This window comes from Anomaloglossus baeobatrachus, chromosome 8 (genome assembly GCF_048569485.1).
Source record: "Anomaloglossus baeobatrachus isolate aAnoBae1 chromosome 8, aAnoBae1.hap1, whole genome shotgun sequence".
In the NCBI taxonomy this organism is placed as follows: Eukaryota; Metazoa; Chordata; class Amphibia; order Anura; family Aromobatidae; genus Anomaloglossus; species Anomaloglossus baeobatrachus.
In genome coordinates, this window is record NC_134360.1 from 206,960,190 (window position 1) to 207,104,058 (window position 143,869).

General features: G+C 49.2%; 4 protein-coding genes across 7 annotated transcripts in view; 2 read left to right on the plus strand and 2 right to left on the minus strand.

Moving 5' to 3' along the window:
- SLC1A7 (solute carrier family 1 member 7) overlaps positions 1-11,115 on the minus strand; it is a 149,598-nt gene extending 138,483 nt beyond the window's left edge. For 2 of the 3 annotated variants that reach the window (XM_075320100.1, XM_075320099.1), the window contains exons 1-2: positions 5,460-5,774; positions 2,232-2,311 (exon numbers count right to left, since the gene is read on the minus strand). In XM_075320100.1, coding sequence (XP_075176215.1) covers positions 2,232-2,311; positions 5,460-5,600 — 221 coding nt within the window. In that variant the 5' untranslated portion in view covers positions 5,601-5,774. Of the gene's footprint in view, positions 1-2,231; positions 2,312-5,459; positions 5,775-11,039 lie in introns of those variants that run through there. The other variant, XM_075320098.1, reaches the window with a different exon arrangement.
- An 8,006-nt stretch (positions 11,116-19,121) lies between these two features.
- CPT2 (carnitine palmitoyltransferase 2) lies at positions 19,122-58,452 on the plus strand. Its single transcript, XM_075320101.1, has 6 exons — positions 19,122-19,226; positions 22,000-22,181; positions 33,238-33,318; positions 33,401-33,507; positions 35,112-36,416; positions 57,113-58,452. The coding sequence occupies exons 2-6, from the start codon at positions 22,024-22,026 to the stop codon at positions 57,442-57,444; spliced, it is 1,983 nt and encodes a 660-aa protein (XP_075176216.1). The 5' UTR covers positions 19,122-19,226; positions 22,000-22,023; the 3' UTR covers positions 57,445-58,452.
- A 1,498-nt stretch (positions 58,453-59,950) lies between these two features.
- On the minus strand, positions 59,951-84,688 carry CZIB (CXXC motif containing zinc binding protein). 2 transcript variants are annotated; one of them, XM_075320102.1, is made up of 8 exons: positions 84,610-84,688; positions 73,522-73,605; positions 71,099-71,155; positions 69,680-69,761; positions 69,283-69,314; positions 66,879-66,956; positions 63,254-63,319; positions 59,951-60,216 (listed from the first exon to the last, which is right to left on the minus strand). In XM_075320102.1, the coding sequence occupies exons 1-8, from the start codon at positions 84,613-84,615 to the stop codon at positions 60,139-60,141; spliced, it is 483 nt and encodes a 160-aa protein (XP_075176217.1). In that variant the 5' UTR covers positions 84,616-84,688; the 3' UTR covers positions 59,951-60,138. The 2 variants fall into 2 exon arrangements, with proteins under 2 accessions (XP_075176217.1, XP_075176218.1); XM_075320103.1 differs by lacking the exon at positions 73,522-73,605 and having other exon boundaries at positions 84,610-84,647.
- Positions 84,689-102,250: 17,562 nt separating this feature from the next.
- On the plus strand, positions 102,251-131,035 carry MAGOH (mago homolog, exon junction complex subunit). Its single transcript, XM_075321066.1, has 5 exons — positions 102,251-102,408; positions 106,289-106,347; positions 127,670-127,780; positions 128,079-128,161; positions 130,810-131,035. The coding sequence occupies exons 1-5, from the start codon at positions 102,321-102,323 to the stop codon at positions 130,907-130,909; spliced, it is 441 nt and encodes a 146-aa protein (XP_075177181.1). The 5' UTR covers positions 102,251-102,320; the 3' UTR covers positions 130,910-131,035.
- The last annotated feature ends 12,834 nt before the right edge of the window (positions 131,036-143,869 follow it).

Sequence of the window (143,869 nt, forward strand, 5' to 3'; positions counted from 1 at the left end):
TCTCTTTTGACTGCCCTTGCCCTCGGTTAACATGGAGGTTACCGTTCTGTTGCCCTACTTCCTGTCCAGCGGCTTAAAAGGCCGCCTCCCAGCCCAGTCCAGTGCCTGAGTATACTGCCTGCTGTGTGCTCCTGCTGTGTTTTGCTGCTTATTCCGGATTGCCTCTGGATTCCCCTAAGAAGACTACCTACCGATTGATTCTGGACTGTACCCGGCTCTCAAGGCTGTGCCCGGATTCCGTTTACCATCTTCGGTCAGCACTCCGCCTGGTTCTCTTTGTGGTTCGTAACCATTTTGGACAAACATTTCCGTACGGACACTCATTGACTTTACCGCTTGCTCCTTATCCCGGCCGCTGCGCATTTAGGCCTTCCGGGGTAGATTGCCGGACAGTCCCTGTATAGGGGTTCGCTCCGGTGGTCTCCCTGGGGGAGTCCGGTGCGTGGTCCCGGGAATCCCCTGCGCGTCCATTCCGGAAAGTATTGTCTGTGTTATTGTATTGTTGTGTTTGTTCTGTTTCTACCGTGGTGACATACTATAAAACATCTTGTACCCGGAACTCGTCTCTGATTGTCATTGCCCTACGCTATCGAAATCCTCAGAACATAGAATAAGTATTACACTGACATGCATCCGTGTGGAGCACACGGCACACGTCTGCTCCACACGGAGGCACGGGCCACTGGCAGAACACGTGAGTGCACATATACCCATTGATTTTAATGGGTATACGTGTGCCCGTGTCTCCGGTACATACGGGCACGGACCTAGCACGTACCGGAGACACGGACGTGTGAAGGGGGCCTAAGATGAACCTTTTTTTGGCTTTTAGATTTCTGTTTCACCATAAAATCAATTGAAAAATTATGCAATAACGTTCAGTCTCTCCGGTTTTGCAAAGTCGAGAATCATACACCTGCTCTTCACTGCACATTTCAAGGGAGGTTGAATGTGGCGCCCATGTGAGATTTGTGGACAAGTGCAGGAGATGCCCATTTTTAATGTGCACTGGTTGGGTTTGTAAATGCAATATTTTTCATCAATCCATGTGAAAAATTTTTGTTGTGCACAGGCAAGATGGTTATTATTGAACAGTGTCCATTGAGCACATTACAAAAAAGTCTGTTCAAAGGTGAGCACAGCAAATTACTTTTTCAATTTACAGTACGGAAATCAGCTTAAACCCATCATTTCGGCAGTGTCACACATCTCTGCTAATCCAATGGCCGCCCATGTAACCCCACATCCCTCAAAATTAGGAGTAATGAAGGAACCTTGTGTTTTTGTCATGCCACGGAATAGGGATGGTCCAGCATGAGCCAAAACACACAATAGGGGTTACACCACAACAAACAAGGTGTACACTGGGGACATTTTAACAATGGAGGGCCCTAGGACTAGTGACAGGGAAGATGGACACCTCCTTTACTTGCTTGCCACTGTACCCTGCAGTCCTAGCCAATACAGGCTCCTCACCTGTCGCCGAGCAGGAACCTGAAGCCCTGAAAAGACCCCACAATTGTCCTTGGCTAAGGAGTGAGCAGGTGAGGGACTCTAGTCCCACCACTGCACTAGAACAACACACCAAGAAAGAAATACAGACAGGGGGAAACAACAACAGACTGCTACAATCAGCACCAAGACTGCAGCCATACCAGCAACTTCAATAGCGGTTTACAGCAGCTCCTTCCACCTCCAGGACCAGCATCTAAATGTCAAAGAGAATAACTGGCACCCTCTGCTGGTAGCAGAGGATATATAAAGGAACTGAGAGTGGTCCCAAACCGGAAAAACCCTAAGCTGCTAAATAGCCTGCTTGCTGGAAAGGAATAATGACATTAACCCTACGGCTGCCAAAGGAAAGGAAAACATGTTTGATATTGAGAGTCAAGAATGGAAATGACCCTCAAGTCTCGAATCTGTCACAAGTCTCATATAGCAGAGACAGCCATGACAGTTATAAATGGTTCCAACAGTGCTGCAGATCTTAAGACAATGGCAAGTACTGGTGGTGATGGTGTGAGCTGACCCCGGCCACCACAGTTATAGGGCTCCATAGTAGTGATGTGTCCCACCACTATGCACGAGACAACAACGTGTTCCAAAACTTTTACACCATAACATGTTACATCTGCAAAAATATATAAACCACACAAAAAGACTGTAAAAAAAAAAAAATAAAAATCCAATAATTCCAAAAATAAAGGAGGCGCAAGAATATTTCCTTTTACCTCGACACCACCAGGGGCAGGATGAGCATCTTCAGCATCCGCATAAGGAGTTCTCCAGGAAACTGGAAGTAATTAATCTCCTGTACAAGACAAAGAGAGGTCCGTCAGGGTCACAAGAGAAGAGCACAAGAGGAGAAGTCGTTCACACATTTCTTTTCACGTGACGGCCTAATATAGTTAAGTGATTTATGAGATCTTGTTGGTGGTGCACAGAGGGGTCGGAAATCTCAGGCTCTTGTGATGGCCATGAGTGACCTTATTCTGCCGACCTATCAGACAATAAGACATTAAACGTTTAGCTGGTTTTCACATATTTTGAGACCCAGATTATTTTTTTGCTATGTGTATACCCACTGGGGGACACAGGCAAAAAAGGGCCCCTGTGCAAGAATAATATATGGGCCCTTTACAGCCCAAGAGCTCATGAAAATGGCCAATTCTTCCTGCTTTGGAGGTAAAAATGGGCCCTCAACCTCTTGGGCCCGAGTTTACACCAATGATATGTCCGCCCCTGTATATACTCATATATCCAATTATAGTAAACATGACCGTACAAAATAAGACACTGACAGCACAAAATCTGATGTATTTTATGCCGAAATTTCACAATATTTTGGCCCGATTTAATGATCAAACTGCGAACTGCACTATATCTTGAAAAATATCAAGATCCATAGAAGGTCATAAGCGCTCAGTAGTGCAATATGTAGGCCAATCTCCTTGAGCTGATGCGCGGGGGAAGCAGCTGTGCCAACAGCATTTTTGGCAAAGTGATAACGGTGAAGAAATAGTATACCGTAATTCTCATATATATATATATATATATTATACATACAAACATACACATATATATATATATATACGTATGTATGTATGTATGTGTATATATATATATATATATATATATATATATTTGATCGCTCCGCTGGTGGACCCGGACAGAATAGGGACCCATGTGAAACAACAATATATGGGCCCTTTATAGTCCAAGAGCTCATCAAAATACACAATTCCATCTACTTTAGAGGTATAAATGGGCCCCATAACCTCTTGGCCCCCTTGCACCAATGATATGTCCACCCCTGATATAATATTTATTCTCTTATATAGCGCTATTAATTCCACAGCGCTTTACATACATCATCATCACTGTCCCCATTGGGGCTCACAATCTAAATTCCCTATCAGTATGTCTTGACAGTGTATGGCCCAATTTTCTCCATCCATACCTTTTACTTTTCTGTTTACTTACCCATAACCCCCCTTCGCCAGGTATACTATATAAATAACCAGACTACACCGTCTTAGGATAAATTTGGCCGCAGCGGCCATTTTATTAACATAAATTAACAATATAAATAACCAAAATTGGGGCTACCAGACCGGCACATACCACTAAATTACAAGGTAGTTTACTCTCAGCCATGAACCCCCAGCTCGAGGGCACCATACCACAATAAGTGGCCCAAAATGTGTAACTACCAGCTCCCAAGGCACACCCCTGCACAGAGCCCCATTAAGTGCCAAATAACCAATACCTCAATTCCATCCAGGAGGGAATTATCCATAGAAATCCGCCCCAACACCCACTTTACCAACTCCAAGTACCCCACCGCACCACCATGACCACTGTGACATGAAGTACCCCAAAACAACCCCCAACCATGACCAAAGAACTCTTACACCTCTTTTTTTTTAATTGATCAATTATTTGCTAAAAATCTCATTTATATTACAGTACAGTTGGAATAAATCTGTGATTTTGCACTTTTTATATGATGCATGCCATTTTCAGATTGTGCTGGCTCCCCTCTACCTCTTTTTTTTTGTATAACTTTTCAAGAATCCCCAAAGGAGGGCGGGTGGGCAGGAGTCCAGTCTTTGGGCACCCCAAAATGGCCTCTTTTCCTGCACTTTTCCTTTTTATGCCCCCATGTCCAACGCCCCTCCCAATCACCTTTTGCCCTGTCCCCTACCACTCCCCTTACATTCCCTCATGGGCCAACCCCCGTCATGTGGGCCTTTACTCATTTTTTCTGCTCCGGCCCTTTCTTTAGAGTGTGGGAGGAAACCCATGCAAACACGGGGAGAACATACAAACTCTTTATAGATGTAGTCCTTGGTGGGATATGAACCCAAGACCCCAGCGCTGCAAAGCAACAGCACGAACCACTAAGGCACCGTGCTGCCCACTGTACAGTGCTAACCACTGAGCCACCGTGCTGCCCACTGTACAGTGCTAACCACTGAGCCACCGTGCTGCCCACTGTACAGTGCTAACCACTGAGCCACTGTGCTGCCCACTGTACAGTGCTAACCACTAAGGCACCGTGCTGCCCACTGTACAGTGCTAACTACTGAGCCACCGTGCTAACCACTGTACAGTGCTAACTACTAAGGCACTGTGCTACCCACTGTACAGTGTTAACTACTCAGCTAATGTGCTGCCCACTGTACAGTGGTAACCACTAAGGAACCATGCTGCCCATTGTACAGTGTTAACCACTGACACACCGTGCTGCCCACTGTACAGTGCTAACCACTGAGCCACCATGCTGCCCACTGTACAGTGCTAACCACTGACCCACCGTGCTGCCCTCTGTACAGTGCTAACCACTGAGCCACCGTGCCACCCATATATCTCACTATATATGAAAATTATATGACAAGATGAAACACTGTAGATAAAACCAAAATGCAAAAGTCACAATGAATGAATGAATGAATGAATGATCCAGTTGCAATTCTTGCAAAATTTAGCAGCTGATTGAAACTTGTTTACATAACATAGAAATTTAAATGAAAAAAAACAAACATTTTTTTGGGAAAAACAAATCTGGAATCTGTAATGGACCCCGGAAGGGATCACATTTGAAGATGACGTGCCTCTAAATTTGGAAATGACAATATTTTCCCCCGCTCTTAAGATCCCGTCCAGTCATCACCTCTGCAAGCTCCACCCTAAATGATTACGTCCCTAGCCATTTTGATCACAACAATTGGGAGGAGCGTATGAAATACAGATATAGATACATTATATAATGAAATGGCATACATGATTTAACCATTGGATTAGAAGGTTACCCCTATGTACAGCACAACCGTCCACACATCCAGGGCACGTCATTACATTTGCTCAATATTCTGCTATTCTTGTATTTGGGGACGTGTAATCCCTTCCAAATACACAATGTGGACAATGTATTACTCATATTGCATAATACTGACCTGCTCAGAGAGACGCCGTGTCCTAAGGAAGAATCCCAAGAGGCATCCCACAATAACCGATAGCACAGAGAGAATAAGTAGACCATTCCTCTTGCACACATCCTTGGCCCTCGCCAGTACTGCATCCAGTGCCCCTGCCATTGTGTCCCAAAAATGCCCAGGGGATGATCGGCGTCCCACAGAGGGACTACGCCACTCTGGGGAAAGCCAACTCACGTTCCCTAGAGATCAGATCAAAGCCAGCGCAGGCTGGGCAGCCCACAAGGTCACCCCTCACCCATAAGCCATGCAGCTGGCATTACTGTCCCAAATTAATACCCCCAATCCTATTACTGACTTCATCATTAGGAGCCTGGGAGGAGATTAGGGAGCTTGGGATAATTTGAAAAGAATATGCCTGTACAACAACAAGACATACATACGGGGAAGAGAGAGCTCTGTGACTGCGGGAGGGAGAAATACACAAAGGACAAGCCCCGAAGAGGTTATTTATTATGGGCATGCAATGGTTAATGTGAAATAAAACCCATTATATATAATGCATTAGTAAATATAGGAGTAATCACTTTATAATTAAAAATGATGCAACTTTGTCATCGATATGTATCAGTTGCCCATTATTTTCAAGATTTATCTTTACCGTAGCAATACTAAGCGTTGATTTGTATACAAACAATCGTCAGATAAGGGGGACGATTTTCTTTTCTCACTTGTCATCTTTGTGCAATCCGTTTTTTTTTCTTTTTTTTTTTTTTTTTATACAGCAGCTATAAAAAGGGAATCTGTCAGTAGGTTTTTGCTATGTAATCTGAAGACCGCATGCTGCAAGGGTTAACACAGAGAATTCAGGAATGCCTGTTTTGTCAAGGTCCAATCTGTTGTTTATTTGTTGTTTGTTTAAGCAGCAGGACTTATCAGTGCTGGGACTACAAAATCAAGTGCAGGGCACTCCAGCACGCCCCCTCCTCTGACTGACACTTTGCTGTCAATGTACAATCTCTATGAAGAGTCTGGTGTGGGCAGAGACAGCTTGCTCGGCTCTGCTGCATGGCTAAATCTAAAAATTCTGATTGTGTCAGAACGGCTGCAGCCAGTAATTTAAGTGATAAATCGTTGGATTCAGGATCTCTTTATCTACATCATGCTGCTCTCAGATGAGTGTTATGATCCGGTAACCATGGAAGATTACAAAAAACTCCCGTTGATGAAAAAACACCAAGAAAACAGGAGTAGTTGGAACCTGAACTGACCGCAATCCCCTGACTATCAGAACACAATAGAAGTAGCCGTGAAGCGTTCCTAAAAACCTAGACGCCTCGACACAGCCGAAGGCCTCCGACACACATTCATGTCACCGGTACGTGTTTGGTACATTTTTTGCACGTACCGGCGGCACGGAGACATGTACACCAATGCTACCCTATTGTAGCAGGCACACACACGTAAAACCACACAGAACGTGTGTCCGTGTCCATTTGTATGTGTGTACGTTTTTCAACACGCTGACATGTCCGTTTTTCTCCAGCAGCACGGGTGTCACACGGACCGCACCCGTACCACACGGATGTAGTGTGGATGCGGTCCCGTGTGACACGCGCCGGAGAAAACTCACTTATCAGAGAAAAAAATAACAAATCTTTACTCACAATCTCCTGCCCTGCAGTCTCTGCTGCTGCTGTCACTTGCTGCCGACCGCCGCTCATTATGCTCATTTAATATTCACTTCACTGCGGCCGGAAGCAGCAGCATCGGGGAGTTGGCAGGGCTGGAGACCGAAGATCAGTACCCTGGACAGCAGGAAGCACCACGTGAGTATGCAAATTACCGTTTCTCCGTGTGTTATCACGGATAGCACACGGAGAACACACGTGGAGCATTCCTAACAACCCAGACGCCTCGACACAGCCTAAGAAACTAGCTACGCCTCACAGAGAGAAATGAGGAAATCTACCTTGTCTCAGAGTAGTCCTCAAAGGAGTAGATAGCCTCCCACATATAAGGATTACGGTGATGTAGAAAACACAATACACAGATAGGAAAAATAGATTCAGCAAAGGCGAGGCCCAACTAACTTGATACAAAGAAAATGAAAGGAAACCGATTGTGGTCAGTGCAAAATCCCTATAGAAAAATACCAAACTCCTGATAGTAAAAAAATGGCCCTGGAGATTGAACGACCTCACCCCCACTATATCAGGTACTCCTGTAAATAATGGGAGAACAAAATACCAAAAACCACACAAAAATACAGAAGAGCAAATAGTCAAGTTGAACAGGGAGAAAATCCCTTTTCCTGCAGGAGAGCTAGCAAAGGGGGAACCCCCATGCTTACCACAAAAAAGAAACCAAACTTCACCTGCAAGAAAACAGATACAAAGCAAAACAAGGAAAATAACCACCCTAAGGTGTAAACCAGGAAGCAAGAAAAAAACTGAGAACTTATCTGCAGAAGACTTGCTCAGGGAAACAGGGACGGACAGAACTCCAAGCCAGGAACAGAGACTGAGGAATATACAATTATAACCGGCGCCAGCGAGGCAAAGAGTGCTCTCCTATATAGACCAGACTTGTCTGCAATATGACTTCCCTAATTCCCAATTAACGCCGACACCTGTCTGAGTCACAGGCTCAGATTCAACTCCACTACCATTCCTGGCCAACAGAGGGAGCGTCAAAACAGCACTCATACAGACGACATTCACAATAGATGAGGTAGCAAAAACCTGCTGACAGATTCCCTCTAATCATTTACAAGACAATTTACAGTTTCCTATGTTACAGAATTGCAGTGTATCTTTAAAAATCTAATACTATACTATGGCAATTGATTTTTTTTTTGCGCACCCATAGACTTCAATGCCCAAGTGTCATTTACGAAAGAAACTAGTGCATTCTATGATTTTTTTCTCACTTGCAGATTTAGTCAGTGAAAAAAATCACGTATAACATACAAAAATATGGTCGTGTGAACAAGCCCTTAGGCAGTGTCCACAGGGCATGCATTTTCTGCAGTCTCTGCAGCTAAATAATCTGCATTACATTTTGCTGCATTTTCCAATTCAGACCAACTGTAGATTTTACCTGTGAGCGAAATACTCTGCTTCTATGCCCTGGGAATTCCAAATTAATAAGATTTGTTTTACAAGCACTTGGAGAAATCAATGCAGCACAGCCCAGCATGGTGTACTGAGAGATTCTGGTTTATTACATCATGTGACCAGTTTATATAGTACCTCATACAAAGACATTACCATGCACCAATAAGAGCCCCAGAGGTGTGTGTAGAAATGTGAAACTTCCCCGCCCATCAGTGTTATCTGAACCCTATGACATCATTCAGTTATAAGACAAGATGGTTTCTATATAATACAAAATGGCTTGTACTCTCACACACCCTTTGTTATTACAAGGATGCAAGGTTTGCATACAAGATATCATAACTGTGCACAGAATACAGCTGAATGCTGTGTCAATATGTGGCGCCCCTGAGGCTCTGGTCGCCACAGGGTACTGCACCTCAGTTAAGGTGTGGTACCCATCTCAGGTAAGGGGGGGTTAACCATCGGTGTCACCACGTTTCATCTCACATACAGTCAGGTGTTTCCCACTGGGGAGCTGTCTTGGGGCAAACGGGGGGTGGGCATTTAGAGTCATGGGACTTTTCCAGTCACTAGGGCAACTGCCAGGGGGCGGGCACCATTGGGGGTAGAGGTAGGCGCAACACACTCGTACAGACAGACAAGTTGGGACCATAGTTCTGACAAGATACTCCTGGAACTCTTTGATCTTCACTAGGCCCGGGGCTTGGAGCGGGAACTCAGCCCGGGTTCCTAACTGCTGAGGGGGACATCCTAGGAAAAGGACACTCTTTCTCTCTCTCTTCCAACACCGATGGTGCACCCTTACTTGCTTGGGATTGACTGGAGCCCATCACGGTGGGTGGTGACCAGTACTACTGGGCTGGCAACTGAAGTTGTGAGTAAAAAACACCTTGAACCCGCAAAGACTGTGTTAGCTCATCTTTACCGGCGTCGCTGCCCAGCACTTTGGCGCCGACGACGGCCACAACCTCTCACCTCTCCCCTTTGTCATCCACCCGGGGCCCGCTCAGCCTGTGGAGAGCGACACCATCCCGGCTGCTGTAACACCTGCCCCGGCGATGAATTCTGCAGCGGCGGCTACTCCCTGGCTGCGTACCACAGGTGGCGTCACGACAAACTCTCCAAATCACCCATCTTTCTCTTTCTTTTACTGAATGCTTCGGGGCAACGGAACCGGGCAAGGCCACCAGTGACATCGCCTGACCCGACCCTCAACGGCCTGGCAACGAGTAGGTTAACCACCTGCCCTGTGGGGCGCTACTAATACATATACCAGCATGATAATTAGTGTATGGACTTTTCGAAAACGATAAGTTCCCATAGGGTGGATATGATTTTCCACCAGGATTTATGAGCAGAAAATTAGCAGTAGCAAAGTGGGTATAAGATTTTCCAGATTTCATCTACACAGGCAAGAGAAAAATCCAAAGTGGAAATCTGAAGGATGTGAATTTAGGGCTGTGGTGTGCTCACTTTTTGCTGGTTGTTCTGTGTTTTTTGGGGTGAATTTAGTGTTTGTCACACTCGCATATGGCCAGTGTATAACTTGGACGAGGCTATATGATGTTTTATTGGATAACACTCGCTCCAATATCATACTATGGGGGCAGTGCCGAATGGCAGTTTGTTTTCTCATGCTGATTCGGCATGAGAAAAAAATCTCTGCAGGCTGCGATTGGCAACGTATGTTGGACAGTGTGCACCCATACAAGTCTATGAGTGCGTGCAAGACATTGGGCTGCACTGGGATCGCATCGGATTATATGCGGTGAGATAGACAATGGCGAAGATGGAGAAATTAATCTCTCCATCATCTCCACACCTGTGATCCGATTCTTGCTTGTGAGAGAATCGGATCACGGTGAGTGACACTTAGCTCACAATCGGAGCAAAGTTTAAGCCCAGTGTCATTAGTATAAAGTATCCAAAGCTCTCGCATAAGAGAATCGGATGCCTATTGTCCCTGGCAAAAATACAAAAAATCCAAGACAAAACCACCTATGGAGGTACACAGAAATGTTACCCAGAAATTTGGAATTTTTGTGCAGAGAATAAAAATACTGCAAAAAAAAATATAAGTATTGAGCTCAAAATAAATGAATAGTGTCAGTCGTGTGATGTATACAGCGCAGTGATATAAAGTAACAAGAGCCTTTAAGGGGTTGTACAAAATTCTACCAAAGGATAAAGTCATTTTTAGGTTGTTGGGGGTCTGACCGCTGGGACATCCTAAGAAAAGGGCTCTGCAGAGCACGCACACCTCCGCTCCATTCATTCTCTATGACAGTAATAGAGATAGCCAAGTACAGCGCACAGCTACCGTCAGCTGTTCCATAGAGAATGAATGAAGTGGGGGTGTGTATTAGAATTAATGGGGTCTCAGAGCCTGAATCCCAGAAATCGGGACATTATCTCCTACCCAATAGATGTTTCATAAATGTAAATGATACGTGCACGAATCTAATTTCTAGTTGTGCACCTTCAGGGTTTGCTGTGATTTTGAAACTGTGGGACACCCAAGGCTAGCTTTGTCTCCATGTGACCCTTTGGGTATGGTCCTCTGTCTGCGCCCTGTTTGTAAAAACATGGAGAAAAAAATAGTTCAGCCAACAGGTAAACACAAAAATACCAAGATACAGCGTCAATATAAATGGCGTCATAATGTGTTCGTATATTTTTGGCAAAAGGAGTTCAAATAGTTACATGCATTGTCCAGATAAATGACAAGATGCCAAGAGAAATAAATGATCAAATTTAGTAAATACAGGGTGGTACAAAAGTAGGTGGACAGTATGTATAATAGGGTTATCAGACATGGTGTAAAGTGAAACTGACTTAGTTGCCCTTAGCAACCAATCAGATTCCACTTTTCATTCTTCACAGACTCTTTGGAAAATGAAAGGTGGAATCTGATTGGTTGCTAAGTGCAACTGAGTCAACTTCACTTTACACCATGTTTGATAACCCTATTACACATACTGTCCACCTACTTTTTGACCACCCTGTATAGTGGACACCTATACAAAACTATGTAAGTGAAAAGGTTCCTTTGCATCTCACAAAAGATATTTTAAACAAGAGAAACCATGTACAGACAAAACCTAGGATAAAAACAAAGAGCAAATAATAATAAAAATGGAGATTTTTTTCATAAGGAAAAAAGCTCACCAACCAGCGCTGAATAATAAGAATATTTGATATAATTAATTTTTTAATCGACAATATAAAAAATATTGACACTGCTACATAAGATAAGAAACAAAAACAAAAACAAAAAAATATAACCAAGAGAAAATATCATAAATTGCACTATCGTGGTTATATTTTTTTGTTTTTGTTTTTGTTTCTTATCTTATGTAGCAGTGTCAATATTTTTTATATTGTCGATTAAAAAATTAATTATATCAAATATTCTTATTATTCAGCGCTGGTTGGTGAGCTTTTTTCCTTATGAAAAAAATCTCCATTTTTATTATTATTTGGTTGTATCCAGGCAATTTTGGGGTTTTTTTGCCTACAAACCAGCTGCAGAATCTTAAGTGAATGGTTGGATCTAGCGCTCACTTTTGTCCTTGGACAATCTATTAACTCTAAAAACAAAGAGCAGTAAGTACACTGATGAGCAAAAGAGTAACAATGTTTTGAACTTTCGACTTTCAGGCTCCATATCTCACCATCCACTACAGCTTTGAGTGTGAGACTACCATCATTTTATAAACAATCATCTTGGCTATCTCATTCATAAATTTGACTAGTAGCTATTTAGCATATGATGAGTTATGCAGATTCTTGTCATGTCACTGCATTGTTACTGTTTTGCTACTAAATATTCTACATTTTTTAATATTTTGCTAGTATTTTGTAAATCCGCCTTTGGCTTTTAACTCTGCCTGAATCCTTCTGGGCATGCTCTCGATCAGATTCAAGCAGGTCTCGACTGCAATCTGTGGGGCCAATCTAGCACCTTTACTTCATTGCCATTGAACCATTTCTTCTCCAATCTCGACATATACTTCAGTCGTTGTTCTGCTGGAACACTATGTCGTCCTTTTCATACCCATAGTACTCGAGTGTACAAAGTAACTCATCTTGTAGGATACTCACATATCGCTCAGCATTGAGACCACTATCGATCCTGATCAAGTATCCAACGCCTTTGGCTGTGAAACACCCCCATATCATCAGGCTTCTTCCACCGTACTTGACAGTTCCTTTGATTTCTCAATCCATTGGCTCCTTTATCCCTTGTTTCTTCCAGACCCATTTGCACACATCAAAGCATGGTCTATTGACTTTCATCTCACCGCTCCAAATCACCCATTTGCAATCTTCTACTATCTACTTTTTGTATACTCAAGCCCACGCTTCTCATGATGATATTGAAGCTGAGGCTTCTTCACCTTTTTTCGGGCTACCATTCCAGACTTGTGTAATGTGCATCACACAGTGCTTGCATGGATGACTGTGATCTCACTATTATGAAGTATACGAGTAGCCTCCTCTGACGGGTTTGTCTTGCCATAACTGATAGACGTTGTGATGAGCCGAATTGTTGACTCCGATATTTTGCCTTGACGGACACCTCTTGGCTTTTGAATGGTTGGATGATTTTCATTTAGGATTCTTCCAATTGTACCGGCCTTACCTGACAGTGTTTGGCAATTTACTTAGCCGAGAGACCGCTATCGAAGAGCTGGATGATGCTGATTCTCTTTTCTTGGGAAATCTTCTTCAAGGCTGTTACTCAATTCAAACCAGTCACCTTTCACTTGGGAATCAATCTAATAACACACTGAATGTGAGAACATGGTGTAATTTGTTGTACACAGGAAGAAAAACATTTTTCCACCACCAGAAGCAAAACAGTACCAATACAGTGACATGACAAGAATCTGCATAACTAATCATATGCTAAATAGTTGCAAGTCAAATTTATGTATGAGATATTGGCATCATGGATGAAAATTACCAGTACAAGTCTATGGGTTCATCAAAATGACAGACAGGGCATGGCATTCGTGTAGAGTCACTGTGTTGTTTGTTATTAATGGAAAAACTTTGTAATTTATTTATATTTGTTTTTTCATACATGAAAATCTCTGATAAATCAGAGCAACTGTTCAAACCAAGTACAAGTGCTCGGTACATCATGGTGCAGCCGAACATTTCAATACTCCTTGTATTCTCCTGCTTGTTTTCCCTCTATCTCCCTGCTCCCTTCTTCTTTGATTGATGGCTCTGGTTCCATAGAGACAGAGAAGGGCTGAGATAGAGAGAAAAGAAGCAGATGGGAAGGTGCACTGAAATGATTGGGCACGCCAAAATGCTCTAAGAGCCTGTGCTTGGTTTGAACAGTCATCCTGTGCTGACAGAGTCCCTTTAAAGTGAGAGTGTGGTTTGATCACTGCAGCCAATCAGTGATCGGTTACAGTAGTCCTGCTGCCTCTGAGAGAAGAGACCATACTAAGATATTTCTTCCAGCTTCAAGAGAATGGGACCACTGCAGTCAGTCACTGATCGGTTACATCCTGCTACCTCTGAGAGAGAAGAGACCATACCGAGATATTTCTTCCAACTCGGAGAGAATGGGACCACTGCAGCCAAACACTCACAGGGGTAAGTATAGGGTGCTTTACACGCTACGACATCGCTAGCTATAGCTAGCGATGTCGTGCGCGATAACACCCGCCCCCGTCGTACGTGCGATATGTGGTGATCGCTGCCGTAGCGAACATTATCGCTATGGCAATGTCACACGCACATACCTTGTCAGCGACGTCGCTGTGACCGCCGAACAATCCCTCCTTCAAGGGGGAGGCGCGTTCGGCGTCATAGCGACGTCACTAAGCGGCCGCCCAATAGAAGCGGCGGGGCGGAGATGAGCGGGACATAACATCCCGCCCACCTCCTTCCTTCCTCGTTGCCGGTGGACGCAGGTAAGGAGATGTTCGTTGCTCCTGTGGTGTCACACATAGCAATGTATGACACCGCAGGAACGAGGAACAGCATCGCTACTTACCTGACAACGATTTTTTGTAATTAAACCTCTCCAAAACAAACGATATTTGTCTTTTTTGTGATCGTTTTAGGTCACTCCAGCCTATCACATGCTGCGATGTCGCTAACGACACCGGATGTGCGTCACAAACACCGTGACCCCGACGATATATTGTTAGGTATGTTGCAGCGTGTAAATCACCCTTATGACTGTTATTTTAGGACCACCGCAGGATATTTTTTAAATTAATAAGTTGTAGTGGACAACACCTCTATCAGGAACAATGCCTTCACTACCTACATGAAACTACAGAAGCTGCGCCTGTCACATCCGTTGTTCCTGACGGAGGGTTAATCTCAGACAAGTTTCATGACTCAATGTTGCATGAATATTTTACACAGGGCTACAGAGCAACCAATAATCACTGTTGGTGTTGGGGTCGCATTGCAACCTGTAATGTCCTGTGACTGCTACAAGCAAGTTGCAAAAAATCTATCTGGTTCAGATTTTTAGCGAGTTGCTTGTTTGGTAGCTTGCAGTTCACAATCCCATTCATCTGCAATGTAACAGCGGCATACAGCAATCTTTGTCATGTCCAAAGTCATCCCTGCTTTTATGGTATGTGAACACGTTTAGGATTTGGTGCTGAAATTTCGGCATTTGTTGACAGGAAAAACGCAGCATCAAATATGTGATTTTTTTTTTTTTTGGTGCAGATTTTTCCCATTCATTAGAATGGGTGAAATCTGGAGTAAAAATGCTGCAAGTATTGACATGCGGCATATTTATTTCTGCAACAAATTGACAAGGAGAAAATAAGCAGCGTGTGCATGAGATGTCAGGAGTCACTCTGCTGGTATCAGGAAAGCCTTCAGGTTCTGTGTCAAATCTGTAAGAAAAACGCATCAAAACAGGATAAAAATGTAACATGTGCATACAGTCTAAGGGCCGCTTTACACGCTACGCAATTGCTAGCGATGCCGAGCGTGATAGCACTCGCCCCCGTCGTACGGCCGATGTGTGGTGATCGCTGCCGTAGCGAACATTATCACTACGGCAGCGTCACAAGCACATACCTGTTCAGCGACGTCGCTGTGACTGCCGAACAATCCCTCCTTCAAGGGGGAGGTGCGTTCGGCGTCACCGCGACGTCACTAAGCGGCCGGCCATCAGAAGCGGAGGGGCGGAGATAAGCGGCCGGAACATGCCGCCCACCTCCTTCCTTCCGCATTGCCAGTGGACGGAGGTAAGAAGATGTTCGTCGCTCCTGTGGTCTCACACATAGCGATGTGTGCTGCAGCAGGAACGACGAACAACATTGTACCTGCAGCTGCAACGATAATTGGGAATGGACCCCCATGTCACCGATTTTGAACGTTTTTGCGATGATTCAAAATCGCTCATGTCACACGCAACGACATCGCTAACGCGGCCGGATGTGCGTCACAAATTCCGTGACCGCAACGACATCGTAGCGTGTAAAGCAGCCTTAAGGCTATGTTCACACTTGGCATTTTTTACATGTTTTTTTCATTGGTGTTATGCAAATAAAAAGCTGCTTTTTTGCCAGCAAAACCCATGCACACACACATTTGCTTTTTTTCCTGACTGAAATGTAATATTGCTGCCTTTTTGAAGCGTCAATGCTTTTTTGACCATTGAAAGCAATGAGTGAAAAAATGCAGCTGCTTTTTTTTGTTTTGTTTTTGCAGCTTTTGTGGTGAATAAAACTAACTTTATTTAAACATGTACAGTAGACAAATGACACAAAAAAAAGCAGCAAAAACGCCGCTTGTTTTTACAGCGATCAGATTTTACTACAGAATATAACGCCCTGTGTGAACATAGCCTTAGGGTATGTGCCCATGATCAGGACCCGCTGCATCCTGGATGCGACTGGTCCTGACCTGTGGGGGCGTGAGTCTCCTCCGCAGGAGACCGCAGCTGCCCATGTGGTGCCCCTGCGGCTTCAGTCGCCACAGTGTACTGCACCTCACTTAAGGTGCAGTATTCATCTCGGGTGAGGAGGGGGTTAATCACCGGTGTTCCACATTAAACATTGCATACAGTTTAGGTGCCTTTCCACTGGGGACTGGACTAGGGTATATAGGGGAGTGGCCATCACGAAGCATAGGACTTTCCCAGTCACTGGGACAACCACTTGGGGGGCGGGCACCACTTGGGGTAGAAGTAGGAGCAACCTTTACACACTCTCAGTCAAGTCTGGACTACACTTCTGGCGACACAACACCACTTTCTTCTCTATTTTGTTCACGGGGCCCGAGGCTTGGAGTGGGAAGCCCGGGTTGGCTGGAGCTCAACACAGCAAAGGCCGGCACCTCCCGGGCAACCCACGGACAGTGAGTAAAGACCTGGAACCGCATGTTACGGGGGCTGTCTGATTATAAAAACCAAAGAGATATCAGACAGTCAGGGTTCACCGTGCAAAGTCTCTGCTGCAGACTATGGCATAGGATAAGGGGTATCTTGTACCACGAAAGCAGTACTGATACGTCTCAGTGACACTAGAGCCAATCACGGTGTGCACTGTTAAAGTCACAGCGACTACCGTATTTAGCGTTAACGTAAAAGGGATAGGTTAATGAGTGAGGAAGAGTATATAAGTGTGCCACTGTAAATAATAATAGCACAACTCACAGAGGCATATAATTAGGTAAAGCAATTCCTCCCTTGCTTGGAGGGTGTGTGGAATGGTCTCTGTTAATGATCACAGAGACAAAAGCAGTGAGTGTGAAATGGCACCTACCTAGGTCCGTTCCTCTAGTGGTGCCAGGAGACGGACAGCAGCATAAGCCGCACAAAGCTCCTACCTGCGTTCGCTCCACTAGTGTGCGAACACACGAACCACTAGATATGGCACCTGCCTAGGTCCGCTCCACTAGTGGTGCAAAAGAGACGGACAGGAGCACAAGCCGCACAAAGCTCCTACCTATGTTCGCTTCCCTAGTGTGCGAGGATACGAACTGCCAGACGCAGTATAAGGAACGTTACCCTAGCGGCAACATCCACCTACGAGTAGAATCACAAGGCCCAGCCGGACCATGTGCCTCAGACACCTGCCTATGTCCGCTCCACTAACATGTAAGGACACGGACAGCAGCCGAAGCTGTAAGGTACAAGAACGCTACCCTGCCGGTAGCGCTCACCTAGCATAAACAGAGAGATGCCTAGAGGGACGTGCACAGAGCGTCTACCCTCATGCATGAACCAAGAGGACTGGGCGGCGTGCGTCAGGGTCTTATATAGACTCTGTGCCTCATCCAAGATGGAGGACACCAGAGCCAATCCGCTGCCAGAACGACAGCAATGACGTCACGCTGGCCTATCACCGGTCAAAGCGTCACAAACACATGACCAGTGATCAATCGGCATAGAAGGTGTCAGAGACATGTGACCACGTGTCACAAGCACATGACCAGTGACCAATCGGCATAGAAGGTGTCAGAGACATGTGACCACGTGTCACAAGCACATGACCAGCGGCCAATCAGCTTAGAAGGTGTCAGAGACATGTGACCTTGTGTCAGCGATGATGTCACCCGCACATGTGCAATGGCTCCAAGATAGGACTTAGTCTCCAGTGCTCGCACATGTGCAGTAGCAAGAAATCGGACATAGTCTCCAGTGCTCGCACATGTGCAGTAGCAAGAAATCCGAACATAGTCTCCAGTGCTCGCACATGTGCAGTAGCAAGAAATCCGGACATAGTCTCCAGTGCTCGCACATGTGCAGTAGCAAGAAATCCGAACATAGTCTCTAGTGCCACAGCAACCGTAACACTGCAACTACTGTGTCCGACCTCTTAATTGCTGGCGCCCCGCGCTTCGGCGTTAACGGCCACTAGTACCTCCATCATCCTCCCTGGGGCCTAGCTTCACCTGCAAGAAGCGAAACCATCCTAGCTGCGACATCACCCGCCCCAGAGGACAGCTACCGCAGTGGCGGCTGATCCCTGGCCACATACCGCAGGTAGCCTCACGAGATAACTACTACTCCTAACATCCTCCAGCACCCATCCATCATTCCTTTAATTGTACACCTCGGGGCCACGAAGCTGGGCAGGGCCACCCGTGACATCTTGGACCCGACATCACTGTCCCGGCGACGAGTACATTTAACTCCTGCCCCGTGGGTGCTACACCCGTCTCCAGAGTTACGACTTAGCTGGAATAGTCCATGGATAGAACTCATCCCACACACCGATGTCGATGGGAAGATTAAAAAAAATAAAACTCTCCGGCTCCAGGAATGTGCTAATGAAGGTAAAAAATTAAACCAAAATATAGACAGTTGTAGATAATTTTCTTTTTACATTTTATATCTAATCCAGAATTTTGCACAAAACAGGCTTAAGAAAAAAAAAATGCATATTTTGCAGGATCTGCTGTTGCTGTGTGTGAGCAGGGATGAATATCTGCCATTAGTGACAGGGAGGAAGCGCTGCGCTGACTTATGTCCGGAACCTGCGCTTGTGCAGAAAGTTTCCGGGGGACAGAATTCGCGTTACACCTTTCGGTGATTTTGAAGCCGGGGAGGACAAAGGGGGCGGGTCAGCTGCGAGAGGAGGGGATGAGGGAATTAGGGCAAAGGTAAACGGGACGGGAGCGGAGAGGTGACGGTTCGCGGAGCGAGAGGACATACACCCTGGTATGGCGGCAGACAAAAACTCCTTCCAGGGATGAGGGGAAGGGGACCTGGCAACGTACCTGCCGGAAGGATTAGGGGGTTGCACACCTGTCATTTCACCTTTGGCCATAGAAACTGTGGGTGCTGCCGCCTCACATTGATAAAGAATGTGTGATCACATGATGCAGAGGCCGGGGAGTGATCTCCCATAGAAGTCAATGGGAGCGTCCCTGAAATATCTCCCCCGGCAGCCGCTGATCTCTCCCCTGTGACCAGGGGACCCTCATGTACACGGTTATGGCTGTTGTTTATGTACAGCTATCTTATCGGTGACAGCACTATCCCTTTTCAAAAAATAACGCTCCTTTTTTATGGTTTAGCTATTGCAGTTCAGCCCCATTGACTCATATAGGGCCATGGCTAAAAGTGTTTCTGGGAAAGGAAAACCATTTTTTTGTTCTGGATTAGGCTACATTCACACAACTCCCGTTTTTGCGGTCCTGTTTTCTCACGGATGCATCTGTGTGGCATCCGTTCCATATACGGGGCGTGTGGCATCCGTGTACCTTACGTTTTTTTGCAGACCGCAAAAAACGGAAGCAGCTAGATATAGATAGATAGTGGGATAAATAGAGGAATGAATGAATAAAGGGATAGATTATACATGAGAAAGACGTATATAATGTCCCACTCCCCAGCATTTTGTAATCTTGCACCCTTTAGTGCCTTTCATGGGGCACTAAAGGGTGCCTAGCATTGTATTTAGCCAATAAATAATTAAAAAAAAGACGTGGGGTCCCCCCTATTTTTTGTAGCCAGCTCGGGTAAAGCAGACGGCTGCAGACCACAGCTGGCAGCTTCAACTTGGCTGGTAATCCAAAACAGAGGGCACCCCACGCTGTTATTTTAAATTAAATAATTTAAAACTAAAAACGTGGGGTCCCCCCCCAAATTGGATCACCAGCCAAGGTAAAGCAGACACCTGCGGTCTGGTATTCTTAGACTAGGGAGGTCTGCGGTTCTTGGACCCTCCCCAGCCTAAGAATAGCAGGCCGCAGCCGCCCCAGAAGAGGCGCACCCATTAGTTGCCCTGGTGTGGTGGCAAACTGGGTAATATATGGGGTTGATACCAGATGTGTAATGTCACCTGGCATCAAGCCCTGAGGTTTGTGATGTCACGGGTTTGTCTGATACCCGACATTACTAACCCAGTCAGTAATAAAAAAAATAGACGACAAACAAATTTTTATTGGAAAAAAAAATATTTCCCAAACACATTCCCTCTTTCACTAATTTATTGAAAAGAAAAAACAAAACCGGGTCTGGCGTAATCCAATAAGGGGGTCCCACGATGATCCATTCTCACTGTCCCAGTCAATGAAGAACAGAATGTTCCCCATTGACTGGGAGAGCAGTGCAGTGACCTGAGCTAACATCATGAGGTCAGCCCACGTCACCGCAGGGCATGACTAGCAATGACTTCAGGAGGTTAGCGAGGTACATTACCTGCGGTGATGGAAGCCGCTGCACTCCTGACATCAGTGCTGGTCACTGACTTCTATACCTGCCACGTTCTCAGATCACCTCTTGCGAGCGGCCCATGACCTTACCGCTAGTCGCAGTCTTGGGCCGCCCGCGAGAGGTGATGTGAGAACGCGGCTGTCTGTGAAGAGCGCTGATGTCAGGAGAGCAGTTCATCACCACAGGCAATGAACTTTAATAACCTCCTGTCGGCAATGCTCATCATCCCCGCGGCTGCTCGCACTGCTGTGTGGGCATTTGCTGACACACTGCTGTGCGGGCATACGCTGACATTGCAGTGCGGGCAGATGCTGACACACTGTAGTGCGAGCAGAACTAGTACACCTACTGACAGGTAGTCAACCCCACCCCATCACTGATTGGCAGCTTTCTGTACACTGTGCCTAGGTGGAAAGCTGCCAATCAGTGCTGTGGGCGGGTTGTACAGAGCTCAGCCTTCAGAGAACTGTGTCATATGCACCAGATTAAACATATTTAAAAACTGCAGTCAAGTAAGTGACACATTGCTGGAATCAGGGTGTCTGCCCCTACATCATGCACTCAGAAGGGGTAGCAAAAACCTGGCAACATTCTCTGTAAAATTTCTGTCAAACTGTGCTTTTCTTTGTTGCTCTTTTTTACTAAAGGTTTCTACAGGAATACTAATAAAACTCGTTAAAATAAAAAACAACTTGCATGCAGAATCCCAGGGTTTCTGTACTAAAAAAGCTTAAAAAAACCCCTGTCAAATCTGCACCAAAAACGCATTGCACATAGGAACATTGCCTCAAGGATATGTTCACACTCACAAACGTGCTGTTTTTCTCTTTTCTACAGATGTCCGTAAAAAGGAGCACAAACTAGCAATTTGCTCTGATAATTGCATTTTTATTTTCTAGCTCGTTGATCCATTTTTGGTGCAGATTTGAAGCAGCCTTTATTTTCCAGGGTTTCCCACTCTAATGCAGGATCGCTGGGACTCTGCACTTAATAATATAACTGTGTTTTTTTCCATAGAAGCCTATAGGGGAAAAACGCACCCAAACATGTACAGCTCCACTTAAACCCTAAATAACTGCATTAAATCTGCTCCTAAGCCACTTGAAAAATGGGGGAGAAGGTGGAAAGAAATGTCATAAATACAGCAGATTGTCAATGTGGAAAACATGCTGGGAAAAGTGCCACATTTTTACATTCAGGGACATGGCCTTATGGAGCTTGTCCCCTCTATGTACCCATACCTCTAATTCTCCCGACTTTTGTACTTTTCCAGGTTTTACACACTCTGTTTGCAGACATGGCTCGTCTCCTGACTAAATCGTGCCTTATAAAAGGAGGTCCATCCTCTGCGCCGGGTTCGATCTTGCTCAGGACATACAGCTCTGGAAACGGTGACACAGAATTCTTGCACAAAAGCATCGTGCCAACCATGCACTTCCAGAAAAGCCTACCCAGGTGGGAATCTGCATTTATGTCCTGTTCCAGCAGATATAAAGTGAAGATTGTCAGAGCGTCAGCAAATTAATGCTGCCATTTAATATAATGAAAATGTGTGTAATTTTCCAATATACCGTATTTTTCGGACTGTAAGGGCGGCTTTGCACGTTGCGACATTGCACGTGCGATGTCGATGGGGTCAAATCGAAAGTGACGCACATCCAGCGTCGCAGTCGATATCGCAACGTGTAAAACCTTTTCGATACGATGAACGAGCGCAAAAGCGTCGTTATCGTATCATCGCTGCAGCCTCCGTCATTTCCATAATGCCGATGGTGCGACAGGTACGATGTTGTTCCTCGCTCCTGCGGCAGCACACATCGCTGTGTATGAAGCCGCAGGAGCGAGGAACATCTCCTTACCTGCCTCCCGGCTGCTATGAGAAGGTCGGAGGTGAGTGGGATGTTTACATCCTGCTTATCTCCGCCCCTCCGCTTCAATTGGCCGCCTGCCGTGTGACGTCGCTTTGACGCCTCACGCCCCGCCCCCCCAAGGAAGGAGGCGGGTCGCCGGCCAGAGCGACGGTCGCATGGCAGGTATGTGCGTGTGAAGCTGCCGTAGCGATAATAATCTCTACGGCAGCTTTCACTAGATATCGCACGTGCGACGGAGGCGGGACTATCGCTGCAGCATCGGTAACACATTTGTTACCGAAGTCGCAACGTGCAAAGCCCGCCTAAGACGCACCCTGGTTTTAGAGGAGGAAAATAGGAAAATAAAATTTGAAGCAAAAAATGTGGCCATGACACACTGATATGGGGAGAGGATCTGCTGCTGACACTGTTATAGGGGTAATGTCCCCAAGTTCTCTACTAAGGTACCCCATCCTGGTAATGATCCTCCTGCCTTGTATATGATCCCCATCTTTGTATATATAATTATGGCCGCCATCCTGCTATATGCCGCCATCCTGCTATATGCCGCCATCCTGCTATATGCCGCCATCCTGCTATATGCCGCCATCCTGGTATACGGCCTGCATCCTGTGGCGCATAAAAAAAAAATAAACATTTATACTCCCCTTTCCTCCCTCCAGCACCATCGCTCGTTCTCCTCTCTGTGCCGGCAGCAGCACCGCTGACCTGTGTGGAGTCGTCACCGTTCCCTGCAGCATCGCTCGTCATTCTTTCTGCCAGCTCGCTGATGTGTGTGGAGCCGTGAGCACAGGGATGACGTCATTGCTGTGCGCATCGGTCTCCACACACATCAGTGGCCGGCAGACAGGAGGACATCGCGATGCTGCATTCACCAGTAACGGGTGAGTATACTTATTCACTGCGCCCCGCACTGATGATGATACGCGGGGGGCAGTGAATACAGCTGCACATGATCACTCCAGGCTGTAGTTGCAAGGGGTGATCACGCGGGCCGGCTGTTAATTATGCGCACATCCCCCGCCCATCATCCTGCCCACCTGTCAGTGTCTGCTTCAGCGCTGAGGGAGGATGGGCGTGCATATGTAATGAGCGGGCCACGTGGTCACGGCAGGTGCTGCTACAGCCTGCTCATGTCCCCGATGGCCCGCTCCACCGCAGCACCCTCATTCCCCACAGCCATGCTCTACATTCAGACTATAAGACGCACCCCCCACTTTCCCCCAACATTTGGGGGAAAAAAAGTGCTTCTTATAGTCCGCAAAATATGGTAATCTGTGTACATTACAGATTGTTTTCAAGATCAGTAAAGACTACAAATCTCAGTCCTTATAACTGCACTGAACATTACACCTGATTTTATTTACCGTATTTTCTTTGTCGCTCCTAATTGGGAGACCCAGACAATTGGGTGTATAGCTACTGCCTCCGGAGGCCACACAAAGTATTACACTTAAAAGTGTAAGGCCCCTCCCCTTCTGGCTATACACCCTCCCGTGGGATCACGGGCTCCTCAGTTTTCATGCTTTGTGCGAAGGAGGCACACATACACGCATAGCTCCACTGTTTAGTCAGCAGCAGCTGCTGACTATGTCGGATGGAAGAAAAGAGGGCCCATATGGGGCCCCCAGCATGCTCCCTTCTCACCCCACTTTTGTCGGCGGTGTTTGTTAAGGTTGAGGTACCCATTGCGGGTACAGAGGCTGGAGCCCACATGCTGCATCCTTCCCCATCCCCCTTAGGGCTCTGGGTGAAGTGGGATTTACCGGTCTCCAGGCACAGAGACCGTGCTCCGTCCACAGCCCCTGGGGAATCTGCTGGATATGGAGCGGAGTATCGTCAGGGACAGGGCCCTGCTACGCCAAGGTACTCTGTGTCCCCGTACAGTCCGCGCGCACACTGCAGCATTGCTGGGTGTGTTAGTGCGCCGGGGACAACAGCGCTGCGCGCTGGTGCCATTCCTATCTACAGCTTTGCTGAGAGGGGACATGTATTTGAAACTGCCGCGCGGCCGCTGTTGTCAGTTTTTTCGCTGCGGCGCGGCTGGGACTTGTGGTGCGCCGGGGACTTCCGCGCTGGCCGTGCATATATCACGGCCGCGCTTATTACTCGAGTCCCCGGCTTTTTGCGGCCTAGTTTCGTTTCGTTCCCGCCCCCAGGCCTGCCAGTCAGGGGAAGGGCGGGGCGCTGTATAGAATGTCAGCGCAGAGGGCTGGAGTCTGCTTTGCATACTCCAGCCCTCACACTGGGCACAGTGGGACGCCAGTTTCCCGCACTTTGTTTGAGGCACGCCCACGATCCCTCTCTTCATAGGACGCCGGCAGCCATTCCTGTGTGCAGTCTGAGCTGGAGAGAGGAGACTGGGAGACCCAGACACGGGATTCTGGTGCCCACACACCCGCTTTTCAGCGGGCGGTAAGCTGCCCTCAAGGGCTGACCCCACTGGTGCCGAAGTGTATATTGTATTTTATGCTTGCAGCTTTACATTGCACTGTACGGTCGCTGGGGATCCTCTGCTATATACCCTCCTAGATTTCTCAGAGGACACAACAGCATGTCGACCGCAAAAAGCAAAGGTGCCAAGGCACAGGCTTTCTATGCTGCTTGTACCGCTTGTGGGGCTGTTCTACCGGCAGGTTCCACTGACCCCCACTGTGTGCAGTGCTCGGCCCCTATGGCACTTGCTCGGCCGGGGCCTCTGCTGGAGGTGACCCAGGCAGAACCTCCTGTAAATACTGTCCAGGTGACAGGGACGGAGTTTGCAGTCTTTGCTGACAGATTGTCTGTGACTATGACTAAAATTCTTGAAACATTGCAGTCTAGACCAGTACCTCAGGCCATGGACACTGTTAACTCATTGCTCCCTGGTCCCCCTCAGTCGGAACAGCTCCGGGATCAGGGGGGTGTCTCTTGCATCCCAGGGTGATGGCTCTGACACGGACGACAGTCCCAGACAGCCTAAACGAGCTCGCTATGAGCGGCCCTCGACTTCATCACACTGGTCAGGGTCCCAGCAGGAGGACTCTCTGTGTGATGAGGCAGACGTAGCTGATCAGGATTCTGATCCTGAGACCGCTCTCAATTTGGATACACCAGATGGTGACGCCATAGTGTATGATCTTATAGCGTCCATCAATAAAATGTTGGACATTTCTCCCCCTGCTCCTCCTGTGGAGGAGACAGCTTCACAGCAGGAGAAATTCCATTTCAGGTATCCCAAGCGTAAATTAAGTGTATTTCTGGACCACTCTGACTTTAGAGAGGCAATCCAGAAACGCCACGCTTATCCGGATAAGCGTTTTTCCAAGCGGCTTAAGGATACACGTTATCCTTTTCCCCCAGACGTGGTCAAGGGCTGGACCCAGTGTCCCAAGGTGGATCCTCCAATCTCCAGGCTTGCAGCTAGATCCTTAGTTGCAGTGGAAGATGGGGCGGCACTTAAAGATGCCACTGACAGGCAGATGGAGCTCTGGTTGAAATCCATCTATGAAGCTATCGGCGCGTCGTTTGCTCCAGCATTCGCAGCCGTATGGGCACTCCAAGCTATTTCAGCTGGTCTTACACAGATTGACACGGTCACACGTACATCTGCTCCGCAGGTGGCACCCTTAACCTCTCAAATGTCTGCATTTGCGTCTTACGCGATCAATGCTGTCCTAGACTCTACGAGCCGTACGGCAGTGGCGTCCGCCAACTCCGTAGTTTTACGCAGAGCCTTGTGGTTAAGAGAATGGAAGGCAGATTCTGCTTCCAAAAAGTGTTTAACCAGTTTGCCATTTTCTCGTGACCGACTGTTTGGGGAGCGCTTAGATGAAATCATTAAACACTCCAAGGGTAAAGATTCATCTTTACCTCAGCCCAGACAAAATAAACCCCAACAGAGGAGAGGACAGTCGGGGTTTCGGTCCTTTCGAGGCTCAGGCAGGTCCCAATTCTCCTCGTCCAAAAGGACTCAAAAGGATCAGAGGAGCTCAGATTCTTGGCGAACTCAGTCACGCCCAAAAAAGACAGCCGGAAGACCCGCTACCAAGGCGGCTTCCTCATGACTTTCGGCCTCCTCTCTCCGCATCCTCGGTCGGTGGCAGGCTCTCCCGCTTTGGCGACATTTGGCTGCCACAGGTCACAGACCGTTGGGTGAGAGACATTCTGTCTCACGGGTACAGGATAGAGTTCAGCTCTCGTCCTCCAACTCGCTTCTTCAGAACTTCTCCACCTCCCGACCGAGCCGATGCTCTGCGGCTAGCGGTGTCCACTCTAAAAGCGGAAGGAGTGGTGACCCCCGTTCCTCTTCTGGAACAAGGTCACGGTTTTTACTCCAATTTGTTTGTGGTGCCAAAAAAGGACGGGTCTTTCCGTCCTGTTCTGGACCTAAAACTGCTCAACAAGCATGTGAAAACCAGGCGGTTCCGGATGGAATCCCTCCGTTCCGTCATCGCCTCAATGTCTCAAGGAGATTTCCTAGCATCAATAGACATCAAAGATGCTTATCTCCACGTGCCGATTGCTCCAGAGCACCAGCGTTTTCTACGCTTCGTTATAGGAGACGAACACCTTCAGTTCGTAGCCCTGCCTTTCGGTTTGGCGACAGCTCCAAGGGTCTTCACCAAGGTCATGGCAGCAGTAGTAGCAGTCCTGCACTCTCAGGGTCACTCTGTGATCCCTTACTTGGACGATCTACTTGTCAAGGCACCCTCTCAAGAGGCATGCCAAAACAGCCTGAACGTTGCGCTGGAGACTCTCCAGAGTTTCGGGTGGATCATCAACTTTTCAAAGTCAAATCTCACCCCGACCCAATCGATAACATACCTTGGCATGGAGTTTCATACTCTCTCAGCGATAGTGATGCTTCCGCTGGACAAACAGCGTTCACTACAGACAGGGGTGCAATCTCTCCTTCAAGGCCAGTCACACCCCTTGAGACGCCTCATGCACTTCCTAGGGAAGATGGTAGCAGCAATGGAGGCAGTCCCTTTCGCGCAGTTTCATCTGCGTCCACTACAATGGGACATTCTCCGTCAATGGGACGGGAAGTCGACGTCCCTCGACAGGAACGTCTCCCTTTCTCAGGCGGCCAAGGAATCTCTTCAGTGGTGGCTTCTTCCCACCTCATTATCAAAGGGAAAGTCCTTCCTACCCCCATCCTGGGCGGTGGTCACGACGGACGCGAGCCTGTCAGGGTGGGGAGCGTTTTTTCTCCACCACAGGGCTCAGGGTACGTGGACTCAGCAAGAGTCCACCCTTCAGATCAATGTTCTAGAAATCAGAGCAGTGTATCTTGCCCTACAAGCCTTCCAGCAGTGGCTGGAAGGCAAGCAGATCCGAATTCAGTCGGACAACTCCACAGCGGTAGCATACATCAACCACCAAGGTGGCACACGCAGTCGGCAAGCCTTCCAGGAAGTCCGACGGATTCTAACGTGGGTGGAAGACACGGCTTCCACCATTTCCGCAGTTCACATCCCAGGCGTGGAAAACTGGGAAGCAGACTTCCTCAGTCGCCAGGGTATGGACGCAGGGGAATGGTCCCTTCACCCGGACGTGTTTCAGGAGATCTGTCGCCGCTGGGGGATGCCGGACGTCGACCTGATGGCGTCACGGTACAACAACAAGGTCCCGGCTTTTATGGCACGGTCTCACGATCACCGAGCTCTGGCGGCAGACGCCTTAGTTCAAGATTGGTCGCAATTCCGGCTACCTTATGTGTTCCCACCTCTGGCATTGTTACCCAGAGTGCTGCGCAAGATCAGGGCCGACTGCCGTCGCGCCATCCTCGTCGCTCCAGACTGGCCGAGGAGATCGTGGTACCCAGATCTGTGGCACCTCACGGTAGGCCAACCATGGGCACTACCAGAACGACCAGACTTGCTATCTCAAGGGCCGTTTTTCCACCTGAATTCTGCGGCCCTGAACCTGACTGTGTGGCCATTGAGTCCTGGATCCTAGCGTCTTCAGGATTATCTAGAAATGTTATTACCACCATGAGACAGGCTAGAAAACCATCCTCCGCCAAGATCTACCACAGGACGTGGAAGATATTCTTATCTTGGTGCGCGGCTCAGGGAGTTCCTCCCTGGCCTTTTGCATTGCCTACTTTTCTTTCCTTCCTGCAATCCGGGTTGGAAAAAGGTTTGTCGCTCGGCTCCCTTAAAGGACAAGTCTCAGCACTATCTGTATTTTTTCAGAAACGCCTAGCACGACTTACTCAGGTGTGCACGTTCCTGCAAGTTGGTCATATCGTCCCTCCTTACAAGCGGCCGTTAGAGCCCTGGGATCTGAACAAGGTTCTAATTGCTCTCCAGAAGCCGCCTTTCGAGCCTATGAAGGATGTTTCCCTTTCTCGTCTTTCACAGAAAGTGGCTTTTCTAGTAGCGGTCACGTCTCTTCGGAGAGTGTCCGAGCTAGCGGCGCTCTCATGCAAATCTCCCTTCCTGGTGTTTCACCAGGACAAGGTGGTTCTACGTCCGGTTCCTGAGTTTCTCCCTAAGGTGGTATCCCCCTTTCATCTCAATCAGGATGTCACATTACCTTCCTTGTGTCCTCATCCAGTTCATCAATTTGAGAAAGGTTTGCATTTGTTGGATCTGGTCAGAGCACTCAGGATCTACATTTCCCGCACGGCGCCCTTACGCCGCTCGGATGCACTCTTTGTCCTTGTCGCTGGTCAGCGTAAAGGGTCGCAAGCTTCCAAATCCACCCTGGCTCGGTGGATCAAGGAACCAATTCTTGAAACCTACCGTTCTGCGGGGCTTCCGGTTCCTTCAGGGCTGAAGGCCCATTCTACCAGAGCCGTGGGTGCGTCCTGGGCATTACGGCACCAGGCTACGGCTCAGCAGGTGTGCCAGGCGGCTACCTGGTCGAGTCTGCACACCTTTACCAAGCATTATCAGGTGCATACCTACGCTTCGGCGGACGCCAGCCTAGGTAGACAAGTCCTTCAGGCGGCGGTTGCCCACCTGTAGGACAGGGCTGTTTGACGGCCCTATCACGAGGTATTCTTTTACCCACCCAGGGACTGCTTTTGGACGTCCCAATTGTCTGGGTCTCCCAATTAGGAGCGACAAAGAAGAAGGGAATTTTGTTACTTACCGTAAATTCCTTTTCTTCTAGCTCCAATTGGGAGACCCAGCACCCGCCATGTTTTCTTAGGGATTTTTGTTTTTTTCGAGTACACATGTTGTTCATGTTGAATGGTTTCAGTTCTCCGATGTTTTCTTCGGATTGAATTTGTCTTTAAACCTGTTATTGGCTTTCCTCCTTCTTGCTTTTGCACTAAAACTGAGGAGCCCGTGATCCCACGGGAGGGTGTATAGCCAGAAGGGGAGGGGCCTTACACTTTTAAGTGTAATACTTTGTGTGGCCTCCGGAGGCAGTAGCTATACACCCAATTGTCTGGGTCTCCCAATTGGAGCTAGAAGAAAAGGAATTTACGGTAAGTAAACAAAATTCCCTTCTTTCGTTTTATAAGACTCACCACAAATTTAGAGAAAAAAAAAAGTTAAAAAATATGGGGTCTGTTTTATAATCCGGCAGTGTCTTACCGGAAAGTGCGGGCGACAGCGGGGGTCACAGGAGGCGGTGGCGGTGCTGGAGTACGGCGATGCTGCGGGTGGTCCAGAGGGGGGCCCAGATGCTTACTGCAGGCGGCGCCACTGTCCTGGGGCTGTGGGCGCTGCTCTGTGCTGGTGCTCACTGCATGCGATGAGGCACGGGTCATTCTGAAGATGTCGGCGGTGTGGGCTTCAAAGAAATGGCAAAATGGCACCCTGAGTCGGCGCGTGCGCATATTGAGTTATAAGCTCAATGACAAGCAGAGATTTATTCTGGGCGCCATTTTTCTTAAGTCCGCTGCTGAGATATCAATGGGCTGGAAGCGGCGCGTGTGCAGATGGAGAGCTTGAGCCTAGAGCTCCATCTGAGCACACACCGACTCTGGGCACCATTATTTGAAGCCCACACCGACGACCTCTTCAGAGTGACCCATGCCTCACAGCCCCAGCATAGAGCAGCACAGCATTGCCCCTGCCTCCTGTGACCATTCTCCACCTCCCCCTAGTAAGCTACATTCGGATTTTAAGACATACCACTCATTTTCCTCCCAAATTTTTGGGAGGAAAAGTGCGTCTTGTAATCCAAAAAATACAATATTTCCTGGAAGTAAAATCAATGGTTCCCATTAAATGACAGCAAGCAGAGATCTTGAAAGTCTGGTACAGAAAATAGGTTGGAAAGTTGGATATTCCTATTGCACCATTGCATATAATTTAGTTCACAAATAGCCATTAGGAATCCGTATGGATTTCTGCACCACGGGGAAGACCGAACATCCGTCTTTGCTGACTGCCGAGAGTGATTTCAAGACCAGTTCCCTAAATCTTCTGCATTTGATCCATACCATGCGCTAGTTGTAACAGGTTACAGGTTTTTCCTGAAGTATTACTTCAACCCCTTCACTCCACAGCCAATTTTTTTTTTTTTTTTTAACACTAGAACTACTGAGGTAGTCATTTTGACTACTTTTCACTATGTATTTCTATATAGGTGTCACGAGTCCAGTAGTGCTCGTGTTAAAGGGAACCTGTCATCAGTTTTTTCCCTATTAAACCAAAAATATCCCCTTCTGCACCTCCTGGGCTGCATTCGAGGAAGGTGCACCTTGTTGCTGACCCCCCCCGCCCCCCCTTGCAGACCCCTAAAAGAACTTTGTTAAATCTTACTGTTTCCTATGCAAATGAGTTTGGTTGGCCAGATGGGCGGGCTCTAATTCGTCTCCTGTCTCCCCCTCCTGCCGCTGTTCACCGTCCCCCAGGCATGATTTAAATGGATGATGCCGCCCCTGTGTTCGTGCACGCTGCTGGAGACTGGCGCAGGCGCATTTCACTGAGCATAAAGATTCCCTTGCGCGAGCTTCGGTGATGTAGTTGTGCAAGCGCAAGATTATGGGCGAGTATGAGGATGATGCTGGTGAGGTCATACACAGCGCCGCCCATAATCTCGCGCCTGCGCAACTACATCACCGGCGCTCGTGCGGGGGAAACTTTATGCTCAGCCCTGCGATAGGGTCACAGCGAAATGCGCCTGCGCGAGACTCCAGCAGCGTCCACGAAGACGGGGGCGGCGTCATCCATTTAAATCATCCCTGGGGGAAGGCGAACAGCAGCAGGAGGGGGAGACGGGAGACGAATCAGAGCATGCCCATCTGGCCAACCAAACTCAATTACATAGGAAACGGTAAGATTTTATAAAGTTCTTTTAGGGGTCTGCAAGGGGGGGTCAGCAACAAGGTGCACCTTCCTAGAATACAGCCCAGGAGCTGCAGAAGGTGATATTTTTGGTTTAATAGGGAAAAAACTGATGACAGGTTCCCTTTAAAGCCCCACCATAAAAGAGTTCTAGTTACTAGATTGTTTTTGTTTTGTTGGGTTTTTTTTTTTTTTTTTTTAATAAGTCAATTTCCGTTGACCTATGGCAGATTATACCTACCTGGTTACCATACTAATAAAGTTTTCTATCCTATTGCAATGTTTGTTGTAGCCAAAATCCTGCCCTTCTGTAGCTCATCATTGTCTGCAAGTCAGACCTTCAAAATCAGGTGGCCCTCGGCACGGTTTGGTTGGGTTTCCGCCATGTCGACAACAGAACTTTGTGGCTTTTAAAATAACACATATGACTATCGTTGCATCCAAACCCCTAGGTACGCCACCGTGCATGCTACCCAACATGTCAGGCAAGAATATGACCCATATGCCTAATGTGAAAGTCTGCTGATCCCTGCACTGTTCTGTTACAGGGGTAATTAGAATTAGGAACAAAAGTAGTTTTGATTTTCTCACAAACCGCGCCACTCTTGTTCTTGGGTTGTGCCTGGTATTGCAGCTCAGCTGCATTATGTTTAATTCATATATTAGGATCTCTCCTTGCTGTATTTTTACAATAAGAAATATTAACGTCATTAAGATCGATCTTCCTGGGGTGCTAGTAACATGCGCAATGGCAGTCTGTAAGGCTACTTTTTTTTTGACTTATGTTCAGTGGCCCCCGTCGGGGCACCCGTCCAAGCCACCCCTCCCCCAACCCACAACAACCGTGTTTTGGACGCAGGGCCATTGACTGTAATGAAGCAGACTCCGGTAGCGTGTGCTCGGTCTTGCTCTATTTTCGGGCATATACGTTTTCTGCAGACAGACACCCGAACGTAATCGACTATGTTCAGGTGTCTGCCTGCAGAAAACGTATATGCGCAAAAAATGATGCAAAACAGAGCACACGATAACGTAGTATGCTCCATTGTAGTTAATGGCCCTGTCTGCGCATGCGTCCCAAACACGTTTTGCAGGGTGGGGAGGGGCGGCTCGGACCAGTGCCCCGACAGGACCACTAATCGTAAGGCAAAACGCAGTGTGAAAGTAGCCTTATTGTCTTACATGTAGAGAGCGTGGTTCTGCACCTACCCAGGGTTTATTGTTATACATGCGTGATAACAGTATCTCTGGCACTACTCGGAAGCAGGTGCTGAGTCCATAGTCTGCGCTGGAGCCACTTCTTGTATCTCTGTGTCATTTCATTAGCTTTGGCTTTTTACAAATTGCTAAGCATTTTTAGTATAATTGTCCATGTACATTGCCCTTCTTTGTGTTTTCCAGGTTGCCAGTTCCAAAACTTGAAGACACGATAAAAAGATACCTAAACGCTCAGCGACCTCTCCTAGACGACGAACAGTTCAGGTAGGGGCGTAATATCCGAATAGCGCGGGTGCCCGTTATTAGCGATCACATTCACCACCGTAACGCTCATTCTATCTTTCAGCAAGACGGAGCAGCTGGCACATAATTTCCAGAACGGAGCGGGGAAACAGCTGCACGAGGAGCTCGTCCTGCGGGACAAGCAGAACAAACACACCAGCTATATCTCCGGTAAAAGTCCAAACAGATTAGGAAGCAACAAACCACGCTGAGATTTAGAGATGAAAGCTACAAAGTGCTTGTCATGCCCAAAACACACATCCTGGCTCTTCATTCTCATTTGTACCACCAGGTATAACAGAAAAACGATGATAGTGCAGCACTATGTAATATAATGATGTATATCACCGTAGATGAGGCAGAGTAGGGTGTTGTCTAGTTAAGTGCAACTCACTGGGAAAACTGCTGCCATTCTGTGCTGCACTCAAACCCATTAACGATTGCACATTGTCTTTTGAAAATGCTGAATTAAAGGAGTTTTCCATTTTCGGAAAACCCCCATCTGCTGGCTTTACTTACCTTCTCTGGGTCCAGCGCTGAGTCTCTGGCAAAGCACCCAGTGTTTGTCTGCAGTGCTGACATCACGTCAATAGAGCTGCAGCCGATCAGTGAGATCAGCGGCTCTGAACAGCTCGTGGTGTCACGCAGAGGCGATGAGCTCCGTTATTGGTTGCAGCTCTATTGATGTGACATCAATGCAAAACACAAATAACAACAGACACCAGGAGCAGCGACTGGACCTGGGAAGGGTGTGTAAATCGCAGTTTGATTTAAAACAAACTGCAGCTGGGGAACATGGGCTTTCGGAAACTGGGAAAAAACCCTTTAAAGAGAACCTGTCAGGTCCCATATGCATTCTGAGCTATACGCAGAGTGATGTGTGGCCTAATAACTCCTTCCTACCCATCCCTGTGTTGTTATATTGTGGAATATGAAAGTAATATAAGACATTTTATTACTTACATATTCCCTATGTAAATGAGCAGAGGCTATAGCCCCATGGGCGTCACATCGCCCTGTGGGTGTTTGCATGTATTCTGTGGTATCATGTCCCTGTGGGCGTGATACCATGGATTTACATGTGCGACGTCACCATCAGCGTCTTCAGATCCTCTGTGTATTGGCTGCAGCAGTGATGTCACATGACCAGCGCTCATCACCGCTGATGTAGATGGCAGAAGCTGCTGACAGTGATGTCACCGCTGCAGCCTATGCACATAAGACAGGAACAGGGGTGAAGAGCAAGCACTGAACCTAGGGAGGCGAGGACTATCTTATTTTATTTTAAAAGATTGCAAATGTTTCCACTTGCAAGTGGAAAATCCCTTTAGGCTCTGTGCGCACTAGACCGTTTTACCCGCGGATTAACCCGCGGATTTGCCGTGGAAATTTCTTGAGAAATGTCTGCAATCTTTGTGCAGACATTTCCCAGCAAATTCTATGAGATAAAAAAATAGCTGTGCGCACTGTGCGGATTTTTCTCAAATTTCCTTGAGAAGAATTTCTCGAGAAAATTTCTTGAGAAAATGAGCATGTCAATTCTTTTCCGCAGGTACCCTGTGGATTTCGGCAGTACAGCCTGCAAAATCCGCAGGGAACCACCCGCGGGAAAATCGCGGCAAATCCGCATGCGGATTTGGTGCGGATTTTTTCCGGAGGTCCGGAAATCTTTCACTCCCAGAAGTTTCTCAAGAAATTTTCTTGAGAAACTTCACATTTCTAGTGCGCACATAGCCTTAAGGTTTCATCACGCTGATTTTCTTTCTCTCTTTCAGGTCCGTGGTTTGACATGTATCTCTGCGCACGTGAATCCATTGTTCTTAATTCTAACCCATTCATGTCCTTCACTCCGGATCCAAGACCGGAGTATAACGACCAGCTCCTGAGGGCTACAAACATGACCGTCTCGGCTATGCGTTTCCTAAAGACCATACGAGCTGGTTATTTAGAGCCAGAGATTTTTCACTTAAATCCTGCAAAAAGTGACACTCAGAAATTCAGGAAACTTATCCGCCTTGTGCCTTCCTCCCTTTCTTGGTATGGGGCGTACATGGTAAACGCATACCCCTTAGACATGTCTCAATATTTCCGTCTTTTTAACTCCACCCGTATACCAAAGCTAAACAAGGATGAACTGGCGACGGATGAGACGGGAAGACATCTTCTGGTCCTCAGGAAAGGGAACTTTTATGTGTTTGATGTATTGGACAAAGATGGAAACCTAGTGAAAGCGTCAGAAATCCATGCCCATCTGAAGCACATCCTGTCAGATTCAAGCCCCGCACCCGAATTTCCCTTGGGGTATCTGACCAGCGATGATAGGAATACATGGGCACTTGTCAGGCAGAAGCTCAATGATAATGGCAACCAAGAAGCTCTAAGGAAAGTAGATTCTGCGGTGTTTTGTCTGTGCCTGGATGACTTTCCCATTAAAGATCACATCCACTTGTCACACAATATGCTCCATGGATCCGGTATGAATCGCTGGTTTGATAAATCATTCAGCGTCATCATGACGGAGGACGGCACAGCGGCCATTAACTTTGAGCACTCGTGGGGGGATGGGGTCGCTGTTCTACGATTTCAAAATGAGGTTTTTAAGGACAGCACCGAGAGGCCTAGTGTGTCACCGCAGAGCGTCCCCGCAGCTGTAGACTCCAGTAAGGCCGTCCAAAAGCTTACCTTCAACCTAGACGACTCGCTCAAAGCGGCGGTGTCTGATGCGAAGAAGAAGTTTGATGCGTTGGTGGGTTCACTGACCATCGAGGCCATGGAGTTTAAGAGAGGAGGGAAGGAGTTCCTGAAAACTCAGAAGCTCAGTCCTGACGCCGTATCTCAGCTTTCCTTCCAGATGGGCTTCTTCAGACAGTACGGGCAGACAACTGCAACCTATGAGTCGTGTAGTACGGCGGCCTTCAAACATGGCCGAACAGAGACCATCCGCCCCGCTACCATTTATACCAAAAAGGCTTCCGAAGCTTTTGTGAAGAGTCCTTCTAAGTATTCCCCAGCAGAGCTTAAGGAAATGCTGCACAGTTGCTCCAAATATCATGGACAGCTCACAAAAGAGGCAGCAATGGGTGAGTAATATTCTGACATTGGTCATCTAAAAGGTTTGTGCACACTGATTTAAAGGGGTCCTCCTCTTGCATAAAACATACATCTTGTAGGTATCAACTAATGATGAGCGAGTTTCGAAATACTCGGATTTGTGATACTCGTAACAAGCACTGTCTAATACTCGTGTGTTCATTCCGAATAGCGCATGCAGTGCAAGTCACTGGGGAAAACTGGCAAAGTAACCCGAATGCCGTATTATTCGTGAGAGTAGCGAATAATGCGTAATGCGGGTTCCTCGTTACATTGCAAGTTTTCCACATTGACTTGCATTGCACACGCTATTGGGAATGAATACACGAGTATTAGACTGTGCTCATTATGAGTATCGCGAATCCGAGTATTTCGAAACTCACTCATCATTAGTATTGATGTATATGTTGTACTCTTTTTCTTTTTCGCTCCTAATTGGGAGACCCAGACAGTGGGTGTATAGCTACTGCCTCTGGAGGCCGCACAAAGAACTACACTTAAAAGTGTAAGGCCCCTCCCCTTCTGGCTATACACCCTCCCGTAGGAGTACAGATTCCTCAGTTTTAGCTTTGTGCGCAAGGAGGTCAGACACGCACGCATAGCTCCATTGTTTTTAGTCAGCAGCAGCTGCTGACTATGTCGGATGGAAGAAAAGAGGGTCTATACAGACTCCCAGCATGCTCCCTTCTCACCCCACTTATGTCGGAGGTGTTTGTAAGGTTGAGGTACCCATTGCGGGTACGGCGGCAGGAGCCCACATGCTGATTCCTTCCCCATCCCTTTTTACAGGGCTCTGGGTGAAGTGGGATTTACCGGTCTCCAGGCACAGAGACCGTGCTCCATCTACAGCCCCTGGAGAAGATGCTGGATGGAGCGGAGTACATCAGGGACATGGCCCTGCTTCCTCAAGGTACTCTGTGTCCCCGTGTATCTGGCGCTCACACCGCAGCATGCTGGGTGTTGTAGTGCGCCGGGGGACATCAGCGCTGCGGCGCCTGTGCCATGGCCTCATTCAGCTTTGCTGAAGCAGGCACATTTATGGGAATAGGCCGCGCCGGCCGCTGGGACTGCGGCGCGGCTGGCACTTGTAGTGCGCCGGGGACTTCAGCGCGGCCTGCGCTTTTACGGCGGCCGCGCTGATAACTACAGTCCCCGGCTTTTGCGGCCTGCTTCCTTTCGTTCCCGCCCCCACACCTGCCAGTCAGGAGAGGGGCGGGACGCTGCCCACGTCTAGAACTCGGTCGCGCCGGCCGCTCGAACAGCGGCGCGGCTGGCACTTGCGGTGCGCCGGGGACTTCAGCGCGGCCCGCGCTTTTACGGCGGCCGCGCTGATAACTCGAGTCCCCGGCTTTTGCGGCCTGCTTTCGTTCGTTCCCGCCCACAGACCTGCCAGTCAGGAGAGGGGCGGGACGCTGGCCAGTGCATCAGCGCTGAGGGCTGGAGTCGTTTTTACATACTCCAGCCCTCACAGTCAGCACAGAGGGGACACTGTTCCCGCACTTTTGTTTGGGAACTCCCACGGACCGCCCCTCTCCACAGAAGCCGGCAGCCATTCTTGCTGACACGCTGAGCTGCAGAGGGGAGCCGGGGAGACCCAGACAAGGCATTCTGCAGCCTCTTACCCGCTGTTCAGCGGGCGGTAAGCAGCCCTCCGGGCTCACCCCCTCTTGTGCTCGTAGTATTCTTAGTATTTTGTTGCTACAAATACTTGGTATTACATAGCGCTGGTCGCCCTTTGGCTATAGACTCTCTCACATGCAGAGAGCCAGCAGCATGTCGCCCGTAAAACGCAAGGGTGCCAAGGCACAGACATTGTATGCTTCCTGCACCGCATGTGGGACTTTTCTACCGGCAGGCTCCACGGACCCCCATTGTGTGCAGTGCTCGGCCCCTGCGGCGCTTGCACAGTCGGGACCTCTGCTGGACGTGTCCCAGGGTGTACCACCTGTGAATGCTGTCCAGGTGACAGGAACTGAGTTTGCAGCTTTTGCTGACAGAATGTCTCTCACTATGTCACAAATTCTTGACACATTGCGAGCTAGGCCTGTACTTCAGACCACGGACACTGTGCATGTATTGCCCCCTGGTCCCCCTCAGCTCCTAGCTCCGGGACGGGCATCTACACCTCAGGGTGAAGACTCTGACTCGGACGATGGCCCCGGGCAGCCTAAGCGGGCTCGTTATGACGGGCCTTCACATTCATCTCAATGGTCTGGATCCCAGCGGGATGAATCTATGGGTGATGAGGCGGACTTAACTGATCAGGATTCTGATCCTGGGACCGCTCTCAATCTAGATACACCAGATGGTGACGCAATAGTTAATGATCTTATATTTAACATCAATAAGATGTTGAATATTTCCCCACCAGCTCCTCCTGTAGAGGAGTCAGCTTCGCAGCACGAGAGAATCCATTTCAGATACCCTAAGCGTACATTAAGCACTTTTCTGGACCACGCTGACTTCAGAGACGCAATCCAGAAACCCCACGCTTATCCTGAAAGGCGTTTTCCTAAACGACTTAAAGATACACGCTACCCTTTTCCCTCTGAAGTGGTCAAGGGTTGGACCCAGTGTCCAAAAGTGGATCCTCCAATTTCCAGGCTTGCAGCCAGATCCTTGGTTGCTGTTGAAGATGGAGCGGCACTTAAAGATGCCACTGACAGGCAGATGGAGCTCTGGCTGAAATCCATCTATGAAGCGATTGGAGCGTCATTAGCGCCTTCTTTTGCGGCCGTATGGGCACTCCAAGCTATCACGGCCGGGCTTGCGCGAGTCGACTCAGTCACACGTGCATTTGCCCCGCAGGTAGCACCATTGACCTCGCAAATGGCGGCATTCGCGTCGTACGCGATTAATGCTGTTCTTGACGCTACAAGCCGCACGGCAGTGGCGTCAGCCAACTCAGTTGTTTTGCGTAGGGCTCTGTGGTTGAGACATTGGAAAGCAGATTCTCATTCCAAGAAGTGCTTAACCAATTTGCCTTTTTCTCGTGACCGATTGTTTGGAGAGCGTTTGGATGAAATCATCAAACACTCCAAGGGTAAGGACTCTTCCTTACCGCAACACAGACAAAACAAGCCCCAACAGAGGAGGGGTCAGTCTGGTTATCGGTCCTTTCGAGGACAGGGCAGGTCCCAATTCGCCTCGTCAAAAAAGACTCAAAAGGACCAGAGACGTTCAAATTCTTGGAGGTCTCAGTCACGCCCAAAAAGACCAGCCGGAGGAACCGTTGCCAAAACGACGTCCTCCTGACTTGCGGTCTCCGATGCCCACACCCGCGGTCGGTGGGAGGCTGTCCCACTTTGGCGACATTTGGCTAGCAAATGTCAAAGACCGTTGGGTGAGAGATATTCTATCTCACGGGTACAGGATAGAGTTCGGTTCTCGTCCGCCAACTCGTTTCTTCAGAACTTCTCCACCACCAGACCGAGCCGATGCTCTGTTGCAGGCGGTGGCCGCTCTAAAGGCGGAAGGAGTGGTGACCTCCGTCCCTCTTCAGGAACAGGGTCACGGTTTTTACTCCAATCTGTTTGTGGTCCCAAAAAAGGACGGATCGTATCGTCCCGTCCTGGATCTGAAGTTGCTCAACAGACACGTAAAAGTCAGGAGGTTCCGGATGGAATCCCTACGCTCCGTCATAGCCTCAATGTCTCAGGGAGATTTTCTAGCATCAATAGACATCAAAGATGCGTATCTCCACGTGCCGATTGCACCAGAGCATCAGCGTTTCCTACGTTTCGTCATACACGACGAGCACCTACAGTTCGTAGCGTTACCCTTCGGTCTGGCAACAGCCCCCCGGGTCTTCACCAAAGTCATGGCAGCAGTAGTAGCTGTTCTGCACTCGCAGGGTCACTCGGTCATCCCGTACCTAGACGACCTGCTTATAAAGGCATCCTCTCAAGAAGCATGCCAACACAGTCTGAAGGTGGCGCTAGACACTCTCCAGACTTTCGGGTGGATTATCAACTTTCCAAAGTCTCATCTAACCCCGACCCAATCTCTGACTTATCTTGGCATGGAGTTTCATACTCTATCAGCGATAGTGAGGCTTCCACTGGACAAGCAGTGCTCGCTACGGACTGGAGTGCAATCTCTCCTTCAGAGCCAGTCGCACTCACTGAGGCGCCTCATGCATTTCCTAGGAAAGATGGTAGCAGCAATGGAGGCAGTCCCGTTCGCGCAGTTTCATCTGCGCCCTCTCCAATGGGACATTCTGCGCCAATGGGATGGGAAATCGACGTCCCTCGACAGGACTGTCTCCCTCTCTCAGACTGCCAAGGATTCTCTACGTTGGTGGCTTCTCCCCAACTCATTGTCACAGGGAAAGTCGTTCCTTCCCCCGTCCTGGGCAGTGGTCACGACAGATGCGAGCCTATCAGGGTGGGGAGCGGTGTTTCTCCACCACAGGGCTCAGGGGACGTGGACTCAGGAAGAGTCCACCTTGCAGATCAATGTTCTGGAAATCAGAGCAATCTACCTTGCCCTGCGAGCCTTCCAACAATGGCTGGAAGGCAAGCAGATTCGGATTCAGTCGGACAATTCCACGGCGGTGGCGTACATCAACCACCAAGGGGGAACACGCAGTCGCCAAGCTTTTCAAGAAGTCCAGCGGATTTTGACGTGGGTGGAAAGCAGAGCGTCCACCATATCTGCAGTTCACATCCCAGGCGTGGAAAACTGGGAAGCAGACTTTCTCAGTCGCCAGGGCATGGACGCAGGAGAATGGTCCCTTCACCCGGACGTGTTTCAACAGATCTGTTGCCGCTGGGGGTCGCCGGACGTCGATCTGATGGCGTCACGGCACAACAACAAGGTCCCAGTTTTCATGGCACGGTCTCACGATCACCGAGCGCTGGCGGCAGACGCCTTGGTTCAGGATTGGTCGCAATTCCGACTCCCCTATGTGTTCCCACCTCTAGCATTGTTACCCAGAGTTCTCCGGAAAATCAAGTCCGACTGCCAGCGAGCCATACTCGTCGCTCCAAATTGGCCAAGAAGGTCGTGGTACCCGGATCTGTGGCATCTCACGGTAGGCCAACCGTGGGCACTACCAGACCGTCCAGATCTGCTGTCTCAAGGGCCGTTTTTCCATCTGAATTCTGCGGCCCTGAACCTGACTGTGTGGCCATTGAGTCCTGGATCCTAGCGGCCTCAGGTTTATCTCAGGGAGTTGTTGCCACAATGAGACAGGCTAGAAAACCATCCTCAGCTAAGATCTATCACAGGACGTGGAAGATATTCTTAGCGTGGTGCTTGGCTCAAGGGTTTTCTCCCTGGCCATTTGCATTGCCAATTTTTCTTTCCTTCCTGCAGTCTGGGTTGGAAAAAGGTTTGTCCCTTAGCTCGCTTAAGGGTCAAGTCTCCGCGTTATCCGTATTCTTTCAGAAGCGCTTGGCACAGCTTTCTAAAGTACGCACGTTTCTCCAAGGAGTTTGTCATATCGTTCCTCCTTACAGACGGCCATTGGAACCCTGGGATCTGAACAAGGTTCTCCTTGCTCTTCAAAAGCCGCCTTTCGAGCCTTTGAAAGAGGTTCCCCTTTCTCGGCTTTCACAAAAGGTAGTTTTTCTTGTAGCGGTCACGTCTCTTCGAAGAGTGTCCGAGCTGGCGGCGTTATCTTGCAAATCTCCCTTCCTGGTATTTCACCAAGACAAGGTAGTACTGCGTCCAATTCCAGAGTTTTCTCCCAAGGTGGTTTCTTCCTTTCATCTCAATCAGGATATCACTTTGCCATCTTTGTGTCCGCATCCAGTTCACCAATTTGAAAAGGGTTTACATCTGTTGGACCTGGTGAGAGCACTCAGGATTTACATTTCTCGCACGGCGCCTCTACGCCGTTCGGATGCGCTCTTTGTCCTAGTCGCTGGTCAGCATAAGGGATCGCAAGCTTCCAAATCCACCCTGGCGCGGTGGATCAAGGAACCAATTCTTCACACATACCGTTCTGCTGGGCTTCAGATTCCATCTGGACTGAAGGCCCATTCTACCAGAGCCGTTGGTGCGTCCTGGGCGTTGAGGCATCAGGCTACGGCTCAGCAAGTGTGCCAGGCGGCTACCTGGTCGAGTCTGCACACGTTTACCAAACACTATCAAGTGCATACCTACGCTTCGGCAGACGCCAGCCTAGGTAGACAGGTCCTTCAGGCGGCGGTGGCCCACCTGTAGGAAGAGGCTGTATGACAGCCCGTTCATGTGGTATCTTTTTACCCACCCAGGGACTGCTTTTGGACGTCCCACTGTCTGGGTCTCCCAATTAGGAGCGAAAAAGAAGAAGGGAATTTTGTTTACTTACCGTAAATTCCTTTTCTTCTAGCTCCAATTGGGAGACCCAGCACCCGCCCTATCTGTTTTTAGGGTTTCGTTTTTTCGGGTGCACATGTTGTTCACGTTGTTTCTTAAGTTCTCCGATCTAGTTATCGGATTGAATTTGTTTTTGAAACTGTTATTGGCTTTCCTCCTTCTTGCTTTGGTACTAAAACTGAGGAATCTGTACTCCTACGGGAGGGTGTATAGCCAGAAGGGGAGGGGCCTTACACTTTTAAGTGTAGTTCTTTGTGCGGCCTCCAGAGGCAGTAGCTATACACCCACTGTCTGGGTCTCCCAATTGGAGCTAGAAGAAAAGGAATTTACGGTAAGTAAACAAAATTCCCTTCTTTAGAACTATTCCTTAGAAACCAATCTATAAGAAATCGGGACATTTATGGCTAAATACTACAAGAAGCGATGGGTAGGTCATAAATAATGCTTTCGGTTGGGGTCCCACACTCAGCACCTTCACCAATATCCTGAAAACCTTTGACGGCGGTGGTTGGATGTAAACGCGTGTGTGGAATGGAGCTGCTGTATATAGCTCCATTCAATAGCAACCACTAAATTTCATAAAAGTAGCAAATTGTATTGTTATGCTAGGAAATGATCCCCTACCCGGAGTGCATTTCAGTGGCTTGCTCCCCTGGAAATAATTTGTGTGTAGTTGCATCGGGAGGTCAAAGGTGATATTTGTCACTTGGGATGAGCCTATGGTTCAGTTCTCTTGTGTACGGAAAGGAAAACCCCTCCCTCTAGTACGTTTGACGTCAGGTCCCAGTTTATGGTGTTGGCTCAGGAGCTGAGCCTGCATCAAATGCGGAAGATTATAACTGAGTCACCTTTTTTACAAACTTAACCCGTCAATTTTATATAGGGGTGCAGTGAGCATATTGGCACCGCAGATGTGTCACAGAATTTGTTTTAGCCACAACGGGGAGGGGGGAGGGAGAACGACGACATTACGGGGGGTAAACAGCCATCTCTTAAAGAGGTTTCCCCTACTTTTTGCATTGATGGGCTAAAAATAGGATATCAATGTCTGATTGGCCGGGGTCCAACACCCTGCATCCCCACCGATCAGCTCTTGTCAGTGCAGGGCAGTGGCAGCTGGAAATGCTTCGTTTCGGAAGGGCTCCATCTTATGATAGTGGCCGCAGCCCGGTACTGCACATCTGCCTCCCATTGATGTGCGTGAGTGGTGGATGTGCAGTACCCTGCTGTGGCCGCTATCAGAAGACTGAGCAGCTCCAGAACTGAGCATATCCGGCTAACTGCTGCCGCCGGCACAGAGAGCAGCTGATCGGTGCGGGGTGTCCGACCCCAGACATTGATGGCCTATCGTTAGTGTAAAAATAGCAGACAACCCCTTTTAAGCCGAGCTCTCAGTGGTGATCGTTCAGGCACGTATGAGTACATCAAAGGTCGTGAAGATTTCAGATTTTTTTCTCTTTTTCATACACAACTTAAAATGAAACCTAAGTCCTATGAATAATATACAACTAATGCCAAAATAGAGTTTAATAATACAAACTTTATTGAAAAATACGTAGCCATAAAAAGTGGAAAACCAGCAGGTGGCACCACACTACACAAACTGCTATCAGGAGGGAAATGTCGCCTACCAACATAATAAATATAGGATGACGAAAGCAATGGAGACATATCGAACAGTCTACATATATGTTTGTCGTTCAAAGTACAGAGTAGTACAACAAATATATAAGTAAAGGGTGAGTTAAAGGGAACCTGTCACCAGATTTGGGGCCTATAAGCTGCGGCCACCACCAGTGGGCTCTTATATACAGCAGTCTAACATACTATATATAAGAGCCCAGGCCGCTGTGTAGAACGTAAAAATCACTTTATAATACTCACCTAAACGGTCGGTTCGGTGCAGATGGGTCATATAGGCGTCTTCGTTCTCCGGATGCAGCACCTCCTCTTTCGGCCATCTTTGTCCTTTTTCTTCTGAAGCCTGGGGGCATGACGCGTCCCAGAATGCGCCTGCACAGGACCTCAATTCTGGCGCGTGTGCATGATGTAGGTCTCATCATGCACCCCGACTTCAGAGGAAGGAGGTCAAAGATTGCCGAAAGAGGAGGCGCTGCACCCGGAGAACGGAGACACCCATATGATCCATCTACACCATACCGACCGTTTAGGGGAGTATTATAAAGTGTTTTTTACGTTCTACACAGCGGCCTGGGCTCTTATATACAGCATGTTAGAATGCTGTATATAAGAGCCCACTGGTGGTGGCTGCAGCTTATAAGCCCCAAATCTGGTGACAGGTTCCCTTTTTAATAACCTCCTGCAGTGTGGAGCCAAGCGCCAATGTATGTTTTGGCATACTCTCCTTCTTGTTGGGGTAGCAACACGCCTGCAAAGGAGCACAAACAGAATCACATTGTCAGGCCATTTTTTTTTTTTTTTTTTTTTTGGGGGGGGGGTTCTCCTCCCTCTCTTCTGCATTTGGAATTTTTTCTCTTTATTTTTCCCACTACATTATATGGTATCTATACCCATGAATGTTCGAGTTCTGCTGCGCTGTAGTCAACAGTTCGCTTCAGTACATGAACGTGACCTTAACCTAACTCCGAACCCCATAGAACTCAATGGGGACCCGAACTCTACTACTGCTGTTAAATGGTTGTAGTAAGGGCTAGAGGGCTGCAAAAGGAAGCAAAATGGTGGTAAGAGCTGAACAATTGCCCTGAAAACAAATGTGGATCGGGAAATGACTAGTGATGAGTGAATAGTAAGTAACTATTCGGGTTCAGATTATTCGTAAGTATCTCAAAGTACTATTCCAGTATTCGTCACAAATAAACCTAATGCAAGTCAATGGGGAACCCCAGCATTTTTCTCTGAAATCTTCATGTTCCCCATTGACTTGCATTAGGTTCGTTATTTGTAACGAATACTGTAGTACTTTGAGGTCTGTCATGAATAATACGAATCCGAATATTTTACTATTCACTCATCACTAGAAATTACTTAAAATTACATAGAATAAAAAATAATTATCTTGATCCAGGAGGTCCAAGTGGAGGAGGAGGAGGAGGAGGATGTATGGGTAGAAGAGTTTTGTGTTATTTGGGGAGGCCGCAAGACATTGAGAATAGCCAAGGGAAGGAACAAGTTGTGGTGAAGTACATCAATGGCTGGGTGCAGTTGCTATATTTCTCTAGCCAGCCAAAGCTACGGACAAGTCCTGTAGGATCCACGCTGGGTTCACGTTGGCTGTGGGCTGGCAGATGCTAAACACACGTTCTGACGGTACACTTGCGGCAGGGCAGGCCATCACCTCCAAGGTGTAAAGGGCAAGCTCAGGCCATGTGTGCAGTTTGGAGAACCAGACGTTAAATGGGGGCATAGAGAGACATGTGGACACATACTCCACTCTTCCACCTTGTTGTTGAAACACTGCCTCCTGCTAGTATGGACCGTATCAAACTGCCTGGGCCCAGAGCTGCTTTAAGATTTTACCCGTTATTGCACACCACCAGACCAGGCGGTGTGGACACTATCCTTTCATTGCTATATTGTCCTGCGAAAGGGGGCTGTTATCCCTGAAACGCGTAGACCTGTATTTAGCTCTTACAATACAGAATTGGATTACCATATTTTCTTTATCGTTCCTATGGGAGACCCAGACATTGGGGTGTATAGCTTCTGCCTCCGGAGGACACACAAAGTACTACACTAAAAAAGTGTAGTTCCTCCCTCTGAGCATATACACCCCCTGGATAACCAAATCTAGCCAGTTCATTGCTTTGTGTTCAGGAGGCATACATCCACACATGCATTCTCATCTGATTTTTCATTTTGGAAAGTTTTTGAAGAAAAGCGGGTCCAAGCCTGGACTCCCGGCATGTCCCTTCTCACCCCACTGTGTCGGCGGTGTTGTTAAGGTTGATTCCAGGGCTGGAGCCTTACATGCCGCGCTCCTTCACCATCCCTCGGGCTCTGGCTTGAAGTGGGAGCCAGCACGGTTCTACCTGCTTTGCAGGAGGCCGGTCTCCATCCGCAGCCCTTCAGGATCCTGCTGGACGGAGCACTCATCCCCAGGGACTTGAAACCCTGCGTCTCACAAGCTAAGTATCTGAGACGTTTATGTTCGGGGGGTCCCTTGTATTTTACTGTTGGGGAGAGTGTGCTGTGTAACTGTTCTGACATTTCCGGCCGGTTCTCTGGTTGTCACCTGAGAACCGCGCCGATGGAGCCTGCGCGCCGGCCGCATCGCTTAAATTTAGGCCCCGGCTTCGCCTGTGGCCTAGTTTCGATTTCACTGCCCTTGCATGTCAATCATGCAGAGGGACAGTGCGGCTCCGCCCAGCGGCCGTTCGGCACAGGGGAGGGATACTCCTCTCTGAGGAAATGTCCCCTCCCCTGTAAATCTCCTTGGCCCTCCAGATCCCGCTCTCAGAGTAGGTCCCGCCCCCTCTCCTCACTCCGGCGCCATTTTATCAGCGTTCTCTCAGCGATCGGTGCTGCAGCATCCCTGCTAATCTGTCTGGGGGTCCGGGCTGTGGGATCTGGAGGGCACACAAACGGTCTGGTAAGCCACAACCTCCGGTTGTGGACCTGCTTATATACTCTCTGGGGGTCATCCTGGCTCAGAGCCCCCACTTCAGCAGCATGTCTCACACAAGGAGCAAGGCTGTACGCAATATGCACTGCATGTAAGCTCGTGCTACCTGAACCGAGCACATATCCACATTGTGATGCCTGCTCTAACCTGACAATGCCTCAGCCTGGAATCGCACCCACAGTGGTCCCTCCGGCTGCTCTGGCTCCGGTGGCTGAACCCCCGGCTTGGGTAGAATCCTTCTCTAGGTCAATCTCCCAGTCTTTTGCCGACTCCATGGGACAGCTGTCCCGGACTTTGCTGAACATGCATCAGCCCCCTTCTCAGGGCGCCTCTGCTGCTAGGGCTCTCTCAGCGGAGCTCACAGAGGATTCTTCATCTGGTCCCAGACCCCGTCCTCCTAAGAGGAGACGCAGGGCTCCCTCTCTTTCCTCGTCCCGCGGCTCTGAGTCAAGAGCTGACTCGCAGGACGAGGAGGATGCCGTTACTGGGGGCTCGGAGGCTACCTCCATGTGCCTCATTGATCTGTCCGAAAGTGACTCAGATGTTAGTGATTTGATTGCGTCCATTAATTCTGTACTGGACCTCAATCCGCCAGTATCAGAGGAGCAACCCTCTCTGGCAGAAAAGCACCAGTTTACCTTGCCTAAGAGGACAAGGAGTGTGTTCTTTAACCACTCCAGTTTTCAGGCCACTGTGACCAAGCCTAGGGCCTGTCCTGACAAACGCTTCCCAAAGCGTGGTTCTGATGACCGTTTTCCCTTTCCACCAGAGGTGGTCAAGGAGTGGGCTCATTCACCAAAGGTAGACCCTCCGGTGTCTAGACTCTCAGCCCGGACAGTTGTATCAGTGGCTGATGGCACCTCACTTAAGGATTCCACTGACCGCCAGGTTGACCTTCTGGCCAAACCTGTATATGAGGCGGCAGGGGCCTCGTTCTCCCCATCTTTTGCAGCAGTGTGGGCTCTCAAAGCCATCTCTGCTTCTCTAGAGGAGATGCATTCCCTCACCAGGGAATCTATGCCCGAAATGGTTGCCTTAACTTCCCAAGCTTCAGATTTTTCATCCTATGCCATGTCTGCCATGCTGGAAGCTTCTCACCGCACTGCGGTGGCTTCGGCTAATTCCCTCGCTATCCGCAGGATCTTGTGGCTTCGAGAGTGGAAGGCAGACGCTTCTTCAAAGAAGTACCTTGCTGGGCTCCCTTTTGCTGGGTCCAGGCTGTTCGGTGAACAACTGGATGAAATTATTAAGGAAGCTACTGGCGGGAAGAGTACTTCCATGCCACAAACCAAAACCAGGAAACCTGTCCAGGGCAGGAACCAGTCGAGGTTTCGTTCCTTTCGTTCCTCCAACTGGTCGTCCTCTAAGCCCTCGGCCTCGTCCACTAACTCAGCCAAGGACCAAAAACCCAACTGGCGCACGAAGCCGCGTCCTCAGAAGACCACAGGAGCTGCTGCCACAAAGGCAGCCTCCTGTTGACTATCTGGCCGCGCCAGCAACGTCCTTGGTCGGTGGCAGGCTCTCCCACTTTGGCGACGTGTGGTTTCAACACGTCTCCGATCAGTGGGTGCGGGATATCATCTCCCACGGCTACAGGATAGAATTCTCTTCCAGCCCGCCAAACAGATTTTTTCTGTCAACTCCCCCCTGCTCCAAGGCCGCCGCCTTCTCTCAGGCCGTGGCATCCTTGCAGGCCAACGGAGTAATTGTACCGGTTCCCGCCCGGGAACGGTTCAGAGGTTTCTACTCAAATCTCTTCCTAGTTCCCAAAAAGGACAGTTCCTTCCGGCCCATCCTGGATCTCAAGCTTCTCAACAAGCATGTTCAGGTGCGGCATTTTCGCATGGAGTCTCTGCGATCAGTCATTGCCTCAATGACCCAAGGAGATTTCCTAGGCATCTCTGATGTCGATGGATGCTATCTGCATGTGCCAATTGCAGTTTCACACCAGCGTTGGCTACGTTTTGCAATCGGAGAGGAACATTTCCAATTCGTGGCTCTCCCCTTCGGGTTAGCCACGGCCCCTCGAGTATTCACCAAGGTCATGGCAGCAGTGGTTGCGGTTCGGCACCTCCAGGGGTTGGCAGTGATTCCTTACCTGGACGACCTTCTAGTCAAGGCTTCATCCAGTGCAGACTGTCAGCGGAGTGTCTCGCTCACTCTCGCCACTCTAGTCCAATTCGGGTGGCTTGTCAATCTGCCCAAATCCACTCTGACTCCGACCCAGAAGCTCACGTACCTAGGGATGCAATTCGAGACTCTGCCGGCACTTGTGAAGCTGCCCTTAGTCAAACAGCAGTCCCTCCATCTGGCGGTGCGCTCTTTGCTGAGGCCCCGCCGTCATTCCATCAGGCACCTAATGCAGGTGCTGGGTCAGATGGTGGCGTCAATGGAAGCGGTTCCCTTTGCCCAGTTCCATCTGCGTCCTCTGCAGCTGGACATTCTCCGCTGTTGGGACAAGCTGACTTCCTCCTTGCACAGGTTAGTGGCTCTGTCGCCACAGACCAGGGGCTCCCTTCAGTGGTGACTTCGGCCCCTCTCTCTGTCTCAGGGACGCTCCTTCCTGGCCCTGTCCTGGGTGATCCTCACCACGGATGCCAGTCTTTCCGGCTGGGGAGCAGTATATCTCCACCACAGAGCGCAGGGCACTTGGACTCCGTCCGAATCAGCCCTCTCGATCAATGTGCTGGAAATCAGAGCTGTGCTTCTAGCTCTCGTAGCCTTTCACCACCTGTTGGCGGGCAAGCACATCCGAGTCCAGTCAGACAACGCGACAGCGGTTGCCTACATCAATCACCAAGGCGGGACACGCAGCCACCTGGCAATGTTGGAGGTTCAACGCATACTTCAGTGGACGGAGGACTCCAAGTCCACCATATCCGCAGTCCACATCCCAGGCGTGGAAAACTGGGAGGCAGATTATCTCAGCCGTCAAACCGTGGACAGTGGCGAGTGGTCTCTGCATCCGGCAGTGTTTCGGTCAATCTGCCGCAAGTGGGGCACTCCGGAAGTGGATCTAATAGCATCCCGGCACAACAACAAGGTTCCGGTTTACGTGGCTCGCTCTCACGATCCTCAGGCCTTTGCAGCGGACGCTCTGGTTCAAGATTGGTCCCAGTTTCGTCTGTCCTACGTGTTTCCCCCTCTAGCTCTCTTGCCCAGAGTCCTGCGCAAGATCAGAATGGAGGGCCGTCGGGTCATCCTCATTGCTCCGGACTGGCCCAGGCGAGCTTGGTACCCAGACCTGCTCCATCTGTCCGTAGAGGTGCCGTGGCATCTCCCGGACCGTCCAGACCTTCTCTCACAAGGTCCGTTTTTCCGCCAGAATTCTGCGGCTCTCAGATTGACGGCGTGGCTCTTGAGTCCTGGATCTTGACGGTTTCTGGTATTCCTCCTGAAGTCATCTCCACTATGACTCGGGCTCGGAAGTGTTCCTCGGCCAAAATCTATCACAGGACCTGGAGAATTTTCCTGTCCTGGTGTCGCTCTTCCGGCCATGCTCCTTGGCCTTTTTCCTTGCCGACCCTCCTGTCCTTTCTACAGTCCGGTCTGCAGCTAGGACTATCCCTCAATTCCCTCAAGGGACAGGTCTCGGCTCTGTCAGTGTTGTTCCAGCGGCGTATCGCCCCGGCTGGCTCAGGTGCACACCTTCATGCAGGGCGCGTCTCACATCATTCCGCCTTACCAGCGGCCCTTGGATCCCTGGGACCTCAATCTGGTCCTCACGGCCTTGCAGAAACCCCCCCTTTGAGCCTCTTAGGGAGGTTTCTTTTTTTTTTTTTTTGTTCAACTTTTTATTTTGAAAAAGGTTTTTTAAAACATATTGTACAACAAACAAGAAAAGAATAACACACAGATATGCAGTTACACGAATAGATACACCATTTCACATGCATGTTCATTAATGGACTATATCACCAACGATCCAAGCGTCAAATAGAAGGTGGGAGGTGTCCCCTGATACCGGTCTAAACCCCGAGCGTCCATCGCTTCATTCCTGTATCCGACCCTACATCTGGTATGTGTCCACTAAAGCATCCCAAAGAGACCATGTCACTGTGAACCTATCCATTGTATTATGGAGCTGCGCCGTGAGCCTTTCCATATTCCTAACATCTTTTATTCTGGCATATAGATCTGAGACGGAAGGCGGGGCTACCCTTCTCCAGAACAGTGAAATCAGACATTTGGCCGCAGTAAGGACATGGAGTAAAAGCTGTAGTTCAGGTTTGCTAAGAGAAGATGGGAGGGCATTCAGCAGGTACACTACCGGGTCTCTGGTCACGCTACCCCCCACCAACCTACCAATCAAGGATTCCACTTCCTCCCAAAAGCCTTCAATGATCGGGCATGTCCAGAATATATGGTATTGGGACGCTCCCCCACGGCCACATCTCCAACACACATCCGGACAGGCACGGTTAAATTTGTGTAGGAGTTCTGGTGTGTGGTACCATGTCATAAGGATCTTTACTTGGTTTTCCTTATAAAGAGTGCAAATCGAGGACCTAAATGTCCTAGCCCATATGACTGACCAGAGTGCATCTGAAAGAGGGCGCCCAACCCATCCCTCCCATCTCCTCATGTATGAGTGCTTCAACACTTCCGGCGGGTCCCCGGTTATCAGTATGTTATAAATGGCCGAGATCAGTCCCCTAGTTGAAGTCCTGCCTGAACAAAGGATTTCGAATGCTGTGGGACGTCGCACCCCCGCCCGTCCCATAATGTCTGTGAAAAAATGTGATACCTGTTGGTATGAGGAATACAGGCGAAGGGGTAAGTTGTATTGATATCGTAAATCTGAAAATGACTTTAATTTCAGCGTAACCGGGTTGACCAGGTCTCGAAAACAGTAGAGACCCGCCTTCGCCCACTGCCCCATCACCCCCGGGTTCATGCCCTTTGTCAGATGTGGTGTGAACAAGAAAGGGGTCAACAGGGAAGACTGTGAGGCCAGCTGAAACTTCATTCTACACCGCCACCACACCTCCCTTATAAATGCCATCGGACCCAGGAGCTCTCTGGATGGGGTTTCACTAGGACGTCCCCATATTAGAGAGCTAGGGTGGAAAGGTGCCATCCAAAGCTTCTCTATCTCCGTCCACCTGTTAAAAGCCGGTAAAGTCGTCCATGACACCAGGCTACGCAGGTGTGCGGCATAGTAATAAAGCTCAAGATTAGGACACGCCAAGCCCCCTTTTGTACGTGGTGCGCATAATACTGAATCTGGGATGCGGTGCCTCTTAGGGAGGTTTCTTTGTCTCGTCTTTCACAGAAAGTGGTCTTTCTAGTCTCTGATTTGGCTGCGCTCTCTTCGGAGTCACCTTTTTTGGTTTTTCATCAAGACAAGGTGGTTCTCCGTCCGACTCCGGACTTTCTCCCTAAGGTGGTTTCTCCTTTCCACCTTAACCAGGACATTTCCCTGCCTTCCTTTTGTCCGGCTCCTGTTCATCGCTTTGAAAAAGCGTTGCATACTCTGGATCTGGTGCGGGCGCTCCGGATCTATGTGTCTCGCACCGCTGTTCTTAGGCGGTGCACCTCTCTTTTTGTGCTAACCACAGGTCGGCGTAAGGGCCTCTCGGCTTCTAAGCCGACCTTGGCTCGTTGGATTAGGTCGGCCATTTCCGATGCCTACCAGTGTACTCAGGTGCCTCCCCCGCCGGGGATCAAGGCACACTCGACCAGAGCTGTCGGTGCCTCTTGGGCTTTCAGGCACCAGGCTACGGCTCAGCAGGTCTGTCAGGCTGCCACTTGGACTAGTCTGCATACCTTTTCAAAGCACTACCAAGTGCATGCTCATGCTTCGGCAGATGCGAGCTTGGGCAGACGCATCCTTCAGGCGGCTGTCGCCCATTTGTGAAGTTAGGTTCCGCCTACTTCCCAGTTTTCTGTTTATTCCCACCCATGGACTGCTTTGAGACGTCCCAATGTCTGGGTCTCCCATAGGAACGATAAAGAAAAAGAGAATTTTGTTTACTTACCGTAAATTCTTTTTCTTATAGTTCCGTATTGGGAGACCCAGCTCCCTCCCTGTTGGCAGTTTCTTGTTCCGCGTGTTATCACCGGCTGTTGTTGTAGACAGAGGCTCCGGTTGTTCCGGTTCTTGCTCTATCTCTACTTGTGGGTGGCTATTCTCCTTCAGCTTTTGCACTAAACTGGCTAGATTTGGTAATCCAGGGGGTGTATATGCTCAGAGGGAGGAGCTACACTTTTTTAGTGTAGTATATTGTGTGTCCTCCGGAGGCAGAAGCTATACACCCAATGTCTGGGTCTCTCAATACGGAACTATGAGAAGAAGAAGAATTTTACGGTAAGTAAACAAAATTCTCTTTTTTCACTTTATAAGACGCACCTGATCATAAGACGCACCCCCAAATTTGGTGAAGGAATAGAGAATTTTTTAATAAATGGGGTCTGTCTTATAATGCCAGTGTCCGTCTAACAAATCATATAGGGTATATGTCCCTCATAGCCCCCCCCATCCTAAAATTAGCCCCCTTAATCTGGATATGGCCACCTTATATTGAAGATAGCCCCCTTGTGCTGGCACACGTCCCCCAGCGATGCCACATGTCCCCTGTGGCTGGCACACGGCCCCCTGTGGCTGGCACACATCACCCGTTGTTAGATATCGCCCCCATGCTGCTGCTTTTAGTAAAATAAACTCTTTCCTTACTTTCTCCAGCACTGTCCTCCCTCGTGTCTCCATCCGTGCGGCTGAGCTCCGGCCTCCTCCACTTCCTGGTTCTCGGTGCCGGTCATGTGATCAGCACAGCAGAGTGACATATCTGCATGCCTGATTACAGCAGCAGGAGGGAGACACCGGGAGACACGCTGGAGGAGGTAAGTAAAGAGTTTTTTATTTTACTATGGGCAGCAGCATGGGGGCCATATCTAACACAGGGGGGCATGTGCGATCAAAGGGGAGCACAGGCACAAATAATATGCGCCGCTCCCCCAGCCCATCACCGCGGTGCGGTTTCAGCACCACGGTGATGGACAGCGGCTGTGCATATTATATGAGCGGGAGCAGGAGGTCTAACGCTGCAGCCTTCACCAGCTTCCCTCAGCCTCCAGCACCTCCCCTGGACCCTGCAGTATATAATCCGTATATTCGGATTATAAGACACACCCCCTACTTTCCCCCAAAATTTGGGGGAACGTCTTTTATAAAGCGAAAAATACAGTAATTAATTCCGGCTTGCATTGGCGGAATTGAAACCTGTTTTCCTTCTGAGAATTCGTCCTCTTTTTGGGGAGCCAGGTGACCCTGTTGTTTGGGAGTGGGAGGAAGAGGCTGAGACCACAATAGAAAAGGGAGCAGGAGGAGCTTCAGACCTTCCCTGGTTTTTCAGGTGTCTCCTGTACTGCCACTTGTGCTTTGCATTCTGATTCCTCGTCACGCAGGTAGTGCTCAGGTTAGGAACATTAATGCCTGGCTTCAGGCTCTGACAGCACAGTGTCAAAACCACCCTTTTCTTGTCTCCAGCACATTGACTGAAGAAATGCCACCCCGGGGAGCTGTCTCGAGTGTCCTTTAGTGCATAATTCCTTGGTGCCGTGGGCAGTAGCAACCCACATTGGCTAGGGGCTGGCTGCGGTGCTTTTGTACTCTGCTCCCTCTTACTGGGTCAGTGTGACCAGCTCCTCTTACTCTGAACTGCACATGTCAATGGGATGGCCTTCACTCCACGTGGGATCTAGGAGCTCATCCTCGCCCCTGCCCTCCTTGCCAGTCTGCACACTGCAGAAAGCCGCAGCAGTTGGCACCTGAGTTTCAGCATCATCTGAGATGTGCTGTAGTAGTCCGCTGACCGTGTGCACTAGCCCTCTCATGTACTCCTCCTCAATGAGAACAAGTGGTTAATCATCCATGCACCTATATCTCTTCCACTTCTGGGGCAGAGCCAGGTGGATGGACCACTGAACCTCCGCCAACAGTCACTAAAAAGCAGAAGTGACTGCTGCATAATTTGGGCCTCACACTTGGCTGATTTGCAAAGGGGTGATGTAGAAGACAGATGCTCATCGGCCTCAGGTGCAAACTCTCCCCTTTCCGCAGGAGACTGGGTGTAAGACAAAGCAAAGGAACTGTAGGCACTCTCTTAGTCACCCAATCTAAAACCGCCTCTACTTGTCTTGGCCTCACCATTCATGCAGTGGGACTCGGCCGTAATAAATTACGCACAGTGTGCTGTTGCCTGCGTCCATCAGTGGAAGGTGTTTCATTTGGGCGTCTAGCAGGCACAGATCGACTATGTCCTCTCTACCACCAGCGGCAGCACCATGCCCATGTCTATCCTATTTGATGCCAGCCACAGTCCTTGCACCCTCAAGAAGTGCACAATAGAGAAGAGGGAATACCCAGAAGATTATTACATTCTTAGGCTGCGTACTCATGTTCAGTGTTTGCAGCGTTTTGGACGCTGCGTTGTACAGTACAAGCATAGTAGATGGGATTTCTAGAAATCCCGTGCCCACTGTGCTTGTTTTTTCCACAACAAACACTGATCTGCGGTGCGTCTTTCCAGACCGCAGCATGTCAATTGTTTGCTGCGGAATCGCATGCATCCTCCCTTGGGCGTACACAAGCAAGCAACCGCAGCGCACTGAACCGTGATCATGGGTACAGGCAGCTGCGATCTCCTGCGGAGGAGACTCGCGGACCTGCAGGCCAGAACTCGCTGAGTCCAGGACATCGTGAGTCCTGATTGTGGGCACATACCCTTAGGGGTACTTTGCACACTACAACATCGCAAGCCGATGCTGCGATGCCGAGCGCGATAGTCCCCGCCCCCATCGCAGCAGTCATATCTTGTGATTGCTGCTGTAGCGAACATTATCGCTACGGCAGCTTCACATGCACTTACCTGCCCTGCGACGTCGCTCTGGCTGGCGACCCGCCTCCTTCCTAAGGGAGCGGGTCGTGCGGCGTCACAGCGACGTCACATGGCAGACGGCCAATAGAAGCAGAGGGCGGAAATGGGCGGGATGTAAACATCCCGCCCACCTCCTTCCTTACGCATTGCAGCTGTGACGCAGGTACGCTGATGTTCCTCGCTCCTGCAGCTTCTCACACAGCAATGTATGCTGCCGCAGGAACGAGGAACAACATCGTACCGTCGCTGCTGCGAAATTATGGAAATGTCGGACACTACACCGATCATACGATAACGACGCTTTTGCGCTCGTTAATTGTATGAAAAAGGATTCACATACTGCGATGTCGACAGTGACGTCGGATGTGCGTCACTTTCACCTGCGATGTCGTAGTGTGCAAAGTGCCCCTTAGAGTGCTCTGCCCCAGGCTCTGAACAGCATGGCAGCACAACCTGTGATCTGGTGTTTAGATTGAACAATCACAGCCATGCCAATACTTGGCATGGCTATGATGGCTCCGAAGATGCCCACAGCCAAAAGGCTTGTTGATTGGCTGCACTGGAGCCTTTCAACAAACTTTATTTGGCATCTGAACTCAAAGTATACCAAGGACTTCTGTGATGCCTCTGTGTTTGGAGTTCAGCACCTGACAAGGTACAAACGCTGAACGTTACAGCTCTGGTTCACCCATCAATAACAGTACCATTCAAAACAAGTCGTCCTGCAAGAAACAAGCCCTGATAAGGCTCTGTCAGCGGAACATTGCTCTCTTATAGTGGGATGCATAATGTGTTCAGTCTAAAGTTTTACCCAAATGTCACTGATTTGTTATTTCTGCGTTTACTCCTTGTACATTTACATAAACTGTTTTGGTTTTTGTTTTCCATCCTTCTGCAGGTCAGGGCTTTGACAGACACCTCTTTGCCTTAAGATACCTGGCAGCCGGCCAGGGCATGAATGTTCCCGATCTATTCCAGGATCCGGCCTATGCCCGTATTAATCACAATGTCCTGTCTACCAGTACCCTCACCAGCCCGGCCGTGCAGTTCGGAGGCTTTGCCCCTGTGGTCCCTGATGGATTTGGAGTGGGCTACGGCGTCCATGATGACTGGATTGGATGCAATGTATCTGCCTACCGAACCCGTGACGTGAAGCAGTTTTTGCAGTGTGTGCACCAATCCTTGGAGGATATTTTCAAAGTACTGGAAGACAAACATGTGACTAACTAGATGAAGATGAAGCAGCTGGAGACGGAATAATCTCATTGCCTTTTTATTTTTAATCTTTTACCTCTTTACTCGCATCTGAGATTGTACAATGTAGTTGAGTTGGCCACAGATGTTTTCTCTATTATTACATGAGCAGAAGGTCCCATAAACAATAGCAACACCCAGGGTGGATACGAGACACAGAATAGGCTTAACGGTTTATTCTTGAGGTTGCGTTCACATGTTGCACTTTTTTGCTGTATAGTTTTACTGCAATTTTTTCAAAATTGTACCACAATTGGAGCAACAAAAAAAAAAAACTAGACATGTGAATGTACCCGAATAATGAGAAAGCAATCTGTTTGCAAACATGGAGCATAAACATCCAAGATTTTGAGTAGGATTTGGACAGTTTCCTCTCTTTCTGCTCCAATAAAACTGTGAACATACCCTAAAAAGATCATTAAAGATAACCTTTTGGGACGATTTTGCTAGTGACTGTGCCCTACCCTAAAAATGATACTGGTATTGTAGTAATACAATGGGCTACCGATGAGAAATCAAGCTTTAAATCTCCATGTAAATTAGCTTGTTAGAGCATTGTGGGCGTGGTGATGCACTCAGTCCATGGACACGCCCCATTGCACTTCTGTGCTCATTTACATGTGGCATGAAAGCATGATTTCTGAGTGCAGCTACGTCTAATTACTACAACAGAGGTATCATATTCTTGTACTAGGACCTATACAGACAGACCACTAGCTCCAGAAGTAAAATTAGCTTGACGGGTCCCTTTTAATGAGCTCAATAGCTAGGGATGTAATTTTAATCTTAAATTTCCCTTAAATGTGTTAGATTTTGACCAGATACAATTGGATGGTCATAAAGAATGTCATATCTCCAACCGGACACGATCTCCTATTATCTTCAAAGAAAAGTCTAAAAACGGAATCTACTGAAGTAAAGCACTTTAATTATTTTGCAATTGATCGGCGTTGGAACTGTATAATACAACAATCTCATTTACAATGTACCTGTGTCATTATTATTAAGCTAATACTGGCTTTTCCTAATTCACAATGAATGCAAAGAATATTATCACTGTTAATCTAAAGCCCTCCCTATAAAATGTCGATATCTGCCGGTAGCTGCTCCTGACATACACGTCTTTCCCATCTCTGCTCTGCTCTTTATGACAAAGCTGCTGCCAGACCTCTCTGGCGGTGGCTTATATCTTAGAAAACAAAAGGCTCAGCAATACAAAATTAGGTGTCCCTATACACATAGGATTGTCAGCTGAGCTGTCGATATTAGCAGGCTCAGGCCAATGTGTATGGAGCCCTTAACCTGTAACATGGTGACTAAAAACGTCTTTTCAATCTGTCAAGATGACAAATTAGCGACTTGTGTAAAAGAAAAAAAATATTTGTCCCCCACTAGTGCTCCCTTGATTTCCTCTCTGAATGTCCATTGTTGATGATTACGATTTCACGTAGAAGAAAAGAAAAAAAAAATTACGTGTTTTCTGCAATGTTGAAACTGGAATGAAGGGGTTAATCCATGCTGCCGTTGAAAGCATGGCAGAAGATAAAAGGATCCTGGAGTGTGCTTTAATGTCACTGCACGAACGATGCAAAACGCGTTAAGTATTTGCTTCCTGATGCTGTATCTCAGCTCTTATGGAAATGAATAGGCGCTGAGTGGCTCTACCCGGAAAAGGCCACTACACAGTAAATGGAGCTATGGTGTTGGGCTCAGGTCACTCTCCTCCCGTCCTTGGAGATGGTCATGGGGTATCCAGACCACCATTGATGGTTCCTCTGTCTATGTGATATTCTCGGACAAGCCTTTTTAAAGGGAACCTGTCACCAGATTTGGTGACTAAGCTGCGGCCACCACCAGTTGGCTCTTATATACAGAATTCTAACATGTTGTATATAAGAGCCCAGGCCACTGTGTAGAAGTTAAAAATCACTTTAGGTATTATAAACGGTCGCTGCGGTGGAGTTGGGTCATATGAGCGTCTCCAGTGCCGGCGCTGCCTCTTTCGGCCATCTTTGTCGTCCTTCTTCTAAAGCCAGGGTGCATGACGCGTCCTACGTCATCCACACTCGCCAGCATTGAGGTCCTGAGCAGGGCAGATCAAAGGACTGTTGTGCGCCTGCGCGGGACCGGCGAGTGTGTATGATGTAGGATGTGTCATGCACACAGGCTTCAAAAGGAGGACGAAAATGGCTGAAAGAGGAAGTTTCGGAGAACGGAGACGCCCATATTGCCCAACTCCACCGCAGCAACTGTTTAGGGTAAGTATTATAAAGTGATTTTTACCTTCTACACAGCGGCCTGGGCTCTTATATACAGTGTGTTAGAATGCTGTATATAAGAGCCCAGTGGTGGTGGCCACAGCTTATAGGCCCAAAATCTGGTGACAGGTTCCCTTTAAGGTCATGCGTTGTACTAGAACGTGCAGCCATATTTCCATTCCACACATACGCTTGCACACTTATAGGGGAAAAACAGCTAAAAGTTGTTTTTGTTTCTTTTTTTACTTTAAATATTTGCAGTAATCACATACATGAGTTATGTACAATAATAACTTGAAGAGGTGAATGTAAAAGCTTTGGCGATGTCCATATTGGATGTGTAACAGAATTTGTGTAATAACTGTTGATCGATCACAATGCTCCTGACAAATTGTCTATAAACAGGCCGATGTTAGCACTTCTTAAACTGATGCGTCACCTCGTAGATCCCCACAGACTCTTGTGCCTTCTCATCATAATCCGTCCAGTCCTGCGGGAGAACAAAGATGGCAAATGGTGAAAGGTATATTTTAAGAATCATTTGACATACAGTGACTAGAGCGAACTCGCAGAAAACCAGGACTGGTTGGTCCCTGCTAAATTTAAAAAAAAAAACAAACAACCTGGATCCGGTCTGGAATCTGTTACCCATATAAGTCTATGGGGACCAGAATCCGAAGAGTAAAAATGTTGGTAGAAGGAATAGGGTGTACTCACCGAAGCTCCAATATGGCGGCAAGCTGCTTCCAGGTCATACTTTCCCTTGTGAAGCCGACTATTAACCCTCATTGAATATTCACTGCTTTCCCCGCCCCCCGGCAGGTGTAATTGGTTGCACTTAAACGCGCCCCCACCCTCAGTGACAGCGTGTCAGCTGACTGCAACCAATCACAGGCGCCAGGATGGCCGGTGGGCGGAGAAAGCATTGCAAATGTCTGCGGGTGAGTATCGTGGTATAAAACCATCAGCGCAGGACCCCCGTATTCTGATACCAGCACAGATAAAGCCCACGACTGCAGCCCCAGCTGTCGGGCTTTATCATGGCTGTGTATCAAAATAGGGCCGGAGACACACACTTGAAATAGCCTCGCATCTCATCCCCCAGCAACCGCACACTCTCCTGACAGGAGCGTGCATCTGTGTGTATTTCTATACGTGCCCTGCTCTACCAATTGGTTGGGGGCCCCTCCGATATAATAGGCATTGCTTATCTTGTGGATAGGTGTAACTTGTTCAAGTCGAACAACCCCCTTACATAAACGATACACAAACTAACATCAGCCAGAGACAATGTTTTAGCACTGAAGGTATTGGCTAGCCTATGTATATGTGATAACCTGTTACATCCTAACCACCGCTATAAAAGGGTTGGTCCCCTCTGTGAAATGAAGCATCATCATGATGGTTTGTGCCTGCTGTGTCTGTCGCTCCCTGCGGTGCAGTCTACATAATGCACAGTGACGCTCTATTATGTGCTCACAACAGTGATCACAGAGCGGTGTATGTACCCAGCATGCAGGAGACTAGCGCCGCCCCGGTGGTGACATCACTGGGCTCCTGCAAGCCAGGTAGATACACTGCTCTGTGACTACTGTTCTGAGCCCATAACAGAGCTTGGCTGTGCACTGAGTAGATCGCACAGTCCAGGGAAAGACACACACAGGAAGGAGGGACAGACAGACACAGGAGAGAGAGAGACACACAGGAAGGAGGGACAGACAGACACAGCGGGGAGGGACAGACACAGGAGAGAGACACAGTGGGGAGGGACAGCGTGGAGGGAGGAATAGACACAGGAAAGAGGGCCAGGTGCAGCAGGCACAAACCAGCCCTTAAAACAACCATCATGATGACTAGTCGTTTCAGAGAGCGGACACAGGTTGCAGTCACCGCCACAGACTCCGACCCTTTGTTGTTTGAGTATCCCAGCATGCATTGGGAGTCTCGATTAGTGATGAGACAGGATAGAGAAGAAACATATAATTGTAGTTAGATAGTCTAGTTAGGGAATAGTAGGAAATTTTAATACAAGTATATTAGAAAGAATCAAAGTATAGCAACAAATAGATAAGGATTTAAATTAAATACATTTACATTTGCTTTCAGACCAACCCTTCAACTATACAGGAAAGTGCAGCAGACTATTATAAGGTAGAGGATTTTTCTTTGTCGCTCCATTGGGAGACCCAGACAATTGGGTGTATAGCTTCTGCCTCCGGAGGCCACACAAAGTATTACACTTAAAAAAGTGTAACCCCTCCCCTCTGCCTATACACCCTCCCGTGGATCACGGGCTCTTCAGTTTTATGTTTTGTGTCTGAGCTCGCAGCGCTGTCATGCAAAGCCCCCTTCCTGGTGTTTCACCAGGATAAGGTGGTTCTGCGTCCGGTCCCGGATTTTCTCCCTAAGGTGGTATCTCCTTTTCATCTCAATCAAGATATCTCCTTTCCTTCATTTTGCCCTAATCCAATTCACCAGTGTGAAAAGGATTTGCACTCTTTGGATCTAGTGAGAGCACTCCGGTTCTACGTGTCTCGCACGGCGCCCCTGCGTCGTTCAGATGCGCTCGTTGTCCTTGTCGTGGGCCAGCGTAAGGGTTCGCAGGCTTCCAAGTCAACCTTGGCTCGGTGGATCAAGGAACCGATTCTTGAGGCCTACCGTACTTCTGGGCTTCCGCTCCCTTCAGGGCTGAAAGCCCATTCTACCAGAGCCGTAGGTGCGTCCTGGGCATTGCGGCACCGGGCTACGGCTCAGCAGGTGTGTCAGGCAGCTACGTGGTCTAGTCTGCACACTTTCACGAAACACTATCAAGTGCATACCTATGCTTCGGCAGACGCCAGTTTAGGTAGGCGAGTCCTTCAGGCGGCGGTTGCCCACCTGTAAGAGGGGGCCGTTGCGGCTCTTTTTATTGAGGTATTCTTTTACCCACCCAGGGACTGCTTTTGGAAGTCCCAATTGTCTGGGTCTCCCAATGGAGCGACAAAGAAGAAGGGAATTTTGTTTACTTACCGTAAATTCCTTTTCTTCTAGCTCCTATTGGGAGACCCAGCACCCGCCCCTGTACCCTTCGGGCTGTTTGTTCTTTTGTGTACACATGTTGTTCATGTTGAATTGTTCTTTTGGTTCATGGTCTTCAGTTCTCCGAACATCCTTCGGATTGAATTTACCCTAGACCAATTTATTAGTTTCCTCCTTCCTGCTTTTGCACCAAAACTGAAGAGCCCGTGATCCACGGGAGGGTATATAGGCAGAGGGGAGGGGTTACACTTTAAGTGTAATACTTTGTGTGGCCTCCGGAGGCAGAAGCTATACACCCAATTGTCTGGGTCTCCCAATAGGAGCTAGAAGAAAAGGAATTTACGGTAAGTAAACAAAATTCCCTTCTTTTTCTGCATTTGCGCTCCATGATGATGATGAACAAATGCCCCCGTTCTCCATCCAGTGTGTCCACTGTGCATCATGCCCCACTCCGGGCTTACATGCGAGGTTCCTACACAATGGCTTTAAGTGTGACCCAAAACACAAACCTTTTCCTCCAGGTTAATGTCATTGAATGGTGTCGCAGTTTCTGCTCCTTCAGCAGCAAATCCGGCCTACAAGAGAATAAGAGAAAGAAGAAAAAGAGCAGTTGTCAATTACAGAAATATATATATTTATTTTACTCTTCCATTCAGTCCTTTTATTAAATCAATCTGCCATCGCCCTTTTACACTAATAATAATGCAATGTGGCCCCCGCAGTGAGCGTGGATGTATCCGCCATTATGTGCATTAATGGATACATGGCGTTGTGTAACTGAATTCGGAGCTATTGATTTGCAATCTGAGTGAGTGTTCCACTTTACATAATAGACAGTAATCAGTTACATCAGACCTGTGCGGTAACAGAGCCCAGACTAATCTGTAATCTAATAAAGAGATTACAGCACATGGACTTAAAAGGTGCAAAAAACTGCAATCACCACTATTCACACAGCAAAAGAGGAGCGGGAACTAGAGATGAGCGAGCACCTAACTATTCGTACTTGCTATACTCCTAACGAGCACTGTCTAATACTCACGTATGTATTCCCAATAGCGAGTGCAATGTAAGTCACTGGGGAAAACTTCGCAATGTAACGAGTAACCCGAATTCCGCACTAATGGCTACTCTCATGAATAGTACAGCATTCAGGTTACTTGTTACATTGCGAGTTTTTCCCCAGTGACTTGCATTGCACACGCTATTCGGAATGAATACGCGAGTATTAGACAGTGCTCGTTATGAGTATAGCAAGTACAAATAGTTATGTACTCGCTCAACTCTAGCGGGAACAGTTTACTAAAAAAAAAAAATATTTGCAGGATCAGCTGACCATCTATTGTGTATACCAAATTTCCCCCAATGTCATCGGAACAAAGAGTTGTGCTTTTGGAGTTTAACAAGACCAATTTTTTATTCCTATGGAACCGGCTGCCAGAATCCCATTCTCCTCTCCCTAATGAAGTGCTAGATAGATGCCGGCTGGACGAGAGGGCAGGGGTGGGAATGTGGTGGGGGGCTACAAGTGACATTAGTAAGTAAGATCTCAGTGCCTCCACCGTTCTGCGCATGCCCTGGCCAGATGACCCAATGTCACCTCTTTCCCATCTAGCCCTGGAGCAGGAAATAGATGGGAGGAGCGGAGCAGGACACCACCGATCATCTGGTCATCTGGCCAGGGCATGCGCAGAACGGTGGAGACAGAGGGGAAAGCGCGGGCACGAGATTATGGGCGGGAGTTTGCTGATGAAAATCACAGCGCCGCCCATAATCTCGTGCCTGTGCAACGTCACCAGCGGTCCCACTGTGCACAGTCCTGCTACAGTGGCACGGCGCATGCGCGAAACCTCGGACGAACTGGGCGGCATCATGAGGTATTTAAATGAGCGTTGGGGGACAGCTTAAAGCGGAAGGTGGGACAGTAACGGACACCAGACAGCCCGCCCCCGTGTACCATTAACAAGATTTTCAAACTGAAAGGTACCACTTTATAAACTATTTATTTCGATCTAGAAGGGGGCAGAATAACTATAGGAACCTTGCTAGAATGCAGCCCAGGAGTTGCAGAAGGGGAATCTTTTAGGTTTAGGGCAAAATTTCTGCTGACAGGTTCCCTTTAACGAAACAAAGGGGAGATTCAGAACCTTCTTGTGTTATCACCCCAGTTACTAATAAGGTATATGTGACTTCTTATCCTAAATAAGGGTATATGCCCACGATCAGGACTCACTGTCTCTTAGACGCAATGAGTCCTCACCTGCAGGGCCGCGAGTCCCCTCCGCAGGAGACCGCAGCTGCTTGTACCCATGATCAAAGTTCAGGGCGCTGCGGTCTCTCGCTTGTTTTTTTCCCTACGGAGCACACATGCGAATCCGCAAACAATTGGCATGCTGTGGTCTGGAAAGTCGCACTGCAGATCAGTGTTTGCTGTGGAAAAAACAAGCACAGTGGGCACGGGATTTCTAGAAATCCTCTCCACTATGCTTGTACTGTACAACACAGTGTTTTGGATGCAGCTGAAGCATGCTGCATGCAAAACGCTGCACACACTGATCATGGGCATGCAGCCTAAGGCCCCCTTCACACGCACGTGTCTCCGGCATGTGCTAGGTCCGTGCCCGCATGTACCGGAGACACGGGCACACGTAAACCCATTAAAATCAATGGGTTTATGTGCACACACGTGTGGAGCATACGTGAGCCCGTGTGCTCCACATGGATGCATGTCCGTTTTCTCCGGCAGCACGAGTGTCACACGGCCCGCATACGGACCACACGGATGTAGTGTGGATGCGGTCCCGTGTGACACGCACCGGAGAAACACGTTTCAGAGAATAAAAAACCAAATCTTTACTCATCTTCTCCTGCCCTCCTGTCTCTGCTGTCACATGCTGCCGACCGCCGCTCATTTAATATTCACTTCACTGCGGCGGAAGCAGCAGCAGAGGGGAGTCGGCAGGACCGGAGACCGAAGATCAGCACCACGGACAGCGATGCCAGGGACAGGTGAGCAGAAAGTTTCCGTTCTCCGTGAGTTATCACAGAGAACACACGTGTGCCATAAACACTGCTCACTGAGGGGAAAACGCTCCTCTGACACGTCCGTGATACACGTGCGTGATTTTCACGGACGTGTGAAGGGGGCCTAAGAGGGATTTTTTTAATCTCCCCCCAAGGATGACATCTGCAAGGAGTTTGTATGTTCTCCCCGTGTTGCGTGGGTTTCCTCCTTTTTCCTTCCACGCTCTAAAGATATACAGATAGGGAATTTAGATTGTGAGTCCTAATGGGCACAGTGATGATAATGTCTGTAAAGCGCTACTGAATATGATGGAGCTATCTGTACAGGCAGAGCATAATATTCTATGTGATGTCACACCTTGCACTCAAATCTGGACATTTACTCTGTAACCTGAATGTTTATCGGCATTTGGACCACAGATCTTAATCTTTTATGAATTCTGCACGTCCAAAACCTGTATTTTTGGAAGCTTTCGTGCATCTCATGTTCTGCTGGCGTCAACACTTTGATGCAAAATTGCACAAAGATGGTGTGAGCTCAGTTTTTCTACCACGGAACTTCAAATCTTCTGCACAGACACGGTCAACAGGTTTTTGCTCTCTCATCTGAGAGCAGCTTAATATAGAGGCAGAGACCTTGATTCCAGCGATGTGTCACTTACTGAGCTGTTGCTGTCAATTTGATAAAACCAATGTTTTCTCTGCTGCAGATCTAGCAGTTATACAGAACTCGTGAATATGCTGGACTACCTGGCAGCACGACAAGTAGTCCTGTAATGATAATTTTATCAAAACTACAGCAAGAAGCTCAGTAAGTGATATTGTTGGTATAAGATCTCTGCCCTTACGGTATGTTGCCCTCAGATTAGGTGGCAAAAACCTGGTGACAGATTCCCTTTAAAATGTAGCCAGCTGGGCTGCCTATGGTCATCACCGACAGAAGCTGGCTGTATATATACAGCTATGCAGAGAGCTCCCTCTAGTGGTGGCTGCAGGCAGCCCGAATATGATTACTGTGCAAATGGTTCAGAGCTCAGTTGTGCAGCGAATTTAGATGACACTGTCGCTTTGTGTCAGCAGGCTGGTAGCGTTATGTAATTAAAATTGTACCTGAGGCTGAAAATCGACCGGCTCCAGACCTCGACACTCAAATTCCACGATAGTCTTAAAACGCTCGCTGTCTTCGGCCTGAATATGATACAGAAATAATACACGATCGACGTGGCTGAGAACATTCAGATGAAGTGGATCCTAATTAAAGCCCCAATTTTTAGACATTTACATTTTTAATTTCATGTTCACCACATTAAAAAGTATATAAACCCACCTGTAAGGCGGCAAAACATCAGGTAGACCACTCAGGATTTAATACTAAAGGGTTATTACTAGCTCAGCCTAACTGACCCCCATACACATTAGATAAAAGTTGACATAGGCAGGATCGGCCGACCGTCGGATCTCCCGAATTTTCCCCAGACAGATCATGTCGGGAGATCTGGCCTCGTGAATTTCAGTGGCTGATCCTTTGGTTCTATGTGGAGAGGCGTCTGGCAGCGCCTCTCTGATAGAGAACATGGGGGCGCTCGGCCGAGCAGTACGTTGGAAGAGATCGCTGCCGGCCGAAATCATCGCTTATCTAACCTGTACACATGGCTGAGATGGGAGTAATTGTGTCCAGCTGCGGCCACGGGAGGACGAGCTGAGCGCAGCTGCATTAGGCTCATTGTGTAACTCCCATAGAAATCAACAGGAGTTAGGGAAACCATGTTTTTATGGGAATTATGGAAAAAGTATAGTGCACTCTGTTCTTTTCATAGTCCCAATTCTCACACGTAGACATGAGATCGAGGTGAGAATACCCTATTAGCACAAAAACGGCTACAATAACTTATAGATAAACTTTCTTACCGGCTTTCTCATCACTTTCCTGTCCAGCTCCACAATATATTACAGTTCTGTGTTGGATTATCAGACTTTCTGGATTATTAGGCTATGTGTGCCCACGGGAGAATAAACCTGCGGATTTATCTGTGGAAAATCCGCAGATTTTCTGGATTTTCCAGATAAATTTCCAGGTTTCAGCATGTACTGACACTCCCCATGTTATTCTATAGGACATGGGGAGTGTCTGTGTACACGCTGCGGATACGTGCGGCTGCGGAATATGCTGCAGATGTCCCGCAGCCGCATGTAATTGCATGTCAATTCCTGCGGAATTACCTGCGGAATTCCCGCTCCTCCACTATGGAGATAGGGCCGGGACTTCCGCAGGTAAGCCGCATGAATGTCCGCAGGTTTACCGCAGATATTTCGCGTACCGATTCTGCGATTCCGGCGAGAAGCTGCGGGAAACCTGCGGCCGTACCTGTGGATATATCCGCAGGTTTAATCTCCCGTGGGCACATAGCCTTAGATGGCAACTTAAAGGAATTGTATTGTAAGGTGTCGTTCATACACCTCCCATACCTAATATATTACGATGTGAAATGACAAATCCAATGTGCGCAGACATCTGTGTGAGCCCCATCCACAACACTTACAATTACATACAGTACAGACCAAAAGTTTGGACACATCTTCTCATCTGTAGAACAACTGTTAGGAGGAGACTTTGTGCAGCAGGCCTTCATGGTAATATAGCTGCTAGGAAACCACTGCTAAGGACAGGCAACAAGCAGAAAAGACTTGTTTGGGCTAAAGAACACAAGGAATGGACATTAGACCAGTGGAAATCTGTGCTTTGGTCTGATGAGTCCAAATTTGAGATCTTTGGATCCAACCAACGTGTCTTTGTGCGATGCAGAAAAGGTGAACGGATGGACTCTACATGGCTGGTTCCCACTGTGAAGCATGGAGGAGGAGGTGTGATGGTGTGGGGGGGCTTTGCTGGTGACACTGTTGGAGATTTATTCAAAATTGAAGGCATACAGAACCAGCATGGCTACCACAGCATCTTGCAGCGGCATGCTATTCCATCCGGTTTGCGTTTAGTTGGACCATCATTTATTTTTCAACAGGATATTGACCCCAAACACACCTCAAGGCTGTGTAAGGGCTATTTGACTAAGAAGGAGAGTGATGGGGTGCTACGCCAGATGACCTGGTCTCCACAGTCACCAGACCTGAACCCAATCGAGATGGTTTGGGGTGAGCTGGACCGCAGAGTGAAGGCAAAAGGGCCAACAAGTGCTAAGCATCTCTGGGAACTCCTTCAAGACTGTTGGAAAATCATTTCCAGTGACTACCTCTTGAAGCTCATCAAGAGAATGCCAAGAGTGTGCAAAGCAGTAATCAAAGCAAAAGGTGGCTACTTTGAAGAACCTAGAAAATAAGACATATTTTCAGTTGTTTCACACTTTTTTAAGTATTTCATTCATAGTTTTGATGCCTTCAATGTGAATCTACAATTTTCAGAGTCCTGAAAATAAAGAAAACTCTTTGAATGAGGAGGTGTGTCCAAACATTTGGACTGTACTGTACTTAATACAACAATTTACTCCTTTAAGTCACTTACATTGTACGGCTGCAGCGAGATTCTCAATATATCTATGAAAAAAAAAAAGCCAGATTATTACATTGTTTGAATATGCAAAGTCCGTTACTAAGTTTTGTGTAACTACCATGAACCGAGTTATTACAGCCTCATTAATTAGCCAGAAGAGCTACATAAAGGGTCTCCAGCCCAGGAGGACCTGGAACATCCGTGCATTACACACCCAGCACTTTGATTTAATAGGAACTGTGTAATGCGTTATTGCTCCTGTAGAGGCGCTGCAGGAGAACAGGACACTCTTTGTAAGTTTCTCCTTGAAATCACAGTTGATTGCTACGGGTCATGGGATTTGTAATAAACTTATTATTCAGATGTAATATAACAATGGGGCTTTGTCCGCCCCTTTAATATCACTCACCTATAGAGTTCTCTCGAGAGCAAAGCTTGCACTTCTGTACCATACTGGCGCTGCCTCGCCCACCTTTTAATGGAACACTGTCCTACAAGACAATGATTGAAAGTAATGATAAAAAATTACCAAGTCATCCACACCCAAAATGTGTACTGTAAATCTAAACCACTCTTAAAGGGCACCTATCAGCACGTTTTTACATATGAGAGTAGCATACCGCTGCGTATGTGGTTGTACCAATGTGAAAATGACATCTTTATTGTAGAGAAATGATTTGCCAGTCAGGAGAAATCTGGGTAGAAGTCATATGTATATCAGGCTGGAAGTGCACAGGGGTGTGTCAGTGTCCTTGGAATATGTCAGTTAAAGGGCATCAGTGCACCTTGGCGGTGTGTTGGGTGCCCTTCGGAGGGGCATGTCGAAGCACCTTAGCTTGGGGGCGTCAGTGCACCTTGGCGGCGTTTCGGTGCCCTTCGGAGGGGCGTTTCGGTGCCCTTTGGAGGAGTGTGTCAGTGCCCTTCGGAGGGGCATATCGGTGCCCTTTGGAGGGGTGTATCGGTGCCCTTTGGAGGGACGTGTCTGTGCCCTTCGGAGGGACGTGTCGTGCCCTTTGGAGGGGCGTATCGGTGCCCTTTGGAAGGGCGTGTCAGTGCCCTTCGGAAGGGCGTATTGGTGCCCTTCGGAGGGGTGTGTTCATGCACTTCGGAGGGGCGTGTTGATGCACTTCAGAGGAAAGGTGTCAGTGCACTTCAAAGGGAAGGTGTCAGTGCACTTCGGGGTAGGGTGTCAGTGCACTTTGTAGGCGTCTCAGTGCACTTCGGGGTAGGGTGTCAGTGCACTTCGGGGTAGGGTGTCAGTGCACTTCAGGTGCATGTCAGGGGACTTTGGGGAGGTGTCAGCGCACTTCGGGGTAGGGTGTCAGTGCACTTCAGCGTCGTGTCAGTGCATTTTGGAGGTGTGTCAGTGAACTTCGGGGGGGGGGGGTGTCAGTGCACTTTGGGGGGGTGGAGGGGCGTGTCCCTGCACGTTCAGCACTGGGTTTCCCTCTTTGAGACCTTTGTCTTAAGTGCAGGAAAAACTGCACACGAAAAAAAATCACAGCATTTTTCAAAAGCAGCAAAATTATTGAGATTCTAAAATGAAAGTCACATACTGCATTTTTTGGAGCTGGGATACTTTTTTTTTTTTTTTAAAACCATATGTTGATTTTTTTATTTTTTTTATCGTCTGCATTTTTTACCCATTCCATTGATGACTAAAAAAAAATGCATAAAAATGTGGATAATGTACATAACATTTGCCCTACAGAAAAAAAGTGCTGCAAAAAAAGCACCGTGTGAACATACCCTAAACATGCTATTTTGCCCCATCTCACTGCCTTTCAGAATTATTACACCAGATGGTCCGGGTGACATTGTCGCTCACCATCAATGTGATATACTGCCATTTGTCCGATACTTCTCCACAGTTTCCGCATTTCAACTATAAAAAGGAGAATGAAAATAAGTGTTATATGATCTGGATGACTGTAGGTCTCCGCATATTGGCTGAAACGTTCCAAGGCATGATGGAAATTGTAGTTCAACAGCTGAAAAGCCTCAATGTGGAGATGACTCACTTCCCTTTGTACATCGTGACAGGGAACAGGTACAAGGAGAACAAGACACTTGTCTTGGATCTTGAATCTTATATTTAAAACTTTTTAGACAAAGGTCTTCATTCTGCAACGGCCAAAGCATGCCACGTGTGATAGGTAATCTACTGGAGCGTCTACTCTCCGCAAATACAGGCGGACATTAAAGGGAATCTCTCAGCAGGCTTTTTGCTATGTAATCTGAATGCAGCATGACGTAGGGGCATGAGAAGGAGCGCAGGTGCGTTTTGGACCACAGCAGCTACATTCAATTATATGGGGCTGCACTTGTCTGAATGACCGGGACGGAAAAAAATATGATTCCTTATTGTCAGATTCAATGAGAGTCCCAGAGGTTGGATCATTAAAGAGAAGCGACCACCAGAATTTTCCTATATGAACTAAAGCCAGTGCTATACTGGTGCTATCATGCTGATTCTATACATACCTTTAGTTGTGAGATCGGAAATATACTTTCTGAAATACAGGCAAGTAAAGTTTGTGAAATGCACTGTTATTTGATGAGAGGTGCAACGGAATATCTAGTAGGAGGGTCGGGTTTTGCTAGTTATTCCGACCCCTGTCTGCTGCCTGTCCTTCCTCCCCCCTGTCTCTGTTATTACAGGGGGAGGAAGGACAGGAGGAGGAAGGATAACCAGGCGTACAGGGGGGAGGAATGACAGACAGGGACAGGGGCGAGAATAACTAGCAAAACTTGACTCACCTATTAGATATTCTGTTGCACCTCTCATCAAATAACAGTGAATTTTACAAACTATACATCCGATCTCACAACTAAAGGTATGTTATAGAATCAGCATGATAGTGCCAGTATAGCACTGGCTTTAGCTTATATAGGAAAGTCCTGGTGGTTGGTCATCTTTAAAGGGGTATTCTGGTAGCAACAAGTTATCACTTATCCACAGAATAAGCAAAAACCTTTAGATTAGTAGGGGTCATACTGCTAGGTACCCCAAAGGAACATCAAAAAGTGACACTATATTTACAGTGCACATTCCTAACCTCCACCCCATTCATTTTCTATAGGACTGCTGAAGATAACCAAATACAGTCTCATAGAGAATGAAGAGAGCAAACACTGGTGCGCCCGCGGCAGTACAAACACCGATGCGCCCGCGGCAGTACAAACATCGATGCGCACGTGGCAGTACAAACACCGGTGCGCACGCGGCAGTACAAACACCGGTGCGCACGCGGCAGTACAAACACCGGTGCGCACGCGGCAGTACAAACACCGGTGCGCACGCGGCAGTACAAACACCGGTGCGCACGCGGCAGTGTAAACATTGGTGCGCACGCGGCAGTGCAAACACCGTTGCGAACGCGGCAGTGCAAACACCTCTATGCACACGGCAGTGCAAACACCATTGCGAACGCGGCAGTGCAAACACCTCTATGCACACGGCAGTGTAAACACCGGTTCGCACGAGGCAGTGCAAACACCGGTGCGAACGCGGCAATGCAAACACCGGTGCGCACGCGGAAGTGGAAACACCTCTATGCACACAGCAGTGCAAACACCGGTTCGCATTAGGCAGTGCAGACCGCGGTGCGCACGAGGCAGTGCAAACACAGGTGCGAACGCGGCAGTGCAAACACCGGTGCGCACACGGCAGTGCAAACACCTCTATGCACACAGCAGTGCAAACACCGGTTCGCATTAGGCAGTGCAGACCGCGGTGCGCACGAGGCAGTGCAAACACAGGTGCGAACGAGGCAGTGCAAACACCGGTGCGAACGAGGCAGTGCAAACACAGGTACGAACGAGGCAGTGCAAACACCGGTGCGAACGCAGAAGTGCAGGCACCGGTGCGAACGCGGCAGTGCAGGCACCGATGCGAACGCGGCAGTGCAAACACTGGCACGCACGGTAGTGTAAACACTGGCACGCACGGTAGTGTAAACACTGGCACGCACGGTAGTGTAAACACTGGTGCACACATGGCAGTGCAAACACTGACACGCACGGTAGTACAAACAATATTGCACACACGGCACTACAAACATTGGCGCACACATGGCAGCACCATGGAGCAGCCGTTCAGCAGAATCGTGAGCACAGATTGCTCCCACAGTAGTGCCCACGTATCTATTCCATAAGGCCGCAGTGATGAATTCCTGTATCCAAACATGGAGGAGTCTACACATAAACCCAAACTCACCATTACATACAGTAACATGGAGATCCTCTCACCTTTAGGAACCAGCAGAAATCATCGCCCACCGGCCGCAGCCTCGTGATGTTTTCTAGATTGGCCTTCAGCTGTAACGCAAACTTCTACAAATGCCCAAAAGAGAAAACGGCGAAGACTTCATGATGTCAGAGTTCACTTCCCTCACAAGTCCATTGTAGACGAATGCTGGGATTTGTAGTATCACAGCAGCGGAAAAGATAACACGGGGCCGACCCCTGGCATATATTAAAGGGGATGGTCAGGATTAGAAAACATGGCTGCTTTCTGTCAGAAGCTATCCCCAGCACCTGGTGATGGGATGTGTGAGGTACTGCAGCTCAGCACCATGCATGTCAACACCAGACAACCCAGGGTCAGAGGTGGCGCTGATTTGGAAAAAAAAAATCCATATTTTTCTAATCCTGGACAAAACCCTTTAACAGAACACACTGCACCATAGCTCGGCAGACTCTAGATAATTTTTAAGGACACCCCGGCGTGAAGTCTGTTAGATCTCTCATGTGCCAATGAATGTGGGTTATATATAGAGATATCGCTCCTAAAGTAGGAAAATGGCACACAGCTGCACCTATCCATACCAGATGAATAGACTTTTCTAACTTTAGGACACCTTTTAAAAATTTGGTCCAACTTTTTAATGAAACATGACAAACGGTTATTCCTCCCCCCAAAAAAGTAACTTATCCCTTGTCCTTGGGATCAGGGAAAACTTGCTGATCAACAGTCAAAACCCCAGCCATCCTGAGAACTGAGCTCTGCAGCCTTATCCTGAATGGTACGGTGGTGCGCATGCTCGGCCTCCATGGAAATAGACGAGCGCTGTACTTGGATGAATGGAGATCGAGCATGTGCATCTCCTTCAGGATAGGGCTGCAGAGCCCTGTGCTCAGAATTGCCATGGGTCCCAGTGGTTGGACACCCACCAATTAGTAAGTTATCTCAAATCCATTAACCTGAGGTGAGGTCACTCAGTTCAATGAAGTCACCTGAGGTCAGGTTACCTGCAATAACAGGTGTAGGACCATAGGAACTTCCAGCTGTGACCGCAAATAACCTAAGTGATGTCACTGCTCACTGCTGTGGCTCAGTCATTTTCTGCCTGAAGCTCACAGAGGGTGGTCATGATCTATGCCTCAGAGCAGTGACTTCAGATGTAGCAGAGCTGGAATCGTCGTGGGACCTTGTGTGGATTACGTCGGACCTGGGTGTTTTGGGGGTTACTAAACGGGCGAAAGAGGTGGGTTTTTGTATTTTATTTTAAAAAATGGATTGTTTCGGTGTTTGTGTTTCTTTCTTTTTACTTACACATTAGTAATGGGGGGGGGGGTGTCTCATAACTAATCTAGGGCTTATTGGCAGCTGTGGGCTGTTATTAACTCCTTTGTTACCATGATTGCTACCACACCAGGGCAAAAGGGATGAGCCAAGTAAAGTGCCAGGATTGTCGCATCTAATGGATTCGACAATCCTGGGTGGCTTCAGGTTGCTATTTGTAGGCTGGCGGTCCCAATAACTATGAGTCTCCCCAGCCTAAGAATATCAGCTCCCAGCTGTTGGGCATTATCGTGGCTGAGTATCAAAATTGAAGTTGGACCGTGTGAGGCAAATCCCGGGATATGAAGATGAATTATGACTCCAGTCATAATCCCTCATCACTCCCTGGCAGTGCCCCCTCCCTTCTTGTTCTCAGTGTTCCACTTACACCTCCATGGCCATGTCCTGTGATATGGAAATTAGGTGGCTTGGGGACAATGGACACAGGATGACTCCCTGCCGTGACCCTGTAGTGGGGGCTGCTAGCTAGTTAGCAAGGCTATGGAAATAGCCAGACAGAACGACTCCAGTAAAAAATGGTTCATATCTCGCAAGCCATATTTCCGATAAATACGGCAACCATAAAAATGGTGTCTCCGCATGCGGACGATGCTGGCACACCCTTTTTATGGGAGCAGGACATTGGGAAATGCCCCAGGCGTGATATCAGCCAATGGGGAACTGGCAGGCAGGTCATGAGTCCCCTCGTTCTGTAGCTAAATTCATAACTGTCACAATGAGAGCATTGGCGTCCGCCTACGACGCTCCCAGGCAAAGTTATGGCCCATATTCCATGTTGTGGATTGTCCATAGCTCCAGCCAGGGGTGGAGCAGTGCTCCCTCTGAGGTCACGAAGGTAGGAGGGGACCTGGATTTGCCCAGGTTGATAACCCTACTTCGGCCATTTTCCAGTGTTCTTTTCGCTGGGGGCACGTGTAGGAAACATCTGTGGGAAGGATCCTAGAAACCTGGGTACAGCGCCCCCCTGTGGCCAGACGCAACAAGGTAACTGCTGGAACTGTGTATGCCTGTTTGTAACCCATGCTTTGATTGTAACTGTACTCTGACATATGTATATTCTGTAGATTCCCTATTGTATATATTGTAGTTCTAGTGTGCTTTAGGCTGATTAAATTATATAATTAATCTTGGGCTGTTCTGTTATCTCGATCTTGAATCCCACGTCTGTGTGTTCGGCTAATAGTTACCGTGAAGCGGTTGGTGGCAGCGAGTTTGTGCCAAGGATTATTGTGGGGAGGCCAGTGAGATTCGGGGAGATTTTATATATTCCGCCCGCGGAGGTCGGGGGAATATATACCCTACTCTCACCGGGGACCCTTCAATAATCGGCATAAGTAGTATAGCGGCCTCCTTGCTTATTGTCGGGCAATTCCATAATTGGCCTGACTATAAGAGGGGCGCTAGAGAGCGCGTCACGTGCTCTGTCTGTCGGTCGGGAGGTATAAAGGAGGGGTGACCCCCACTTGTTACCCCCCGATTGTGACGTACTGGTAGCCAGCGCGGGGGATTTCTGAGTGACCCCCCCGGTGGTTTGTGACATATTGGTGGCAGCGGTGGGATCGAGATAATAGTGTGTGTGAGTGTGAGACCCATACTCCCAGACACTAAAGACTGCCTGCAGCAGCTGTGGCTGCTGGGGTCTTCAGACTAGCTCAACACTAGAGTGTCAGAGTGCAGATACTGTAAGGTGTGTGGAGGCATCAGGTGTCAGTTCTGTGTCAGTGACCAAAAGTCTGCAAGAATGGCTGATGGCACCAGGAGCAGAGCTATGCAACTGGCCAATGCTAAGGCAGGAGCCGAAGAGAGGGAGGACGGTGCTGTGGACAGCAATGAGGAGGTTGCCCACGAGTCCTCCAGGAGCTCGACGCCAGAAAACCGTTCTGCCGAGGACATTGCGCAACCTGGCACTGCTGGACAAGATGAGGAGGAGCTCACCCAAGGTTCCTCAACGAGCCAGATGCCAGCCCTCCGCTCTGAAAGGGACAGTGAATCGCCTAGCTCTGCAGCGTGCCGCAGATCACCACGTGCCATTCCACCGAGCCTGGGAGGCTCGGATAGCCTTCTTCAAATGGCTATGGCCCTTCTCCAGGCTGGAGACCAGAAGGGCTACAAGGAACTCCTGGCAGAGCGCAGGGCAGAGCGGCAGGCAGCGCGTGACGCTGAGGCTGCGGAGCGGCACGCAGAGCGTGAGGCTGCGGAGCGAGAGCGGCAGGCAGCGCGTGAAGAGCGAGAGCGACAGGCAGACCGTGACTACCAGCTGCAGCTAGCTCAGCTCCGGCCCTCATCAGCCACATGTGACCTTCGAGACACCAAACTTCCAAAGGTCCGTGTTGAGGACTTCCCAGTGCTGGAGAAGGATGGAGACTTGGACTCTTTCTTGACTGCTTTTGAACGGACTTGCTTGCAGCACCATCTGGACAAGGACCAGTGGGCCAAATACCTGACCCCCCGTTTAAGGGGTAAGGCCCTGGATATCCTTGGGGACTTGCCTGCTGAGGCAGATCAGGGCTACGACACCATCAAGCGGGCCCTGATCCAACAGTACAACCTCACTCCAGAGTCCTACCGCAAGAAGTTCCGGAGCCTACAGAAGGGACCAAAGGACTCCTGGGCTGACCACCGGCGGGCACTTGCCCGAGCTGCCGACCACTGGACCCAAGGCCTGCAGCTTTCCACCGGACCGGAGATCCTGGACTTGTTCATCACGGAGCAACTCTTGTGGAACTGCCCTGAGGATCTCCGCCAGTTCATCCGAGACCAGAAGCCAAAGGGGTCCACGGCTACAGCTGCCCTTGCCGATGACTACACCAACAACCGGGCCCCTGAGGCCAGGAGAGCGGCCACCAGCAGCACCTGGAGAGGGGGTAAGATGAATTCTGCGACTGCCCCACCTGCCCCTAGACTGCAGGGGGTGTCCCCCTCAACTCCCCTCTCCAGGCCCGTGGCGGAACCAAGACGGTGCCACCAGTGCAACCTACCTGGACACTTCAAGGCCATGTGCCCTCAGCGTCCCAAGGCCCCGGCTCCGTCCCCGTCCCAAGGGCCGCCCAAGGTGTATTGTGTGGGTGGGGGTGGTGGTAGGTCCCTGGACAGCTTCCAACCTGTCACCGTCGGCCGGTCTGTGACCATAGGACTGCGAGACAGCGCCTCGGAGGTGACTCTGGTGCGGCCTGAGATGGTGTCCCCCCAAGACTTGATCCCTGGAAAAACCCTCGCTGTCTCCGGGATTGGAGGCACTGACCCGGCGCTGCCTGTTGCTGACATTTATGTGGACTGGGGCGCAGGGCGGGGGGTGAGGGAGGTGGGGGTAACTGATCGGATCCCTGCAAACGTGCTACTTGGGACAGATTTGGGGCAGATAACCTCCCAGTTTGGGCCCCCCCCAAGGGCTGAACCTTCAGCCCGTACTGACATGACTCCTAACAATGTTAATGTGTTATCTATGAATGATGTAAGGGAGGAGGGAGTGAACTCTGATATTTCTGCTTGCATAGACACCATAGACACACACTCAGCTGCAGCTGTGACAGGGGAGGGGGTCAGAGAAAGGTGTGACAATGCCTCTACAAGTAACCAGCCTGTGAGCTGGGATCTGTTGCCCTCTGCAGGGATAAGCAGAGAGCAGGGTGCTGCAGGGGGAGGACCAGTGTGTGGGGTGGGGGCTACCACAGCAAATGTGGGGTCCCCAGAGATTTCACAGCGGGGTTCTGTTGCTGCAGGAGGGGAACAGGCAGGTGAGATTGGGGCCGGTCCAGGAGCGGAAGTGCTCCCAGGTAAGATCTCGGTGCATGGTTCCCCCACAACCGGGGTGTCAGGAAGCCAGGTAGGTCTGCCTGAACCGGCGACTTGGTCAGGAACGGAGGAGGAGCAGGCACGACCCACGGTCGCAGCGGCTGTGGCCGCTGTCACCCGCAGTGGGAGTGCTGGAAGCCAAGGGGCCTCCCGGAGGTCCGATAGCTCTTCCCCTTCTGACCAAGTGGCAGCCGAGTCAGGTGGAGGCCAGGACACAGGTCCCGGGGTACTGACTGAAGATGTGACAGTCTCGTCGATTCTGGCCACATCTAGTCAGGGGTTTCAGGCAGCGTTAGAAGCTGACGACAGCCTGAAAGCTCTTAAGGAGCAGGCGGCACAGCCTCCCTCGGACTCGGACCCGGAGCGAGTGGTCTGGGACCAAGGACGGCTGTACCGGGCCACGGTCCAGCAGGGTTCACCGGAGGCGTGGCCCAGGGACCGACAGTTGGTGGTACCCTATCCGTTCCGGACGGAGTTGTTGCGGATCGCACATGAGATTCCGATGGCCGGACACCTAGGGATCGCTAAGACCAAGGCCAGGTTAAACCAGCATTTCTACTGGCCAAAAATGGGGGCCGATGTGGCTGCCTACTGCCGTTCGTGTGAAACCTGTCAGAGAGTGGGGAAGGCGGGGCCACGCCCCAAAGCCCCACTGGTATCTCTGCCAATCATCGATGAGCCTTTCAGGAGGGTGGCTGTGGATCTGGTCGGCCCGCTGGCCATCCCCAGCAGCTCCGGGAAACGCTTCATACTGACGGTAGTGGACTATGCCACCCGGTACCCAGAAGCAGTGGCCTTGTCGTCCATTCGGGCTGACAAGGTGGCCACCGCATTGCTGGAGATTTTCTCCCGAGTGGGTTTTCCCCAGGAAATGCTCACTGACCGGGGGACCCAATTCATGTCCCAGCTGATGGAGGCCCTCTGTAAGCAAGTCCAGGTGCGACATCTGGTGGCCAGCCCGTACCATCCACAGACTAATGGCCTGTGCGAGCGGTTCAATGGCACCTTAAAGCAGATGCTTAAGATGTTGGTCGACTCCCATGGGCGTGACTGGGAGCGGTATCTCCCACACCTGTTATTTGCTTACCGGGAGGTTCCACAGGCCTCAACAGGATTCTCACCGTTTGAGCTCCTGTACGGGCGACGTGTGCGGGGCCCCCTGGCTCTGGTGAAAGAGGCTTGGGAAGGGGATTTGGCCACCCCTGGAGTGTCGGTTATCGAGTATGTCATGCGCTTCCGGGACAAAATGCAGGCCTTGACGCAACTGGTACACGACAATATGGCTCAAGCCCAGGCCGATCAGAAGCGTTGGTACGACCAGAACGCTTGTGAGAGGACCTACCAAGTGGGTCAAAAGGTGTGGGTACTGGTCCCCGTACCACAGGACAAGCTTCAGGCAGCCTGGGAAGGCCCATACCTCGTGTACCAGCAGCTCAACCCTGTGACGTACCTGGTCACCCTGGACCCTGCCCGTGGAAGGCGGAAGCCCTTCCATGTGAACATGATGAAGGCACATCATGAGCGGGAGGCATGTGCGCTCCCCGTGTGCAACCTGCCCGAGGAGGGAGAAGCGGAAACCCTCTTGGATATGCTAGCCCAGGTTAGGGCAGGCGGATCCATTGAGGATGTGGAGGTTGGCCACCAGCTCTTGGAAGACCAACGGTCCCAGCTGTGGGCCACCCTCCTCCCCTTCCGGGGGTTGTTTACCAACCAGCCCGGAAGGACTGACTTGGCTGTCCATCACGTGGACACTGGGGATCATCCCCCGATCCGGCGTTCAGCATATCGGGTCTCCCTGGAGGTGCAGCAACACATGCGCCAGGAGATTGACGAGATGCTGAAGCTGGGGGTGATCCAGGCATCCAACAGCGCTTGGGCCTCGCCTGTAGTCCTCGTCCCTAAGAAGGACCGAACCACTCGGTTCTGCGTGGACTACAGGGGGCTCAATGCGGTCACGGTCGCCGATGCGTACCCAATGCCACGCATCGATGACCTGCTCGATCAGTTGGCCGGGGCTCAGTACCTGACCATCATGGATCTGAGCCGGGGATATTGGCAGATCCCCCTGACTCGCAAGGCCAGGGAACGCTCTGCCTTTATTACCCCATTTGGACTGTACGAGTCCACGGTGATGCCATTCGGGATGAGGAATGCCCCTGCCACTTTCCAGCGGATGGTCAACACCCTGCTCAAGGGACTTGAAGGGTACGCGGCCGCGTACCTGGATGACATTGCCGTCTTCAGTCCCACCTGGGAGGACCACCTAGAGCATCTAGCACAGGTGCTCAGGCGGATCCACCGGGCAGGTTTGACCATCAAGCCGGGGAAGTGTCAGCTGGCCATGAGCGAGGTCCAGTACCTCGGTCACCGGGTAGGTGGGAGAACACTGAAGCCCGAGCCTGAGAAAGTGGAAGCCATCGCATCCTGGCCCACCCCCAGGACCAAGAAGCAGGTGATGTCCTTCTTGGGGACCGCTGGGTACTATAGGAGGTTTGTTCCATGCTATAGTAGCCTGGCAAAGCCCTTGACGGACCTCACCAAGAAGAAGCTGCCCTCTGCAGTCGATTGGACAATGGACTGCGAGACAGCCTTCCGGGCCCTAAAGGACGCCCTGTCCAGCCCGCCCGTGCTACAGGCAGCCGACTTCACGCGGCCGTTTGTAGTACAGACCGACGCCAGTGACTTCGGCCTCGGTGCGGTGCTCAGCCAGGTGGACTCTGCGAGCCAAGAGCACCCAGTCTTGTACCTGAGCAGGAAGCTGTTACCAAGGGAAGTTGCCTATTCCACGATGGAGAAGGAGTGCCTGGCCATAGTGTGGGCCCTGCAGCGTCTGCAACCCTATCTATACGGGCGCCACTTCATCGTGGAGACGGACCACAATCCCCTCAGCTGGTTGCACACCGTCTCTGGGACGAATGGGCGATTGTTGCGATGGAGCCTTGCGCTCCAGCAATACAACTTCACCATTCGCCACAAAAGGGGCCGTGACCACGGTAACGCAGACGGGCTGTCCCGACAAGGAGAGGTCGCGGACGGGCGCACGGGGGAACACCGGAGTGTGCTGCCCCCTAGCGCCCTCAAAAGGGGGGAGGTGTGAGGCAAATCCCGGGATATGAAGATGAATTATGACTCCAGTCATAATCCCTCATCACTCCCTGGCAGTGCCCCCTCCCTTCTTGTTCTCAGTGTTCCACTTACACCTCCATGGCCATGTCCTGTGATATGGAAATTAGGTGGCTTGGGGACAATGGACACAGGATGACTCCCTGCCGTGACCCTGTAGTGGGGGCTGCTAGCTAGTTAGCAAGGCTATGGAAATAGCCAGACAGAACGACTCCAGTAAAAAATGGTTCATATCTCGCAAGCCATATTTCCGATAAATACGGCAACCATAAAAATGGTGTCTCCGCATGCGGACGATGCTGGCACACCCTTTTTATGGGAGCAGGACATTGGGAAATGCCCCAGGCGTGATATCAGCCAATGGGGAACTGGCAGGCAGGTCATGAGTCCCCTCGTTCTGTAGCTAAATTCATAACTGTCACAATGAGAGCATTGGCGTCCGCCTACGACGCTCCCAGGCAAAGTTATGGCCCATATTCCATGTTGTGGATTGTCCATAGCTCCAGCCAGGGGTGGAGCAGTGCTCCCTCTGAGGTCACGAAGGTAGGAGGGGACCTGGATTTGCCCAGGTTGATAACCCTACTTCGGCCATTTTCCAGTGTTCTTTCGCTGGGGGGCACGTGTAGGAAACATCTGTGGGAAGGATCCTAGAAACCTGGGTACAGCGCCCCCCTGTGGCCAGACGCAACAAGGTAACTGCTGGAACTGTGTATGCCTGTTTGTAACCCATGCTTTGATTGTAACTGTACTCTGACATATGTATATTCTGTAGATTCCCTATTGTATATATTGTAGTTCTAGTGTGCTTTAGGCTGATTAAATTATATAATTAATCTTGGGCTGTTCTGTTATCTCGATCTTGAATCCCACGTCTGTGTGTTCGGCTAATAGTTACCGTGAAGCGGTTGGTGGCAGCGAGTTTGTGCCAAGGATTATTGTGGGGAGGCCAGTGAGATTCGGGGAGATTTTATATATTCCGCCCGCGGAGGTCGGGGGAATATATACCCTACTCTCACCGGGGACCCTTCAATAATCGGCATAAGTAGTATAGCGGCCTCCTTGCTTATTGTCGGGCAATTCCATAATTGGCCTGACTATAAGAGGGGCGCTAGAGAGCGCGTCACGTGCTCTGTCTGTCGGTCGGGAGGTATAAAGGAGGGGTGACCCCCACTTGTTACCCCCCGATTGTGACGCACTGGTAGCCAGCGCGGGGGATTTCTGAGTGACCCCCCCGGTGGTTTGTGACAGACCGCATACTGGTTTTTTTATATTATTTATTTAAATAATTTTTAAAAAGCTGCATGCAGTTCCTCTTATTTTATACACAGCCAAGATAAGTGCACAGCTGGGGGCTGCAGCCTGTAGCTGTATACTTTATTATGGCTGGGTATTGGGTATCATAATATGGGGGAACCCTACCCAATTTTTTTATTTACTTTTACAGCAATAGAGACGTGCACACACAGTGTCTCTGACTGAAAGTAGTGAGACGCTGTCACACAGGGTGGGGGCGCGCCTAACTTCAAATAAATCAGAGACGCAGTGACTGCGGTGGGAAGGGGAAGCAGTGCATATGTATGAGGTTAATGAGCGGCCCCTGAAGTAGCGTTACAGACTCGGTAAGTATAACGCACCTGCTCCAATCCCCTTATCCTTTTTACCGCCATTTTTAAGCTCCTTATTCGGGTCCCCATAGACTTACATGGGGACAAACTTCTGGTTAAAGAACAGAGGTTTTTTTTTAAACCCGGTTGGACCCGTCGATCCCGGGTATCTGTGAGTCCACCCATCACTATTCCTAACCCTTTAAACTGTTCCTTAAAGAGGTTTTCCACTACTTTATCATTGGTGTACCCTTGGGATAGGTCATCAATGTCAGATTGGACAGGGTCTGACGCCCCACGCGTCGGCCGATCAGCTGTTCTCATAGACGGCTGGAAATGCTCAGTTCCGGGGCTGCTCCATCTTCTGATAGCGGCCATGGCAGGATACTGCACATCCGCCTCCCATTCTAATCAATAGAAGACGAAGTGCAGTACCCGGCAGTGGCCGCTATCGGAAGATGGGGCAGCTCCGGAACTGAGCATTTACGGCCGCCTGCTGCCACCACTAACATCTGATCTGCAGGGGGTACCGGGTGTTAGACCCCGGCCGATCAGACATTGATCACCTATCCTAAGGATAGACCATCAATGTAAAAGCAGTGAACCCCTTTAACGCCATGGCAGCATGTGTTGCGCAACATCATTTCTCAGATGACGGCACCGTCACATAATGGGCTCAAATGGAGCCCAAAGGACCCTAGTGACTGCAATATAATTTGCATTCTGAACTATTCTTCCCATTATAGTCCTGGAAGTCATCCCAACCTGCGCCCCTCCAGCTGCTGCAAAACTACAACTCCCAGCATGCCCAGGCAGTGACATACAAACAGAGCATACAGGGAGTAGTCATTTTCATCGGTTGAGGGGACCACAATTCCTTCTAAGGGGGGCACACACATTATTTGGGTGTGAGTGTACCTTTAGAAAGTGAAACACTGCAACTCCCAGCATGCCTTGGAGGTATGTAACTACCAAGGTATAATGGGAGCTGTAGTTTTGTATCAGCAGGGCAATAACAAATCCTATAGAATGGGCACTACTATGTATACATACATATATGCATATACATAGTAGTGTCCATTCAATAGGATTTGCTATTGCCCTGCAGAGTATATCTTTCGGCTCTAGTGTATCATGCCGTTATATTTAACCCTCCAGCTTCCAGCAGACTTGTAATACCAGTCAGTGACATGCAATTCCTCTGCAGCCATTAAAACTTAATCGAGAACTTACCACCATGACGTCACGGGGCTGCTCGCTTTACGGCAAAGCAAGGAAATCTACCCACGACAGCAGCGTCACGTGACCCAGGTCTGACGCAGAATAAGCTGCAGGGTTTGTCGCCCAAAAGATGGTAAAGTGTCGCCATCTGCTGGTAGCTGCCTGTTACTTCACCCAAAACTTCGAGGTATCAATAATTTCAGCAGTGAAGATTTTATGCATTCGGCAACTGAGTACTGAGAAATAGCCAAGGAGAATGGAGCAAGGCAATATGCAAATACAGAGGACCTAAGAAAACTTCTAGGTATTGGGGGACTGCTGAAATGTTCTGACTCCATTTTCTGATGTTGTGTAAATTTATGCAGGCGTGGGGTAAATGCTGCAAACCAGTGGCGTAACTAGAGTTTGATGGGCCCTGGTGCAAAATTTGGACTGGGGCCACCCCTCCACGTACACCGACACTTAGGCGGGCTTTGCATGTTGCAACATCACAAGCCGATGCTGCGATGTCGCACGCGATAGTCCCCGCCCCCGTCGCAGGTACGATATCGTGTGATAGCTGGCGTAGCGAAAATTATCGCTACGCCAGCTTCACACGCACTCACCCGCCCTGCGACCGTCGCTCTGGCCGGCGACCCGCCTCCTTCCCAAGGGGGCGGGTCGTGCGGCGTCATAGCGACGTCACACGGCAGGCGGCCAATAGCGGCGGAGGGGCGGAGATGAGCAGGATGTAAACATCCCTCCCACCTCCTTCCTTCTGCATATCCTACGGGAGCCGCGGTGACGCCGGTAGATGTTCCTCGCTCCTGCGACTTCACACACAGCGATGTATGCTGCCGCAGGAACGAGGAACAACATCGGACCGTCGCGTCAGAGTAATTATGGATTACGCCGACGCTACACCGATGATACGATTACGACTATTTTGCGCTCGTTAATCGTATCATCTAGGCTTTACACACCACGATGTCGCATGCGATGCCGGATGTGCGTCACTTTCAATTTGACCCCACCGACATCGCACCTGCGATGTCGTAGTGTGCAAAGCCACCCTCAGGGTACGGGATAATGACGCTGACACTTGGGGTATGGGATAATGACGCTGACACTTGGGGTACGGAATAATGACGCTGACACTTGGCTTTTACCCACAGCACCCAGGTTTCCCATGATCTGAAATCCCTCTATCAGCACCCAGCTTTCCTATGTTCTGATATCCATCTTGTCCTCAGCACACAGCTTTCCCATGCTCTGCTATACATCTTTCCCTCAGCACCCAGCTTTCCCATATCAGAGCATGTGAAACTCTGAGTAGGGAAAAAAGGCGCAAAATAGGGTCTTACCCGGTATATGGGTTTAGGAAAAATGAAAGGAATGAATACACTCACCTGATCAGGTTGTGCCAGTCACAACCCCTGTGCAGACATATGTGAGTGCTGGAGTGGTTAAGCAGCGGCCCTGTTGGAGAGAAAGTGCTATAAAAGTTCAGGATGGAAAAACGGGTTTAATGCCGCGCTATAAACCACGAACTGATGTTATTAAAATAGATATTCTTTTATTGAAACATTCCTACGCGTTTCAGAGGCATGCACGCCTCCTTCTTCAGGGAACCCTTTTTCATTTAATGTGTAACATCATGCAGTAGTTGTGTTCTTTTTTTTCAATCATGACGTAGCTTTACTCCTCGTGGCTATGAGTCATGAGATAATGAGATCATCTCCAGGAGCGTGGCTTCTCCTGGAAACTTCTATATAAACCTTTGTATTCCCTGCATCTGTATGATATTTTTCCCTGAAGAAGGAGGCGTGCATGCCTCTGAAACGCGTATGAATGTTTCAATAAAAGAATATCTATTTTAATAACATCAGTTCGTGGTTTATAGCGCGGCATTAAACCCGTTTTTCCACCCTGAACTTTTATATCAGAGCATGTGAAAGATGGGTGCTGAGAGAAGATGTACAGCAGAGCATGGGAAAGCTGGGTGCTGAGGGAAAGAGCCTTTTTCCCTCAGCACAAAACGTTCCCATCCCATGCTTGTATCTTTTTCCCCCCTCATATATAGTTCTCCAAATACAATAATGGCCCCCACATAGCCTCCATATAGTATAAAGGGTCCTACATAACAATTCATATATTAGAATGCACCTCCATAGCCCTCCATGTATTATAATGCATTTCCCATAGTTCTCAATTTATTACAATTCACCCCATAGTTCACCATATATTATACTGCACCACATAGTCCTCCATGTATATAGTAGCCCTCATAGCCCTCCAATTATTATAATGAATTTCCCATAATTCTCCATGTATTATAATTCACCCCATAGTTCTCTATATGTTATAATTTACAACATAGTACTCCATATATTATACTGCACCACTGTCACGCTCCCCGGCTCCCCTGTCACGCTCTCCGGCTCCCCTGCCACGCTCCCCGGCTCCCCTGCCATGCTCCCCGGCTCCCCTGCCTCGCTCCCCGGCTCCTCTGCCAGGCGTCCCCCGCTCCACAGCCTCCATGCCCCATCACCTGCGGTCCCCAGGCAGCCCGGTCCCCGCTCCCGGCGCCCGTCGGCAACTCTGCCCCAGCCCGGCTCTCCTGCTTCCTGTTCACCGCTCCCTGCTCTGGCTTCTGGCACCCGGGCCTCGCGCATGCGCATTAGGGCGCGCGCGCGGTCATTGACCCTCTCTTAAAGGGCCAGTGTCCTCAAACATGATATTGAAGAATCAGGTACAGGGTATATAGGGAGATACTTTCCAAGTGGACGGGGCCTGTTCTTCATGTTTGCTAAGCTAGGAGTCAGGTCTCCTTGTGTCTTTGTGGTATACTTACCTATCTCTCTCCTAGAGCCGCTTCTGCCTCGCCAACCGGTCCTGACGATACCCGAACCCCGAACGGTGACGGTCTGCCATCCCGTCAGTTCATACCATCTCCGATCCCTGTGGTGACCCGTCTTCTCGCTCCGTCGGTTCCGGACTCTGCCTGACGTCATCTCGGCCTCCGAACCTGAGCTTCGTCACCCGGACTACCTTCAGTGACGCCGTGGTCCCAGGGACTTCTACACTCCACACCTCTGAACGGACTGTCCTGCTACCCGTAGTGCTCCGGCTACCGGGCACCTTGCCTTCGGTGAGGTGTTCAGCCCAGTGGATCCACCTCCTGGGTCTGCCCGTCCACCTGGCCCTAACAACCACATAGTCCTCCATGTTTTATCATGCACCCCCATAGTCCATGTATAAGGTAACCTCCATAGTCCTCCATATATTATAATGTAGCCCCCATAGTCCTATATCTATTATAATGCAGCCCCATAAATTTTAATTTTCTATTATGCAGCCCCATAGTCCTCTGTGTATATTGCACACCTACAGTCCATGTATAAGGTGTCCTTCATGTTTATTATGCAGTCCCATACTCCTCCATGCATCATGCAGCCCCATAGCCCTCCATGTATCATGCAGCCAGCACCCACAGGCCTCCATGTATCAGGCAGCCAGCCCCCCAGGGCCTCCTTGTATCATGCAACGAGCCCCCCCAGGGCCTCCATGTATCATGCAGCCTGCCCCCCCAGGGCCTCCATGTGTCATGCAGCCAGCCCCCTCAAGTGTCATGCAGCCAGCCCCCCAGGTGTCATGCAGCCAGCCCCCCTAGGGCCTCCATGTGTCATGCAGCCAGGACCCCAAGGGCCTCTATGTGTCATGCAGCCAGAACCCCAAGGGCCTCCATGTGTCATGCAGCCAGCCCCCCCACCAGGGCCTCTATGAGTCATGCAGCCAACCACCCCCCACCAAGGCCTCCATGTGTCCTGCAGCCAGATCCCTCACACCAGGGCCTCCATGTGTCATGCAGCCAGCCCCTACAGGGCCTCCATGTGTCATGCAGCCAGCCCCCCCAAGGCCTCCATGTGTCATGCAGCCAGCCCCCCCACCAAGGCCTCTATGAGTCATGCAGCCAGCCACCCCCCACCAAGGCCTCTATGAGTCACGCAGCCAGCCCCCCCCAAGGCCTCCATGTGTCATGCAGCCAGCCCCCCCAGGGCCTCCATGTGTCATGCAGCCAGCCCCCCCAGGGCCTATATGTGTCATGCATCCAGCCCCCCCACCAAGGCCTCTATGAGTCATGCAGCCAACCCCCCCACCAAGGCCTCCATGTGTCCTGCAGACAGCCCCCCCCCCACCAGGGCCTCCATGTGTCATGCAGCCAGCCCCCCAGGGCCTCCATGTGTCATGCAGCCAGCCCCCCCCAAGGCCTCCATGTGTCATGCAACCAGCCCCACCCCAAGGCCTCCATGTGTCCTGCAGCTAGCTTCCCCGTGTACTCACTGATTGATAAAAAAAATGAAAAAACAAGTACTCACCTGTCTTCTTCCACTGCTGCTCTGTCCTCACCTCTACTTGTTTCACCCCTGCTCGTCCTCCCCTCTACTCATTCCCCCGTGGCTCCGGTCGGCGTCCTCCCGTCCTGCGTTCTGTGCTGTCTCGCCACACACAGCAGTCGCACAGGAGTGACGTCACCGCGCAGGCACGGGGGAAGAATGATGATGCATAGAGCGGCGCCTGCCGCTCTATGCAATATCATAGCAGTGTGCAATGACGGGGGCTCGGTGCCGCCGCCGCCGCTGACACCAGGCAGGGGGACCCGGTGTCAGTGGTGGCGACCAGGTCATATAGCGGCCACGTGATCTGCAGCAGAACAGCGCAGCACCTCTATCACAGAAAGGAGCTGGTTGCTGATCTGCTGGGCAGCCGCAGGCCCCTAACCTCCCGGGCCCGGTCGCAATGGCAACCCCTGCGACCGCGGTAGTTACTCCCCTGCTGAAACTAAACATTTTTATTTATTTTTTTAAATAGAAGTGCTAATTGTTTTTTTTTCTTTATCAATTAAGAAAATTTAAAGTAAAGGAACAAAAGAGAAATGTGATTCCTATCTTGAAGGAACTGTGCAGGGAGGTTCTTCCAAACATCTTGGAGACCTGACCCCAGATCTTGTGTGGATGTAGCTTTCTGTCTCTTCATATAATCTGAGTAAAATGTAAATTGTTCTTTTATTCTATAAACTACTGACAACGTCTCAGAATTTCCAAGCAATACATTTTGTATTTATTTTCTGAAAATGAGAAATGGTCAAAATAACAAAACAATGCATTGCTTTCAGACCTCAAATAATGCAAAGAAAACAAGTTCATAATCATTTAGAAACAACAATGCTAATAATGTTTTACCTCAGGAAGATTCAGAAATCAATATTTTGTGGAATATCCATGATTTTTAATCACAGCTTTCCTGCATCTTGGCATGCTTTCTGTGACGCCCTGGACTAGCCAGGTAGTCACAGGTAGACCCCCTGCACAACACCAGCCCCTAATAAGGTGAAAGCAGCCAACCTACAAACCCTTGTCACCTCTCTCAGTGTTCAATGGTCACACCAGGGGGCGGAGCCAGACAGTTGGCCACGCCCACCGAGGAGTCCAGAGGGCCTGAGACAGGAAACAAACAGTCAGTTCGGACAGTCAGTTTAGTCAGTACAGTGGAGTAGAGTGGAGTTCAAGTTCAAGTGCAGCAGGCCTGTGGCGTCAGGTCTGCAGCAACAACACTGACCGGTGCCAGGGTCGTAGCCCTGGTACCGTGGCATGGAGGCAGATGGTAGTTGCCGCCTGCAGGAGCTGGGAAGACGGCTGGTGGAACCGTAAGGGACCAGGACAGGGTAATGGCCCGCCAGTACCGAACCGGGAAGCCAACTGGAAACCGGAGCACCAGGAGGGGTACTCAGACCCAGAAGCCACTGGACCATGTCAAATTCACTGATTGAGGTCTGGACCTTAGGTCCTTTCCCGTCCCAAGGCCCGAAAGACAGCAACAGCCCACCGAGGGGGATAGAAAGCCACCGCACAGGCAGAGAGATCCCACGGGCCAGCGCCTGCGGGCAAACGGGTTCCCCGACACACATCAAGCTGGGGAGCGGACTACCGTTGCTGAAGCATAGGCAGTCAAGTTCAACCACAGACGTGCAGGAGAAAGGCGGGAACCACCAACCTGAGAAAGGGGCAAAGCACAGCCGGCTGCGGGCACCGACCACCATGCTTTTTGGTTTACCAGAGACTCCGGTGTATCTGTCATAGTAAGTACAACAGTGCCCTCGGGCCGTGCACCACACCACACCATCTTGCCCGCACCTCACAACCACTGGGCCATGGGACCATCACCCCCTGCCCATGGAGTGGTCAACACCAGGCTGCATACCACCGTCCCCGGGAGCCTAGTTAATGGCAGCGGTGGTGTCCACATTCACCACAACCCGTGGGTGGCGTCACGAACTTACACCCTTAAACTCCACAGCCTCAGCCGTCAACCTTCCCCACCGAAATCCCTACACGTAGCGCCAACTCCCCTTCAGAGCGACGTGACCCCCCCGGGTCTGGGAGGAGCTCGAGCCACCCACCGACGAGCACGGACCCGAGCGGCTCGGCAGCCGGCCGAGCCCCGGGGCGGTACACTTTCCACCAGTTTCAGACTGCTTTTGGGTGACCTTATGCCACTCCTGGTGCAAAATTGTAAGCAGTTCTTCTTTATTTGATGGTTTGTTCAGAGGAGTATCTGGGGGAGGGGGGCGGCGCAGCTCTCAGGGAGGCGCTGTCGGGCTGCCTGATGCAGCGCTCTGAGAGTCTCCCTGGCGGCTGCGTTTGCCGCCCTCCGTGGTGGGAGCCAGCTATTCTATGCAGGTGCGGGCTGGCCCTGGAGGCAGAGATGCAAATGGGCCGCACTACACCCTCCCACACCCACGTCACGCTTCATGATGTCACCGCTATCCGCAGCCTCGAGATGCAGATAAAAGTAAATACATTGGTGGAGACTGGAGTCGCCGGCTCCTTCATTTACCAATCAGTGCATGCAACAGAGGCAGCGAATGCGATGACATCACCGCATCCTGATATGTTAATATTAAGGCCTAAGCCACACGGCGAGAAAAACAGTGCGAGTGGAGTGCGATAAAACATCGCATTCCCCTCGGACCAATTCTAGCCTGTGTCAGCACACATGAGCGATTATTTTCTCAGCCCTAATCGGACTGAGAAAACAATCGCAGCATGCAGCAACTGTAATGCGAGACTCTTTCTCTCGCACCCATTCAAGTGAATGGGGTGAGAGAAAAATCGCACTGCACTCGCGGTACACCGGTGTACCACGAGTGCAGGGCGAGAATGGCAATAGCCGGCTACGCAGGAGAGAGGGAGAGAAATCCCTCCCCTCCTGAGTGCCGGCCCGCCCCCCGCAGCTGAGGTCTGCTCGCACGAACAGACCTCAGTTGCAAGGACACACGCATGACACTCGGCTCTGCTGTACTGCCAGCACGAGCCGAGTGTCATGCAAGTGGATCGCAGTAGTCCCCGTGTGGCCCCAGCCTTATGTTGAGCAGAATTATTTTCAGCCTATTGGTTCGGCCTCCACACCAGTCACGGTCTCTCATGTGGCCCCTCAGGAAAATTAGTTGCCACCCGCTATATACTATTCTATGCACTATATGTGGTATACTATGTGGCAGACATACAATGTTATATAATATGTGATGGTAGAATATGTGATGTTCTGTACTTCTAGTATTACATCGGATATCTGTAGTTAAAGGGGTTATCCGGCTTCTTTTGACTTTTTTTCATTATTACCCTATTGGGCTACATTGGGGCAGGTAAGTAGATAGAGAGCACTTACCTGCCCTGCTGTCAGCCCCTCTCCCCCAGCTCAGAGTGGTCATGTGACCGCTCCTGCCGCGATTTTGCTGCTTACGGTCATTTCATGTCTACATGGGCAGGGCCATGTTGACATGCAAATCTGGAACAGCATGTCGCCTCCCTGCTGGGCTGTACAGTGCGTGGAGTAACCGCCCCCCTTCCCTGCACCCTCCCACACATTCCCCAGCACCCCGTACTCTCACCACAACCTCCCACACACTCCGTAGTCTCCCTCCCCCGCCTCCTGTGCCCAGCTATGTGCGCCCTGAATTCCAGCCAATTCAGTGTCCAGTTCAATAAGGCAAGGAACACTTGCTGTCAGATACACTGTCAGCGCTGTGTCCCCAGCGCTTTATCATGTTTACTGCCTGACGCCCTGGGAACTGTCTTTCCACCCCCCCCCCTCCCCCGTGCGCGCTGTCTGTGTCATCATGGGTCACCTGTGTCTGTGCATCAGTCTGTGTCCCGCGCCAGCCCCATGGATGCCCGCACTGCAGCGTGTCAGTGTTTGCCCCCTCTGCAGTATCAGCAGCTTCTCACCCTGCAGTGCTGGCATCCGCGGGGATGACGAGCGCTGCTTGTCATCACTGCCCGTGCAGTCTGTGTTCCGCTCCCTGCCAGCCCCGCAGCTGCCCGCACTGCAATGTCAGTGTCTGCCCGCAGTATCAGAAGCTTCTCACGCCGCGGGGCTGGCAGGGAGCGGGACACTGCTGCTGAGGTTAGATGAGATCATTACCTGCTATGATGATCTCCTGCCTCCTGACGTCACCGCGGTCACTGCTGTCTATGCCCGTCTCGCGGGCGGCCCGAGACTGTCACTAGCAGTGACGTCACGGGCTCTCGTGATACTGCGTAGAACGCGGCGGGCATAGAAGTCAGTGACAGTGCTGACGTCAGCAGTGCAGGAGATCGTTACTGCAGGTCTCATCTAACCTCCTGACGGCAGCGCTCGGCATCCCCTGCAGTGACCTGGGCTGACCTATTGATGTTAGCTCAGGTCACTGCACGGCTCTCCCAGCCAATGGGGAACATTTTGTTCTTCATTGACTGGGAGTCTCATTGACTATGGTATGGATCGCCGTGCGACCCCCTTATTGGATTACGCCGGACCCGGATTTGATTGTTCTTGTCAATAAATTGGTGAAAGAGGGAATGTGGGGAGTGTTTTTTCAAATAAAACTTTTTTTGTTGTCTATTTTTTATTTCTTACTGACTGGGTTGGTGATGTCGGGTATCTGATAGACGCATAACATCACTAACCCCAGGGCTTGATGCCAGGTGACATTACTCATCTAGTATCAACCCCATATATTACCCCATTTGCCACCGCACCAGGGCAATGGGATGAGTTGGGGCAAAGCGCCAGGATTGGCACATCCAATGGATGCGCCACTTCTGGGGCAGCTGTAGCCTGCTATTTTTAGGCTGGGGAGTGTCCAATAACGGTGGACCTCCCTAGTCTGAGAATACCAGACCACAGCTGTCCGCTTTAGCTTGGCTGGTGATGCAATTTGGGGGGACCCCATGTTTTTTGTTTTAAATTATTTATTTAATTTTAAATAACAGCGTGGGTTGCCCTCTGTTTTGGATTACCAGCCAAGGTGAAGCTGCCAGCTGTGGTCTGCAGGCTGCAGCCGTCTGCTTTACCCTAGCTGGCTACAAAGGATAGGGGGGACCTCACGTCATTTTTTTTTTAATTATTTATGTATTTATTGGCTAAATACAAGGCTAAGCACCCTTTAGTGCCACTAAAGGGTGCCAGCTTAGAATATGCGGGGGGGGGGGGGGGTAGGGCATTATATTGGTCTCTCTCATCTATTATCTATCCCTCTATCTATCCCTTCATTCATTCATCCATCCCTCTATTTATCCCTCTAGCTATCTAGCTGCTTCCATTTTTTTGCAGTATGAAAAAAATAGGAAGGTACGCAGATGACACACGGACCACATACGGAACGGAACGGATGCCACACAGTTGCATCCGTGAAAAAACATGACCATTTTTTGCGGACCGCAAAAACGGGGCAGTCCTGTGAATGTAGCCTAATCAAGAGGCTTATGAGGTGATGTGAGGTGATGTATTTAATTACAAAAAACTGTTTTTTCTTGGTATATGTGTTTATTTACTGTCACTTACAGATTACTAATGGGGGGGTGTCTCATAGACCCTGACGATTAATATCTGGCTTAGAGGCAGCTGTGGGCTGTGATTAACTTCTTATTAGCCTGATTGCCACCGCCCCAGAGCAACCAGGAAGAGCCAGGTAAAGTGCTGGGATTGTCACATCTAATGGATGTGACAATCCTGAGCGGCTGCAGGCTGCTATTTTTAGGCACGGGGCGGCTCAATAAATAGGGGTCTCCCCAGCCTGACAATACCAGCCCCCAGCTTTTGTGGTTTATCATGCCTGGGTATCAAAATTCGGGGGGACTTTATTTTGTTTATTTTTAAATTATTTTTGTAAATCAAGAAAAAAGCCGCATGCAGTTCCTCTTATTTGGATACACAGCCAAGATAAGCGCACGGCTGGGGGCTGCATACTGTAGCCATATGCTTTTTCTGTTCTTGGTGTCATAATATGGGAGAAAAACACAGTGAAAAATTGTATGCGTTTTATACCACAATAATGATCCGCAGAGTTGAATTGCTTTCCCGCTCATCGACCGTCTTGGCGCCCGTGATTGGTTGTAGGCAGATGCTGTCACATACGCTAAGGGTGCGTCTGACTGCAACCAATCACAGGAGACAGGACAGCCGGAGGACGGGGAAAGCAGTGCATATGAATGAGCAGTAATTAGCGGCCCAGCAAGTGAAGGAGAAGCCACGGGAGCAGTGTACAGCTGCAACGGAGCCTCGGTCAGTATGAAGCGCTTTCTTCTTCTTTTTTTTTTTTTACTTTACTATTAATTTTTAATTTCACAAGTGCCTGATCCGGATCACACATCCGGAATCCAGGGCCTGGTTCTGCCCAACAATAGCCTCTGATACTCTGAAAAGAGGGCTGTTTACCTCTACGCTGACTGATAGAACGAGTTTTTTCAGTAGCTACTCTGAAAAGATGACGCAAAGTTTCATGAACCTCCATTTTCAACAACCCACAAAGTACAGTTTCATCAACACAGTATGATAGCCCCGACACAACCCACATTTTATAATGGCTCACACACAGTATAATGCGCTTCACATAGACATCCAAATACTATAATGTCCCCCTCATACAGCCCAGCAAACTATATTTTGGCCCCTACACAGATCAAAACAGTATAATGGCTGCCCCACCTAATGATTAAAAAAATTACTCATCTCTCCCCATTCTCCCGCTGCTCCAATCTTCGCAGCAGGTGTCCTGAATGTTCGGCACTGGTCTGCAGAGGGTGCGTTGAAGTGACATCATTGTGCCCTCTGCACTGAGACATCAAAGCTCATAAGCACAGGGAGAATAATGGAGGAGGGAGCCGTCAGATCATTGCTTTCAATTATATTGGCATTTATCGTTCAGTTGAACGTGCAATACAGAGGAGGAGGGTCCAGTGCAGGCCCTGGAACTGGCCCCCTGACTCACAGGTCCCTTAGTAGCAACGTGGTCTGCCGCCATGAGCGGTACACAACTGTATATATCTTTCAATTTTAAATAAATAAATAAATATATATATATATATATATATATATATATATATATATATATATATATATATATATATATATATACCGTGTTTCCCTGAAAGTAAGACAGTGTCTTACATTCTTTTTACCCCCCAAAAGTGCCACTATGTCACTTTCGGGGTATGTCTTATATTGGAAAAAATCCCACAGCAATCGCAGCAAGTCTCCATGCAATGTACCGTATGGGGACTTGCCGCGATTGCGCCCTAAGTGTAAGGCAAGTTAAGGAAACTTAACCACCAGCGGCTGCACATGAGGGCACTGAGGCTGCGTGATTTTGTATGTTGTCCATGGTCCTGATGGACCACGGACAACATTACTGCAACATTTCAAAATTTCTTGGTAGCCGAGCGTTCAGCTGAGCACCCGACCGCCGGCATGTGTCAGCTCTCAGCTGAGCGCTCAGCCGCCGGCATGTCAGGGCGCTCAGCTGAGCGCCCGACCGCCAGCATGTGTCAGCTCTCAGCTGAGCGCTAAGCCGCCGGCATGTCAGGGCGCTCAGCTGAGCGCTCGGCCGCCGGCATGTTAGGGCGCTCAGCTGAGCGCTTTGCCGCCGGCAAGTCAGGGCGCTCAGCTGAGCGCTCGGCCGCCGGCATGTCAGGGCTCTCAGCTGAGCGCTCAGCCGCCGGCATGTCAGGGCGCTCAGCTGAGCGCTCGGCCGCTGTAACTGTACTGTAAAGAAGAAAAAAAATAAATAAATAAATTTTTACTACGTCTTACTTTCGGGGTACGTCTTATATTAGCCGACCCCCCCAAAACCCCCACTACGTCTTACTATCGGGGGTGTCTTACTATCGGGGAAACACGGTGTATATATATATATATATATATATATATATATATATATATATATATATATACATATATATACATATATACACACATAACTATATGACACAAAACACGCACACACACACACACACGTGTACCATACATACATGGTGTATATATCTACTATAGAGTCACATTAGATGCTATATATAGTCTTCCTTACACAGTATTCATTTATCTATAAGGGGTGAGGGACATGTAACAAGTATTTCTGTTACCATTGTGGATGGGATGTGAGCTGATTGCTGTGTCACAGATGAGAGAAGCTGGATCTCTGCTCTGTCACATGCTGAGAGGTCAGGTGCTGGGCAGAATACTGACAGCCATTGAATGTGCAGAGGGAGGGCAGGGGGCGTTTCTGGACACTGAGGCCAGGCAGGGGGCGTTTCTGGACACTGAGGCCGGGCAGGGGGCGTTTCTGGACACTGAGGCTGGGCGGTGCCAGCTCTGACTGAGGTTTGGCAACCAAGAATACAGGAAATTGTCATGTTTGCTGGAGCTGAATGTAAACAAGGAGCTGCAGAGAATAAAGGGTGAATTCAAGAGGAACAAAAGTTAGAAAACAAAAAATAACAATGTAGGGGTGATTTATATGACAATACAGCATAGATTAGCTTACATTTTTTTTGGAGTGTATGTCGGATAACTCCTTTAACTGTGGACATGTTTAGATTCATTGATAGCTTTTCAAGCATAGAAGTCTGTTAGATAATTTTTCTATGGCAAATCAACATTTTGTTTCCCCACATGGCCAGTTTATTTGTTCTAGATTATTTTATCCCTTCAAGTTATAGGACAGTATCACAGAGATGCTGATAATCTCCTCAACAGTAATCTCCTCAATGTGGAAAATCACACGTATTATTTAAGGTTTTAATTTGTTCATCAATTGAGTTTTTCTATTAAGTTTTCTTTATATTTTTATCTGTAAGAAGGATACAGCAGACAGACATATATCTCATGGTTGCTATGATGTAACAAGAATTGTCAGGTTTTGAACATGTCTCAGATGACCCCATTACTAATGCAGATTTTGAGTTTTTTCGTAGATGGATCCAGTTACCAAGATGCTGGTTGATTCTACTCTGGATATGCTGAGGTTATACAACATGAGGTAATAAAAATCAAACCACTCACTCCTCTCCCATCGGAATAGGAGAACGAGATGAAGATTTGCGATCACTGTGGTTCGTAGAGCGGAGGGGGGTAAGATAGTAAAATGTGGATTGTGACGTGATAAATCTATAAAGACCGTAGAGTGGGTGTGAGCCCAGATGGAGGCTCTCCTGTTATTAAAATGAGCCGGTGACTGATGGAGCAGACAACAAAGAAGCAGTGAATGGGCCTAGAGTTGAGAGTCCTTTACCAATGCAGACCAGCACCATACCTCGGTGGCTCCTGTCACGTCGTCCGTGACATCTGTCACTCCTTGTGTTCTTAAGTCCTTACAGGAACAAGCGATTCAGCAAGGAACGGAGTGTGAGAGGCAGGGAGCCAGTGACTGAGGAAGGTCTGTGGATAAAGGGCGGTAAGCTTTCTCTGCCATGAGCGCTCTACTCAATAATGGCCCAGGTAACCAATGAACACGTGACAAATAGTGCGGTGGTGGACAAGATATGGGCGGCACCACTGCTCAGTACCCAGGTGGCCAGACTCACCCAGTTTTGTAAGACGTGTGCTTATTAAGGTAGAAAAACTGTAAAGACCTCGTAGAAACACCCCCCTCATCCGCTCTACTGCTCCGGTGATTGCAGATTAGTCATATACTATCTACGATAAGTAGGTTTATATGAGTTTTGTGCGTGTTGTGTGAATTTCTTTTCAGGCCTGCTCTGAAACATTTCCAGTATGGAAAACGTTACTGCTGAAAAAACTTATGATGCTGATGGTATGTAAGAATAGAGTTCCAAAAAGTAATAAAGTACATATTCTATAGCAGAGGACATTATAGAGATCTTACAGTACCTGGGATCCCCTGATGAACCCCTGTCTGCCACTGTGAAGAGGGGAGAAACGCGTTGGGCTTCTTTCATGCTAAGTGTCTGACAAATATGCGTTTATTTTTATTAGCCTGAGTGTGAATTGGACAGTGGAGGGTCCGTGATTGGACAACATCTCCTCATGGCTTTACCTAGCCTTATTATTATTATTATTATATTGATACAGTGGGTACATGTTATACATGTGAGATATTCAATCTGTTTTAGGGTTTGGTCCTTGAATTTGCTGTATCATATTGATTTAAGCTACCAAACAGCTACGTAAAGTACAGAGTGTGAATATTTAATCTTTGGGAATGAATTGGATATATATACTTGCATATTGACGCCTCTTTATCCCCTGTATCTCACGGTTTCTATTTTCCCTCACTGACATTAGCAGCACGTATTAGCTTAGCAGTGTAGGGATAGGAAGGGTGAGCCGTCGGGGAGCGGGGGCGCCAATTCGCCTTATAGGGTGCCGACCTCCGCTGCGAGGTAGGGAGAGTTTAGGGCTATTGCCCCAATCCCTGCCCCCTCCTTTATTGGAATATCTAATTGTGTCTATACTCACATGGGTGTATGTTGTTTAAAATTTTAATGATTATAACATAAAAATGTAACGATCCACAAGATAATGGTGGACGCTGCAAATCATGGAACAAATTTTCCTTTTTCTTAATAATTAGATCTTTATATAAGATATTTTTGTTATAGCACCTACAATGGGATTATATTTCTTAGATACTTTAGATACAGTGTGATAGCCTGACCAGTGATGTACGAGCTTTATACAACTGTCTATATAGTGTGTTAAACATGTGTATCCTCCAATTCCAGATCCTAAATCAGTGTTAGGGGCACGTGGTCTCCAGCCAGGAGACTGGGTGATCCTAAAAAGACAAGTCAGAATGAGCCATGAGTCAGAATCAGCTTTTCCCAACCACAGCGACTTCCATGAAGCTTGAGGGAAAACCCATCTGGAGACAGCAGCTGCTGTTAAGAGTCCATCGTACCGGCAGAATGAGAGTGATTATCTCACTTAGAACCTTATGGAGAATTTCTAGATTGGGGATGAAACATGGGAACTAACCATGATAAGGGAACAATGGGTACAGGAACATTATACAAATAAGGGCTCATGGTGGGAAAAACATTATCTGACCTGAACCAGCTCATTAGTTTAAGGATGTAAGTGACGTTTTAAGGGTAACATACACTTGCAGGTAACTGGTATTGTCTTATTTGTTGGTATTTGAAGCCGTAAAAGTGCTACTCTGTGTTACTGAAGGTAATCAGATCCATGCGTAAGGGAAATCTTGTTAAAGGCCTCCTGGTGGTAGATTAGGGACCCGAGACAAGAAGAGATCCATTAGTGTTGTGATACAATTAGGTGTATTCAGGTAGAAAAGTCTCGAAGACGCGGACAGCACTCGGATATTGACTGAGAATCAGTCTTTCAGAAACAGTAATGCTAAAAGCTGCAGCATAACGGTAAGAAGCTTATTCTTACAATTGCCTTACTCTTTCTAATCGATTAATCTCAATCTGGGTGAGCTCTTCGGCATTAAATAGTCTGTTCTAAGGACTGGGACATTACCTGTGCCTCTGTGAACTGTATGTGCGGGATGTGATCTACTCTCTGATCAACAGTCTGTACCAAGGGGGCAAAGGCTTAGTATTGCTTGTATAGCAGATAGCAAAACGAAAAAAAGTTGCAGTTAAAGCATTAGAGCTGATTTGTTAGAGGACCACGGTAGGGTCAGAAGTTTAATAAAGTATTTAGGGGGGACTGTTGAGGAGAGCCATAAAATGAAATACTTAATTAACCTCTGGACATAGAGCATTGTGAGAAAATGTGTTCAATTAAATCAATTATCTATACATAAGTCAGTCACTCTTCAGAGGAACCCAAAATGGCCCCCGATGACATCACAGACCCTACCATCAGCATGGATCCACCAGGTGACATCCCTCCCATCACCATCACCATGGATCCATCCAGTGACGTCATAGACCCGCCTACAATGACGCCCACCAATCAGCTCATGAACTAACACATTGTTTGACCCACTGACCAATGAACACATCTGGACATGCCCCTTTGCAAGGTTATATCAGAGCAAGCTCAGTTGTAATAAAGGCAGAGTATGGGCTGACATCTGTCGAGGAAAGATGAATATCCGACTGTGTTTGATCTCATTTTTCAAGCATGCACTCGACCCACACCAATTAGGCTAGGCAGTAGGCAACTAGTGATCTCTGGTTAAGAGTTCACCTCAACAGAAAGATGACAGAGATACAGCAGTTGTATACTCAATGTAAATTGAGAGGCAGGTTTATTTAGCCAGGTAACTAAAAGAATGGCCAGTATCCAGGGTGGTCTGGTCCTTACATGCACAATATAGCCTGTAGTCATGCAGGACTTGTACAGAGCCTGTTGGGTAATACATGGACAAAAGAATTTTCACCTAGTCCTAGGCTATTTTCGCCTGTTCAATGCACCAGTTCTTGGGCCAGAGAGGTCCAGGGGCCGGTTCTCAGAGTTTGATAGGTTTTTCGATCTGGTGCTGTTTGCATAACAATTCAATGGTAACTGATGAATTTTCAGGAGAGAGGTGAAGAGGCCTGATGACAACTGACACCTCCATTTTGATAGATGCCCCCCCCCCCAAAATTGACTCTGATGCAGCTGCTGAATCCGCCTCTGATTGGCAGTCCATACTCAGACTGTGATCTTCAGGAGCGCCCATAGGTCTCCTGATCAAAGAGCCTCCTGGGCACGAGACTGCAGCCCGGCCAGACATTGTGCATGAGATGGGATGGCTCCCATAGACTCTGAATGGGGCAGCAGCGTGCACTGGTAATAGCGGTTCAAGTTGTAACATGATGTACAGAGCTGAGCAGCGCTAATACAAAACATAGTATGAAACATCTGAGGGCGGTCATTCAGCCACTGTTACTTATGGCAGAATTGCATTTCTTTCTCATTTTTTGCCATTTTAATCTCACTTTGGTTTTCCCCCACCATCACTTCATATGGTAAAATGGATGGGGAGAGTCACTCAGAACTACAACTCGTCCTGCAACAAAAATAACCCTCAGTCATATGGCCACAACAAAAGTTATGGAAAAACAGCAAAAACCGGGCCGTGCCAGGCCTGCATCTATTCCCTCATTCTGCCCTCCCCACTATGGTGTCGTTGACTCGTTTCTGTGAACGTTTATCTAAAGAGACGATTTCTCAGACACTAGAGCGGGCTGTACGGCTCCCCGCCATTTTTCCGGAGACCAAGCCTCGTGCGGTCACATAGAACCTCAGCTGTCGTATGCCCGTGTAAAACTATATGCGCCCTCTAGTGAAAGGCGGCAACGCACAGACTTCAGGACCGCCCCCTCGTCTCTCATTGGTTGACTCTGTAGGCGCGTAGATTTTACGTCACCAAAGGGAAGTACGTCATTCTTTTGCGCCCTGTGCTCGAGGTATCGTCGTCCCGGAGCTTTCCCCCGTCACAGACTATCATGGGCAGCGATTTCTACCTGCGATACTACGTGGGGCACAAAGGCAAATTCGGTCACGAGTTTTTAGAGTTTGAGTTCAGACCGGACGGTAAGAAACGGGGAATGAGAGCGGGGCTGCGGCCAGCTGTGCTGTGTGTGGCCGCTCAGGGTTGAGGGTGGGAGGAAGTCCCTGCGTTGTGAGGACTACTACTCCCAGCAGGTAGAGGACTTTACCACTATTTCAAGAAAATTGGCCACGAATAGGAAATAGTATAATTTATCCAATATTTTCCCCATTCTCGCTGTTTTTCGGTCCTTCTTGTCTCTGCACACGTCCTGCACTGATTATGTGATGTCTGTGCGAATGTGACTGCTGCAGCCAATCACTGAACACTGCTGCAGCCAATCACTGACCTAGGCAAAGTTTGGAGGCCAGTGATTGACCTCAGTGGTCATATGGGCAAAAACAAAATGTCGCTGAAAGGACATGAACAGAGTCGGGGGGGAGTGGTGGAGACATCGACTGAGCGTTCTCTAGGTTATATTATTGCTTCTCCTTGGTTGATCATTGTAAAATTCCATAAATCTGTGTGTTCACCTGGTAAATCTACAGCTGCAGCTTTCCTGGTTTTTAAAAGACCTGGCAGTGATGGCTACAGCGGTGACACTGCACACCAATCACACTACGCGTGTGACTGAGGAAAGTAGTAGCAGAGAGATGGGTATCTGGTGTGTGTTTGTTTGGCACCTTGGGGTCCTCAGTGCTATGGAGGGTTTACCCATGAATACGAAGAAATGTGTCAGCTCACCTTCTGAGTACAGAGTCCGGCTTCTAATCTGCTGCTCGGATGCCTGGGCAAGGCAGAAAATCCAACAAAGCAAGAGATCCATCTCTGGAAGGACCGAACAGACAAGACATGTCATAAAATTTCTCATTTATTCTTACATTAAGATAGTTGCCAAATGGTCAGACAGCTAAAAAAAAAGACATCCATGAGAGGGGAGGGTTGGGGGAATGACCGATACGTTTTTAGCCTGTCTTAATCATGGTCACCCACCCCTCCCTCATGGATGTCTGTTTTTTTGTAGCTGTCTGACCATTTGACAACTATTTTCATATAATAATAATAATAATAAATGAGAAATGTTATAACCTGTCTTGTCAGTCAGTCCTTTTAGTGCCGGAATCTCTTGCTTTGTTGATTTACCCCATGAGTATAAGGGTACCGTCTCACTAAACGACGTACCAGCGATTCCGACCACGATACGATCTGGTCAGGATCGCTGGTGCGTCGTAACATGGTCGCTGGTGAGCTGTTAGTCAGGCAGATCTCACCAGCGACTCCTGTAATGATGCTGCGCTTGGTAACCAAGGTAAATATCGGGTAACTAAGCAAAGCGCTTTGCTTAGTTACCCGATATTTACCCTGGTTACCAGTGTACGCTGCTTACACAGTCGGTGCTCGTTGGTCTCCAGCTGTCAAACACGCTGATGCGTGTTGCACAGCGGGAGACCAACGAGCAAAAAATGAACCAGAACAGTGTGTAACGATCAGCGATTTTACAGCAGGGGCCAGGTCGCTGCTCAGTGTCACACACAGCGAGATCGCTAATGAGGTCACTGGTACGTCACAAAACCTGTGACTCATCAGCGATCTCGCTATGTGAGAAGTACCCCTAAGTTGTGTTGTTATTTCATCCCATTTCCTGCTATGAGAAAGCGTCTGAGAAACTTCAGATTAACGGTTTGTTTTTAAACAGGATTGTCCGCTACTTGAAATACCCCCTTCTTAGTCACGTTTGTCCCCGTTAAAACAAAAACCCCTATACTCTCCTCTGATGCTGGCACTCGCTCTCCAGGGCTCACATGAAGTTCTCATGTCGCAGGAGCCCTGTGCCCAATCAATGTCGGCTTCACTCTTCTTACCTTTTGGATGTATCAAGCATCGATAGGAAGTGAGCGGCAGCCGCAGCTCTGACTGTCTCTTGATGATCAATTTGTTTGAAGGCGGGAAGGGTGAAGCTGACGCCGATTGTACTTGGGGCTCCCATGATGTGAGAACCTTTCATGAGTCCTGGAGAACGAGTGCCGGTAGCGGAGGGGAGTAAGGCCTCTTTCACACGGCAGTATTTTGCATCAGTGTGTCATCAGTGTTTGGATGCCAAAACCAGGAGTGTCTCCAAAACACAGAACAGGTGTCAGTCTTTCAAATAGGGCTCTTTTCCACTTGCGTACCGCAAGAAGCGATATGCTAATGACCCTCTGCTGCGGTGTCAACCAAGGATCATGCGACTGTGATGCGATCACAGGTACTGAGAAGAGGGATGAAGCACGTTCTCTCCATCTCCGCCGCTGTCTGTCTCTGCGTGCATTGCACTGCAGTTGCATAACATGCGAGTGCAGTGCGATTTTTACATATATGTGAACCGAGACTCTGTGCAAAACCGCAGCATGCTGCGAATGTACCGAGAGCACGATTCGTGTGCAGAAAACAGGACAGAGGAAACTGCCTCATTGATTAACACGGGGGCGAGTGCAATCCAATTGTTTTTATCAGATCGCACTCGCACAACAAAACCGCAGATGGAAAAGAGCCCATATAGTTCTTCTCTAAGTTCCATTCCTGGTTTTGGCATCCAGACACTAATATACACACTGATGAAACCCTGATGCAAAATACTGACATGTGAAAGAGGCCTAAGGCTAGTTTCACACTTGCGTTCAGCGCATTCTGTCACTATGGAGAATAGTGCAGTCTGTTAACGGGCTGCGCTATTTTCCATAGAGTTGTATGGACGACGCACTGTAACGCAAGTGTCTGCGTTGCATCCGCCGGACGACGCAGAGTCGTTATTTTGACGCTGCGTCGGGCGGATGGAACGCAGCATGTAACGTTTTTCTGCGCTTGGCGGAGTGTCAAAAAAACGCAACCTGCAGTAATCCTTTAGGCGTCCGTTGTTTTTATAATGGACGCCTATGGTGGCGGATTCCGTTAGAATGCGTCATTTGACGGATTCCGTTAACGCAGCTGTCTTTACACAAGTGCGCATGCTCAGATGTGTAAAGTCAAGGAAAAAAAAACTACAACGGATTGCGTTATTTTGTACGATCTGTAGCATGCGTTGTGCCACTATATGCAACGCATCCGTTGCATGCGTCACACAACGCAATGCTACGGATCCCGTCCAACGCAAGTGTGAAACTAGCCTAAGGCTATGTGCGCACAATGCATACTGCCGTGAAAAATATTCTGCAGTGCATGTGTTTTTCAAATTGCTGCAGAAACACTGCGTAATGGATGCAGTGTGTCTGCAGAATAATGCCGATTTCATGCGTTCTGAATGCAGCCTCTCCCATACAGAGTGGGAGCAGCATCCAAAGTGCACAAAAGAAGGGACATGTTGCTTTTTTGAGCACATCAGTTTGTATCGAATTTTCAGCATGCAAATCGCTGCGTTCTCAAACGCAACATGCAGATGGATTATACACAATCTTCATACATTGTGCTGGGGACGCAGGATACATGCAGTTACGCTGCAGTGCAATACGAAGCGTATACGCATGAAATTACACAACGTGCGCACACAGCCTAATGGTGTGTTTTTTCATTGTATCAGGGACAAAAATGATAGACAAGGGGTTGTCTGAGTGATGAGCAACCCAGTTAAAGCGATTTTTTTCCTTTTTCAAAAACATAACCCCCCCCTTCATCAGCTGCAGTTTGAAGGAAGAAAGAAAAACCTTTGCTTTACTTACACTCAGCACTGGACCCTGGAAGGGTAATATCAGATTATGTGCTAATGTGACATGTCATAGTGAACATCATCTATAGGTATCTGCTTCATAGATCTATGGATTAGAGAATGAGCATCTGTAGGTTATGTGCACCATAGTACGGTACAATAAAATGTGTTCAGCCAGTGTTTGTACATGCGCAGTTTGTGACCGGAGCTTTATATAACCCCAGTGTAATTTTTCTTTTTTCCAGGTAAACTTCGTTATGCCAATAACAGTAATTACAAGAATGACGTCATGATCAGGAAGGAGGTTCGTGTCCACCGCACATTTTCGAGGCTGTAGTTTTTATGTGAACATTATGGTCGTCGTTTTTAAATATTTAATGTTTTCTCCGTTCTGCTCTGTGGCTTAGAGACATTTTTGCTAACCCCCTGGTGAATGTGGAAATGCAGGAACTACGCATGCTCCTTACAGCTCATGTGCTGTCTGTGTTACACAGCTGGAATCCAAGAATAACTATTCCAATCCCCAACTGCAACAGCGTAAACCTTTTGAATGTCGCTGTCAATCGTGACGACCGCATTTAAAAGGCCTCCAACATGGTAGTCGTCACTTGGGAGCCCCATGGCTGGACTTTGAGGTTATCCATTGTAAAATAGAAAAAGTATTAAAATATATATATATATATATATATATATATATATATATATATATATATATATATATATATATATATATATATATATATATATATATATATATATATATATATAATTTTCAAGAGATCGCAGATTCTGGCCTGATCGACTTAAAAAAAAAAAATATATTTATCTCCCGAATCCCCCCTTCACCCCCAGATATGTGAGTTGGGAAATCTATCACTCCCAAAAAATTGTTCTTTACATGTGTAATTGTCCACACACTAATTAGATGGTAAAATATTTTTATCTGATACTGTGAATGCCAATGTGTAGTGGGATTTAAAATGCATGCATGATATCTCCACCCCAATAAAACTGGAATAGGGAGGTCAGAAAGGGGTATATGGACGCAAAATGGTGATGATGAAAGACAGTTTGTACCGCAAATAAACAAGCCCTGATAGAACTGAAAAATACGTTATAACCCTCAAAATATGGTGACTGTAGCCCAATTTTGTTTTTGTGGGATATTAAGTAAACAAAAAAAAACCCCCTATATTCACCTTATCACTATAACCACACTGACCCACAGAGGAATGTTACTAGGTATTTAAATACAAAAGTGAATGTTGTAAAATAAAAAAAGTAACGATTTAATTTTTCTTCTGTTCCACCCCCACTTTTCCATTATTCAATGCAGAATAAAATGAATGGCTTTATCTGCAAAAAAATAAGTTTTTCGTCTTTGCATGAAATGAAAAACTAAAAAGTGCAAATAGTAAAAAATTACCAAATCTATTAGGCGTTAAATGGAGTCTTAGTACAACATGACCCTTCAAACAAACGTAAAGGCGCTGGATTAAACTTTTTGGCATGGCCGGGCACTACAGCTCACTTTTCCCATTTGTTTGGCATTCATCTCTGCCCTTCTCTGCTTTTTACAGCTCTGACTGTACAGGAGACAGGAGGGTTGAGATGGATGGAAAACAAATAACATATTTTTCGGTTTATAAGACGCATCCCAAATTTAGAGGGGAAAGAAAGGGGGTCCGTCTTACAGTCTGGTGGTGTCTTACTGGGGGTGATGGCAGCAATGGTGGAGCGGTGTCACTGGAGGCAGGGGGGATAGTGGAGCAAGGCGATGCTGCAAGTGGTGTGGCTGGCACGTGTCCTAGATGCTGTGAGGTAGGCAACTTCCAGATTCTGTCGGTGGTGCGGGCTTCATAGACATGGCGCCTGGAGTTGGCACGTGCGCAGATTGTGCTATTGGCTCAATGACAAGCTAAGATCTGATCTGTGCAGGCGCCATGTTCTTAAGTCCGCTGCTGGGAGAGCAACGGGCTGGAGGCGGCGCTGACGCAGATGAGATCTTGAGCCGGGAGCTCCATCTGAGCATGCACCGCCTCCGGGTGCCATTATTTGAAGTTCGCATTCCCGACATTTTCAGGATGCCCCTGCCTCACCGTTCGCATCCCACAGCATTGCCCCTGCCTCCTGCGACCCCCTTTGCACCCTCCTGGTGAGGTAATTTGAATTATAAAATGCAGCCTTCATTTTCCTCTCAAATATTTGGGTTGAAAAGTGCGTCTTATAATCTTAAAAATACGGTAGGTGGGAATTGATCTACTCAGTCCCCATAAGGATGCACCTAACGACTGGGCTTGGATTGAACATTTTATGCTGATTTTAAATGTATTTTTTTTTTTACTTTTTACAAAACCAGTCACTGGCATATTGCTACACCCTACTGCCTGATGTGCAGTAGGGTGTAGTAAGGTCCATGGGTTTAATTGTGGCGATGCTTGACTCTTCATAGAGAACATTTGCAATTACACGCTGTTTATCCCGTTCACAGCACCGATTCCCACCTGATCAGTCTCTTGGGTACCAGTATGGAACACCACCATTACTTTCTGTTTTGCATTGTAAATAAAATTACAGGCCTCCATGGATGATCACTAGTGATGGGCGAATAGTCACTATTCCTGTTAGATTGTTCGTAACATATCCCAAAGTACTATTCCGGTATTCGTCACTCATAACGAACCTAATGCAAGTCAATGAGGAAACAGAGCATTTTTCTTATGACGAATACTGATAGTATTGTGTAAGAATTATCCAAACACGAATAGTTACTATTCGTTAATTTCTAATGATCACATATTTAAATGACGTTTACTCTATATTTATTTCATTAATACACTTGAAAAAAAATAAATATTGTAACGTGTATTAGTAGAGAAATCTGCTTCTTTCTTCTCCTGGACTGATATTTCACTCAATTAATGGGTAGAATCGGTATAATAATAACATTCAATGAAAATAGATTCTCCTATTACTACTGGCAGTTGGTGCTTCTAAAATTGTATGGTGAGGAAGAGGTAAAAGCCAACACTGATATCCTATGACGGTTCCCTTGAAAAGATAGTCGGACTATGTTCACATGTTGCGTTTTCAGACATCTCATGCACTTTGTTTTTTTTTTTTTCCTGACTGAATTGGAAAACTGCTGTTTTTAAAAATTGGAGCATGTCAACCCTTTCAGCGTTTTTGCAGCTTTTTTTTTTCTTTCTTTTCGCCATAGAGAGCACTAAGTAGGTGCAAAAAACCGCTGCAGAAGAGGCAACCTTGCATTTTGCTGTATTTGTGCTGCATTTTTGGTGACTTAAATTACCTTAATTACATATGTAGACCAATATAATCTGCATAGAAAAATGCACCAAAAGCAAAACTTGCTTTTTATAAGCAGCTTCATTATCCTGCCAAGAGCTGGTTTTGCCTGCAGGGAAAAAAAAAGGCTGCAAAACGCAACGTGTGAACATAGCCTTACAGTTTCTCCATAGACTGTTATGAGCACAAACTGTCACCCCAGTATTGAGAGAACCAGTATTCACTGAAGACACATTTTAAATGTGAATTAAGAATGAAAGATCCGTCCGGAGTAGAAAGAAGCACAATTGTTTGATAAGATATGACCAAGTTTATTTTATCGTCCATTATTGATTTTATAGAAGAAAAGTAATTTCTTTATCGTTCCTATGGGAGACCCAGACCATGGGTGTATAGCTACTGCTCCCGGAGGACACACAAAGTTACTACACTCAAAACGTGTAGCTCCTCCCTCCTAGCATATACACCCCCTGCTAGCCAGTCCTAGCCAGTTTCATGCTTTGTGTCAGGAGGATCACACACGCACATGCATCCTTTTTTGATTTTTCATTTTTCTAAAGATTTGGAAGAAAAGCGGGTCCACTGGACTCCCGGCATGTCCCTTCTCACCCCCCTGGCGGCGGTGCTGTTAAGGTTGACTTCAGGGCAGGAGCCCTTCATGCCGCGCTCCTTCACCATCCCTTAGGGGCTCTGGCTTGAAGTTAGAGCCAACACGGTTCTCACTGCCTTGCAGGAGACCGGCCTCCATCCGCAGCCCTTTTGCAGGACCCTGCTGGACGGAGCACTGAACCCCCACCCCACCCAGGGACTGGGCCCTGCGTCTCAAAGCTAAGTATAGAGACGTTATTCAGAGGGTCCTTCTGCAATGTGGGGCACTTTTATTGGGGGGGACAGTGATTTACTTTGATAATGCTGCTTTTTACTGTGTTTCCGGCCGGTTCCACGGTTTTTACTGAGAACCGCGCCGATGATGCCTGATTGTCGGCCGCATGCATAACTCTAGGCCCCGGCTTCAGCCGCGGCCTAGTTTCGTTTCGTTCCCCTGCATGTCAGTCATGCAGGGGGACACTGCAGAGCCGCCCGCCGGCCGCTCTGCACAGAGGAGGACACTCCTTTTTGAGGAGATGATTCCCTCCCCTGTACATCTCCTTAGCCCTCCGATTCCCGCTCCTGGGTTAACCCCCGCCCCCCCCCCCCCCCTCACTCTGGCGCCATTTTCTCAGCGTTCTTAGTACACTGGTCGGCGCTGGCTGCTCTGCAGTGCAGAGGGAGTGAATATCTGGCTGGGGGTCCAGGCTTGGAATCCGGAGGGCACTCATATAGCGGCCTGATAAGTCACAACCTCTGGTTGTGCACTTTTCTTTATCGTTCCTTATGGGAGACCCAAACCATGGGTGTATAGCTACCGCCTCCGGAGGACACACAAAGTACTACACTCAAACGTGTAGCTCCTCCCTCCGGCTATATACACCCCCTGGATGACAATCTACCCAGTTCAATGCTTTGTGTTTCAGGAGGTCACACACACTTGCATTCTCTGATATTTTTATTTTTATTTTTAAAGATTTGGAAGAAAAGCGGGTCCAGTCTGGACTCCCGGCATGTCCCTTCACGCCCCACTCTGCGGGGTGCTGTTAAGGTTGACTTTAATAAGGCTGGAGCCTTCACATGCCGAGCTCCTTCGCATCCTCTGTCCAGGCTCTGTTTGAAGTGGGAGCCATCACGGTCCTCTCTGCTTGCAGGAGGCCGGTCTCCATCCGCAGCCCTGTCTGGTCCCTGCTGGAAGGAGCGTTTACCCCCCTCTCCAGGGACATGGCCCTGCGTCTCAAAAGCTAAGTATTGAGACGCTTTTCAGGGGTCCCGGGTACTTTTATTTGGGGGACAGTATGTGTTTTAACTTTACTGTAAATTTCGGCCGGTTCTGGGAGTTTCCTCTGAGAACCGCGCCGAAGGTGCCTGCTGGTCGGCCGCGTTTTGAAATCTAGGCCCCGGCTTCAGTTTGGGCCTAGTTTCGTTTTCGGCTTCCCTGCATGTTTTGCATACGGCACCGCCCGGCCAGCAGAGGGGAGGACTCTCCTCTCTGGGGAGATGTGCCCTCCCCTGTATCTCTTCCTGTATCTCTCTGACCTCCGTTTTTCCCGCTCCTGGGCTTATGCACGCCCCCCCTCCTCCTCCCAGCGCCATTTTCTCAGCGTTCTTACACTGGACGGCGCTGGGAGCTGCAGCTGCTGCTGTTTTGGGAAAGCTGACGCTTCACTGGGACTTGGAGCTGTGGAATCCGGAGGGCACACAGAGAGTGGTGTGGTAAGCCACAACCTCTGGTTGTGGGCTTTTTATTATACACTTTCAGGCATTCTACAGGAGTGTTATATTGCTGCAGAGCTTCCACCTCAGCAGCATGTCTGTCACCCGGAGCATGGCTGCAAACATGTACGCTATATGCACTGCATGTAAGCGCGTTCTGCCAGAGCCGAGCACATACCCACATTGTGATGCCTGTGCTAATATGGTTGTGTCTCAGCCTGGAGCCTCCTCAGGGGTCCCCTCGGCTGCTCCGGCCCCGGTGGCTGAACCCCCGGCTTGGGTAGCGTCTTTTTCACAAGCTATTTCCCAGTCTTTTGCCGACTCCATGGGGCAGCTGTCCCGGACACTGCTTTCCATGCATCAAACCCCTTCCCAGGGTGCCTCTGCTGCTCAGAGCTCTGCGGAGCCCTCAGAGCATGTTCTAGGTCCCAGTCCCCCTAAACGGAGACGCAGGGACCCTTCTCCTCCCTCGTCCCACGGCTCTGATTCACGTGCCGAGGTGCAGGGCGAGGAGGATTCGTTTACTGTGGGCTCAGACGCTACTTCTATGTACCCCATTGATTTGTCTGAGGGTGATGCGGATGTTAGTGACTTGATTGCGTCCATTAACTCCGTTCTGAACCTCAACCCACCAGAGTCAGAGGAACAAACCTCTCTGGTAGAGATTCACCAGTTTACCTCTCCTAAGAAAGCTAAAAGTATGTTTTTTAACCACACCAGCTTTCAGACCACTGTTAACAAGCCCAGGGCCTGTCCTGACAAACGTTTTCTGAAGCGTAGTTCGGATGACCGTTTTCCTTTTCCACCAGAGGTGGTTAAGGAATGGGCCCAGTCCCCAAAGGTGGACCCTCCGGTGTCCAGAATCTCAGCCCGCACAGTCGTAGCTGTGGCTGATGGCACTTCTCTTAAGAATCCCACTGACCGCCAGGTTGACCTTCTGGCCAAGTCTGTATATGAGGCGGCAGGAGCCTCGTTCTCCCCGTCTTTTGCGGCAGTATGGGCTCTTAAGGCAGTCTCTGCCTCTCTGGCGGAGATGCATTCACTCACCAGGGACTCTATTCCTGAGATGGATGCCTTAACTTCTCAAGCTTCGGCTTTTGCATCCTACACCATGTCTGCCATCCTGGAGGCTTCTCACCACACGGCGGTGGCCTCCGCTAACTCCCTCGCGATCCGCAGGATCTTGTGGCTTCGAGAGTGGAAAGCAGACGCTTCCTCTAAGAAGTATCTTGCGAGTCTCCCTTTTGCTGGGTCCCGGCTGTTTGGGGAACAGCTGGATGACATAATTAAGGAAGCTACTGGCGGAAAGAGTACTTCCTTGCCACAAACTAAGACCAGGAAACCGGTCCAGAGCAGGAACCAATCGAATTTTCGTTCCTTTCGTTCCTCTAACTGGTCAGCCTCTAAGCCCTCGACCTCGTCCACTACCGCAGCCAAGGATCGTAAACCCAACTGGCGCGCAAAGCCGCGTCCTCAAAAGGCCGGAGGAGCCGCTGCCACTAAGGCAGCCTCCTCTTGACTATCTGGCTGCGCCAGCAACGTCCTTGGTCGGTGGCAGGCTCTCCCACTTTGGCGACGTGTGCTTTCAACACGTCTCCGATCAGTGGGTGCGGGATATCATCTCCCACGGCTACAGGATAGAATTTTCTTCCAGCCCGCCAAACAGATTTTTTCTGTCCACCCCCCCCCTGCGCCAAAGCTGCCGCCTTCTCTCAGGCCGTGGCATCCCTGCAGGCCAACGGTGTAATTGTTCCGGTTCCCGCCCGGGAACGGTTCAGCGGTTTCTACTCAAACCTCTTTCTGGTCCCCAAAAAGGACGGTTCCTTCCGGCCCATCCTGGATCTCAAGCTTCTCAACAAGCATGTTCAGGTGCGGCACTTTCGCATGGAATCTCTGAGATCGGTCATTGCCTCAATGACCCAAGGAGATTTTCTGGCATCCATCGACATCAGAGATGCCTATCTGCATGTTCCTATTGCGGTTTCGCACCAGCGTTGGCTACGCTTTGCAATCGGAGAGGAACATTTCCAATTCGTGGCTCTCCCCTTCGGCCTAGCCACGGCCCCTCGAGTATTCACCAAGGTCATGGCAGCAGTGGTTGCGGTCCTGCACCTCCAGGGGTTGGCAGTGATTCCTTACCTGGACGACCTTCTAGTCAAGGCCTCATCCAGTGCAGACTGCCAGCGGAGTGTCTCGCTCACTCTCGCCACTCTAGTCCAGTTCGGGTGGCTTGTCAATTTGCCCAAGTCCACTCTGATTCCAACCCAGAAACTCGAGTACCTAGGGATGCAATTCGAGACTCTGCCGGCACTTGTGAAGCTGCCCTTAGTCAAACAGCAGTCCCTTCGTCTGGCGGTACGCTCTCTGCTGCGGCACCGCCGTCATTCCATCAGACACCTCATGCAGGTGCTGGGTCAGATGGTGGCGTCAATGGAAGCGGTTCCCTTTGCCCAGTTCCATCTGCGTCCCCTGCAGCTGGACATCCTCCGCTGTTGGGACAAGCGGATCTCTTCCTTGCACAGGCTGGTGGCTCTGTCGCCACAGACCAGGAGCTCTCTTCAGTGGTGGCTTCGGCCCCTCTCTCTGTCACAGGGACGCTCCTTCCTGACTCCGTCCTGGGTGATCCTCACCACGGATGCCAGTCTCTCCGGTTGGGGAGCAGTATTTCTCCATCACCGAGCACAGGGCACTTGGACTCCGTCCGAATCAGCCCTCTCAATCAATGTGCTGGAGATCAGAGCTGTGTTTCTAGCTCTCCTAGCCTTTCACCACCTGTTGGTGGGCAAGCACATCCGAGTCCAGTCAGACAACGCGACAGCGGTTGCCTACATCAATCACCAGGGCGGGACTCACAGCCGTCTGGCGATGTTGGAGGTTCAACGAATCCTCCAGTGGACGGAGGACTCGAAGTCCACCATATCTGCAGTCCACATCCCAGGCGTAGAAAACTGGGAGGCCGATTATCTCAGCCGTCAAACCGTAGACGGCGGCGAGTGGGCCCTGCATCCGTCAGCGTTCAAATCACTCTGCCGCAAGTGGGGCACTCCGGAAGTAGATCTAATGGCATCCCGGCACAACAACAAGGTTCCGGTTTACGTGGCTCGCTCCCACGATCCTCAAGCCTTCGCAGCAGACGCACTGGTTCAAGATTGGTCTCAGTTCCGTCTGGCCTATGTGTTTCCCCCTCTAGCGCTCTTGCCCAGGGTTCTGCGCAAGATCAGAATGGAGGGCCGTCGAGTCATACTCATTGCTCTGGACTGGCCCAGGCGAGTGTGGTACCCAGACCTGCTCCATCTGTCCGTAGAGGTGCCGTGGCGTCTCCCGGACCGCCCAGACCTTCTCTCTCAAGGTCCGTTCTTCCGCCAGAATTCTGCGGCTCTCAGATTGACGGCGTGGCTCTTGAGTCCTGGATCCTGACGGCTTCAGGCATTCCCTCTGAGGTCATCTCCACCATGACTCAGGCTCGGAAGTCTTCCTCGGCCAAGATTTACCACAGGACTTGGAAAATTTTCCTGTCCTGGTGTCGTTCGTCCGGCCATGCTCCTTGGCCGTTCTCCTTGCCGACCATCCTGTCTTTTCTACAGTCCGGTCTACAGCTAGGACTGTCCCTCAATTCCCTCAAGGGACAGGTGTCGGCTCTGTCGGTATTGTTCCAGCGGCGTATCGCCCGACTGGCTCAGGTGCGCACCTTCATGCAGGGCGCATCTCACATCATTCCTCCTTACCGGCGGCCCTTGGATCCCTGGGACCTTAATCTGGTCCTCACGGCCTTACAGAAACCCCCCTTTGAGCCTCTCAGGGAGGTTCCCTTGTTTAGACTTTCACAGAAAGTTGTTTTTCTAGTAGCCATAACTTCTCTCAGGAGAGTTTCGGATTTGGCTGCGCTCTCTTCAGAATCCCCCTTTTTGGTGTTCCACCAAGACAAGGTGGTTCTTCGTCCGACTCCGGACTTTCTCCCTAAGGTGGTGTCTCCTTTCCACCTTAACCAGGACATTTCATTGCCTTCTCTTTGTCCGGCCCCTGTGCATCGCTTTGAGAAGGCGTTGCACTCCTTAGATTTGGTGCGGGCGCTCCGAATCTATGTGTCACGCACCGCCGTTTTGAGGCGGTGCACCTCACTTTTTGTGCTAACCACTGGTCAGCGCAAGGGTCTCGCTGCTTCTAAACCGACCCTAGCTCGTTGGATCAGGTCGGCTATCTCCGATGCCTACCAGTGTTCTCAGGTGCCTCCCCCGCCAGGGATTAAGGCGCACTCGACCAGAGCTGTCGGTGCCTCCTGGGCTTTCAGGCACCAGGCTACGGCTCAGCAGGTTTGTCAGGCTGCCACATGGTCCAGTCTGCACACTTTTTCGAAGCACTACCAGGTGCATGCTCATGCTTCGGCAGATGCGAGCTTGGGCAGACGCATTCTTCAGGCGGCTGTCGCACATTTGTGAAGTTAGGTTTTGCCTACTTCTCAGTTTGGTTTATTTCCCGCCCATGGACTGCTTTGGAACGTCCCATGGTTTGGGTCTCCCATAAGGAACGATAAAGAAAAAGAGAATTTTGTTTACTTACCGTAAATTCTTTTTCTTATAGTTCCGACATGGGAGACCCAGCACCCTCCCTGTTGCCTGTTGGCAGTTTTTTGTTCCGTGTGTTTCACCGGCTGTTGTTAGTAGACAGAGTTCTGGTCTTTCCGAGTTTTACTCTTTCTCTACTTATGGGTGGATGTCCTCCTTCAGCTTTTGCACTGAACTGGGTAGATTGTCATCCAGGGGGTGTATATAGCCGGAGGGAGGAGCTACACGTTTGAGTGTAGTACTTTGTGTGTCCTCCGGAGGCGGTAGCTATACACCCATGGTTTGGGTCTCCCATGTCGGAACTATAAGAAAAAGAATTTACGGTAAGTAAACAAAATTCTCTTTTTATACACTCTCAGGGCATTCTGAAGGAGTTAATTCTTTATTATAGAACCTCCTCCTCAGCAGCATGTCTCACACTAGGAGCAAAGCTCCAAGGCTGTACGCTATATGCACTGCATGTAAGCTGATATTGCCTGAACCGGCACAGACCCACACTGTAATGGTTCTTATGTGGTGGTACCTCAGCCTGGAGTCTCCCCAGGCTGAACCCCTGTCTTGGGTATTCTAGACATTCTAGACAGAGCCCCCACCTCTGCAGCATGTCTCACAGAGCGAGGCTGCAGGCTGTTTTTATTGTCCACTGCAGGAGATGCGAATGAACCGAGCTCATAACCACTGTGGCCCCTCAGCTTGGAGGCTCATTAATGGTCCCTCCAGCTGCTCCGGTTTCGGTGGCTGACCCCTGGGGGAATCCTATTTCCAGGGGTCGGCTGTCCCGGCATCTGCTGAGCATGCAGCCCCCTTCTCAGGGCGTTTTCTGCTTCAGCTCGCTCAGCAAAGCTCACAAGGGACTCTCCTTCTGGGCTCAGACCCCGTCCTCCTGACAGGGAGACGCAGGGTCCCCTGTCCTCCCCGTCCCGCAGCTCCGATTACGAGCTGACTCACTGGATGAGGAGGATGTCTCTACCAGGGGCTCGGACGCTACCTTATGTACATTGATCCGTCCGTAGGTGACGCAGATGCGAATGATTGGATTGCGTCCATTATACTTGTACTGGACATCCATCCGCCTGTATCAGGGGAGTATTCCCCGCTGGCAGAAAGGCATCAGTATACCTTTAATAGGACGAGGAGTGTGTTCTTTAACCACTCCAGTTTTCAGCCCGCTGCGTCCAAGCCCACAGCCTGTCCTGCAGACCCCACAGCGGGGTTCTGCTGCCTGTCTCCCCCTCCCATCAGAGGTGGTCAAGGAGGGGGCGTGTCCTAGACATGGTGGCGTGAGGAAGCTTACCTCCAGAGCTCCTGCGCCCACAGCTTGATATTACAGATTCCGGTGGCCCCTTCTCGTCCAGGATGGCCCCCAAGAGAAGACCGGGCGGTGCCCCCGCCTCCGCATCCCCCGGAGTGGGCCAGAAGTCCCAGGGGAGCCTCTCCAGATACCTGGCAGGGTCTGGCCGGGAGCTCCCGCCGGCGGCCCAGGACAAGATGGCGCCGGCGTCTCTGCAGCGTTCTCAGGCTGGGGATTCCCCTGGTGTGACCCGGCGCCCGCCCACAGCCTCTGCAGCAGCTCGTGTGTCGGGTGAAGGGGAGAAACGAGCAAGCGTCTCAGCAGGGAGGCCGGTGGCGGTAGAGCAAGGTAAAGAGGCATGGAGGAGGGGGGGACCCACAGGCCCGGCCACACAGCATGTCACTGAGGAGACAGAGGAGGCCATGACATCCGGGGGATCACCGATACTGGGATTCTCTGCGTCCCTCTGCACTCCAGGTACCCCTCCTCCTCTGGGGCAAGCAGAAGACCCCTTGATGGCAGACGACCAGCCCCCCGGCCCCCCTCGGGATGATTTGCAGGCTCTGAGAGAGCTTATATTGGCCCTCCCTAGCAAAAAAGATCTGGAGGATGTGGTGGCTAGAATAGAATCCTCCCAGCAGATGGCGCTGACTACCCTGAGAGAGGAAATGGTGGTGCTGGAAGATAGAATAGAGGCTACAGAGCAAGCACAGGAGTCCCTGGAGGGTAGAATGGAGAGGATTGAACGGGACTGTGAGACTTCTAATGCCCGCATTAGGGAGCTTGCTCTGCTATTGGACGATCAAGAAAACAGGGGCAGAAGAAATAATATAAGGCTGAAAGGTATCCCGGAGGTCTGGCCCCAAGATGTGCTGTGCGCCAAAGTCCTATCCATATTCAATCAAGTCACTGATCGCCCACCTGAGGCCGCCTATCTCTTTGACAGAATTCATAGGGTCGCAAGGCCTGGCCCCAGATCTGCTTCCTTCCCCAGAGACGTATTATGTCGCTTGCATTATTATGGGGATAGAGAGAGGATTCTTCAGGGAGCCTGGTCGCGGGGCTCGGTGGATGTAGATGGGGCTGTGGTGAAGCTTTTTCCGGATGTCTCCAGCCGTACACTATACATGAGACGGTTGCTTCACCCCCTTCTGCTCAAAATCAAAGAGGCAAGTGCCTCGTACAGATGGGGCCACCCCTTTCATCTGATTGTCCGCAAGGGGGACTCTGTGTTCCAATTGAGGAGGCACTCTGAGCTTTCAAAATTGTATGACTTTCTTGGAATACCAGATTGCTCTATCCCGGACTGGATGGAGTGGGAACCTCAGGCCCCAACTGGACGGCGAAGAAGGAGGGATGGCGTCCAATCCTCCCACTGTGATGATTTTGGAGGGTCATGAAATCTCTCGGTTGCTGATGGGTCGGGGAAGTGACCAAAGTGGTGGCTGAGAGGTCGGGAGAGGAGTATGGTTGGGGGTTGCCTCCTTGTTCCGATGGCAAGGGTTAGGGCTGTGCGACTGGCCTAACAGCCCACAGCGTACTGACTTACGTTCAATGCAACTTTGTTCTATTGACGTTGGGTCGTTTGAGGGGGGGGCGGGGGGGGGTTTGCATCTCCGTCTTGGGCGGGAGGGATCGCGGGAGGTTAATTTGACAGACCCTCCCCGTTTGTTTGGGGTCTGGGTCACCAAGCATACATAAGTGTGGCGCGGGATGGAGCTCTGGCCACATGTCAGTTCTTGTCCCTAATTATCCCCAAGCAGTTTCTGGGCTTTTCCCTGGTACTGCGTGCGGCAGATCTTCTGCTTTTCCACTCTCTTCCTTTACACTTTTTGCTCTTCTACATCTTTCTCTTTACCCTGCTAAAGGGTCTTTGCTTTCGCTTGGCTACATTCTCTCAACCCTCTATCTTCCACTCGTCCGTTTCCCTTCTTTCCTTCCCCCTTCTTATTCCCTCTTTTTTTTTTTTTTTTTTGTGTGGGTGTGTAATTTGTTGTTCGTTCCTCCAGAGGTCCGTGACGGAGTATGACAAAGCAGAGACAAGCCGAGCTTCGGGTGGGCTCACTGAATGTTAAGGGTCTTCACAGCCCGGAGAAACGGTCTATTCTCCTGAACCTACTATGGAAAAACAGAATCCAGGTGGCTTTCCTCCAAGAAACACACTACTGTGAGGCAAAACCATACAAACTTGCCGATAGAAGGTATCCTGTAGTGCACCATTCACCCTCCCCTGACTCTAGATCCAGGGGCACGAGCATCTTAATGTCCAGTACGCTCCCTTGGGAACTGTTGGACTCTCCATCGGATGATCAGGGAAGGCTTCTGATGCTCAAGGGACGCATTGCTACACAGACTTTCACTTTTGTGGCGGTCTACTTGCCAAATTCGGGTCAATGCCCTACATTGCTGCGTTACCTTGAGCAGATGGAGGAATTCTCTGAGGGCACTCTGGTCTTCGGGGGTGACTTTAATGTTGTGTTGGAGCCGCCGAGGGATAGCTCCAAAGGGGTGTCCAGTTTGCCACATTCGGTAATACGTCGCTTGCGACGGGGTTTACATGATCATCAACTAATAGACACTTGGCGATTGATGCACCCATCAGACAAAGATTTCTCATTTTACTCGGCAGCGCATGATTGCTACTCCAGATTAGACCTCTTTTTCCTTAAACATGGGGATCTACATTCTCTGGTGGCTTCCTCAATCGAGTGCATATCATTCTCTGATCACGCCCTGATCACAATAACTCTATCCCTCGGCTACCCCATTGGGAGGCAGAGTCAATGGACCCTGAACACTTCGCTACTCGACGAACCGGTGACAATGCAGGAAATCAGGGAGGCCTTGCGGGAATATTTCAGAGACAGTGGGGGGGGGAGGTGTCCCCGGGCATAGTCTGGGAGGCACACAAATGTGTGGTGAGGGGACTGTTCATCAAACATGGGGCACGCCTGAAGAGAGAAAGAGAAGCTAGGGTTACATCCCTTTTGGCAGACAGAGGGCTGGAGGCAATTCACAAGGGGTCTCTGGGAGGGGATGTGGGGGCCATTTTGATCAAGAAGAGGGAGGAACTGAGGATCCTATTATGTTGTAAAGCTAGGGGAACATTGGCTAGGTGTAGACGGCATTTCTATGAATTTGGCAATAAGAGTGGCAGGACTCTGGCTAGAGCTCTGAGGACTCAGAGAGCGAGAGGATATGTCTCTAAAGTGCACATTGCGGGGGACAGATGGGCTACTTTGCCGAAAGACATTGCCTCCGCTTTTAAAGATTTCTTTTCCACCCTTTATGCAATTGATGAGGGGCGGTCTGAGAGGGCCAGGACGGAACTGCGTAATCGTATACGGATGTACATCGCGGACTCCGGCTTGAGACATCTCAAGCCGGAGGATGCGGCCGATCTGGAAAGGCCCATCTCGGAGGAGGAATACTGGTCCGCACTTAAAAAATCTCCCACAGGCAAGGCTCCTGGCCCGGATGGTTTCCCTCTGCTATATTACAAAAAGTTGGATTCCATTTTGATTTCCCCATTTCTATCAGCATTCAACCATGGCCCACATTCGGAAGCTGCTCCCTTGCCAAGGGATACCCTGGCTGCTAATATAGTAGTTATCCCTAAAGAGGGCAAAGATCCTACTTCGTGCTCTAGTTACCGACCCATTTCCCTCCTCAACACAGATCTGAAGCTCTTCACTAGGATTCTTTCGGACAGACTTTCCCCATTGCTTGGGGAGATTGTTCACCCGGATCAGGCTGGGTTCATGACGGGCAGGGAAGCAAGGGACAACACGACTAAGGCTTTGAACATAATACACAAGGCTAAATCCGATGGGCTGCCTTTGATGCTTCTGTCGACCGACGCAGAAAAAGCGTTCGACAGAGTTAACTGGATTTTTATGGAGGAGGTTCTGCGGGCTGTGGGGTTGGGGAGCATGATGCTTGCTTGGATTTGTTCCCTGTACAGCATCCCTTCGGCAGCAGTTAGAGTGAACGGTCTCCTTTCAGAGAGATTCCCCATCCGCAATGGAACAAGGCAGGGTTGTCCTCTCTCGCCTTTGATTTTTATACTGACTCTGGAACCCCTGCTCAGTCGGATCAGAAGCAACATTAACATATCGGGCCCCAACGTCTCAGGTTCTACTTATAAAATCGCGGCGTATGCGGACGATTTACTTTTTTTTATTACCAACCCTCGGGTTTCCCTTCCTAATTTTCTGAGCGAGCTGGAAATCTACTCCTCACTATCTAACTTTAAAATTAATATGTCAAAATCGGAGGCCCTAAATATATCTCTTCCCTCTGAGCTAGTCACTTCGCTACAATCCGCGTTCGAGTTTAGGTGGGCTAGCCAGTCCTTGAAGTATCTGGGCGTCCAGGTGTCTGCGGACCCTAGTCAAATCTACAAATTGAATTATCTCCCGCTCCTGCAATCAATTAGAAAAGACTGCGCCAACTGGGGGAAGGGTTACTTCACATGGTTCGGGAGATGTGCAATATTGAAGATGAATATCCTGCCACGTCTCTTATATCTTTTTCAATCCTTGCCGATTAGGATCCCTAGCTCTTTCTTCAAGGAACTGGCCTCTCTACAGATCAAATTTATCTGGGCCAACAAACCTGCGAGACTTTCCCGGTCTCTTTTGTGCAGGCCTAAGAGTAGGGGAGGCCTGGGTATCCCAGACCTTAAAAAGTACTATTTGGCCACGCACATGGTTAGGGTGTTGGACTGGTGCCGCCACTCCAGCACAAAGCCGTGGGTAGCCCTAGAACAGAGCTTCTCGGAAATACATCTTCCGGCCATCCCTTGGCTTTTGAACCTCCCCCTGCCTGCTTTGAGATCTCATCCTACCATTGGCGCTACTGTAGAATGCTGCTCGAGAGGGGAGGTCAGACGACTTCTTTTGCCAGTGCCTTCCCCTATGACACCCATATTAGGTGACCCGGAATTCCGTCCTGGTCTCTTGGATCCGGTCTTCAGAAAGTGGGTTCAAGGGGGCAATTTCAGAGCTTGTCATCTGGGCAGAGAGGGGGATTGGCTTTCACTAACGGATATCCGGGGCTTCTTGCCTTCGGGTTCCCTGGGGGATTGGAGGGCTATGCAGTTGAGGCACTACATGCTTTCCCTCCCTCGCTTCAGCCGATATGTCGGACCGCCTACGGGATTTGAAAAGTTGTGTCTGGGAGAGGGAGTCGTAAGGCACTCACTATCCTTGGTATACAACATGCTATCAGATCCGGGGGATTTGCCCCCCCCCCGGCCTACCTGTTGCAGTGGGAGAGGGACCTGGGGATTAGTTTATCCGACTCACAAAGAAACAACATCCTCCAGCTAGCACATAGAACTTCGATCAGTTCCAGACTGCTGGAAGCTAATTACAAACTGTTGGCCAGGTGGTACAGGGTCCCGACCAGACTCCATAGAATGTTTCCCTCAGTTGACCCGGTTTGTTGGAGATGTGGTCAGGGGGAGGGTGATTTTGTGCACATTTTTTGGTCTTGCCCTTCTCTGCAGCGGTTTTGGTCAGAAGTGGGGGAGGTAATCAGACGAGTGACCGGTACTACTGAGACATTGGGTCCGGAGCTATTCATTCTACAGCTATCCGAACTACCGGTCTCTAAATATAGGAGATCTTTGCTTAGATTCTTGGTCATGTCTGCCAGGTCTTGCGTTCCGCTTGGTTGGAAGTCTACTACCCCCCCTACGGTGACACAGTGGGTTTCGCGGATTAACGATCTGATGCATATGGAGGATTTGACATCCTCTATTAACGATCGCCAGGAAGACTTTTATAGGACATGGTTTCCATGGATAGAGTTCACCTCCTCGGCGGAGTACGCGGACTTGGTCACGGAACCTCAGGATTCGTGATTTTTTTTTTTTTCTTTTTTTTTTTTTTTTTTTTTTTTCTCTTCTCGCCTTCTTTCTCCCCCCCCTCTTTCCTTTCTCTCTACTCTACTCCCTGATCTTCTCTCCTGCTCTCTTCTCCTTCCCCTTTCTTTATTTCTTTCTTTCTCTACAGGTCTTCAAACTTTGTTCAGGCTTTGATTTCTTTTCTTCGCTCTTCTCCCTACTTACATTAAGTTGGGTCGGCTTATAAAATATGCAAACTGGGCCAGACCTGAGTAGTAGCGGGGATGTGAATTGCTTATGTGTGCTGTCTGTATATACACTACCGTCAATTCTGTAATAATACCTGCGTCCCAGTAGGGAGCAGGGGATGTATTGTTTGTTACGAGTTTGGCTTTAAAATAAAGAATTTAAAAAAAAAAAAGAGGTGGTCAAGGAGTGTACTCATTCGCCAAGGGTGGCCACTCCGGTGTCTAGACTTTCAGCCCGGATAGTTGTATCAGTGGCTGACGGCACCTCTATAAGGATCCCACGGTACATTAATTTTGTACTGGACCTCAATCAGCCGGAATTACCTTATCTAGGTGAACACAACGTGTGTTCCTTAACCACTCCAGTTTTCAGACCCCTGTCACCAGCCCAGGGTCCGCTCTGACAGTCGCTTCCCATGAAGCGTGATTCTGAGGACTGTGTTTCCCCTGTCCACCAATGGTGGTCAAGAAGTGGGCTCATTCACCTCAGGTGGCTCAGCCCGGACCGTTATGTCAGTGGCTGATGGCTCCTCACTCAAGGTTTTGCGGTCCGCCCGGTTGTCCTTTTGGCCAAGTCGGTATGGGGGCGGCAGGAGCTTCGTTCTCCTCAGCTTTACAGCAGTGCGGTTTTTTTGTTCCTTCTCTGCTTCTCTGGAGGAGATGCATTCCCGCACAGGGACTCTATGCCCAAAACGGTTGCCTGAACTTCCAGACTTCAGTCTTTTCATCCTCTGCCAGGTCTGCCAGGCTGGACACCGCACGGCGGTGGTCTTGGCTACTTTCCTCGCTATCCGCAGGCCCCTGTGGCTTCGGAGGGACCAGTTTCCTCGGAACCAACTGGATGAAATTAAGGAAGCTCTTGGCGGGGAGTGTTCTTCCTTGCCACAAACCTAAACCAGGGAACCTGTCCAGGGCAGGAATCAGTTGAGGTTTCGGTGGTTTCCGTTCCTCCATCTGATCGTCCTCTCGCTCGGCCTAGGTTCATAGAACCAAATGGCTCGAAGCTGCGTCTTCAGAAGACCGCAGGAGATGCTGCCACTGAGTCAGCTTCCTCCGAGCTATCTAGCCACGCCAACAACCTCCTTGGTCGGGGGCAGGCTCTCTCCACTTGCCGACGTAGGGTTCTAACACGTCTCCATTCAGTGGGGGCGGGATTATATCTCCCATGGCTACAGGATGGAATTCTGTCCATCCGCCAAACAGATTTTTTCTGTCAACTCCTCCCGGCTCCAAGGCCGCCGTCTTCTCACAGGCCGTGGCATTTCTTGCAGGCCAATGGAGTAATTGTACCGGTTCCCGACTGGGAACGGTTCTGAGATTTTTGCTTAAATCTATTACTAGACCCCGAAGAGGGCGGTGTCTTCCGACCTGGATCTTTAGCTTTTTAAGCATAGTCAGGTGTGGCGTTTTCACATGGAGTCTCGGTTTTGTTCCGTGTGTTTTTCACCGGATCAATCAAGAACCCAATGAGATTCCCTAGCAGCCATCGGCATCAGGGATGCCTATCTGCAGGAGTCAATCGCAGTTTCACACCAGCGTTGACTACGTTTTGACAATCGGAGTGGTCCAATTTGTGGCTTTTCCCTTGGGGTTGGCCACGGCCCCTCGAGTATTCTCATTGGGGCAGCTGTGCTTAAGGTCCTGCACCCCTAGGGATTTGCAGTGATCTTTTGCCCTGGACGGCCTTCTCGAGACTCTGTCGGCACTTGTGAAGCTGCTCTTAGTCGATCAGTAGTCCCTCCGCTGGCGGTCGACGTCGTTCTATCAGACACCATATACAGGTGCTGGTCAGACGGTGGCGTCAATGGGAGCGATTCCTTGCCCAGTTCCTCCTGCGTCCTCTGAGACTGGATGTTTTCCGCTGTACAAGCGAACTCCCTCCTCCCACGGGGTGGTGGCTTCGCCACTGACCAGGGGCTCGTTTCAGTGGTGGCTTCGGCCACTCTGTCTCAGGGGCGCTCCTTTCTGGCCCCGTCCCGGGTGATCCTCACCAGGATGCTAGCCTATCCGCCTTGGGAGCAGTATATCTCCACCGTGGAGCGCAGGGCGCTTGGACTCTGTCCGAATCAGCCCTCTGGATCAATGTGCTGGAAATCAGAGCTGTATTTCTAGCTCTCTAAGCCTTCACCATCTGTTGGCGGCTAGGCACATTCGAGTCCAGTCGGACAACGTGACAGCGTTTTCCTACATCAGCTTCCAGGGCGGGACACTCAGCCGCCTGGCAATCTTGGCGGCTCAACATTCTTCAGTGGACAAGGGACTCCTAGTCCACCGTATCCGCAGCCCACATCCTAGATGTGAAAACTGCGAGGCAGACTATTTCAGCTGTCCAACCGTGGTCCACAATCCTCAGGTTTTGCGGTAGACACACTGGTTCATGTTTGATCCCAGCTTCGTCTCTTTACGTATTTCACCCTCTACCTCTTGTCCAGAGTCCTGCGCAAGATCAGTAAAGGGGGCCGTCGGGTCATTCTCATACTCCTCTGACCTGCTCCTTCTGTCCGTTGGGTTGCCATGGCATCTTCCGGACCGTTCAGACCTTTTCTCAAAAGGTCCGTTTTTTCCGTCAGAATTCTGAATTCTCAGATTGACGGCGTAGCTCTTGAGTCCTGGATCTTGGCGACTTCTGATATCCTTCCTGAAGTCATCTCCGCTATGACTCAAGCTCCAAAGTGTCCTTTGACCTTTTTGGCCTTGCCGACCCTCCTGTCCCTTCCACAGTCCGGTCTACAGCTAGGACTATCCCTCATTAAGGGACAGGTCTCGGCTCTGTCAGTATGTGCCAGCGGCGTATTGTCCGGCTGGCTCCGGTGCGCTCCTTTAAGGGCGCATCTCACATCATTCCGCCTTTCCGGCGGCCTATGGAGCCCTGGGACCTTAATCCGGTTCCCGGAAACCCCCCTTTGCGCCTCTTAGGGAGGTTTCTTTGTTTCATCTTTCACAGAAAGTAGTCTTTCTAGTGGCTATATTTTCCCGCCAGAGAATTCTGGCTGCACTCTCTCGGAGTCACCCCCTTTTTTTGGTCGTTTGCATCAAGACAAGGTGGTCTTCGTCCGACTCCGGATTTTTTTCCCTAAGGTGGTTACTGCTTCCACCTTATCCGGGGCAATTTTCCTGCCTTCCTTTTGTCCGGCTCCTGTTCATCGCTTGAGGAAGCGTTGCATATCCTGGATCTGGTGCGGGCGCTCCGGATCTATGTGTCTCGCACCGCCGTTATTAGGCAGTGCACCTCTCTCTGGTGCTGACTGCTAGTCAGCGTAGCGGTCTCTCGGCATCTAAGCCGACCCTGGTTCGTTGGCTTAGGTCGGCCATTTCCGAGACCTACAAGTGTACTCAAGTGCCTTCCCCGCCGGGGATCAGAGCACATTTGATCAGACCTGTCGGCGCCTTTTTGGGCTTTCAGGCACCAGGTTACGGCTCAGTAGGTCTGTCAGACTGCAGCTCGAATTAGTCTGCATACTTTTTCGAAGCACTACCCAAGGCATGCTCATGCTTTGGCAGACGCGGGCTTGGGCAGACGCATTTTTCCGGCGTCTGTCGCCCATTTGTGAAGTTAGGTTTGCCTGCTTCTCAGTTGTCTGTTTATTCCCACCCATGGACTGCTTTTGAACGTCCCATGGTCTGGGTCTCCCATAGGAACGATAAAGAAAAAGAGAATTTTGTTATTTACCGTAAATTCTTTTTCTTATAGTTCCGTCATGGGAGACCCAGCACCCTCCCTATTGCCTGTTGGCAGGTTTCTTGTTCCGTGTGTCTTCACCGGCTGTTATTGTTGTAGACAGAAGTTCCGGTTCTTCCGGATTTTACTCTGTCTCTTCTTGTGGGTGGATGTCCTCCTTCAGCTTTTGCACTAAACTGGCTAGGACTGGCTAGCAGGGGGTGTATATGCTAGGAGGGAGGAGCTACACGTTTTGAGTGTAGTACTTTGTGTGTCCTCCGGAGGCAGAAGCTATACACCCATGGTCTGGGTCTCCCATGACGGAACTATAAGAAAAAGAATTTACGGTAAGTAACAAAATTCTCTTTTTACTCTATAACGCATTCTGGAAATTCTCTCATTGCAGTCATATGTACACAAGAGTGTGATGGAGGAATTGAAGCGGATCATAGATGACAGCGAAATCACAAAAGAAGATGATGCCCTTTGGCCCCCGCCGGACAGAGTTGGTCGACAGGTAGGCTTTGCTGTTGTTTTTAGTTTGTTTTTTTGTTTTTTTTCTCCTTTTAATACAGCGGCCCACACTTACCTGGTAAGGCCCCTGGTCTTAGATTGATACGTTCAGACATGGGTATATCAATGCTACTATAATATCCATGTGGCTACAAAAGTGCTTCATCTGTGCTGGTATATTCTCTATGCATACATTGGCATGTACCTATCTATATGTGAGGCTAGATGGAGGTAATGGCAGCTTAGCGCGAGCAGTACTGCTGCGTCATATCAATATATGTTCTGTTCGCTTTATGTTGCAGGAGCTGGAGATTGTGATTGGTGATGAGCACATATCCTTTACTACTTCAAAAATTGGATCTTTAATAGATGTGAATCAGTCCAAGTAAGTCTTATCTTTTTTATGGCTTTTATTTAAAGTCGCTGATTGCTATAAGTACCGTGTTTCCCCGAAAGTAAGACAGTGTCTTACATTCTTTTTACCCCCCAAAAGTCCCACTATGTCTTTACTTTCGGGGTATGTCTTCTATTGGAAAAAAATCCCACAGCAATCGCAGCAAGTCTCCATGCAATGTACCGTATGGGGACTTGCCGCGATTGCTGCACATGAGGACACTGAGGCTGCGTGTTTTTGTATGTTGCCCGTGTTCCCCCCCCCCCCCCCCCCCCCCCACTAAAACCCCCACTACGTCTTACTATCGGGGAAACACGGTAGGCCCTGGCAATAAGATGATATGAACAAGGGAACCTATGGAGGTTATAGGTTCTCCATTGAAGGCTTTCTGCCTAACCGTTTTGGAGGGGCAGTCTAGTCTATATTGTGCATGTGACTTTATTGTTATTATCAAAATCATAATGTAGTCTAAGGTTTTTGTGCTTCCAAAATTAATTATATACCAATATAGCAATGCAACCTGTTTTTAAATCTGCACCGATTTGTAACGATCACCCCCCCCCCCCCCACCGCTCTTTATCCTCCACTGGATTTGTCCTTTAGTAGTTCTAATGCTGTCAATGGAGTTTGCTCAGACTTTCATAAATAGTGCACCTGACAAGCCTGTTGTAGCACAGATCTTACTGTGCCTAATGACTGTCTAAGACCAGAGTCACACTTGCGAGTGCCTTGCGTGTAACTCGCGTGAGTCTCTCATTGAATCATCCGGCACGGACTCCCACTCTCCTGCCAGGAGCGGGTCGGTTGCATGTATGTCTATGCAGCTGAGATGCTCCTGTCCTGAGAGTGTGAGTCCATGCCAGGTGATTCAATGAGAGACTCGCGCGAGTTACACGCAAATGTGACTCTGGCCTTAAATGGATTATCGGTCTATCCCTTTAAAGGAACCTGTCAGCAGATTTGGGGACTATAAACTGTGGCCACCACCAGTGTGCTTTTATATACAACATGTTGGAATACTGTATATAAGAGCCCAGGCTGCTGTCTAAAAACACTTTATAATACTCACCTAAACAGTTGGTGCGGGGCAGATGAGTCGGATGGGTGTCTCCGGGTGCCTCCTCTTTCGGCCATCTTTGTCCTCCTTCTTCTGAAGCTAGTGTGGATGACAAGTCCGACGTCCTCCACATTAGCCAGCATTGAGGTTCCGTACATGCGCACTACAATACTTTGATCTGCCCTGCCCTCTTATATACAGCATTCTAACCCCATGTTAGAATGCTGTATATAAGAGCCCACTGGTGGTGGCCGCAGCTTATAGGCCCCAAATCTGGTGACAGGTTCCCTTTAAGATAGGCCAACAATAACTGATTGTGCTGCACCCGGCTGTAGCAACTATTCCATTGACAGAGCTTTGTTGACCAGCTCCATAAGTCAGCACATCCGTCCATAAGTTGCTGGGTGTTTAACCTCTGCTGATACATTATTTATAGCTTACCCTTAGGATAGGTTATCAATATCACTATAATAGTCCCAGACAAACCCTAAAATTCATGAAACAGATGCACCTATGACTCAGTCTACTAAAACAGATATTGTCCTAGCAGCTCTGTTGTAGGTCAGCTCTGTTATGTATGAAGGAGAGCGAATAATAATTCTCTGAAAGATCTCAATGAATCACCAATGAAATATAGACATTACCAATATGCATTACAATTTAGAGAGAAATGGGTCACAGTTACAGTGAGGAAAAATGTATTTAGTGGGACATCAATTGTACAAGTTCTCCCACTTTATAAAGATGAGATTTGCCTGTAATTGGCATCACGTGTGACTACAACTATGAGAGGCAAAATGAGAAAACGAATCCAGAAAATCACCGCGTCTGATTTGGCAAGATTTTATTTTTTTGCAAATTATGGTGGCAAATAAGAATTTGTTCAATAACAAAAGTTCATCTCAATATTTTGTTATATATCTTTTGTTAAAAATGAGGTCAAATGTTTTCTGTAAGTCTTCACAAGGTTGGCACACACTGTTGGTGGTATGTTGGCCCATTCCTCCATGCAGATCTCCTCTAGAGCAGTGATGTTTTGGGGCTTTCGCTGGGCAACACGGACTTTCAACTCCTTCCAAAGGTTTTCTATGGGGTTGAGATCTGGAGACCGGCTAGGCCACTCCAGGACCTTCATATGCTTCTTACGAAGCTATTCCTTCATTGCCCTGACTATGTGCTTGGGATCATTATCATGCTGAAAGTGGGAGAACTTGCACAATTGGTGGCTGACTAAATACTTTTTTTTTTTTTTTTTTCTTTTTTTTTTTTTCTTCCCCTTCCCCCTCACTGTAACTCCATCCATAGAAATAAATAAATAAATAAAGACTTAAACATGGGCCTATTTTAACAGTAAGCGCACAGGAGAGCAGAGTGATGGGCCTGCAGCACGGAGGAGAAGCAGGGGGCTGCTGTAAATGTGGTTTAAGCAAATCAGAATAGGACTACCCATTCAAGATGGGAAAGGACTCGGGTACAAAAAACAAGCTGTATATTGGGCTTGTATGGAGTGCCACACATATACCTTATGTTTGTATGTGTGTATCTTCTAGTCTCATGACCTCCTTGTATTTCTGTCTTGCAGAGACCCTGAAGGATTGAGAGTTTTCTATTACCTGGTTCAGGACCTAAAGTGTCTAGTCTTCAGTTTGATTGGGCTTCATTTCAAGATTAAACCTATTTAATCCTCTGGGGAGGATGGATGCACATTGTATTTTATTTACTGAGGGGTTTTTTATGTATGGTATTTTTTTTTTCTTTTGTTTTTACAGTTCTGACTTGCTTTAATAAAAATTGTAAAATACTATAAAGGGAATCTCCTCTTTTTGTTATAAAAATCTCCTGTATGTTTCATCATTCCAGTTGTACAAACTAAAGTATAACTGTCACTTCACAACAAAGTACAGCGTCCTTCATATGATGATTATGCAGCAAAGTACACTAAACATCTTCTGTAATTTGACAAGAATCTCTCCTCCTCGGTAAGTCTGTTTCTCCTTTCCTGAAATACTGTGGAATGAAGATTCCCCTGTGCCTATTGCCAGCACTCCGGTCTCACTTGGTTTACACTCCGTTCCCATGTTGCTCACTAAGGCCCCCTTCACTCGTCCGTGAAAATCACGCACATTTTCCCCTCACCCATGACAGCACCCATATAATCCCACGTGGTGCTGTCATGGGTTCTGGAAAAACCGGCTACCGGTAAGTAACCGAGGTGTTTTTCACGGACATCTCAAAGGTGCGTATTGCCCTCCATGTGCAGTTTTTATGGCACAACATGTATTCTCCATGTGTTATCTGTGCTAACACACAGAGAAGGGGAACTTTTTCCAGCACCCATGACAGCACCACGAGAGAGAGGATCAGCCCTTCAAGGACCGGAAACCTCCAAAATAAAAAGGGGCGGCACCTCTCCCTGCATCAGTTGGTTTCCTGTCCTTGAATGGGGAACCTCCAGGAGCGGCGGTTTAAGATGGCCCTTAGGAGTCGAAGTCTCCAAGTATTCCAGCCCTGGTCGGTCGGTTCAGGCAGCGACACGGGTCCTGCTGCGGCCGGTTGAGGTGCTGAAGGGAACACCACAGCAGGCCCACGGGGGCTGTATCTGTGTGTCGGCGTCGACCTGCTTCTTTGCCCTCAGGTGTTTTGTCTTCTGGACTCCTTGCTGGAGAATCTTCAGGTACTAATATATCAGGCACCAGAGGCCCCAAGGTTGTCTCTCAAAAGAGCTATGTCCCTGCAGGGTTCCCTTACATCCACCATTGCGGCAGTTTGATGGGACCCGGCGCGCACCAGAGTAACCTTTAGTGGGACACCTTGAAGTATCAAGCAATTGTTGGGGATCATTTGAACAAATGCATTGCACTCCAGCGCAGTCGAATCCCTGCATTGCTGGTTAAACCAATGTACTAAAGAAGCATGCTTCGGATGCCCTGAGAGCCTAAGGTGCTTACTACCGACGCAAGTCTGCACAAGGGGAGCCCATCTTCGCGGTCACCCAGTCCGAGGAGTGTGGTCTGGAAGTGAATCCCATGTTTTTCTCAAACTTGCCAGAATATTGCTGGCTGTAGAATGAGCAGTGGGCCGGTCCCTGCCCTACCTGACTGGTCGTCAGGTAAAAATCCTCTTGAAAATCGGGCAAGGGTAATATACCTCATCCACTGGAGGCATGTTGGTCCAGAGTGCTCATGGATATAGCAGGCAGAATTTTATTTCGCAGTGTTTTCTATCATCCCTCTCCGGTTCCTGTATGGGGAAAAGAAATCTGTTCGGACTTTTTCAGCTGCAGCAAGTTGAGACTGGGAATGGGTCTTAAGTCAGTCCATTTTCAATTAGATATCCGTTACATATGTTCTGAAAATAGGCCTCTTGTGACCTGCAAATAGGTTCACTGGTTCTGTTCTCTAAATCCAAGGGATCAACGTCATGCGGTGGACGCCCTGCTGTTCGAATGGAGCTTTGGCCTTGTTATACTTTTCTACTCATAGCCTCTTTTCAACCGTTGTTTCAAGAAAAAAATGCAGGAGGACAGGGCAGTACTGATCCTGATGGCCCCATTTTTGGCCAGTAACACCATGATTCTCTTGCCAGATACATTGTCGTTGTCCAGGCCAGGGGTCCTATTACCGGACCTTCTCACTCAGGGTCCAGATCTTCACCCCCTGTCAGGCATATTGTATCTTACAGCATGGTTTTTCAAAGATCACCTTACGAATCAGAGTTCTCTCTTCTTGGTTACCCGATGTTTACATTGGTTACCAGCCTCCGCAGAAGCCGGCTCCTGCTGTCTGCACATTTAGTTGTTGCTGTCTCGCTGTCACACACAGCGATCTGTGCTTCACAGCGGGATAGCAACAACTAAAAAATGGCCCAGGACATTCAGCAACAACCAACGACCTCACAGCAGGGGCCGGGTTGTTGCTGGATGTCACACACCGCAACATCGATAGCAACGTCACAAAAGTTGTTCGTTAGCAGCGATGTTGCTAGCGATGTTGCTTAGTGTGACGGGGCCTCTAGAGTCCATGTCACTTAAATAATCCATCCCTAACACCAACTTCCTGACACCTTGACATCAGCAAGTTGGGTTAGTGACATCCAGGCCCTATCGTAGTTCCACCGTTACTTCGCTTCAAGGATAAGGTGTCCTGAAACCTGCCCCTCCTGATGGTAATTCATGATTTTCATAATTCAAAAGAAGGGAATTTTGTTTACTTACCGTAAATTCCTTTTCTTCTAGCTCCAATTGGGAGACCCAGACAGTGGGTGTATAGCTACTGCCCTCTGGAGGCCGCACAAAGAACTACACTTAAAAGTGTAAGGCCCCTCCCCTTCTGGCTATACACCCTCCCGTAGGAGTACAGATTCCTCAGTTTTAGTACCAAAGCAAGAAGGAGGAAAGCCAATAACAGTTTCAAAAACAAATTCAATCCGATAACACGATCGGAGAACTTAAGAAACAACATGAACAACATGTGCACCCGAAAAAACGAAACCCTAAGAACAAATAGGGCGGGTGCTGGGTCTCCCAATTGGAGCTAGAAGAAAAGGAATTTACGGTAAGTAAACAAAATTCCCTTCTTCTTTTTCGCTCCTAATTGGGAGACCCAGACAGTGGGACGTCCAAAAGCAGTCCCTGGGTGGGTAAAAAGATACCACATGAACGGGCTGTCAGACAGCCTCTTCCTACAGGTGGGCCACCGCCGCCTGAAGGACCTGTCTACCTAGGCTGGCATCTGCCGAAGCGTAGGTATGCACTTGATAGTGTTTGGTAAACGTGTGCAGACTCGACCAGGTAGCCGCTTGGCACACTTGCTGAGCCGTAGCCTGATGCCGCAATGCCCAGGACGCACCCACGGCTCTGGTAGAATGGGCCTTCAGTCCAGATGGAATCGGAAGCCCAGCAGAACGGTATGTGTGAAGAATTGGTTCCTTGATCCACCGCGCCAGGGTGGATTTGGAAGCTTGCGATCCCTTATGCTGACCAGCGACTAGGACAAAGAGCGCATCAGAACGGCGTAGAGCCGCCGTGCGAGAAATGTAAATCCTGAGTGCTCTCACCAGGTCCAACAGATGTAAACCCTTTTCAAATTGGTGAACTGGATGCGGACACAAAGATGGCAAAGTGATATCCTGATTGAGATGAAAGGAAGAAACCACCTTGGGAGAAAACTCTGGAATTGGACGCAGTACTACCTTGTCTTGGTGAAACACCAGGAAGGGAGATTTGCAAGATAACGCCGCTAGCTCGGACACTCTTCGAAGAGACGTGACCGCCACAAGAAAAACTACCTTTTGTGAAAGCCGAGAAAGGGGAACTTCTTTCAAAGGCTCGAAAGGCGGCTTCTGGAGAGCAATGAGAACCTTGTTCAGATCCCAGGGTTCCAATGGCCGTCTGTAAGGAGGAACGATATGACAAACTCCTTGGAGAAACGTGCGTACTTTAGAAAGCCGTGCCAAGCGCTTCTGAAAGAATACGGATAGCGCGGAGACTTGACCCTTAAGAGAGCTAAGCGACAAACCTTTTTCCAACCCAGACTGCAGGAAGGAAAGAAAAATTGGCAATGCAAATGGCCAGGGAGAAAACCCTTGAGCCAAGCACCACGCTAAGAATATCTTCCACGTTCTGTGATAGATCTTAGCTGAGGATGGTTTTCTAGCCTGTCTCATTGTGGCAACAACCTCATGAGATAAACCTGAGGCCGCTAGGATCCAGGACTCAATGGCCACACAGTCAGGTTCAGGGCCGCAGAATTCAGATGGAAAAACGGCCCTTGAGACAGCAAATCTGGACGGTCTGGTAGTGTCCACGGTTGGCCTACCGTGAGATGCCACAGATCCGGGTACCACGACCTTCTTGGCCAATCTGGAGCGACGAGTATGGCTCGATGGCAGTCGGACCTGATTTTCCGGAGAACTCTGGGTAACAATGCTAGAGGTGGGAACACATAGGGGAGTCGGAATTGCGACCAATCCTGAACCAAAGCGTCTGCCGCCAGTGCTCGGTGATCGTGAGACCGTGCCATGAAAACTGGGACCTTGTTGTTGTGCCGTGACGCCATCAGATCGACGTCCGGCGTCCCCCAGCGGCAACAGATCTGCTGAAACACGTACGGGTGAAGGGACCATTCTCCTGCGTCCATGCCCTGGCGACTGAGAAAGTCTGCTTCCCAGTTTTCCACGCCTGGGATGTGAACTGCGGATATGGTGGACGCTCTGCTTTCCACCCACGTCAAAATCCGTTGGACTTCTTGAAAAGCTTGGCGACTGCGTGTTCCCCCTTGGTGGTTGATGTACGCCACCGCCGTGGAATTGTCCGACTGAATCCGAATCTGCTTGCCTTCCAGCCATTGTTGGAAGGCTCGCAGGGCAAGATAGATTGCTCTGATTTCCAGAACATTGATCTGCAGGGTGGACTCTTCCAGAGTCCACATCCCCTGAGCCCTGTGGTGGAGATACACCGCTCCCCACCCTGATAGGCTCGCATCCGTCGTGACCACTGCCCAGGACGGGGGAAGGAACGACTTTCCCTGTGACAATGAGGTGGGGAGAAGCCACCAACGCAGAGAGTCCTTGGCAGTCTGAGAGAGGGAGACAGTCCTGTCGAGGGACGTCGATTTCCCGTCCCATTGGCGTAGAATGTCCCATTGTAGAGGGCGCAGATGAAACTGCGCGAACGGGACTGCCTCCATTGCTGCTACCATCTTTCCTAGGAAATGCATGAGGCGCCTCAGTGAGTGCGACTGGCTCTGAAGGAGAGATTGCACTCCAGTCCGTAGCGAGCACTGCTTGTCCAGTGGAAGCTTCACTATCGCTGAGAGAGTATGAAACTCCATGCCAAGTGACGAAGCGTAGGAAACGCTGATGCTCTGGTGCGATCGGCACGTGGAGATACGCATCTTTGATATCTATTGATGCTAGAAAATCTCCTTGAGACATTGAGGCTATGACGGAGCGTAGGGATTCCATCCGGAACCTCCTGACTTTTACGTGTCTGTTGAGCAACTTTAGATCCAGGACGGGCCGATACGATCCGTCCTTTTTTGGGACCACAAACAGATTGGAGTAAAAACCGTGACCTTGTTCCTGAAGAGGGACGGAGGTCACCACTCCTTCCGCCTTTAGAGCGGCCACCGCCTGGAACAGAGCATCGGCTCGGTCTGGTGGTGGAGAAGTTCTGAAGAAACGAGTTGGCGGACGAGAACTGAACTCTATCCTGTACCCGTGAGACAGAATATCCCTCACCCAACGGTCTTTGACGTGTGACAGCCAGATGTCGCCAAAGTGGGAAAGCCCGGTCCTCGAAAGGACCGATAACCAGACTGACCCTTCCTCTGTTGGGGTCTGTTTTGTCTGTGTTGCGGTAAGGATGAGTCCTTACCCTTGGAGTGTTTGATGATTTCATCCAAACGCTCTCCAAACAATCGGTCACGAGAAAAAGGCAAATTGGTTAAGCACTTCTTGGAATGAGAATCTGCTTTCCAATGTCTCAACCACAGGGCCCTACGCAAAACAACGGAGTTGGCTGACGCCACTGCCGTGCGGCTTGTAGCGTCAAGAACAGCATTAATCGCGTACGACGCGAATGCCGCCATTTGCGAGGTCAATGGTGCTACCTGCGGGGCAAATGCACGTGTGACGGAGTCAACTCGCGCAAGCCCGGCTGAGATAGCTTGGAGTGCCCATACGGCTGCAAAAGAAGGCGCTAATGACGCTCCAATCGCTTCATAGATGGATTTCAGCCAGAGCTCCATCTGCCTGTCAGTGGCATCTTTAAGTGCCGCTCCATCTTCAACTGCAACCAAGGATCTAGCTGCAAGCCTGGAAATTGGAGGATCCACTTTTGGACACTGGGTCCAACCCTTGACCACCTCAGGGGGAAAAGGATAGCGTGTATCTTTAAGCCGTTTAGGAAAACGCCTTTCAGGATAAGCGTGGGGTTTCTGGATTGCGTCTCTAAAGTCAGCGTGGTCCAGAAAAGTGCTTAAAGTACGCTTAGGGTATCTGAAATGGATTCTCTCGTGCTGCGAAGCTGACTCCTCCACAAGAGGAGCTGGTGGGGAAATATTTAACATCTTATTGATGTTAAATATAAGATCATTAACTATGGCGTCACCATCTGGTGTATCTAGATTGAGAGCGGTCCCAGGATCAGAATCCTGATCAGTTACGTCCGCCTCATCACCCATAGATTCATCTCGCTGGGATCCTGACCATTGAGATGAATGTGAAGGCCCGTCATAGCGAGCCCGCTTAGGCTGCCCGGGGCCATCGTCCGAGTCAGAGTCTTCACCCTGAGGTGTATATGCCCGTCCCGGAGCTTGGAGCTGAGGGGGACCAGGGGGCAATGATTGCACAGTGTCCGTGGCCTGAAGTACAGGCCTAGCTCGCAATGTGTCAAGAATTTGTGACATAGTGAGAGACATTCTGTCAGCAAAAGCTGCAAACTCAGTTCCTGTCACCTGGACAGCATTCACAGGTGGTACACCCTGGGTCACGTCCAGCAGAGGTCCCGACTGTGCAAGCGCCGCAGGGGCCGAGCACTGCACACAATGGGGGTCCGTGGAGCCTGCCGGTAGAAAAGTCCCACATGCGGTGCAGGAAGCATATAATGTCTGCGCCTTGGCACCCTTGCGTTTTACGGGCGACATGCTGCTGGCTCTCTGCAATGTGAGAGAGTCTATAGCCAAAGGGCGACCAGCGCTATGCAATACAAAGTATTTGTAGAAACAAAATACTAAGAATACTACTGGCACAAGAGGGGGTGAGCCCTGAGGGCTGCTTACCGCCCGCTGAATAGCGGGTAAGAGGCTGCAGAATTCCTTGTCTGGGTCTCCCCGGCTCCCCTCTGCAGCGCAGCGTGTCAGCAGGAATGGCTGCCGGCGTCTGTGGAGAGGGGCGGTCCGTGGGAGTTCCCAAACAAAAGTGCGGGAAACAGTGTCCCCTCTGTGCCGATTGTGAGGGCTGGAGTATGTAAAAACGACTCCAGCCCTCGGCGCTGATGCACTGGCCAGCGTCCCGCCCCTCTCCTGACTGGCAGGTCTGGGGGCGGGAACGAACGGAAGCAGGCCGCAAAAGCCGGGGACTCGAGTTATCAGCGCGGCCGCCGTAAAAGCGCGGGCCGCGCTGAAGTCCCCGGCGCACCACAAGTGCCAGCCGCGCCGCAGTCCCAGCGGCCGGCGTGACCGAGTCCTAGACGTGGCCAGCGTCCCGCCCCTCTCCTGACTGGCAGGTCCGGGGGCGGGAACGAACGGAAGCAGGCCGCAAAAGCCGGGGACTCGAGTTATCAGCGCGGCCGCCGTAAAAGCGCGGGCCGCTCTGAAGTCCCCGGCGCACCACAAGTGCCAGCCGCGCCGCAGTCCCAGCGGCCGGCGCGACCGATTCCTATAAGTGTGCCTGCTTCAGCGAAGCTGAATGAGGCCATGGCACAAGCGCCGTAGCGCTGATGTCCCCCGGCGCACTACAACACCCAGCATGCTGCGGTGTGAGCGCCAAATGCACGGGGACACAGAGTACCTTGAGGAAGCAGGGCCATGTCCCTGATGTACTCCGCTCCATCCAGCATCTTCTCCAGGGGCTGTAGATGGAGCCCGGTCTCAGTGCCTGGAGACCAGTAAATCCCACTTCACCCAGAGCCCTGTAAAAAGGGATGGGGAAGGAATCAGCATGTGGGCTCCTGCCGCCGTACCCGCAATGGGTACCTCAACCTTACAAACACCTCCGACATACAGTGGGGTGAGAAGGGAGCATGCTGGGAGCCCTGTATGGGCCCTCTTTTCTTCCATCCGACATAGTCAGCAGCTGCTGCTGACTAAAAACAATGGAGCTATGCGTGCGTGTCTGACCTCCTTGCGCACAAAGCTAAAACTGAGGAATCTGTACTCCTACGGGAGGGTGTATAGCCAGAAGGGGAGGGGCCTTACACTTTTAAGTGTAGTTCTTTGTGCGGCCTCCAGAGGGCAGTAGCTATACACCCACTGTCTGGGTCTCCCAATTAGGAGCGAAAAAGAAAGGATAGTTCTTCCATCCTTTTTTGATGGTCCGAAAGATCAAGAAGAGAAGGGGGCTTTCCTGGACGTTAGCAGTTACCTTATTATTTGTATGCTGAAGAGGCAGGTCCGGTTGTTTTCTTTCAGGGTAATAGCTAAGAGCTCAAAGCTTCTAAATCCACTTGGTGGGTGGATCAGAGAAGCCAATTCTTCGCCTACTTGGCTCGTGGTAGGTATGTGCCTGCAGGTCTGAAAGCTCACTACACAAGGGCAATGACGTCTCCTAGGCTGCAGGATCGTATGTCACCATTGAGCAGCTTGTAAGGGGCCGCATGGTCTTCAACTTCCACTTGCTATAAGCACTATAGGTTGGCCTTAACCTTAATGACTTCACCTGGGGAGATCGGTTCTGTAATCTGTAGTCAGTCCCCCCGCGCCCCCCCCCCCTCCCTCCCTCCTTTAGAATATTCCTTGTTCTCTGTAATTCTCTCATGGTGCTGTCATGGGTGCTGGAAAAATACGAAATTACTTACCGGTAATGTTTTTTCTGAACCCATGACAGCACCCTTATATTCCCCTCCCTGCATGTGGATAAATTGGCAGTATTTTAGCTACACGTGGTTAATGTTGGTGCTGGTTATGTTATAACATTGTTTCTTCCTGAGGTCCTTTCATGCTCTGTAACCAACTGATGTGGGGAGAGGTGCCGCCCCCTTTTTATTCTGGAGGTTTCCTGTCCTTGAAGGGCGAATCAGCTCTCTTGTGGTGCTGTCATGGGTTCAGAAAACACACATTACCGGTAAGTAATTACGTATTTCTCCTCACCTGTCCCTGGCGTTGCTGTATGTGGTGCTGATCTTCGGTCTCCGGCCTGCCAACTCCCCGCAGCTGCTGCTTCCGCCCACGAGTGAATATTTAATGATCATAATGAGTGGTGGTTGGAAGCAAGTGGCGGCAGAGATGGCAGTGCTGGAGAAAGTGAGTACATTTTTTTTTTTTTTTTTTTTTTTTACAAACGTGTATTTTCTCTGGCGCGTGTCAAACGAGCCGTGTGACACCCGTGATGCCGGAGAAAAATGGACATGTCTACGTATGCTCCACACGGTCCATAGCAAAACACGTACGTGTGCGCAGACCCATTGATTTTAATGGGTCTAAGTGTGCCCGTGTCTCCGACACGTGAGGAAACTGACCAAACACGTCCCGGAGACACTGACGTGTGAAGGAGGCCTAAGGCACAGTGCTAGTCTTAGCTGTGGAGTGGGTGCATCACAGAGGAGAAGTCTCCCCCCCCCTCCGCAAATAATATATCCGTTCTCAGCCTGACCTGAGAGTATGGATAGAATATAGGGACAACATCTACTGGAGTGAAGCAAAGAGACAGGAAGCGATTGGGGAGCAACAGAATCAGGTAACAAATGCTACTCAGAAAAAGGGATATTTTGACTTTCGGGTGAAATTTCTGAATGGTCCTAAAAAGACCTCTTAACTTTTTCAGTTGGACTTAGGCTAGGGACCCACTTTGCGTTTTTACTGCAGCGTTTTGTGCAGCAGCGTTTTCATGCAAAATGGCCTGCGTTTTGCGTTTCCATGTTAGTCTATGGAGAATGTTGATTTTCCAACCCCACTTTGCGTTTTAAAATGCTGCGTTTAATTTGCATATTTTGTGGCAAAAACCATGCATTCAAAGAAGCAGCATGTCAGTTGTTTTTGCCATTTTGGGTGCGTTTTGCTAACATTGGAGTCACTGAGAAATGGCAAAAACCAAGATTCCTACAAATTCCTGCGTTTTACCTGCTTTTTCTATGCAGAAAACATGCGTTTTGGACTTACAAAACACTTGCTTTTTGCACATTAATTTAATGATTTCATATGTCCCTTTTCACACACACAGTCCGACAAATTAAAGAACATTTTTAATTTATTGCTATTTTTCTAATAAATACTATTACCGCTATAATTTCATTATATATTTTTATTTTCTTTATAATTTCTGAAATGATGTATTTAATCTTTTTTTTTTTTTTCTGTTTTTTCGTTATTTTTGACTGTTTAAACTTTATTTAGCAGTGTCAAGATTTACAAAACGCATTGACAAAAAGCAGGTGGAAACGCATCAAAAACGCGGCAAATATGCATGTGTGTTTAGCGCTAAAATTCTGGAAAAGGCAACTTTGGTCAAATCAATTAAGACAAAAACGTGCGTTTAGAACTGCAAGTAGATGACCGCAAAGTGGGGCCCTAGCCTTAATGTGACCTTCTTTAAAACTTCTGACTGCACATGTCCAACTGTTCAATGTTTCAGGACTTTTTGCATAACTTGCTGTTCTGTAACAAGGAGCTTTAATGGTAAAATTCACACCAGGTGTTTGATCCATGAATCGCCCAATAAACTTGTGTTCAATTAGAATTTGTATTTAATCAGTCCTCCTCATCATGCTGTTCACATTTTAACATTAGAGACCTAGACAACACCTAACAATTTATCAGCAGTATCATGCCATTGTGAGGCTTCAAGCAGGATGTTCTCAGATGGAAGTGGCCACTGAGTTTAGAGTCAGTGTGTCACCAGCAGGTTGCAGCACAGACACAGTGAGACTGGAAAAGGCACAGAAGTGAATGTGCTTTGGCCACATCCCACACATCACCGCTTCATTGTGAACAATGCCTGGAACCAAATGATGAATGCTGCATAACTCCGGGCATGTTTATAAAAAAAAAAAGTAAGAGGCACCCAAGTGTCACGTCAGACCATTTGAAACTGTTTACATCAGTATTGTCTGCGTGCTAGACGCCCTCCAAGTCACTTGCCTACATCACCAGGCACAGGCGTCATCTACGCTGGTTGATGGACCAGTGGCCTCAGTCCTCTTCACTGATGAAAGTTGATTCACACTGAGCTGAAGTGATGGCACCAACGATGTTGGAGATGTCAAGGAGAGCGCTGGTCCTTAGGCGCTCTGGTCACCAGACAAGCCTTTGGTGGTGGTGGTGGTGTTAGCGTGGGCCGGTGTGTCTAGTCAATACAGAACGACCCTACACTGTGTAAATGGTACAGTGACAACCCCGACTACTGGAATAACATTAATCCAGTCATTGTGCCTCTGCATGAACAACACAGAATAATTTCATCTTCATGGATGACAGTGCTCCAGCTCGAGGTCTCATCACTAGGGAACGTCTGCTGGAGGCTGAGGTTACCTGAAATGGAGCGGCTGCACTTTCTCTAGACCTGAATCCCATAGAAAACCTATGGGATCAGCTGAGTCTCTAAGTAGAGGTTCAGAACCTCGATGAGCCGAGGGCTGCCCTTAAAGAAAAGTGGGATGCCATGCCTCCGCAGACTACCACTCCACTTGTGACCAGCAGGAGACGTCATTGTCAGCTGTAATTGATGCCCAAGGCCACAGGACGAGATAAGGGGGGGGGGGGGTTTATACCCACCACTGGTGTTGGCTTTTGTTTTAATAAGTTTATTGCAATGAGGAAATCACCATTGCTGCCTCTACTAAAATGCCCTACTGTCATGGTAAAATATCACTGTGCCGTGAACATATCACATGAATTTCACCCGAAATCCAAATATCTCTAATTTATCAGTATTGGAGTTAAGATTTTCTTGTTTTATTTAATACAAATCTATATGACAATTGCTTTAAATTGAGCATTGGAAACTGCTGAAGCCAATAGTTCAAGGGACCAAGGATGTGAACAAGTCAGTGTTTTGAAGAGATTCTCTGTTGATGACTGAACACTGACACTTCTCACAAATGCTCAGCCATGCTGGGCTCATCAGCGATCAGCTGTAATCTGTGGAGCAATCTGGCAGTAAGTGCTCAGTTTACCTACAGCGCCCTCACAGGAGAAATAATGTATTGCAAACTGCCTACTCAAAGCATTGGCTTTTCTGAGATACAAGACAGGTATTATGGACAAGAGATTCTAAAAAAAAAAAAAGTGAATCTCCTTTTTTTCCTCCTCCCCCCATCTCCGGGGACTGGTGTGTGGCAAAACAAGCAACAAACAGGGATTGCACCACGACAAACAAGAGGTAAACCAGGGGCACTTTAACGATGGTGGGCCCTAGCGCTAGTGAGAGGGAAGAATGCCACCTCCTCCACTTATCTGCAACTATATCTGCCCTCCTAGCCTGTCCATATACAAGTTCCGTACCCGTCGTCGAGCCAGAACCTGAAGTCCTGAGTAACCCTACAAATGTCCTGGCTAGTGAGTGGACAGGTAAGGACTATTAGTCCCACCACTGCACTACACAACACACAAGGGAAGAAAGACAAATAGGGGAATTAACAAAGGATAAACTCCAAATCTTGGCTGGAGTCAGGCACCAGGATTGCAGCGTACACCTGACAAAGAGTCTCCACAGCTCCTTCCATCTCCAGGCCAAGTCTCAGAATGAGGATTCAGTATAATTGGGACCTTTTACAGGGAGTAGAGGGTAAATATAGGGACTGGTGGTGATCCCAAACCGGAGGCATCTGAGGAGAGGTAATGAGTATGCTGCTGGCAAGAAGAAATTAACATTAAAGCATTACACACCAAAACAACGGGAACTACATTTAATATGGAGAGGCCTGCATGGAAAGGACTCTGGCCCTGAATCTGTCATTAGTCTCATAATGCAGAGTGACAGCCGTGACA

What these genes read in the sequence shown, in the direction of transcription:
- CPT2 (XM_075320101.1), top strand. Translation starts at nt 22,024, where the DNA reads ATGGCTCGTCTCCTGACTAAATCGTGCCTTATAAAAGGAGGTCCATCC. An exon ending in TTCCAGAAAAGCCTACCCAG is followed by an intron (nt 22,182 to 33,237) that starts GTGGGAATCTGC and finishes TGTGTTTTCCAG; the next exon opens with GTTGCCAGTTCCAAAACTTG. An exon ending in CACAAAAGAGGCAGCAATGG is followed by an intron (nt 36,417 to 57,112) that starts GTGAGTAATATT and finishes ATCCTTCTGCAG; the next exon opens with GTCAGGGCTTTGACAGACAC.
- CZIB (XM_075320102.1), bottom strand. An exon ending in GGCAGTATATCACATTGATG is followed by an intron (nt 69,762 to 71,098) that starts GTGAGCGACAAT and finishes ATTGTCTTGTAG; the next exon opens with GACAGTGTTCCATTAAAAGG. An exon ending in TCTCGCTGCAGCCGTACAAT is followed by an intron (nt 66,957 to 69,282) that starts GTAAGTGACTTA and finishes TATCATATTCAG; the next exon opens with GCCGAAGACAGCGAGCGTTT.
- MAGOH (XM_075321066.1), top strand. Translation starts at nt 102,321, where the DNA reads ATGGGCAGCGATTTCTACCTGCGATACTACGTGGGGCACAAAGGCAAA. An exon ending in ACGTCATGATCAGGAAGGAG is followed by an intron (nt 106,348 to 127,669) that starts GTTCGTGTCCAC and finishes CTCTCATTGCAG; the next exon opens with TCATATGTACACAAGAGTGT. An exon ending in CGGACAGAGTTGGTCGACAG is followed by an intron (nt 127,781 to 128,078) that starts GTAGGCTTTGCT and finishes TTTATGTTGCAG; the next exon opens with GAGCTGGAGATTGTGATTGG.